Raw genomic sequence first — 143,837 nt, 5'->3', positions numbered from 1 at the left:
TACATTTATAATGCCACTGAGCGTTAGCATTCTGGCATGTTCTAAAATGCCTTGATCACTAATTGCAGGTATACTGCTTGCGATCTGTTCTGTGGCTTGTAAACTCGGAATTTACGACATGATGCTGCCGAATAAGGCTGTTAGACGTATTGTGGGGCGTAATTTAGCAGTTTCAATTTCATGTGAAGTTGACAGAGAGACATTCAAGCGAGAAAGCATTCACACAATGTTCTGCATTTGATAAAACTTTTCTTGTTTGCTTATTGTATTGAATTGTTTGTTAGGACCACTTTGAAGACAGCCAATTTGAAACGGGCAGGGCTGATGGCCGAAAGCTCCTCAAGTGGAATGCTGTGCCAACGATCGAAGCCTCGAACAACCAGCAGAAACGGGCTAAGGGGAAGGTTACGAGGAGGCCAGGCAGTGAACAAGCCCACGGTATGTCACTTAGCTAATGCACTGCTGAGCATTGTACCATGCATTATCTCGATGACATGTATGGTGGTTTTTATTTTTTTGGCACCTCAGACACACTGGATGCCGCCGATGCACCTGCTGTCTCTGCTGCCTCTGTTGCCGTTCGCCCATTCCCAGGTGAAGCACATGGAGTATGGCCTCCTCCATTGGATGGCGAAGCTCAGCCAATTGAGACACGTAAGCATATGTGTGTGTGGAAGTGAACATAGCTTCATAAGATGTAGGTATGTGTGGAATGGAGGAATGGAGCAGGAGACATGGCATTGTCTCGCAGGCTGTACTCTGTTCATATGTGTAATTTCTGTCCAGTGAACAGGAAGTATGAATTGCCCACAAATGTTTTTCTGGAGGGTGCACACGACGGCACTACCTGCGCAATAGCGCCAACTCCATTTTTACGGTTGGGCAGGTGCGTACAGCGCCATGGATAACGCGGCTTGCTTCTTGCTATCTCAGCATCATCCCTGTGCGGGGATTTTCTTATGTCTTGCGTTGCTTCAAACCGCTGCGGCTTGAGTTAGGAAAACGTCTCCACCCAACGCTGCGACGATATTTTATGTGGCTCTGGCGTGTGAGATGAGGCGGTGGTTTTACATGGCACCTAGGCCTGCTGTGCGCTTATTGAGGAGTATAAGAGACGGTGATGTGCTCTGGCGACAGTGTTCTCAGGCGTTTAATGCATGACCGTCCTTCACCTGAGCCCCCAATGAAGCTTAGCGATTTTGCAAGCAGTATGGGTGGAAGCAGTCACGAGGTATGTACAGGATGAAATTAGGCGTGGCAACGACAAAGATTCAACCGAAGATTTTAATTGTTTCATTTTTTTATGTAGACGAAGCAGAAATTATAAGCAGAACAAGAGCACAATACACGCTTTGACTGCTTCAAAAACAGCCCAGAAACAATTGACAAATCATAGCGCCCTAGTTTGTCACTCCATACACCTTCGTCTCTGCGCTGTTTTTGAAATATTCAAATTGTGGTGCCTAACTATCCGAATGTCAAGCTTTAGTATGTTATCACGGTACACGTTTGATCATTAGACCTAAGTTGAAGGTGTACCTTGCACGTGGCATCCCATGTACGTGTGTTCACCTCAAAACAACCAAAGTAGTCCAGGTTAAGGCTGGGCACCTAGCCGTGCTCGTCTTGTCCGTAAAGTATGCCAGCTGGCGTAATTAGTGAAAATTTCAAGCACTCTGTTAAAGCTTCAAGCTAGTGTCACTAAACCTTATTTAGTGACACTAGTTCAAGCATGTGATGAGGTCTGAGGTAAAAGCTTCAATGCTGCATCGTCCCAACCTGAAATGAAACAGGTGCCACTGATTCATTACTAATTAGCCCCATCATCGGTAACTTCTTTGCTAATTTTTCGCATGAAGTCAGACCATCCTCAAGCACTGCTTTAAAAGAAAAGAAGATAAACTTGCTTTTGTTGTGCGGCTTACTTCAGGTCTGCAGTTGTAGGAAGCATGAACAGAGCATTTTGAAATTATGAAGCGCAACAATTATTCTGGCCTCGCGGTACGCTGTTCGACGGGGTCGATGCGTCTGCTATCCATAAAGATGACGGGTAAACAGTGGAAGGCTTAAAGGCAAACTTTAATTAAGGATACATGAAAAACAGGAAAAGGTCGAAAAAAGAAAGTCGAAAAACAGCCGAGAAAAGAAAGGTTCCTTCCTCTGGTTAGCTCCGTAAAAAAAGTGGAGCTGTCTCGAGGGCCGGTAACAGCAGACTGGTGGCCGTGGCGTCTCTGGACCCAGGCGCGGGCGGCACGGTTCTGCGAAACGTAACTCAACACCTCTCCGGGCTTGCAGGACAGCGGGAGAAACGGGCCGAATTCTTTTTCCGGCTGTCTTCGGCTCGGAGAGGGAAGGAGAAGCGCGCACAGACAAGAACAAACACAAAACGCATGTTTCACCCTCCGAGGGACACCGGCCGGCTCGGAATTCAGAGTTTGTGGCGCCTCGCTGCGCGTCGATGAATGCGAGCAGAACAACAATGCTGACTAGAGCACTGGACGGGCCCGGGCCGGGCTGGGCCACCCGAAGTCGATTATCGGCGGGCCCGGGCTCAGTGCCACGGGCCCGGCCCGTAGCACTGACTTGAATTAATAGGCCTGGCCATTAATAGTTCCGACGTGAAGTGTTTAAAAAAGCATGAAAATGAATATTGTGAGTTTACTTTTATGCGCTTCTTTTTCTGCATTTCAGAGACCCTATGCATCACTGAAGTGCAGTATCCGAAGACCTCATCCCCGTGCTTTAGTTCCAACGAAAGTGCTGTGTCACTGCCGGCAATGGAAGTAGAGGTTAAAAGCTCGACTAGTAAGTATTCACGACTTATAAACGATTGATTTCCTGCTTGTCAGAAATCGAATTCTAACAGCAAACCTTTGACAGGTGAACTTGCCCCGTCGACAGGGTATCAGGATGCATGGACCATTCCTGATGAGCAAGGTAAGGCACCATAGCATGCAAGGCCCATGGATTAATACCAGAATGATTGAGTACGAAAAATGGCAATAAATGTCGATGGTGTCAAGCTGAGTGCCATCGGCGCTGTGTTGTATGGATAAATCCCTGCATAAAAGTTATGTTTATGTGCACAGAAGCGTCTAACTTGCACTCTACACTTTCAGTGAGTGGAGCGAGGTGCAACTGTGCCGGACGTGACGACAACCAACATGCTACCTTGAAGCTCAACCAAGGCACCCAAACGGTAATAAAACAAGTAATCTAATTTAGCTGCCTAAAAGCAGATGACTTCATAAGGCAGCTGCAAAGCATGCACTCTCAATATATATATAGTACAACAGGACCTGGAATTGCTATGCAAACGCTACTCGCATTTTAACTGGTAGGAGAAGGGCTGCACTTTGTTGACGCAGTCTATCACTTCAGCAGGTGCGCACTGCCGCGGTGTTGTGATGATACATTTCAGTATCGTGGCCAATATATACATCCCACTTTCAATTAAAGTTGAAACAGGGATATGAAACTTTTCCCTCGTGACGCATTTCTTGTTATTCACAGTTATTGAAGTTCCAAGCATGCTAAAATTTAAAATAAAATTACCATCGTTTCCTAAAGTTGAGACAAGCGCGAAAGCTAAAAGCACGCCCAATGGACCGTGAAACCTTCAAAGACCCACATCGTGAACACAGAATGAACCCATGGAAAAATTTTTTGTGCAATAAGTAACCGCATCTAAGAAGGATCTGAATGAATACCGACAACGTGGTTTATGAAATAGAGGTATGCTGTTTTACTCCTCCTTTGTGATCAATGCGTGTATTGTCTGATCTGGAACCATCACTTTTTCACGGTTTTCAAGTAACCATTTTGACCCAGTGGAAGCCCAGTTTCACGCCCACGCCGTGTGTTCATTGATCAGAGCTTTTTGGTCAACCGACCGATGTATGGGTAATTGCATTGGTTTTTCCTCAGGACTCCATTGGTCGCGCCACGAAAGCTTTCGCTTTAAAAGCTCTGCAGCAATTCAGTGTGCATTTATTAGAGTCTGCATGCTTACATTTCAGGAAGACCCGTGCAGTGGACGTCAATCTTCTCACGAAGACACCGTGGAGCACCTCACGTGCAAACTAGATTTGCAGCAAAAACACATTCATAAGCTTGAAACACAGTTAGAAGCGATTTTTGTTGAGCACCCGATTTTAAACTGCATCTGCATGTTGTCCTTATGACTAAGTGACTGTGCTAGCATGCTGCTGGTACAACCAGGTAAGCTGTAAACAGGGTGTGCAGGGGCATGACTCGATACAGTCATTTTGGAGCAGCAAATGGAACTTCTTGTGAAATTTACTGGCATGAGAATCAGCATTTTACGGTTCCGGCTGTTTCGTTCTTGTTTTTTTTCCTCCATGCTTTTTTAGCCTTGTTGGCCTCGTAAGCCTCGTCTCGTAAGTGGTTAGCCGTGTTAGCGCAACGAATGCGACATCGCAGTTCTTGTTCCAGTCGTTCGGTCTAGATTCTAGGCTCTAAATTCGGTGGCTCGTAAGCACTCGCGAAGTTGAGGCCTCTAGCCTCCGTGAAGATGCAGTTGCAAGGACTCAAACAAAAATAATTGACGCATTTTGTAGTGCACAGCGACTCATTGTTGCCAAATCAACTTTGTGAATGCTGTGCCTACGCCTCTTGTAGTTTTCTTGCTTTCTGAAAACTATCAGCTACAGTCACTTTCTAGTGGTAAGAGTTCCATGAAATGCTCTTAGAAGTGTGTACGCACATAAATTTGCACCTTAGAACATCTCTCTCAGTAAACGGAACTCCTGTTAAACGGAAGTAATTTTTCCGGTCCCTTGAAGTTCCGTTTATCGAGAGTCTGCTGTAGTTTGTAACCTTGGCACTGTTTGGTTTAAGATGTCCTAGCTTGCACTGCTGGCACGCATACATAATTCAGTAGTTTGTCATCAATAAAAATAAAACTAAGTGTATGGGACACTTTGTGCGCTTGTTCTTGTTTTTCAGGCAACAAGCTTCCACACCTGGCCCCCGACCAGGTACACAATGCTGCCAAATCTGACGCACGTGGCAACAGGTGGACAAATGAAACCGTCCAGAAATCCCTGCAGATCCGTTTGGCATGTGGCAACAGGGGCTATAGTTTTTTGAAGGAAGATGTCCTTCCCTTGCCTTCAGAGTGCACGCTGCAGAGGCGTATTGAAGACGTGAAGTTCGAACCAGGTGCGTAAGCAGGTTTCACCTGCTTACGCACCTGGTTACGCACCTGCTTACGCACCTGCATTTGTAAGGTGGCAGTGTAGGAACATGCTTCTTTTTATTTTTAAGGTATCCTCGAGGAACTGCTGCCTCCTCTGAAGGCTAAACTTGACACAATGCGGCCCGAAGAGCGACACTGCGCCATTTTGGTTGAGGAAATGCAACTGACCACTGGCCTTGACTTTGACCCGACGGTCAAGAAAACCATCGGCCTGGAAACTGCGCCCCTTGCGAATCCATTGCCTGAGGGCCAGCTGACTTACGCCACACATGGTCTGGTGGTCATGTTGACCGGACTGTCATCTCGGTGGAAGCAAGTTGTTGGCTACCATCTCTCAGGTAAGCCTGATCATAGTTTTTCTTGTATGTGCACAGTGCGAGCCAAAGTAATGTAGCCTCATGCTGGTATTTGTGGCTGTCCTGATGTCATTAGGCTTTCCTGAGCCAAGTCTACGAAACATAAGACGAAGTTGACCAAAAGTTCCAGTATTTTATAAAAATTCAAGAAATTTTTACGCTCCTCACCAGGCAAAAGAAAATTCACTTATTTTAATTAGACCTGTATCAAAAGTAGTTGCAGAAACCATGCTGGGACTTTCAGCATGCAAAACCACTATTGCCATTATGCTCAGGTGCAACAGTGTGTGAGGTCCCATTGTGCTGGGCTGTTGCTTTTTTGCCAATGCCTTTCTTGCATGAAAAACTGTGACTGTAAAGATATATGTATCTGCAGTGCTGCATTGTCTCTTTCTCTCTCTCTCTCTCTCCCCCCCTCCCCCCCTTTGCAGGAGACTCCATTGATGGGACCTTTTTAAAGGATTTCCTCTTTTCGATTATCGAAAAGTGCGAAGCGGCTGGGTGTCTTGTTGATGCCGTGATTTCCGACATGGGGCCCAGCAACAAGGCGTTGTGGAACAGATGCGGGATTTCTGCCACTCGTTCTACCAGGCCTGTGGTGTCATGCAAGCATCCGTGTGCGGCCAATACTGGTCGGCAGCTGCACTTCCTAGCCGACGCACCCCACGTGCTTAAGAACATCAGGAATCACCTTGTCAAGGGCCAGTCGTTCATTCTGCCTAATGCCATTAAGGAGAAGTATAACCTTCCGACTTATGAGCTGGGTGCAGGCATGAATTTTATACATTTTGGCCTGGTGCGAACACGCTTTTTATGATGCAGGCACGAGTGAGGCAAGCTCCAAATATGGGGAAAAGTGCATGGCATTTGAGCGTCTGCGGGGACGCGGAGGGCGTTCATCCACTGCGTAGGCCTCGGCTAGTGATTGCTACGATGCCAAGCCATCCCGAGAGGCTTATCTTAGGCATATTACAGCCGACAACATGGCAGAAGCACGGTACGACGATTACTGAGATATCGAGAATGCCCATGCAATGCTGCTGTCGGATGTCAAGCATGTTGTTTTACAGAACCGAAACTGAAACTTGTTTGAATGCTAACCTTGGACATCGTCCAATCACGGTGGCACCTCCTCCCAACGTCACAGCTTAGTTGGTGTGGACGCCGCAAACCGCGCCTGGTAGTTTTTCTTCTTTCGCGCTTTGTAAAATAATTACCGATTAGTCGACCGGATGAACGATGAAAAGTGTGGCAATTTGAACCAGTCTACGCAGTGCAAGCAAAACCGGGAGCTTGACAAATTCACTTCAGTGTCCCTTAAGGAACACACTGGTCCCAAGAACTTTTTGATCTCCTTAGCTGCACTGTACACGCTGGCATGAACCTCGACAATTTCATATCACTGCAGTACCACTCGTGGGGAATTGTGGGAAAATAATTATTTCTTTGTTATAAGGGGCCTCTATGGCTTTTATAAGTACCTGTTACTGTTTCAAGTGAAGAATTTTTGGAGGAAAGACTTAGCAAATCAAAACAAAAGTGATACCTAAAAAATGCTTTTCTGGGCAATTTCTTGGTCCCAAAAACACATGTGCCCCCTTAAAGGGCTACTGAAGTGCTTTTAAAACCGGGCAAAGCTCTACTTTTTACTATTACATTGGTCAGTTTATGCCTGTGAAGTTTTTTTGCGTCATTTTTAGCTTGGGGACAGCGGTATTCGTCGTTAAAGTTGACCCACCGCTCCCTGCCGCATCGCCGGAAGAGCGAGAAACAGCGGCAGCGACCGGAAGTAGCGTCATATTCGGAAGACGGCCAGCCACGTGCGCCGCCTCTTCGCTGTGTCCCAGTTTTCTGGGCGAAGTTCCAAATTAAGCAGTCGTGTAACCTGCACTTTATTAATCATCATTGTCTAGAGTTGCTTCCGCGTCGATTTTTAACGCGTGATTCCCTAAAGCGGCTCCTAGATACCATGGAGATTTCCTACCCGAGCGCCCGTGGCTACTACATTGCCTTCACGAGTAGTCGCGGGGCAGGCCGTGTCGTCGGGTGCTCTGTGCTTTGTACGCGAAGCGACGGGCTCAAACAAATACCGAGGTACCCCAAGTTCCTGATCCATTATTATAAGGGAATTAGAAAATTTGTGGGACCACAGCGCTCTAGGCTTTTGTTTTCCCGATCAACGTTGTTGGCTGTGACGACAGCTAAGCTGAATAGCTAGATTTTAAGAATAAATCAAGCAAGCTGAAAGCATGAAGCGTTTTCTGCACGCGGAAGCGCTCCGCACACTTGCCGGTCTTGCATGCCTGTACGGGGCACGAAACGGCTAGCACCACACATGCCGGGGCAGCGACCGCCCTTCGCTGCCGTCCAGAATCAAGGCCGGCGCTAAAAGCAAGGTAAACGTGCAAGAGGGGATGATAGTGTGGTGAAAAATTGGGCTACGGATTGTCATCCAAGGTGATTTCGAAAGAGGTGATCGAATTTGTATCGCGATGCGGAGTGCCGATCGGTCGCGGAGGCTCGTCGACGGCAGCAAACGAACCTGCCCGAGCACAAGATGCGGCGAGAGGCCGATGGATGGCGTTACCTGCTTGCAAGAATGAGCACAGCAACGATCGCTAGAATGACTATCAACGTAGGGATAGTGGGTTAGTGTTTGAGCTGGGGGATTTTAGTGCAGTTTAAGCTAAACCATTTTCAAATATGTTCTGTGCATCTCGCAGGTGTCAGTCAAGCACATCAAAAAGCTGGCGGATATTGATGCCGAACGCGACCTCAAGTTGGCCCCCCACCTCAAGCCGGCCTACCTGGACCAGGACCATTTTGCCAAAATGAACGTGGCATCTGCGGTTGCTGTCCTCAACCATAGTGTTGGCGCTGCTATACGCGTGCTAGTGAGTCTTGGGCTGATGGAGGAGGAGGCCCTAACCACAGCGTGGTTTGTTGAGCGGGTGTACCGGTGGTTCACCCTGATGACGTCGCGGTACATCGGCACCGCTATGAGCATGTTTAAGCCAGACGCTCATGATGAGGCAGTGGCGTTCCTCAAGGAGTTTATGGAGATTTTTGCTCATGTCTCCATAAAGAAGAGCAACCAAAGGGACCAGTTTAAGCCCGTACAAGCAGGTGTGCTCATTAGCACAACAAGTGCTCTCCAAATTCAGCACCAGCTTCTGAGTGTGCACAAGTTCAAGTTCGTGCTGCTGTGCAGGCTGACGCAGGATGCCTTGGAGAATCTGTTCTCCTGCATTCGGTCGAGGCACCCAGTGCCGAAGGCACTCGGGTTTAAGCTAATGCTCCGCCTCATAATGTTGAGCCAGTTTTTTAAACCGAGTCGCAAGGGCAGCTACGACATAGATGATTATGTGGACCTCCTCGAGTTTGTCGAGATGAAGAAGGCAGCTCAGAAGAACAGTGTGGAGGCAGCAGAATTTGAGCTCCTAACTGACAGCCTTCTTGACGATGATGCTCCCTCACTTGATGACGTACAAATGGAGTCTCTTGTCTATGTGGCGGGGTACATAACGCATAGTGTCAGCAAGAAATTCAAGCTTTGTGACACATGCAGAGAGTGTCTCCAGGCAGAGCCCGTGGAGCAGAATGACCAGCTTTTGAAGCTGAAGTCTTACCGCTCACTGTCACAACCCAACCCTCTTACACGTCCATCAGGTCTTGTCGTGAGCTTGCTGCAGCATGCGGATAGTGTTTTCCGTGCACACGAACATGACGCTCTAACAGTTTCTCTCGCCTCACTCACAAATGCTGCCTTGGACAAGTGCCAACTTGAGAACAGCTTTCCGCATTGCCACGAGTTGCAGAAGCGCCTAACACAGGCTTTCCTCATGCTTCGGTTGCGGATCACCCTACGAAAGCTCAGCAACAAGGCAAAGACTGCAAAGGCAAAATGTGGATCGAAAAGTGTTGGAATGAGGGCAGCTGTCTCTCAGATTCGTTAGTGTGTTAACTAGCAGCAGTTTGGAGAACAAAAGGCAAACTTAATGCACGGATGTACAGTTTAGGATGATTGATTGATTGTGTGATTTTACGCATCGAAGCTGTACCCGGGCTATGGCGCCGTAGTGGAGGGCTCCGGATTAATTTTGACCACCTGGGGTAAACTTCAACGTGCGCCAAAATCTCGAACACACGGATGTTTTCGCTTTTCGCCGCAGCCAGAAATCAAACCCAAATCCTTGGGATCAGCAACGCAACGCCTTAGCCACTCAGCCACCGCGGAAAGTCAGTTCAGGATGAATTTAGGAATTTAGGAAACCGCACGATCTTCAGTGTTCATTGGGATCTCATACACTTAGGGGCTTATGTTTGTCACCTCCTTCGGAAAGACAGCTGCTGTGGCCGGAGTATTGAACCTGCTGTGTCGTGCTCAGCTGCACAATGTCTTAGCTCCCCCGGCTCAGTGCCATGAGTTGAAGGAAGAGGCATGCAACGAGCAGTGTGCCCGGGTGTGTGACAGGGTTCATGTGATGGGGAGAGTGAGAAGTGCAGCAAAGACAAGTGCCGCAAGAAGATAGCTCGAGAGTGGTGATGTGTGATGAGGAGAGTGACAACTGCGACGAAGACCAGTGCAATGAGTGGCGTATGGGCTTGAGAGTGACCACGCGTGGACAAGGTGTGTGGTGGGTAGTGTGGTGGGGAGTGACAAGCGCGACGAAAAAGAGTGCAAACAAGTAGTATGGGCTTGGGAGTAACCATGTGTGTGGACCAGATGTGTGGTGGTGAGCAACAAACATGACGAAAAGGAGTGCAAACAGAGAGCATGGGCTCGGGAGCGACCATCTGTGTGATGAAAAGGATTAGTGCGATGGCATGAGTGAGTGATTGCTTGTTAATGTCGACAGGGAAGGTATCTTTGCGATAAGCAAACAAAGCTCTCGCACAGCACAGGGTTTCAAGCCTTTTCGTCACACTGCCATACAAGTCACTGTTATTGTTGCATAATCTGGTCTTGGTTCTTGACGTTAGGGCTCAGAGGCTCCTCTCCATGTTGAACTTTTCCATCACTTCTTTTCGCGATTCTTCTACTTTCAGCGCCTTCAATACCTTTACCTTCGCTGCCAAGTCCTCTTCGTACTTCGTCATTTTGGCTGGTGTGGGAGAAGCCATTGCAGTGCCGCTTGCGCGCATGTGACGCGCACAAACACAGTGTGAAGATTGACTGGACAGTGTTCGACACAAGGTCAAAACAAAGAGAGAACTCCTTGGTTGTCTGCATTGTTCGCTAGATTGATGGCCACAGGTGGGCATTCTGCCTTTCACTTGGTTGTATAGCAATGCCGTGCGGTGTTTTTTTTTGTTTGTTCTTTTGAGATGCACACAAGCTCGTTCGTTTCCCATTCTAATCTCAAAGTGTTTTAGGTGCGCCTTTGATTTCTGCCGTGAATCCGAATTAGCTGAAGCGTGAAGAATTGACTTTTCTGGTTATTAAAGTTGCGTAAATACAGTGAGAGTGGTTGAAACACGGCCAGACTACAATTTGCTCTAGTAATCCTGCAATGTTTACAAAGTGCTTCAGTGTCTCTTTAATGTTCACGTGTTTGTTGCTCGAATACAGGGGCTGGAAAAGCCCATTCTACTGCTGCGAAATAGCTGGGGCCAATTTCGTCATGGAAATGATGTAGTTGTGTAGTGCCGCAATTCGAAATCGATTTGCAAATTCATTTCTTCTAGCACTTCCGTACATGTACCTGTGTGACGTATATTCACTTCACAATAATCACTTTTCAAACAGTGCAGAAACTGTTTTTGTCAAAATTTTTAAGTTACAATAATTACGTTCTTGAAAAGGTTTGTTTTTATAGTTCAGTAGTAATGTGACTTCACTGTGAAGTAATGTGATTTCATCCTCGGGCTAATAGTTTGCAAGTGTGACATAATCAGCTTTGCACATAGATGCACATACAAAATTCTTCCTTGTGAACATACAAAGTACTTTGGCCAAGTACTGATATGCTACCAAATGCATATTCACTGTGTACAGAGGAGGAGGAGGAGGAATAACTTTATTTTACGCTGGTTAGGTAAGGGTGTCGTTTGCTTGAGGAGGGGAGGTGCCCCTATTACAGGGCCCCTGTAGCTCTGGCTGCACTCGTGGCCCGTAGTACCAGCTGTCGCTGATCTTCCGGGTCCGAGATGAGCAACGCAGCTTTCCACTAATCAAGAGTTGGGTTGGGTATTCGGGGAATGTTTGGAATGTCAGGGCAGGCCCACGTAACGTGGTTAAGAGAGGCATGCTGAGTTGTGCAAGAAGGGCATTTGTTCGAAGGGTGAATTGTAGGATACATGGCGTCGAGCCTTCCTAGGTGAGGGAAGGTGTTTGTTTGCAGTTGACGCCAGAATGTCGCTTCTTCTCTTGTTAAGGATTTGTGCGGAGGAGGAAAGGCTTGTCGGGTGAGTCGCTGGTGCTGTAGAATTGTGTTGTATTGCAGCATTATGGGCTCCGGGTAATAATTCTCCAGTGGCGCCCGGGAACCATGGGCTCGGGCGACAGCGTTAGCTCGCTGATTGCCACAAAGAGAGTCGTGTCCAGGAGTCCACAATATTGTAACACTTGGGAGGTGTTCTGGCGCCTTGCTGGCGAGAATGCGGTGCGCTATAGTCAAAATGCGCTACATTGCCAAAAGCTCCTTTCAGATCTAACGCCGAAATTGCCCTGACGCCGTGTGGAGAGGCCTGCTGGATGATGTCCTCCTTTAGTTGTAGCAGACTATCTTGGGTTGATAGTTTCGGTCCGAAACCAAACATTGTTTTAGGAAGAAGTTCGCGATCTCCCAAGTATGGCTGTAGACGGTTCAGAATTATGTGCTCGAGGAGTTTCCCTAGGCACGACGTGAGCGATATCGGTCTCAAGTTGTCTGGGGTCGGAGGTTTATTGGGCTTCGGGATGAGTACTATGTGGGCGTGTTTCCAATCTTCTGGTAGGGTGCCGGATTCCCAGTGTTTGTTGTAAAATTTCGTTAGAGCTTGAACGGAAGAGTCGTCCAGATTTCTTAGGAGTTGGTTTGTAACCTGATCTATGCCCGGAGCTGTGTTGCGGGTGAGAGCGGCAAGTCCTTGTTTGACTTCAGCCAGCGTTATAGGGCGGTCTAGTAACTCGTTCGGTTCCCCTGTGTATTCAGGGTGTGTTGCATTTTGGATGATGGAACCTATATATTTCTTATGTGCGCCCAAATGTGTGCTGTGTACAGAATATTTGTTGGATAAATGCGTTGTGTGTGTGTGCAAGTCGTGGGGTCTTTGCTTTCTACTTTTTGTACCAGTTTTGTGTTCAGTTATGCAATAAACAGCAGAGTTTTCCTGTTTATATGGCAATCACTTTGCTTTCTTTCAGGGGAAAGTGTGGTTTTTTCTGCTGCTATGATAGTTTTTGTGATCTCGAGGCATTGTTCTTTTTATTGCGATAGTATGCCGTTTGGCATAAGTCGTCCTCGGAATCGTCCTCATCGTCCTCGGAAAGGCTTGCTAGAGTTCATAATGAATTTTTCCAGATTTTTTTGAACTGCGATTGGTTGTGTTCTTCTTTGAGGCCGTTGTCTTCAATAAATACTTATTTTACATTCAGTTGTTCTTTTTTGCCCGCTCTGCTTTCATATGCTCATCGTTGATATCCTTCTGATAGTATTTTGATTTTCAGCAATGAAAGAATACTCCCAGAAAATGTGAGGCATTTCTGCACTCCATTAACTGGAGCTAAAAATGACCTGGGCGTTAGTGCTGAACGGGATGAAGTGTTAAAAACTTTTCCAGCCAAATGAGAGTTCAAGCATCTTTCGGCAACACCTAGCTAGTAACGTCCATTATCAGAAAAAGAGGTGGCTGCATTACTGAATTTTGTTTAGCCGCTAAATGATAGCCGCTCACTAAAGTTCACTTTATTCAGTGCGTACAAAAACCAGCACTTATATGGGGGTTTTGTCATCAGGTAGGGTTTAGTGGTTAGTTTTATTTCCTGAAAGCATCCATTTTGGCACTTGATGACTGAGTTGCATTTTCTTTGTAAAGGAAACTATTGACAAATGAAACACCTTCAAGTCCTTTGAATTCAATTCATCGAAATTAAGCCGCTAGTGGTGTCGCAAACTTTATCTAGTGGTACTAGCTAGTGACACTAGTACAACCAGGAATGCATTTACCATGTTTAACAGGCCCTCAGAATAAATGCATACACAGACTGCAGCTATTGTTAAGATACCATGCGAATCGCCATCCTGTTTCAGAAGAAAAGAGGAGGCTGTGAGGGGATAAGAGAAGAATCTTAGGTATGTCCTCTAGGTTGCAGACTAGAAAAACGTTACCAAGCTATACTAAATTATGTTTATGAGTTTCTAATATTGCTAACCAAAATGTAAGCTGCGCGTGTTGCTGGGTAAAAGCCAGCTTCAATGCATAAGGTTATTGAGTGACTAGCAAGAGTAGGGATTGTGCCCGGAATACATACCTGCTGATGCAATTCGCAGTTTCCCCCGAAAAAAAAAATCGAAAGCATGGGGCGGGCTCAGCTCGTATTTTGTGTTCTTGATAATTTTAATGCCTGCTTCTTGAAAGTGATTTCCAAGGTGACTGGCAGAATCAGCGGAAAACTTGCTTTTCGGAAATCAACCGGAAAATTAGCTACATGCGCACAAACTGACGCTGCAAATCGAATGGTGACGTACACCGGCTAAGTTGCTAATTTTGGGCTTGCGGATCGTAATCGCTCGCCTCCAAGTTAAACGGTCGTTTAGGTGGATCACTCGTCATTGCACCGAGCGTTATTTTATCTTAGGCGCGGTTGCCTTTGCCGAAATAACCATTTTTCGCTAATTCGCAGCGCCCGTATGCGACATTTCTGCCGCAAAAGTTCGGAGAAACCGGGCAGATAAAGGGTTACTGTGAGCTACTACAAATGCTTGCGCGGTGTTGGCACTCGGTTACTATAAATTACTTGCAGTGCACTTGAAATATTCTGCACAGGCGAAAAGCGAAAGCGACCGTGCGTTCTAGATTTCGGCGCACGTCAAAGATCCCCCACGCTTTCAAGGTTAATCTGGAGCCCTACACTACGACGCGCCTCTTCGCCTGTGTAGCGTCGGCGTGTTACATGAAAAGATTGTGCGTATGAAGTATTATTTTGAGACCATTAGCTAGTAGCTTCTGACATCGAGGCACCACCGCCGGCTGCACGGCCCCGCCAGCCCCACCATGTTGTTTACAAGCGACCCGGTCAGAGTTAGCGGCGAGAAGATAGAAGAGACAATCTGGCAACACTGATAAGCACCAAAATGGCCACCGCTGCTCACTTGCGTACCTCAGTGACGGTACTCTAAAACCTTATTTAGTGACACTAGTGAGGACTACATGTTTGGTTTTGATTTCCTGATTTTCTCGACGCATAGTGATCCGCCTTACTGCGATGACGCCTTGGTCGCGCAGGCCCTCCCAGGATGTCAGATTGAAAAGATCAGATTCGCATATGACCCCTTGTGACGTATTTAGCGTTCGGTGGGGAGTGAGGTTGGTTTTCAGGTCGCCAATAAGGGTTTGTTCAAGGAGCATTTTTGAATGTGCCGGGTTGTTTACTTCTACAAGGATTTCTCCAGAGGTCAGTTTTTTTTCTTTATGTTTCCCTACAACGCGTTCAATGCACTTAGCTATTAAGAAAACGGATGTAGATGTCCCTGGCTTTGTATTGTCTTCGGATGCAATTATCAAGAACCGGGGGAAGTTGTCAGGTACTTGGAACGATAGGGAAGGCAATAGGGGAAAGTTCGCTTCGGTGCGGCCCCTTTTGGGGGAACCGAGCAGTGGGTTTAGAAAATTTTGAAAAACCATACGGCATAGAACAGAAGCAGGGAACGGGGGTAGTCCATTCGCTCGGTTTACCCTGATACCGAGAGAGGTCCCGGAGCTCCCTGCCTGGACAACAGACAGGGAGCCGATCCGCCAGAGCTTGACCACGGCTCCGACGGCCACCGTTTGTGGTTTCTACCCTTCCCCTTAAAACTCCTAGCCACGGTAGGATACTGCGTGAGATGGGGGCTCGAGGTCCGCGGTGTCGCCAATACCGTCACCAAGATTACTCAAGGTGCCCCGTGCGGGGCAATTAATGCAACATTCACGCAGCTTGCTCAAGGACTGACGATTTTTCAAGGACTGACTGTTACACCACACGAAGAGGCTACCGTCGGAGATTCTTGGCGGGGAGGGTGGTCCCACCAACTTTCCGCCGCTTCTCGCAACATCAGCCCCAAGAAAACGTCGCCCTCGTCTGTACACCCGCCAGTGTACATTTACGGGCAATGGTTTTACCCATCATCAAGCCTCCACACTCTCCTCCCAGGCCTCAGAAGAACAAGCGTAGTCTACACCATGGAAATTATAGAAATCATTCAGGAAATTACAGAGGACTATCGACTCCACAGACAATATTTCCCTCAACCACACTCCAAAATGTGCAAATCGGAACAAACAACAACCGTCGTCCATCCATTCGCTTACACCTCTTGTTTCCCAATTAATTTTGCGCCTTATGCACTTTCTGTACTACGCCTTTCACTCTAGCCCACATTTCCACATTTTATAAGAGTGTGTTTGTTTTTGTTTTTTTGACAGGATGGAAAGTTTGGCAAGTTGGTGCTCATTCATCCTGAAAACAGGCTCGAAAACAGGCGTGTTTAGGAACAGGGGCAGGAAGCAAAGGGCGATTATGGAAGCTGGGAACATCAGCCGGGAGGGGTCGATGCGCGTGAGTCATCCTTCGCTTAGTCTACGAGACGCGCAGTTGCCGTTTCTCGGACGACAAGCACACTACACCTGATATGGTGTATTTTTTATGTCTGGGGTATTTTTTATTGATAATCTCTGTATAAGTGTTGAACAGTTGGGTTGTGTTGATTGGTTGGCCTGTATATATCTGTTTCTTAATAAATGTAGCTAGTAGGGTGTCGTCCTGAGTATTTCTTTTCTAGGTCAACATGTTTTCTGCGCCTGTTCTCAAGGCATTTCTTTACTTGTTTGTTTTCCGTAAACGCACGTACGTTAGGACAAACAGAGTGAAAAGTTTCACTCGGCAGCTTGACCATGCCCTTCATCTTTCACAGAGGCAGGGTAACAGCGTGGTTGAAACAAAAAAAAACGCAATACGTAGAAACAACTTGTGAGTGTCAATCAAGAACTTCTAGAACAGGAATACAATATTGCCGCGAACCATACATTGGGTTTGTTTATTTGTGTTTTGCTTTTACCGCCCGGCTGCGCCGGTCTGTGTTATCTCTGCGCCAAGGGAAGCGCGTGTTCCATTCTTTCTTTCTGTGCCGCATCTGTTATCTGTCGTGATAGGGAGAGCATTCCGATCTAACGTGAACAGCTCAGAATAATCTTCTTGGATCTACTATGTTCTCGATGTGAATCGACGTTTAGAGAACCACGCGCACCGAAAGATAAAAAGCCTGCAGTGCGGACGCCGGGGCATTCGATTCTGCGACGCTCGCTGACGCAAGTCACTTTGTTGACCGCTGCTTCGCCGCCTCTGTATTCTTTTGAGTTGTTAGGGGAGCACAAGTTCGCTCCAATAAACTTGTTTCTCCTGCAAGACAACTGCGTCGTCCTTGGCTTCGTGACATCTGGTGGAGGTGCTGGGTACGCACCCTTCATGCCCACTGCAACCTCGGGAAGCCGCCAAGCCAGTCCAACAAGAGCCAGCCTCCGCCTGCAAGGTTTACCACCCGAGTTCGGTTTGATGCCAGAAGGGCCCAAGAGAAGGAACGCTGCAACCAACACCATGGTACAAGAAACAACGTCGCCAATCATGCTGCAGCAGCCCCGGGAACCGCCATCGTTCCGGGGAGCCCCCGCTGAAGATCCAGAGGAATGGTTGGAGAAGCTGGAGCGCGTGCGGATCTTCAACAGGTGGGACGATGAAGAAACCTTCCGGCATGTTTTCTTTTACTTGGAGGATGCAGCCCGAACTTGGTTTGAAAACCACGAGAGCGCCTTGACCGACTGGACGCAATTCAAAAGCGAGTTTCTTAAGACCTTCACGACCGTGGTGAGAAAAGAACGAGCTGCGATTTTACTGGAAACTCGAACGCAACACCCCAACGAAGGAGTCGTAATCTTCGTCGAGGAAATGAAGCGACTTTTCCGCCGTGCGGACCCACGAATGACGGAAGAAAAGAAACTACGGTTTCTGATGCGAGGTGTGAAGCAAGAGCTCTTCGCGTGCCTTGTTCGCAACCCCCCCAAGACCGTGTCCGAATTCGCGTCTGAGGCCGCCGCGATGGAGAAGACGCTCGAAATCAGAACGAGGCAGTACGACCGCCCAATCAATGCGCTGGTTTCGGAGACGCTTGGTGCCAGCGCTATCAACTCCGACTCACTACGCGACACTATCCGCGAAATAGTGAGGGAGGAGCTGCGGAAACTGCTCCCGACGCCGCCGCAACCACAAGTCGCTTCTCTTACCGACGTCATTAGAGAAGAAGTGCAGCAAGCGCTGGGAACTTCAACGACGCCAGTAGCACCTCGCGAGCCGCAAGCCATGACCTACGCGGCTGCTGTACATCGCCCTCGCCCATCTGCACCCTATCGTCACGAGGCTCCGTACCGTCGTCCCCTCTCGCCGGCCCGACCACCTGCGGCGCAACCCCCTGCCCCAAGGAAGACCGACGTGTGGCGAACGTCCGACAATCGTCCGCTGTGCTACCACTGCGGAGAGGCCGACCACGTCTACCGTCGCTGCCCCTACAGGAGGCTCGGTTTGCGAGGGTTCTCCGTCGACGCACCCCGCCCCCGAACTGGCCAGCGCCCATCGGAGATCGAAGAGTACCTGTCCAACACTAGCCGTCGACCAGCCCGTTTCAACCGTTCGCCGTCACCCTACCCATACCAGTCGCCGAACCGCCGTAGCAATGCTGAGTTCTCACGTGGAAGGTCCCCCAGCCCACGCGGGGGAAACTAAAAGCAGCAACTTCTGGAGGTAAAGTTGCACGATCGCGGAAAAATGAAAACCCTCCAACGACGCAACGACTCGCGGAAAACAGTGACTCACAACATGCCCTCATCCCGACGATCCGACCCAGACCTGACGAGACTTCCGTACACGACGACAGCTATACGCCGCGACGCGCACCCGACCGGACCGAGACGTCCACTGAGAAGACGATGACAACGACGACGCACAGTGCCCGACCGTCAACACGCACAAGCCGAGATGCGACGCCCCGACGCACCCGGAACTCGAGGAAGGCGGCATCCGACGTCAAGGTGTCCATCGACGGCTTTGATGTAGTCGCCCTCGTAGACACGGGAGCCGACTACTCCGTGTTGAGCGGACCATTTGCGTCTAAGCTGAAGAAGGTTATGACCAGATGGGACGGTCCGCACATACGCACAGCAGGAGGCCACCTCGTGACGCCAAGTGGAACGTGCACATCGCGCGTCACCATAGACGGCACGACGTACCCTGCGGTGTTCGTCGTTTTGCCCAACTGCTCCCGCGACGTAATTCTCGGAATGGACTTTTTGACGGACAACGGCGCAATAATCGATCTGCAGACGAAGTCGATAACGTTTTCCTCCGACCACTCCATGACGCCGGAATCGAACCCCGAAATCCGTGCAGCTGTAAGGATAGCCGATGATCATGTCACCCTGCCACCCCGCGCAAGTTTGATGATCACCGTCTACTGTGAAGGTGCTGCTCCTGACGTTGACGCTATCGTGGAGAGTGACCAAAGGTTGCTTCTTGACCGCGGTGTGTCTGTCGCAAGAGGCATTGCGCGCTTCAAGGAACGCCAATCCCACATTTTGGTTACTAATTTCACCGAGGAGCACCAGCATTTAAACAAGGGCGCGGCAATTGCATTCCTCGAAGAAACGCAAGAAGCAAGTGACGTGATCGCGGTCGCCGACTTTGAACGCACCCCCGTAGAAACCTTCAAGCTCCCGCAGCCCTTCGACGTGAATCCGGCGCTACCGCAAGAACAACGGAACAAATTATTGGCTTTGCTGCGTCGCTATAGCGAATGTTTTTCGTCGAGCGCAAAACTACGTCAGACCCCTCTAGCGAAGCACCGAATAATAACCGAAGATGGAGCCCGACCTACCCGACAGTCACCGTACCGCGTCTCTTCACACGAACGGGAAGCCATCCGGACTCAAGTCGACGACATGCTCAGCGACGACATTATACAGCCATCGAAAAGCCCCTGGGCTGCGCCCTTCGTACTCGTAAAGAAAAAAGACGGCACATTAAGGTTTTGTGTTGACTACCGGCGACTGAACAAAATCACGAAAAAGGACGTGTACCCCCTCCCCCGAATCGACGACGCCCTCGACCACCTCTGCCACGCGAAGTACTTCTCATCGATGGACCTGAAGACCGGCTACTGGCAAATTGAAGTGGACGAGAGAGACCGAGAGAAGACTGCATTTATAACCCCAGACGGCCTATACGAGTTCAAGGTGATGCCGTTTGGGCTGTGCACAGCACCAGCGACGTTTCAAAGAGTCATGGACACTGTGCTAGCTGGCCTTAAGTGGCACACCTGCCTCGTATACCTCGACGACGTAGTGGTATTCGCCCGGACTTTCGACGAACACCTTGCAAGGTTGGAGTCTGTACTCGAGGCCATTCGTACGTCGGGGTTGACGCTGAAGCCTGAAAAGTGCCGTTTCGCATACGAGGAACTCAAGTTCTTGGGCCACGTCGTCAACGCCGCGGGAGTCCTACCTGACCCGGCAAAAACTTCAGCTATCGCGAACTTCCCTAGGCCGAAAGACAAGGGCGTGCGAAGATTTCTCGGGCTGTGCGCATACTACCGGCGCTTCGTCGCAAACTTCGCACGCATTGCAGAGCCACTCACGCGCTTGACAAAAGACAGCACCCATTTCAGCTGGGAAAACGACCAAGAAAAAGCATTCTGCGAGCTGCAAAAACGCCTGCAAAGCCCGCCCGTGCTCGCTCATTTCGACGAAAATGCCGAAACGGAAATGCACACGGACGCCAGTGATATAGGCTTGGGTGCCGTCCTTGTCCAAAAGCAAAGCGGCTGCGAAAGGGTAATCGCCTATGCCAGCCGTGGTCTGTCGAAGGAGGAGAAAAACTATTCTGCCTCTGAGAAAGAGTGCCTGGCTATTATATGGGCGATTTCAAAATTTCGCCCATACGTGTATGGAAGGCCATTCAAGGTTGTAACAGACCACCATGCGCTGTGTTGGCTCGCCAATTTGAAGGACCCCTCTGGCCGTCTTGGGCGGTGGAGCTTGCGCCTGCAGGAGTTCGACGTTACAGTCGTTTATAAATCCGGTAGGAAACACTCCGACGCCGACTGCCTGTCCCGCGCCCCCGTCGACCCACCACCACAAGACTCTGATGAAGACAGCGCGTTCTTCGGGATCGTGACGGAGAGCGACCTAACCGCCCAGCAGCGTGCCGACCCCGACTTACGCGCCATAATCGAGTACCTCGAGGGATGCAACGTTGCCGTTCCTAGGACCTTCAAACGCACCTTACCAGCATTCAGCCTGAGAAACTCCGTCCTCGTGAAGAAGAATTTCAGCCCCGGAACAAGAGCGAATTACCTTCTCGTCATCCCCGCGGACCTTCGTGACGAAATTTTGGAAGCGTGCCACGACGACCCGTCTTCCGGACATCTCGGCACAGCCCGCACTATTGGAAAAATCAAGGCGAGGTACTACTGGCCCGGCCTTACCGCTGACGTCACCCACTACGTCCGGAGCTGCCGTGACTGCCATCGACGAAAAACGCCGCCGTCAAGACCCGCCGGACTTCTACAACCGATCGCCGTCCCATCGAGACCATTTCAACAGATTGGAATGGACCTTTTAGGCCCGTTCCCTACGTCACGATCACAGAACAAGTGGATTGTCGTAGCGACAGACTACATGACGCGCTACGCAGAGACCGCCGCTCTTCCGAGAGGGACTGCACAAGAAGTGGCAAAGTTCTTTATAAGCCAAGTTGTGCTGCGACATGGAGCCCCGGAAGTCCTAATCACAGACCGCGGAACGGCATTTACTGCGGAGCTGATGCAAGGAGTACTACGCTACAGCAACACGGATCACCGAAGAACGACGGCGTACCACCCCCAAACGAACGGACTAACAGAACGTCTGAACAAGACAATCGCAGATATGCTGTCAATGTACGTTGACGTTGAACATAAGACTTGGGACGAAGTGCTCCCGTATGTCACGTTTGCGTACAACACGGCTATCCAGGAGACAACGCAGCTGACGCCGTTCGAGCTTGTCTACGGTAGAAGGCCGACTACGATGCTCGACGCCATGCTTCCGCACGTAGAAGACGACGACCTCAACGCCGACGTCCACGGATATCTTCAACGTGCGGAGGAGGCCCGCCAGCTCGCTCGAGTTCGTATAACGGACCAGCAGCTGGTGGATGCGGGCCGCTACAACCTCCGACGCCGAGACGCCGAGTACCAACCAGGGGATCGTGTGTGGGTTTGGACTCCCATCCGACGACGCGGACTCAGTGAGAAGCTCCTGCGACGGTATTTCGGACCCTACCAGATTCTACGACGTGTCGGCCAACTTACCTACGAGGTGATCCCCGATGGTGATTCCGGAACATCACGACGACGCACGCGGCCCGAAGTCGTCCACGTGGTTCGCTTAAAACCTTTCTACGGACGATAACGAATTTTATTTTTATTTTCGGACTGTCGCTTATGTTAGCATCGGGTCGATGCACTCTTAGAGGGGGGGTAATGCCGCGAACCATACATTGGGTTTGTTTATTTGTGTTTTGCTTTTACCGCCCGGCTGCGCCGGTCTGTGTTATCTCTGCGCCAAGGGAAGCGCGTGTTCCATTCTTTCTTTCTGTGCCGCATCTGTTATCTGTCGTGATAGGGAGAGCATTCCGATCTAACGTGAACAGCTCAGAATAATCTTCTTGGATCTACTATGTTCTCGATGTGAATCGACGTTTCGAGAACCACGCGCACCGAAAGATAAAAAGCCTGCAGTGCGGACGCCGGGGCATTCGATTCTGCGACGCTCGCTGACGCAAGTCACTTTGTTGACCGCTGCTTCGCCGCCTCTGTATTCTTTTGAGTTGTTAGGGGAGCACGAGTTCGCTCCAATAAACTTGTTTCTCCTGCAAGACAACTGCGTCGTCCTTGGCTTCGTGACAATATATACTAGAGTAGAAAACAGCGCATCAGACCAGTAGTCCTCAAAAAGGAAATATATGCAACAAACCGTACACAAGAACGAGGAACTAATCTTAAACATCATTTTTTGGAGCAAAGACGTATTAGAGCATAGAGTAGTACACGAGTTAACATAAAAACAAATATTTGCTGATTCAGCGACTTCGGAAGGGTATACTCAACCATTGCAAAGGGTAGCTTGTACCTGAGTGTGTGTCACCGATTTCCTTAAATATAGTGGGGGGGTCGACTCAAGAGAGCCAACAAACCCCACTGAATCCACAGGGCACAGGTGACAAAGGGGGTGGCCGTCTGATGTGCGGCTTTCGCCGACCAGAGCGGCAAGAATGAGCGAGAGCCTTGAACGAAAACAGCACAGCGACTTATATTTAGACAGGCAAAACACTGCACTAACACGAGGTAACGAATCGATAATGACAGACAACTTAGACCGAATTCAAATGCAAGAAACAGTTCAAAATTAGACAAAATGATACGAACAGGAGCGTTAACAAATGGATAATACGAAGTGGAGCAGTTAACTAAAAAGAAAAAAAAACGAACTGTTCGATGCATAGCAGAGACAGAGTCCCACAATGTTCACCGACCGTGCCGGATGATGCACCGCTGTCGTAGGCGATTCGGCTACCTGGGAAGCGGGACTTCGTTGTAGGCCAAGCCGTCCGATGCGATCACGGTGATTTGAGGCCCGGGAGTACGTTGGAGTTCTCAAGGGCGCGGGTCGCCGATAGTGTGATGCACAAACTGGCAGGCGCCGTTGTCACATCACGACTTCCAAACGTAGCTGGTTTGCTTAGGCGCGGCTTCTCTTTTTATAACCGCGCCGACGCGGAGAGACAGGGCACAACACACAATGCGACCGCCGCCGTCAGTGTATAACTTCCCTCTTTCTCCCTTCTAGAATCATCGGTGCGCTTTAGCACTGGCAAGGCCACGCGCACCTCCTCGAAAGTACTGGAAGCTTCGACGAAACCGGAGTTGCGGAGGTTTTATTTTTGTTGTTTTCTTGCCGGCGAGCCGGCGAGTGATCGTTTTACCGCCTCTTCGTTCGAGAAAGTTCCAGCATTGTCTCGGGGCGAATGGAACCGAACTGAATGAATCGAAGTTAACTAAGGCATAAGCTTGGGCGTGTTGGTATAGCATTCTCGGAACAGCGCAAAGGGACGAGGACGAGGCGTAGACGGGACACAGCGCGGGACACAACTTCTGCGCTGTGTCCCGTCTACGCCTCGTCCTCGTCCCTTTGCCTTGTTCCGAGAATGAATGAATCGAACGACTGCAAGAAGAATTAGGCGCTGTACAATAAAATGAAAAAAAAAATTATACGGTATTTTTAGACGCCGTACGCTCGAGGTTGTGACACAGTCCCCAGTTTCAGAATATTATGCAATGATATTCCCAAAACTCACAAAGTCGTGCGTACGCGTCGTTCACACTTAGTGAACAAAAGATGCTGTGCCTATTAAAACAAAATCTAGTACAGTACAATATCTTAAATAACATTACTGAGACGTATTTATCTCGCGTACAGTGCAAGGGGTGGTCACAGATTCCTCAATAAATACACATCCTAGGGACAACTGATAAGTTTAAGCACAATACAGTTCTGAGTACTCGACATAGGCTATTGCCCATAATAAATGTTTGGACAGTAGTTATTACAAGTGCGAAACTCATGAAAATACAGGGTGCGCTCCAGTGCGAAAGTCTCGTAGTCCTATTAGAATGAGTGTACGTCAGTACCCAGCATACAATGGACTGGTACAATGAAACGCATAAGAACCGTAACTAATATGCTGTTCAGAACAATAACAGGCAACCGCAAAGTTCACGAATACCACCACTAATAACGCCAACAATACACCGCAAATGTACTGTACAATAGGTAATACGCATAATTACAAACTTCACGTTTGGTACAATATAGAAGTCGCGAATGTAAAGGTCAGGCACCACCTTGTCAAGATACAACCTAAAAATTCTACTCGCGGTACAGAATTACAGGTATACCTGGGTTTACACTCTGCTTAGGTAGTCTGCTCCCACATTCTCTCTCCATTTAATATGTTCGACTGTGAACTGGTATTCCTGTAAAAGCAGACTCCAGCGGAGGACTCTACTGTTCAGCTGTTTAGCTTCCTGAATGTAACGGAGCGGATCGTGGTCGGTTTGCACGATAAACGGCCGACCGTACAAGTACGCGTTGAACTTTTACCAGGGCAAGACATTCTCTTTCAATAAGAGGCCTCTCGGGGCACAACTTTCCTGCTGGCGTACGCTATAGGGTGAAGCGTGCCCTCGTAGCGTTGCATGAGCACGGCGCCGAGACTGGTTTGAAAGGCGTCAGTGCGGAGCACGAATGTCTTAGTGAAGTGTGGGAGTCTAAGTATAGGAGGGCTAGAGATGCGCCGTTTGAGCTCTTGGAAGGCTGCCTCTTGAGCGGTACTCCACTTGACGATGTTGTTTTCCCCTTTTTTAGTGAGTTCGGTTAGCGGTGCGCTGATCTCGGCATAGTTCGGAATAAATTGGCGATAATAGCCTGTTAGGCCGAGGAATGCGGGAACTTGCCGTTTTGTTTTCGGTGCTGGCGCTGTCTGGATCTTTACCAGGTTCTTTCCCAGCGGTGATAGTTTTCCTTGTCCAATTCGATGCCCGAGGAAGTCGATCTCTGTTGCCCCGAACTCACACTTGCTTGGGCGTACGGTCAGTCCAGCCGCTTCAATTCTGCTGAAAAGATCTTGGAGTGATGCAACGTGCTCTTCCCTGGTGCTGCTGGAAATTAACACGTCGTCGTAGTAATTGCTAACACCAGGGACACCGTTGACGATTCGTCGCATCAGCTTGGTGAAGACGGCGGGAGTGGTTTTGATTCGAACGGTATGTAACGGAACTGATAAAGTCCCGACGTTGTGGAAAAGGCAGTCTTGGGTTTGGACTCCTCCGAAAGAGGAATTTGCCAGTACCCCTTTACACAGTCTAATTTGGAAAAGTACTTTCTGCCGCCTGCGGCCGCAAATACGGCATCGGCTCGGGGCATTGGTTCTGAATGGGCGACTAGTATGTTGTTGAGTTTTCGGTAGTCTATGACGAACCGATTGGTATGGGCTTTTTCACCAGCAACACGGGGACATCGATTCTTCTATGATGTCCAGGGCCTTCATGTCCTGCACTTCCTTCTCCATGTTCTCCACCGTAGCAAACGGCAGTGGGTATTGTTTTACGTGAACCGGGATGTCGGTGGTGAGCTCCAGGTGACATTCTACCAAATTAGTTTTTCCCAGAACGTTCAAGACAACCTTAGAATGTTGCTTCAGTTCTGCCTCAATTTAGGCCTTTGGCGTTGTTGTAAGGTGTGGCCAAAGTTTGACGTCAGCGATGCCTTCCGTCTTAACAAAGTTCGGAACCGGTACACCGCTCTCTTCACTCGGTTTAGACACGCCGCTCTCTTCACTCGGTTCACTCGGTTCGATCGTCTTTTCGGCGTTGGGTTTCCTTTCTTTGTACTTCTTTAGCGGGTGTAGCCCTAACGAACCCATTCCCGTTTGACCTCTTCCCGTGTGAACCCATTCCCGAAACGCCCTTCCCGCTTGACCCGTCCCGTGTGCGCCCGTTCCCGAAACGACCTTCCTGTTTGGGCGCTTCCTGTTTCAGCCCGTTCCCAAAACGCCCTTCCCGTTACAACCCGCTCCCAAAGCGCCCTTCTCATTTGAACCCGCATCGTTCCAACCCATTTGAATTTCTGAAAACATGCGTTACCGTCTTCGAAACTGTTCCCCAAAATGTGCTTAGAAGCAACGGGTCATGCACTAAAAACTTGTATGCATCAAATTTTCCGGAATCGACCGATATTTCCGGCCGATAAAAGTTTCCGAATGCCTTAGACCGATACTGCTCTCTTGACACAAAATTTGTAGCAGCGAAAGTGTACTAGAAAGATACCAAATATCTTGAGTAATGCACGCATTGGATTTTTCTGCAGTTGGTGTTCGTACGTGCGGCTGAAATTTGTTTATCAGCCGCGCTTATGCTCATTGTTTGGAGCGTAGCTTTGTCTTTGGGTTAGAGAGATCTATAGATCAAAGATGTCCGTAAGAAAGACTTCAAAAAAGGCAAAACCATGTGCAGAAATCTGAGAATTGGCTACTAATGCCTTTCCTACGTGAGTAGTGGGCAGATTTTTTTATTTATTTACCGATACTTTACGGCCTGGTCGGGCTCATGCAGGAGTGAACATAAAAACACATCAGTATTCGTTATCGTAGTTTAAAAACGCCCAACACAAATAAGTAAAAGACATAAATATGTATAGACGCAAAGTGGTCCGAACAAGGATATGCATTCGTAATGTATTCAAATTTTAAAACACGACAATTCAACCAGAACACATATTTCCAATACGTTGGAGAAAATTCTTCTAACGATACCGAGTTCAGTGTTCATTCAGTTAGCTTATTCGAGTAAGAAATTGCACGAGGACAAAAAAAAATCGCTCCAATCCACCTAGTGAATGTGGTTGGAAAGCAAAGCTGTAAACGGCACCCATAACGATTACCCATGCGACGTCACTTAAATTCACTCACATCGCTCTACGAATAGTAAATCCAGAGAGAAGTGAAATGCACTTAACCACACCATTTATTACTTCAAAGAGATATTCTTGGTAAGGTTAAATTAATGCATGATGCATGAACGGTGTTTGGTTGAGTGACATGAGTGGAAACTTTTTTTTATAAAATTAAAGTAAACTCCAACCCGGTGTTAGACGATCTGACTTCTCCGTCTCTGCGCCGCGGACAGATGCGAGGAGATTTGCCGCAGAGAAGAAGGAGGAGGAGTAAGAAATACTTCTGTTCAGTTTTATGAACGGCCCAGAGTGCAGGATTCCTTCTTCTGTGGGACCCATATGCAGTCCGCGCGGCATTTGTTGTTCTGTCCACCCGCTGAAGCTGGGTAGGTAAAGAGGGCCTGGACAGCAGCATCTCCTATTGCACTTGTTGGGTAGTTGAGGGAAAGAGAGGAGGGTGCTCAGGGCTAAAGTCGCATACCCCGATTACGGGGCAGAGTGTTCCTACTTCTAAGCAAAATTTACATTCAGCGTCGTAGCGATTCGGATACATTAAGTGAAGACGCGTAGGCTGTGGGAAGGAGCCCGGATTGTATGAGCCGTAGGGTAGTTTGTTGTTCTCTGGAAAGGTCAGGGTAAGCCAAAGGTACGGTCTGTCTCAGAAGGCGATAATGCTGGGTTATCTCCATGAACGTGACAAGCGGGTGACTGTCCTCGTCCAGCTCCATGACACGGGAGGTAAAAGCGCAGGCTTGTTGGGTGGACGTATTTGTTGCCCTCCATTGAAGCGTGAGGGGGTGTCCAGATGAGCTGAATGGAATCATTTGGGGAGGGGTTTTTCAGCACACGCAGTTCAAGTCAGGACACCCAACCCGACTGGTAATTCCAGTAGGCTTGCTGGGAATTGGTGACTACCCTCCGAAACCCTGGCTGAGTGAGAGCCAAGGTGATGGCTCCCTCTTCTGCTGCGTCATTTCTTGGGTCCTAAGCGAGGTACACGCAAGGAGGTTGGTTATGGAGGTAGCCCCGATGATGGCGTATTGCTGCCCTCGATGTTTGTAGGCGTCTGTGTAGATAACTGCATGATCCCCACCGAAGGTGGTGTTTAGCGCTTGAGCCCGTGCTTTTCGGTGACCCTCGTCATGTGAGGGGTTCATATTTATAAGCAAAGGGAGCATTTTTAGTTTTAGTCGCCAAGCGTCTGGGAGTACGTCAAGCAGAGTGACATTCTGGGCTGCCCAGCCAATCTGGTGAACCATACGGTTATCCACCGCAGTTCTGAGTCGGGCCTTCTGGTTAGAAACATGGCCTTCTATCAGCTCTTCCACCGTGTTGTGGAGCCCCGTGCTAAGCAGCCTCTGTGTGGACGCACTCATGAGAAGACCAATGGCCTGCTCGACCGCCTTTCAAATCATTATATAAAGCATGTCTATGTCTTCCTTGTCGAGAAGAATACAGGGGGTTCACGTATGCGACTCTCGAGAGGACAAAAGCTTCAATTAATTTAAAGGTACCAGATTCCTTTAGGCCTCGCTTCTTGGTGGCAACTCGCCTGATCATGTGTATGATGTGATTATAGCTGTTTTTTAGGCGCTGCAAGGAGACGTCTCTCTTCGTGTTAGCCTCGAGATGTAGGCCCAGGATCTTGATGCTGGGGCTTGGAGTGATGGCCTGGCCATCAAGGAGTATTTGAAGGTATTCCTTGGTTTCGCGTGAGGGCGGGCGACAAGGAGCTGTGATTTTTCACTTGAACACTGGAGTCCACAGGCTTTAGCACATTGGCGTACTAGAAGTGAGATGCCATGCATTGGTGTGAGCTTCCTTTAATTTTTGTAAGTCTTAGCACATGAGCAAGGTGCGCAAAGGGCCGCTAGAGTGGCGTGAGTGGTCGCGTGATGCTTTCACGTGCTCCCAAACCGGCGTGAGGGTGCCTAGTACCCATCGCTGCCGCGGCGGCGCCACCATTCCGGGACTGGTCCGCCTTCGGGCGGGTTGCTTCGCGCCCTTCGCGCACTCGTGCCGGTCGTGGATTCGAGGTGTCATCATCATTTATTGTACCCTTAAAGGCCCCTTGCGGGGTATTACATAAGGGGGGGGCGAAATAATAGTACACACATAGCAAGAATTCAGACAGTAATACAGGAACAATTCCGACATACATTCGTGTAAAGAAAGTGAAGACCTACAGGCATGAAAAGAATAAAAAGGGGGGGGGGGCAAAACAATAGCACACATATAGCAAGAATTAAGACAATAAAACATAAACAATTCCGACATACATTCGTGTAAAGAAAGGGAAGACGAACAGGCATGAAAAAAGAAATGAAAAGAGAGAAGGGGGAGGGAGAGAGGTGAGCAATTTCAAGAAGTCAAAGTTTCCCTAGTCCGCCAAAAAAAAAAAAAGCTAGAAAGAGCAATGAACTGACTGAGGGCGTCAACCGTATGGCATTTGAAACGCGTGCCAATGCCCTATGAACGAGCAGCCAGAAGGGCGCCGGCCTGCCGGCCTGAGTACTCTCACACGGTCACAAGCTTTTGGCGTCAGTGAGCCGGCTAATCCCCTTGCCCCAAGGACCATGCAACAATGGGCGAAGCACTCGGAGTAGAGTTCCCCACTCTTTGCGCTCAGTGCCCCAAAATATTCCCGGGAGGACAAGGCAGGGCAAGAACGACGACCGCAGACAGGCGTTCTACGCTCAAGAGAAGAGGCGTTCTACGCTCAAGAGAAGCAAGATATGGCATGAGCCTGTGTTCATGTTATGCCTGTTAAAATCCAGAGACGATTAACGGCTGCCGAGCTTGTTTTGATCAAAACGGGAGTTAAAATTCCGTTCGCGCCCGGCTAATTTACTAGCATTGCTGTGTCTTGCATTGCCTGGCATGCTCATTGTGCCGTGAGAACCGGCAGCGATTCGCGTTTTGGTAGCATGCTGTGACTGCAGGTCAGTATATACAGGAACTTTTGAATGTTTAAGATAGTATACGTTTTTCCTAGTGCACTAAATAAAACACGACAATTAGACACACAGGACTTGATTTCTCGTAGTTTTGGGAAATTTGGGGACACTGCTTTGGTAGTTCTGCCGGAACTTTTTTTTTATTTTGACACCACAGTTTGAATATACACACACAGAGCAACAATAGGGCCATAGTTAGTAAGCAACTTTGAGCGTGCGAATGTCAGGCAGATCTTTCAATGCATATACAAACTCCACAAAATTGCCCTAAGGAAATATATACACAAATATTCAACAATTTACAGTACGACGCGCAGCTCTCATGTGTTTCCACATTCATCCAGGGGAACGTACGTGCTTTGTTTTGACTTCGGAGATAGTCCCATGGCCCTTCACAAAGTTCAATGAAAAGCGATTCCACGTGACATCAAAGTCTCAGCACCTTTCGTGACAGGGGCTTTTGGGCTAGCTTTACAATCCGATCCACGGTTGCATTGACATTTCCGGCCCAGTTGCCGAGCAAAGGTCGCAGTAGTTTTTTGAGAAGAACTTCGGAAAGTTCCTTGGTGTGGTCGGCGTCATCCACGTCGCAGGTCAAAGCGGAACACTGCGTGAAGTGCGGGAGGAGTGCCGAAAGAAGAAGACTGCACAATTTACCGCTCCGTCTGACCTCTGGTGACTTCATGACTTTGCTAACGAATGTGCACATTAGCTTGCAGATGCCGATAATTTCAATGGAAGGGTACTTGAGGTGGCCATTATCCAGCTGCTTTATCATGCCGTACAGTCCTGCAGTAGGGTTCTGCACCTGCAGCAGAGCCTTGCATGCTTTGCACTGCACCTGAGAATCGCAAATAAAAAAAACAAATACAAGCAAAATGTTAGTCAGCCTCACCATGAGTTAATGTTCGTATTACTTGAGTTTTGCTACCAGCACTGAACTGAACTGCCCAACATTTTTGTGAAGCTTATTTCACGGCTTAAAACTAATCTGAGGGAAAGTAATAAGAACAGGACGACAGGATTAGTCTGATCGCCAGAAGAGCAGGACAAAATGACAGCATGACATTAAAAAAAAATCAAAGTTCCATACCTTTTCCTCGCAAGCCCGGACGATGTAGCCAGCCAAAAAGGCGAGTGGTGAAATCTCGAAGTCAGCTTTCGCTTCGGAAGAGTAATTCACGAACTCCAGCTCGCTTGCAAGCTCTCTCGAGGCCCATTCTACCACAGCAGGTCGGGCAGCGAGGTCGTCATCCCGAACTGCTAGACTGAGGGGCGTCCTGGTCTCAGAGCTGGAGGGGGCGTTGCCACTCTTCGTAGCGTGCAGTATGCCAACCTGGAAGGAAACGCGAAGTGAGATTTTGTTTTGTGCCAAGCCGTTATCGATTTTCGTACCTTTAGGAGCTTCTCCACGGTGAACACTGCTCTCCTGGCATCCACCCGGTCATTGCCACCGTTGCATTGCCTCACACAGCTGAACAACGACTCTACAGGGTCGCTGTTGAAGCTACGGGTCAATACGTAGCGGAAGCTGAAATTTGAAAAAAAAAAACAGTTTTAAAACCTTGGTTCAATAGGGAAGAGCAGAAAGTACGATGAGAGAAAAAACTTACTTTGCATGATCGAGAAGGTACTCAACGGTTGCCACTGTCGACCTTGTGGTTAGAAGTGTCGCCTCGTACGTTTCTTTCGTCATCCTGTTTTTTGATGGGCCACCGGAGAGCTGGAGGTCCTCCAGATAGGTGACGAAATCTACCTCTAGCCATGAAAGCCGCTCGTCGTCAGACGTAGAGAATGGTTCTTCTTGCCGTCGGCGGGGTCTCACAGAACCAATGTCATGAAGGGCGTACCACTTGGAAACCATCTTCATGAAAGCAATGATGGGCAGGCTGTCCTGAAAATCTTCAGCGTCCGAGTGGCACTCTGGGTTTTGCTGAAGGAACTGCAAAGTGGCTATCACTTCAGCTGAGAAGATCTGCGTTGCTCTAGCTACTTTCATTTTCTCCAGGTTATTCGGTTCCACATGAGCCCGCGTAAGGAATCTGACTGGTTTCACAAGTAGCTGGGTTTGCATCTCGAACAGTTTCTTCAGGTACACACCGCCTTGAATTAGCTGCCCTCCGTCCAAAATCTCCCGCTCGAGGAAATTGGTGCGCAGATTTTTGATCAGGTGATTCGGGTCGAACGAGAGAAAAAGCGGGTCGCCTTCACGCATGGGATGGGGGACCGCGTGGACAAGTGCGTCCTCGCCCGAAAAGCTCTTGAAGAGAGAAACGTTCGTTTGGTGATTGTCGGTCACAACTCTCACTATGCGAAAACCCGCTTCTTCAATGGCCTTCATCACCTCGAGCGTCATGAAATAGAGCTGGTCGCCCTTCAAACATCGAGTGAAAAAATAACCAACCGGAATGACATATCTGGTGGAGAGGCCTCTGAGAACGAAACAGAGCAATCTATTTGCGACTTGAGGGGTTGTTGTAGAATATTCTTCCGGACTATCTTCAGAGCCCATGTCGACAAGGCCAAAAATTTTGTCGATTTGCCGATCGTAGATGACCTTCTGTTGAATCGACATTTCGTCGATGATGAGTGAGCAAAACTGCTCTTGTTCGACGCTCAGCCCTTGCACTTCCACGCGGAGGCGCTCTTTAATTAACGGAGTGACTCCGATTTCTCCTGCAGACTTGCCCACATACTTTTGTAGGGTCGAACGACAGGGCAGCGTGAAAAGGCCTCGGGATCGGACATGAGCGTAGCCTTTGTTGGAGCATGCCTTCCAAAGGACGCATTCTCTGATGACGGTCTCACTGTACGTCGGCTTCTTCTCATTGAAGCACGAAACTTGATTTTTAATGAACAAGCCCTTCTTGTCACCTTGTTCAGCGGCTTCCAGCACATTCAGGAACTGCTGGATTTCTTTGCTGTCATAGCGTTGCAGGCACTCGCGCGCTTCGTCATGCTTTTCTTGTAGTGCTTGCAACGCTTGCTTGAGGCGAGAGACTTTCATCTCAAAACGGTGAATTGTTCTCTTCATGTTCTCCGTCATGCGCTGAAAATCCAAGTCGGTTTGCGACGTCCCATCTACTAATGATGTAACCACTCCGCTGGTTTCTGTCAGGGTCTCGACACACAAGTCTACATCGGTTTCGGAAGTTTTGAGTTCTAAGTGAGCGGCGAGGTCCGAGTTCGCGCCACCACTTAATTCGCCTTCTTCGGCTACTTCACCGGTCGCACACGGTGGAGCATCTCTCCGAGGCTTTTTCCTTTTTTTTGGTGCGTCATCTCTCCGCGTGTAGGCCGGGTAGTTTGGAAATATTGTAGGAACGGCGCTTGGCAACAACACTTTGTATTTTGTTGTACTTTTGTAATCCTCATGCTTGAAATGAAGAGAACATACCAACGACCGGTCACTGGGCTCCCATCTCGCTGCTTTTCCCGCGGTGCCTTGCCGGGAAATGTTGGTCAGCCACACAGCTCGTCGTTCAGCGTCACACGGGAACTCGTGGTAGCGGATTCCAGGATCTTTTTTCGCGTTTGTCGTGCATAAAGGCACGCAGCAGTTGCGTGGCATGATGGCGTATACGCCTCATATGCACCACTTTTTTAGCTATATGGTCCTGACGCTCACAATCCCGCTGACAAAAACATTCGCACTGACTGTTCCTTCAGTGGGCACAAGGGCTCGCCAAAAGAGGTTAAAAAAACGTCTGGGGTGGAGGCGGAGCTCTGCTGTTGACGCCTGCACCCGCCACATTGTTCCAGAAAAAAAACACACACACGAGGGGTGGGCGTGTGGGCCCGCGCGACGGTACGACAGTTTTTGTGAATTTTGTGAATCCGGGTGTAAGGGTCGCAGGCGCCAGCGACACTGCGAAGTCGAACGCGTGGGAAGCGGCGGTTCCCTGAAAGGCGCATGAAGGACTTCATCGTAGCCAGCCTGTCAAGAGCGAAAGGCCTTTGGATCATGCCGCCTGCGCGGAGACGAATTGTCTTGAGCCTCAGCTGGGCTGTGGCGTTGTTTTGAACGGCGAGTTGCAAAGCACAGTACGTGTGTGGGAAACCGCGGGTCGGATGCTCGATTAGTTTTGGACCTGGCGGCGGTCGCTTCGGGGGCCGCCTGCGCGCGCGTTAAACCAAAGGGACGGTTGTAAAAAAAGTGGCCCGACGCGCTCCTGATAACGGGGAGCAAGGGGCTGTCAACTGGCCCGCGCGCACATTTTAAGGAGGTGCGAAGATGTTTCGTTGGGAATGCGACGCCGCGGGGTCCGCGCGTCCCATATGGTTTCTGCCGAGGATCGCCTGTCAATGGCGGGGAGCCTTTTGTTTATTTCGCCCGAGGCTACTGCAAAGAATGGTGGACCGGCAGCCCGCACATTCGCAGATCGCTACTGGAAAAATATCCATCACACCAACTGCTCCGCTTCATTTTAAAGCGCCATCGCGGAAGCTCGCTAAACGCGTTGTCGGCGTGGGCTCGCGCCGCTCCCTCATGAAACCCGTCCCCGAACGCTAGCGCCACGAGGGAGTCAAGCGGCGGCAAACGTAAACAGCGCCACTCACGCCCTCGCCCGTTGAAATCCGGGCGACGCGGCAGGCCGCACCTTGCGTGCGCTCTCATCCGGCGGCCGTGCCTGTACACATCTAAAAACGAAGCACTGAGATCCGAGGCTAGCTCTTTCACTCTAAGTGAAAAGGGCAGAGGAACGGATGGGCGATTTCCAAAGAGCAGAGATGTGGATGTGTCGTTAAAGACAGGATAAAAAGGATGATTATTCAGCGATGAAATTTAAAAAGCATAAAGCAAGTCCATATATGTTCGTTGGTTCTCAAGGCTCCACTTATTACACTCAACATAAAGACTCTCAGCAGGGCTAGTGCGAAAAGCACCCGACGAAAGACGAAGGCCCAGGTGTAGAACTGGGTCAAGAATTCGCAAGGCTGTCTTAGTCGCCGACCCATACACCACACTGCCATAGTCCAAACGAGACCCAACCAAAGCAGTATACAAGCGAAGCAAGAGTTCTTTGTCGGAACCATAGGATTGGTGGGAGAGAACCTTAAGTATATTCATTGTTTTGAGACATTTATTTTTAAGTTCCTTGATGTGGGGAATGAATGTGAGTTTGTGATCAAACACCACACCTAAGAACTTGTGCTCCTTGTTCACAGGAAGCGACACGCCATTGAGGGTAATGTCTGGCTCCGGATGGACCCCGCGCTTCCTGGAGAACACAACGCAGGAGCTTTTTGCAGGATTCAATTTAAACCCATTCCTGTCTGCCCAGCCGGCAAGCTTCTTGACACCAAGCTGGACTTGACGTTCGCATATTGACATATTACATGATTTGAAAGATATTTGCACGTCGTCTACATACATAGAATAAGAGATTGTTGGTGGCAGTGCCTTTCCAAGAGAGTTCATCTTTACTATGAAGAGAGTGCAACTCAACACGCCACCTTGCGGCACGCCATTTTCTTGGACGTGAACCTTTGAAAGTGCACAACCAACTCTTACTCTGAACGTTCTCTCTGACAAATAACTAACAAGGGTATTCAACATATTACCCGAAACGCCGAATGACCTGAGGTCACTAAGGATCCCATAACGACAAGCGTTGTCGTAGGCCTTCTCGAGGTCGAAAAAGACAGTTACGCAATACTGCTTATCCACGAAGGCATCCTTGATGTATGAATCAAGTGCAACCAGTTGATCGTTTGTCGATCGCCCCACCCTAAAGCCTGCCTGGCAGCTCTCGAGAAAACCATTGTACTCAAGGAAGTACACGAGCCTGCGATTGATCATCTTCTCGAACAGCTTGCACAGGCAGCTCGTCAGGGCTATTGGACGATAACTTGAGGGGGACGATGGGTCGTTTCCCTCCTTCAAGAAAGCCACTACAATGGCCTCCCTCCAAGAGTGTGGAATGTGCCCCGAAAGCCATATTTTATTATATAGATGTAGAAGTGCTTCAAGTGTGTCTGCGTGTAGGAGTTGTATCATTGTGTATGTAATGTTGTCTGGGCCTGGAGCTGAGGGTTTACACGTGCTCAGAGCAGCCCTCAGCTCATGTAGTGAAAACAGGGAGTTGTAAAAAGTCTGTGATTTGTTGTTGTCGTGTAGGGACTTCTTTTCACAAGAGGCTTTATGTTTCAGGAAAGTGTTTGTGTAGTGTGCTGAACTGGACACGTGTTGGAAGTGTTGTGCGAGTGTGTCAGCCTGGTCTTCGAGTGTGTCCCCTGTAGTGCTGACCAGAGGCAGGCTGTGTGTTTGTTGTCCCTTGAGTTTGCGTATTCGTGTCCATACTTTCCTTGTGTCTGTGTAGGAGTTTATTGATGTTATGAATGTACGCCAACTCTCTCGTTTTGCCTCACGGCGCACACGTTTTCCTAACGCCTTGGCCCGTTTGAACAAGAGGAGGTTTCCCGACGTGGGGTACCGACGAAGGATACCCCACGCCTTGTTCTAAGCCTCTCGCGCCCGCCTACAGTCCTCATTCCACCACGGCCTCCGCTGGTTGCGCGGGGCACCAGAGGCGTGGGGAATAGACTTTTCGGCGGCGTCGAGGATGTGCGCCGTGAGGAGTTGGGTAGATTCTTCAACGTGTAGGTGTCCTATGGATGTGTGGTGTAGTTTGGATGTCTCTGTAAATGTATTCCAGTTAGCTCGTGTTTCATTGAACCTATTATGGGAAGATGGACTGCATGGGCCTTTACCTACGTATGTGAGTGAGGTGGGGAAGTGGTCACTGCCACATGGATCAGTTCCCACACCCCACTCGAGAAGAGGAAAGAGAACTGCGGAGCCAATAGCCAAGTCAAGACATGAGTATGTGTTGTGTCCTATGTTATGATATGTAGGCTGTTTATTGTTGAAAAGGCATGCTCCAGAGGATGTGAGAAACCTCTCTATCAGGCGACCCCGGGCATCCTTACGAGAAGAGCCCCAAAGAGAATTGTGAGCATTAAGGTCGCCTGTTAGAATGTATGGTTCGGGCAGCTGGTCAACCAGCACCTCGATGTCAGAGCTCGAAAGTGTAACATCAGGAGGAATGTATATGGAGCATATCGTTATCAACCTATTAAATATTATTAAGCATATTGCTACAGCCTCAAGGACAGTGTTGAGAGTGACAGGGTGGCATGCTAAGGATTTCCGGACGATTATGGCCACACCGCCAGAAGAGTGTGTGCAGCCATCCCTGTCCTTTCTGAAGACCATGTAACTATTCAAGAAATTTTTGTGCTTGGAATTCAAATATGTTTCCTGAACACACATTACACTTGGCTGATTAGCATGCAGTATTTCATACACATCGTCAAGATTTTTAAGAAGGCCTCTACAGTTCAATTGAATTATGTTTTCTCTTCCCATTATCTAGTGTGAGAGCTACTGGAGTGTGTGTGTTTGTTTATGTGTCGTCTTTCGGGGCTGTGACTCTCGCCTTTTTTGGCTTGTCGGGAGGCTTTGGCGTCGGGACGCGTTCCTTGCGCTGCGTTGCAAGCAGGAACGGCCCGACATCCATCTCTTCATCGGATGTCCGAGGGGTGCCCGACGGACCGGGCCCCCCGGACTTGGCCCCCCCTCGGGAGCCCTTCGTTTGAGCCGCCACCGCCGAGGGCGTCCGGGGCGCCAGAGGTGGCACGGGCGGTGCGGTGGCGGTGGGAACCGGTGCAGGGCCCGTGGTGTCCATCACCTCGGTACCCTCCAACGCACTGGAGGGCGGGGAGACAGAGGCGGGCGCGGCACCGGTCCCGACGGAAGAGGTTGTCACCACAACCGCTGCTGCCTCAGCAAGCGGCGTGGTCGCGGGTTGGGCTGCCAGAGGCAACCCAGGGGGGGGGGGGGGGCGGGGAAGGGACCAGGTCAGACTCGCTGAACTGGGTCCCTGTGGACACCAGACGCCGCTCCGCCCCCCGGCGAGCCGCGTCGGCGTACCTCCCCAGAGGGAAAGAGGCGAACCTCTTTCGCGCCTCTGGGAAGGTGATGTTCTCCGTGACCTTGATGTTAATTATCTTTTTTTCCATTTGAAATTTTTCGCACTTGCGGGAGTACGCTGCATGCGGACCGCAGCAGTTCACACAAGTGAGGGTTTCGGATGGACAGTTGTCAGTCGGATGATCGTGCGCCGCGCATTTCGCACACGTCGTTCGGCCACGACAAGAGTTTGTACCGTGCCCGAACCGCTGGCACTTAAAACAGCACCGCAGGTTCGGGATGTAGGGACGGATGGAGCAACGGATAAAACCTGCATTTATGTATTGTGGAAGAACTGCGCGGTCGAAAGTCAAGATAATGTGCTTGGTGGGAATCTCCTTGTCGTCTCTGCGGATAGTGATGCGTCTCACGGCAGTGACGCCCTGATCCTTCAAGCCGGCAAGGAGATCCGCATCCGTTTCGTTCAAAAGATCTGTCTCGGATATCACACCCTGGGAGCTGTTGAGGCTCCGATGGGGTGTGACCCTGATGTCTAGATCAGCCAGTCTAGTCTGAGCTAGAAGCTTCGTGGACTGCTGCTTGTCATTTATTTCGATGAGGAGTTCACCAGACCTTTGTTTTTTGGACTTATATGATTTTCCTACTATGGCTTCAAGATACTTGGCGATCAAGGAGACTGACTGAGATGCTAGAGGGTGGGTTGGATTGAGCGATTCCATCACAAGAAATCGAGAAAAATTATCCGGCTCAGGAAATGTTAAAGATGGCAATTGGGGAAAAGATACATCGGTGCGGCCCCTTTTCAGGGACCGATCACGTTGGGGGGGGGGGGGGGGGGTTGAAAATGCCATATAGCATAGTATAAAAGCAGGGAGACTGGGGTACTTTCTTCTTTAACCTTACCCTGGTAGCCAAAGAGGTCCCGGAGCTCCCTGCCTTGTGAACAGACAGGGAGCCCATCCGCCGGAGCTTGACCTGGGCTCCGACGGCCACCGTTCGTGGTTTCTAACCCTCCACCTATAAACACATTGCCACGGTTGGATCCAGCGTATGTTTGGGGGCTCGGCGTCCGCGGTATCGCCAGTACCGTCACCAAGATTGCTCAAGGTGCCCCTTGCGGGGGGACATAGAAACTGTGGTAATCCGGCAATAGTGGCGGTGGACAATCCCGCGCGATGGACATGTTCCGGCGGAGTATGAAGATGTGGCGCGAGATGAGATATGATAGAACATGGCGGACTCGGCTGGGCTACGTGTGTGCAGCCGGATCGGCTGAGCAGTGGACCTTGGCGGAGCGGGACCTCCAGTAAAGGTGTGATCGAGGGGGCTCTGTGTCTTTCTGGGGAACCGCGGCCGGGTGCAAGAACCCCGGTACCACATTTGGCGCCCTGAACGTGGGGCCCGCCGTGGTTCCTGGGAAGGGCATTGTGGCCTTCTTCCTTGTTTTGGTGTTCCGCGGTGGGCATTTTGCGGGGCGAATTACGTTGGCATTTTTGAGTGGCTCTCGGGATTTTTCGGTAGCCCTCCTCGTGATTTGAGGCGCTTTTGTAGTGGCTTCTGTTGTTTATAACCATTTTTTCTTCCCGTGTTCGCTTCGCGGCTCGCGAGAGCATTTCTTCCCAGGGACATGCCTGCCCGTGGAGCTTCTTCCCGTCGGCGCCCCTTGGTTGCTTCGCGTGAGCCCGCAAGGGATGCGGACGCCACTGGGCTCGTCGGCGTGCTCCGCCCGATCATGGACCTCTGCGAGAACCTCACGAACCGGCTGGCGGGTCTCGGGCTAGAAGGCGGTGGGTCCGAGCATGGGTCATCGTTCCAGCCGAGCATTTCGGTGCCACGGTTCACGGGCTACGATGACCGCAAGACCGTGGCGGACTTCATGAGCGATCTCAATGTTTACAAGACGGCGTCGGGTGCTTCGGACGAGTTCGTGTTGACCCGTGTCCTGCCGGTTGCCCTGGAGGCATCGGCTGGTCGTTGGTGGCGCCTCCAGACCCTGTTCGCGACCTGGGCTGACTTCGAGGCACGCTTCCGCGAGAAGTTCTTGGGTCCTGACTACGACTACCGCATCCGCCGTGAGCTGGAGGCACGTACGCAGCACCCGCGCGAAGGCTTGCTCGAATACATTCGAGCTATCCAGGAGCTCTTCAAGCGAGCTATCCCGGGTGCGTCTGACGCGGAAATGGTAAAGCACGTCTGCGCTTCCGACCTTTCCTGCACGGTCGTGATTACTCCAGTTTGGAGGAGATGGCGCGATCAGCTCGAGCAATATACCCCCTCCGCCAGTAGGGGAGGCACTTGAGCCAGCTTGCGCATGGAGAGACACCTATGAGACTTCGCCACAGCGAAGTCCACAGCAGCGTACGGCAGCGGCGGGCTTGAATTCCCCCCGCGCACGAGGTCCTTCTGCCCTTGGCGATAGGCAGTTAGAGCGCGGAAGACCACTAGATGGTGTAGCCCACGGCGGGAACTCCCCGCAGCGGTTAGAGCCAGGGTTCCTGCGTTGGGAAAACAGGCCCTCTTTACTGGCAGGCTCACCGCTCCCCGACCCGAGTCTCTCCCTTGCGGGTCGGCAACGAAATCCTCTGAACTCCAGAGGTCCTTCTCGTCCGGTCGTCGAGACGGGAGGGTCGCGGGGCTACACGCCCAACGGAAATCAAGCTGGCGGCTGTTACCAATGTGGACAGCCAGGACACATCCGTCGTGAGTGTCCGCGTGTGATGGCTGGTCGCCGAAATACAAATAGCCATCGAGATGAAGGAATGCAGCCCGAGGCAATGATGGTGACTAACCCATCACTGAGTGGCCCAGAATCGGCTGGTGGCGAGGACTGGTTCCTATTACCCACTGCTTGCCGTGTTGAAGCACGCACACAGCCCATAGCACCACATCTTTCTGTTCACGTTCTTGGAACGGATGTTTCTGCATTGGTTGATACCGGCGGCAGTTTGTCGCTCATTGGTGATACTGTCTTTGAACTTTGCCGAGCACGTGGTGTTAAGTTGCGCCAATGCAGCACCCGGTTGCAAGTGGCCAATGGTGCTGTGGTTGAAGCGCGTGGGGCTGTGCGTTTGCACATTTCTTACGCAAGCAGAACGTGTCGGCAGCGCTTTACGTACTGCCCTGGCTTGGCAGTACCCATGATTTTGGGCCGGGATTTCATTATTCGCGAGGGCCTACTGCTTGACTTGGCGGGAGGTGGTTACAGATTGGGCAATGACGCAGAATTGATACCTTTTCTGGCGTCAACGCATATCTGTACCGTGCCAAGGTCAGCCGCAGTCGCAACGAAATTCGTGTTGCCTGAGCGAATCAGGCAGTTGCTTGAGGAGTGTCCTTGCAGTGACTATGAGAGGGAGCAGCTGGCCTATGTGCTGGAGCCGTTTGCTGAAATGTTCACGGAGGCCCCTGGGCGGACAACAGTCCTTCAACATCGCATTGACACGGGAGACGCCCCTCCTTGGAGCTGCAATCCACGGCCGCTCAGCATCCAGAAGAAGGCGAAACTGGATGTCGCCCTTGACGAGATGCTGAAGACGGGGGTTGTGCGGCCGTCGCAGAGTGCCCATGCATCTCCAGTCGTGTTGGCGCCAAAAAAAGACGGCAGTGTGCGTCTCTGCGTGGACTACCGTCGTCTCAACGACGTAACTGTAAGAGACGCATATCCTTTTCCTGCCGTAGAATCCATCATTTCCTCGCTTGGTGGGGCCGGCGTGTTTACCACTCTAGATTGCTCACGCGGCTTTTTGCAAATTGAAATGCACCCTGATGATATTCCTAAAACAGCTTTCACATGCTACAGGGGTCTTTTCGAGTTTGTGCGCATGCCGTTTGGGCTGAAGAACTCCCCGAGCTCGTTTCAAAGATTAATGGACATCGTTCTTGACGATGTACGTTATAAGTACGCAATGGCCTATATGGATGACGTCGTCGTCTTTTCGCGCACCTTTGAGGAGCATCTCGTGCATCTCAGAGACGTGCTCGCCCGCATAAAACGCGCCGGCCTCACCATCAATCCCAAAAAGGTTCAACTCGCGTCAAGCACGGTTGACTTGCTCGGCTTTGTCGTGGACAACGGAGAGCTTCGTCCTAACGATGCCAAACTGAAAGCAATTACAGAGTATCCGTGCCCGCGTGACGTTAAGAGCTTGCAGCGCTTCTTGGGCATGATAGCCTTTTACCACAGCTTCATCCCTCATATTGCGGAGCTATCGCGTCCGCTAAACCAGCTACTACGGAAAGGCGTGAAATGGCAATGGGAAGAGGCTAAACAGCAAGCTTTTGAAGCACTGTCTCGCGCAATCGCGGCAACAGCGGCGTTAAGGATACCGGACCTTAACAAACAATTTGTCTTGCAGACCGATGCTAGCGACTATGGACTGGGCGCAGTGCTGATGCAGGAGTTTGAGGGCGTTCTCCGTCCGGTCGCATTTGCTAGCCATACGCTCACTCCGGCTGAGCGCAATTACACGGTCACAGAACGTGAGTGTCTAGCAATTGTGTTTGCACTAAAGAAATTTGACACGTATCTTGACGGTGCCTCTTTCACCATTCAGACAGACCACATGGCATTAACGTGGCTGCAGCGTTTGCAGAACCCTGCTGGTCGTCTTGCGCGATGGGTGCTTGCGCTTCAGCGCTACGATTTTACTATCCAGCACAGGAAGGGTTCGCAGAACCAAGTCGCTGACGCGCTATCGCGCGCGCCCCTGCCGCCATCTTCGGACGCGGAAGTGCTGACGCACGCTGGGGTACGCTGGGGAGCAGGGCAGATCTTCTCGCGGCACAACGTGCCGACGGACTCTCCCGTAAGATCATTGCGCACGTCGGGGCACAGGGCGCAGCTCCCACCAGCAACAGCGGTGAGTTTGATACATATGTGTTGGCGGAAGACGGTCTCCTGCTACGGTATATCCCGCAAGACGATGACGAAGCTAATTCCCCATTCCGCGCTGTTGTACCGCGTAAGCTTCGGAGGGCTTTCATCCGTTACTTTCATGATTCAGCTCTGGCTGGACACAGCTCTGGCAGCAAAACTTATGAGAAGTTATGTCGGACTGTCACGTGGCCGGGAATGAGGCAGGATGTGCTGCGGTACGCCAGGAGCTGTCACGTGTGTCAGACAGCGAAACCCCGCGTCGGTTGCCCGCCCGGATTGATGCAGTCTGTTGAGAGTAAGAGCCCCTGGCAAATCGTTGCTTGCGATATCACGGGCCCTTACCCCCGCAGCCCGCGTGGGAATTGTTATTTGTTTGTGGTGACGGACCATTTCACGAAGTGGGTAGAGCTGTTCCCGCTACGTACCGTCAATACACCGAATGTATGGAGGTGCCTAATGGAAGTGTTTTCGCGCTTTGGGTCCCCCGCACAGCTCATAACGGATAATGCTACGTATTTTACGAGCAAATTGTTTGAGGACAACTGCCGAGCTGTAGGCGTGAAACACAATCGTACGACCACCTATCACCCTCAGGCAAACATAAGTGAGCGTGTGAATCGCTATCTCAAGGCGATGCTAATTGCTCATACGGAGCAACACAAGGATTGGGATGCTAAGCTGCCTGAGATTGCATTTGCCACTCGCACCACGGTGAATCGCTCAACCGGGTTTACGCCGGCTTATTTGAACTACGGTCGGGAAATGCCATTTCCTCTTGACAGGACACTTCCAGAAACGGAGGCGGGTTCTGGTCTGTCGCCCCATGCTGTGGCCGTCCGCCAGCGCCTGCGCGACGCGATACAGGCTGCCCGGGAGCAGCTTGACGTTGCTCGTCTCCAGCAGGCGGAGCAGTACAACCGGTGTCGTCGAGATGTTCAGTTTGCGGTTGGCGACATGGTTCTCCGGCGCACTCATCCACTGAGCGATGCCTCACGCAAGTTTGCCGCGTCGCTAGCCCCTAAATGGGAGGGCCCTTTTACCGTAAGCGAGAAGCTGTCTTCCATAACGTATTTTTTACGCCACAGCAGTACAGGTGAACATGCAGGCCCGGTTAATATAGCAGACCTTAAACAGTACCACGTGGACTGATCTGCTTTTGGCCGCAACGCCTCTTGTTTCTCAATGGCGTCTGCGCACCCGTCATGTTAACTTTCTATAGGATGTTTCTAGAGTATCCTTTTTAGGCATTTTTTTTTTGTTTCGGATTACCTATTCTTGGTCCTGAATTTAATGATTGATCAGTACCACGTGATGCGCTTGTTTATTTTTTTATTTTTCCCCCTGCTAGAATTGTGTTTCTTTCCGGGCGTTAATTTTTGCTTCTTTCGCGTCCAGAATCCATTTTGGCATTCGCTCCTGCTGCGCCCGCATTCACCGCCGACCAGTGTGGAGGACTTTCCCCACTGCCACATCTACACGTGCGTGGTGCATGACCCGGTGGCATCCTGAGTTCCTGACTCCCTGGCCTTGGGGCTACCTTCTTGGCTCCACGGCTCTTGCTCCGGGCCGTGCCTGCTCTCTACTCTCCACTGTGCTACCTTGGCGTGTGTGCTGTGGGTCTTGAACCGGACGTTTGGGTGGTGCTCTCGGTTCCACTCCGGCGCTGCGTACCTCTCGCCGGGAGGCCCTATCTGCTACCTCTGGTACTGTTGAACAGACCGTCATCGGTTCATGGGATTCCTCCAGTGGCGCCAGCGATCCACCGGCGTCCATGGCTGTTCCTGGGCTGATTTGATCCTGTGGCTGCTGTCCCGGAGGATGTCCCGAGTTCCAAGATTGCTGTAGACATCTCTTTCGTGGACTGTGACGTCATCTTGGGGCTCCGATGCGGATGCTTCGAGTTACTCTTTAACTGTCGGTTGGCTCGAGGACTGTGCGTCGGCCTTTTCTTCGGAGGGGGGAGAGTGTGGTAATCCGGCAATAGTGGCGGTGGACAATCCCGCGCGATGGACATGTTCCGGCGGAGTATGAAGATGTGGCGTGAGATGAGATACGATAGAACATGGCGGACTCGGCTGGGCTACGTGTGTGCAGCCGGATCGGCTGAGCAGTGGACCTTGGCGGAGCGGGACCTCCCGTAAAGGTGTGATCGAGGGGGCTCTGTGTCTTTCTGGGGAACCGCGGCCGGGTGCAAGAACCCCGGTACCACAAAAGTGAATAAAGCAAGCAAGAAATTTTACGGAGGTGCCCACAAATGTAGGCCATATGACTGTTCCAGGACATATTCGAGTCAAAAAAAATATTTAACATTTGTCTGGTACTCTATCGGAAGGCAGGAACAATTACTACAACATCGAGGAGAATGGAGGTAAAATGGACGAAAAACAGGAATATGTTTTAAAGGATTGTGGAAGCATACTAGTTTTGTTTTAGCAGTGTTGACCGAAATCAAGTTGCTGCAAAACCACTTCATTACATTATCAGCATCGCATCTACCGCCTGATCATAATCACCGTTACGCGAAACTAATAACATCGTCTGCATACTGAAAGACACGGCTGTGTTGAGCGGCATCAGAGAGGTCATTAACGTAAAGGTTAAACAAAAGGGGGGCCAAAATAGAACCCTGCGGTACACCACTCATTAGTTTAATGTTCTTGCTTTTAATGCTCCCTATCGCAACGACCTGGGTTCGGTCTTACAAATAGTTTCTAAAAAAGGACAAGAAAGGGCCGCGAAGTCCATAGTCACAGAGTTTACAGAGGAGCACTTCATGACTGATAGAATCAAACGCTTTCGAAACGTCTAAAAATAAACCGCAGGCAAACTCGTTGTTATCAATTGTATTGTTCAGGTGATCGGACAGATCTTCCAAAGCCAACTGAGTGCCGCGCCCTGTGATGAAACCGTACTGTGTTGTTGATAACACATTATGTTGCTCGAGAAAGCTCAGCATGATAAAGTAGACATGTTTTTCAATTAACAAGGCAATACACGAAAGTATAGAAATAGCGCGGTAGTTTGATACAGAGTTGAATTGAATTGAATTGTGGTTTATTATTCCAAACGGTGAGAAATACATACAGATTAGTATACAGACAAGGGTCCCATAGTCAACAGACTGCAACGGGACCCTTGAATAATTAATACAAAATGAAGAATACACAGAAAGCAGCAAAATCAAAAAAGAACAGTAACTAAACGCAATGAACACAGCTTAGGCAGCGCTAAACTAGAGTAAGAAAAAGTGACGAAACCGGTTAAACAAAAATGCAAAAAAAAATACACGTAGCATATTGCTATCACAATACTAATTCAAACAAAGAAAAAAGGTAAAAAGGTTGACAACAAAAAAACGCTTTAAGTATACACTTGCATTACAACTACAATCAAGCTGAACTAAAAAAACTTGGGCAACGAAATGAACAGTAACATAGCAATACAGATAATAAAAACAATACATTCATCGATTCAACAAAAACGTTTTAGCAAGTGTTTGAAGGAAAAGAATGATGATGAAGATTTTGGTTCTACCGAAAGACTATTCCAGAATGAGATAGCTGAAAAAGCGGATGTCATCTGACCATAGTTAGTATGAACTATGGGTAATAAATAATTTTCGTTGGCTGCAAATCTGGTGGAGTTGTTATTTTGTAATAGTTACCTGTCAATAAATTGGTACGATAAATTATTAACACGCAGCTGAAACAAAAACGTAGCTATGTTGTAATAGAATAAATTTTTGACCGATAAGATATTATTCTGTTGAAGCAAAACACAGGCGTTAGCACGAAATGAGCTGTTAGTAATGATACGAAGAGCCTGATTTTGAATATGTTGTAATGGTGGCAGATGACAATCATAAGTGTTACCCCATGCAACAATACCATATGTGATATGACTATGAACGAAGGCAAAATAAAGAGACATAAGGGCTTGGCGTGAAAAAAATGGGCGGGATTTTATCAGAGCTCGAATGCCAAAAGCAGTCTTATTTCTAAGGTGATCAATGTGTTTATGAAATTTCAGATGCGAGTCGATGAACACTCCAAGAAAAAGGACGCTGTCACATGGGGTTATGGTACTCGAACAGAGAGAAATGGTTGGAATATATGACAGGCGCTTCTGGGGTGGTCTAAAAATCACAAATTTAGTTTTTGATGGATTGATTAGTAGGTGGTTGATGAGGCACCAATTAGTTACTTTAGCCAAAACAATATTTAGGTTAGACGTAAGATTGGACAAAGATTTATCAGCCGAAGATACTGTGGTGTCGTCAGCATATAGAACACAGTGTGAGGCATTAATGGAATCAGCAAGGTCATTAATATAGATAATAAACAATAAAGGACCTAAAATAGAACCTTGCGGCACACCTTGATTAATCGTTTTAGTCATAGAATACGCATCTCCGATGGAAGTTGCGTTCCCCATCCTTGTAGAGCGGGAATACGACAGCTTGTTTTAGTTTTTGCGGAAAGGACTGTGTTGAAATGACGTTGTTAACAATGACCAGTAAAACGCATTTCAAGGTATTGAAGTTCCTGCAGAGGACATCAACCGTAATACCATCCATACCAGCGCATTTCCGTCGCTTCATACTAAATAAAATATAGCGAATGTCTTCTTCTGTACACTCAGGCAGAAAGGCAGAGTTACCTACTGGACTCACTTTAGATGGAAAAAAGCCAGCAGGGGAGGAATTGCTTGCAGCCGAAGCAAACTGAGTGTTGAATTGGTCTGCTAACGTTATGGAAGGGGCACCAAAATTTCTAGCAATGGTTTCGTGCGTGTTTTTTGACTGACGACCTCTAAGCTGATTTATAACGGACCAGGTTTTGCCCGGGTTAGACCGGGATTCTGAAAATCTCCGATGGAAGTGTTGACGTTTTTCCAATCTAATTAAAGCAGTAACTCTATTGCGGGCAATTTTATAAGCGACACGCAATTTGTCGTTTTTAGGGGAGCGTCGACAGAATACCCAAGCCATGTCTTTCTCTGCAATAGCTGAGAGAATGCTGCGATTCATCCAAGGGCAATCAGGCTTCCTCTGTTTTAACAGTACCGTTTTTTTGCACGAGTTTACCATTTCCCCATAGATAGTTACAAAAGAATCATAGGCAGAGCATTCAGGAACCTCTGAAAGGAACGTTTCCCAGTCATATTCTTTGAGCAACAAGTCCAGCTTCCGATTGTCAACAATTTCAATTTCTGATCCTGCCCTGCTGTGGTGTACTGATTGCAGTGAACGCGAAATAAAACGACACCCTACGAAGAAATGATCGGACAACTTGTGCTCTACAGCAAAAGGAATTACGTCATCGTTTTCAGCTCGAACGTTTACGTGATCCAAGCACGATGACACCAAAGATGCTTCTAGATACTCTACACGCGTCGGACAACTTATCATTGCCTCGATGCCAGCGTCCGCAAGTGTATTTAAGTATTCCCCTACAACGGGCTTTTGGTTTTTTATTAGGTCAATGTTGATGTCGCCTATCATGCATATATGTCCCCGCGGAAAAGGAAGCATGCGCAGTTCTTCCACAAAATGTTTAGCGTTTAGGTGCGGAGGCCTGTAAATAGCAAGCAGGGTGACCGCAAAAGACTGGTTGCAAATGCGAATTGACAACGACTCGGCATTTCTGAAACCGATATCTACCACAGACGAAATCCAGTCATTTTTAATGAAAACCGCAATACCACCACCCACTTTATCCTTGCGAGTGAAGAAATGTTCATGGTAGTCATGAAGAGAAAATTTACTAGTAAGCTCTTCAGGAATGTTAATTTCAGTCAACACGAAAACATCAGCTAAGTCAAGAATTACAGTCACATGTGCACAAAATTCATCCCAGTGTCGACGAATGCTCCTCACATTAACATGAAAAATGTTAATAAAGTGAAGCAACTCGCAGTTCTAACAAAATCGTTGCGCAAGGAAAGAACGTCCCTAAACTGAATGTTGAAACTGTTTAAGAGAAGAAAAAAAAACGACGCAGAGCAGATTACTAATTAATGAGAGACAAATCAGAAGCGGTTACTATGCGAACACACCGGTCGCCCTCTTTTTTCCTGATGTAAATCCTGCCGTTCTTCACCCAGACAAACTTGTAGCTGGCTTCCCTAGATCTGTTTCGTGTCATCCAGAAGAGCTCCCTGTTGGCTTTCGTGAGGTTCTCGGAAAAGTATATTTTCGGAAGCTTGTCCGTTTGTATCAAGTGTCGCAGCTTACCGCGCGCAGCCAACCATTCGTCTCGAACAGCAATTGAAGCGAACCTAACAAGTATTGGCGCGAGTCTGTCACTACGCACAGGCAAGCGGTGAGCAGCAACTACTTGAGTTGCGTTGAAAGAGACGATTTCAAGCTTAGCTGCAAGGTCTGAGACTGTGTTTGTAAGGTCCTCATTAGGGGTACAAGGCACACCATGTATCTCTAGATTGGCAGATCTGCTATACTCTTGCGCGTCATTTAGCTCACACTGCAGTTCCTGGATAGCCAATGATTGCTCAGAGACCTGAACCTCAAGCGCGCACACTTTGGACGATAAGTCGGTTACAACTGCCTCCCGAGCATCACAATCAGCAGCTAGACAGTCATATTTCTGTGACAGTGTATTCACTGAACTCTGGACTTCCTGCACAATTGCCTTCACTGCACCAATCTCGGGCTTCAAGCCAAGCATGACTTGAGACAAAGATTCCACAGTCACTATGAAAGTATCTAGTTTAGCTAGTTTTTCATTAATGGCTTCAAGTTGAGAAGATGCCAATTCCGTATCTGTCTGGGATGAATTTCCCGATCGGCATGCTCTGCACCTCCATTTTTCACGTCTGTTGGGTCCCATAGAACCAAAGGTTGCCTCTGCAATACCCGAGCACTCTGGCCCAAGATGATACAGTGACGCGCAGACGCAGCATTCCATATATCGGCTATCGTCGGATACCGAATCACAACAGTGAGCGCATTGTTTGGAAGTCATTGCACTGGACAAAAAAAACACACACACAGACACACTCAAGTTTGCAGTTGGCGGCAAAAAAAAAATTTATTGTAGTTCGCCTTGTTATAGTCGTAAATGTTTTTACGTAGCAGCCGGGAGGCGGTAATGGTAAGTTAAGTATTATAATGAGCATATTGTGATCACTAAAACCATCTCTGTTCAAGACAGAGGGAACGCTTTCAGGAGCGTTTGTAAAGAAAGGCTAAATCTAAAATGTGGGATCCGTGGGTGGGTTCATTAACTACTTGAAAGAGATTGAAATCTAAATTAATATTGATTAGTTCTAAAGAATCGCGACAGGACGATGATAGATGAACCCAGTCAATGTCCGGAAAATTGAAATCACCCAAGAGATACGTTTCGTCTGCAGCACATAACTGGGTAGCCGTAGCCACACTCGTGCTCAAGTCATTCAGAAAGGAAACCGGGGAATTGGGAGGGCGGTAGCAAACACCTATTAGTATTTTAGTGGGACCCGTTAAGCAAGCAACCCATATGAGTTCGACGGCAGAGTAAAATGACACAAGGTATGAAGAAACTAGCTAGCAAAACGCCACCACCTCTTTTGTTAGTCCTACCATTACGATAAATGTTATATGCTTTGTTATCAGGGAGAATTTCGCTATCGTTTATGTCAGAATTCAGCCACGTCTCTGTTAGGGCAAGGATGTCGGCATTAGTATCGTCTAAGAAGGAACAGACTTGGTTACGTTTATGCAGTAGGCTCCGAATGTTTGTAAATGCAATTGATAGTGTCGAACCTGAGCGAGGTGACAGAGGCAGATAAGCAACTTGAGGGCGCGTGGCACCTTCAAGCTATCTTTTACATAGGACGATGGTGTCTGTTGCATTGTCATAGAAGTGCGTTTTTTTATCTATGTGCAGTTTGTCAACAGTTAGCTTGAAAGGTTTGTCTAGATCCTGGGCAAACGATACTAATTTCCTTCTAGCTAACCGAGTAGAAAAAGAAATGTCTTCACCGCTAGCGAAATGTGTTTTTTAATTTGTGAGCCGCGCCCAGGATATTATTCTTGTCTTTGAATGAGGTGAATTTTGCAATTATTGGACGTGAATTTTTGTGTCCTGAACTTGCCTAAGCTATGTACACGATCGAATTGAGCACAGGTTGTAGGAATTTGCAGCTTTTGAGAACAAAACGTGAATATTTTTTCCTCAGATCCCGCCCAATCTTCTTTTTCGTCATCCTCAATCCCAAAAAACAGCAAGTTAGACCTTCGCATGTGGTTCTCAGCATCGTCACACCTAGATGTTATTGTTTCAAGCTAGGTAGCGATACTTTTCAAAGCATTGTCACTTGGAGGGGCAGCGGTAGTACTTGACGAAGAAGCGTGTGATCCGAGCGCAGCCATTTGCGTTGTTCGTGCCTTAATTTCGTTTCTTGTAACCTCGTGGTTATCCTTGACAATTTTGAGGTCAGCGAGTACAGCCCCAAGCCTAGTTTTGAGCTTGCGTATTGCTGCAAACGCTGAATCAAACGCCTCTGCCTCCGCTTTGCTCATCGGACCGGGGTTGGCTTCCACGTCACTAAGCTGATTCCAAGCTGTTCTGGCAGGCTCATCTGACGCATTCTACAGCATACAACACTGAAGAAGCGCGGTGTGCCTATTTCTGAGATATCGGCAATGCCCAACCAACGATAACTTCGGATGCCGAGCATGTTATTGCACAAAACCGAAACCGAAACTGGTTTGAATTCCAATCTTGCACATCGTCTAATCACATCGCATCTGGAATACGCGCCGCTGCTGTTGGTAGTTGCGGCCGCCGCCAAAGACTTTATCAATTAAATTCTGCTTGATCGACTGGATAAACGATCAAAATTCTGCTTATTGGAGTCAGTCTATGCAATGTAAACAAAAAAGTTTCAGATGACATCTACGTTTAGGTCTTATGTTACTGACTTAACCCCAAATTTTCAACACTTCGGTTAACTCAAAACTCCGCTTATCTGGATATTTACAGCGTATTTAACAACTTCGAGTTAACGAGTAATTACTGTTGTCATGTGTCAGGGCACCCCCCGAGAGGGGATGCATGAAAACCCCCGAAAAATAGAAGGGAAGAACAAAAAACGAGAATTTTGATGTGCGCGCCATGAACGCGCCAAACAGCAAGCGCCAGCGCCTACGCACCAAGGAATCCTGGGGAAAAGTTGGCAGCACACTGTTCGGCCAATCAGGGGAGGCCACGCAGGGGAAAGTGGCGAGATGTCCATATAAGGACATAGCAGAGGCGAGAAGCCAATGGGAGTGCGCCACGGGAGAGCCCGGAGGATATAAAAGCGGGGCGCACGAAGAGAGTGGGGGAGGCAAGAAACAGAAGACAACCAGGAGGCGGCCGGAGCACGTGCGCTTCAACGAACGAGCCAGGGGGACGCGGCCAGGCCATCGACCACGCCATCTGAGCCTGGGCGGGAGCGGGCCGACTGCGCATCGGCACCGTCATCCTCGGTGCACCACGAACCTGTGTCTTCGTGGCCCCAGCGGCATCGGTCAGGCACCAGCGGCCAGCGTCCACGCTCCGTCGACGTTCGTCTCGACGGCCCCGAAAGGCTACGTTCGGGCCGAGCCTACCTGGAACGTCCAGCGGCAGCGGCTACCAGGGGGTAGCCACCGAGGAAGCACGCCGCCGAAGGGAAGACCGCGCGCATCGAACGCCGGCACCGAAGCGAGACGAGGGCGGCTACAACCGGGTCGCGGCCACGCAACGGGTGCGACACGTCAGCGCCGACGACAGCGGGGTAGACCAGTTCATTAGGAACATATTCGTAGGATACAACTAGGGAGGTGTAGTGAGAAAGAGATCAAGTAGGACTTGACGTAATGAGTGAATTTAGACTGAAGGTGTAGGACGTTATTGTAGAGACTTTTGAGTTTTGATTTGAATTGTATATTGAGCTGTGAAGTTAGGGGTTTGTATTTGAGTTGTGTTTTGGGTTAGTTAGAGATGTGGGTGTTTATCGTTTGTGTGTAGTTTAATCATTGAGTGCTTTGCGTGAGGGTTTGTTTGTGTGTACATTAAATGTGTGATGTCAAACTCGCCAACGGCTTCCCTGTGTCCATTGCTCCAAGCTGGTTAAGACCACCCCACCATCCGTTCACGTGACAAATAATTGGCGAGCCTGCCAGGATTGATTTATCCTCACCCAGGATAGTTCCATCGGGCCCAGTCACGTGTCTAACAAGCTGGGAGAATGGATTTGGAAAGGTTGTTGGCGCTGTGTAACACGTTGAGTTTGACAAAAGAAGAGGCGATGGTTATGATAGACAGAATAGCACAGGAAGATGAGAAAACGGATGCTAGGGAAAGGGAGCTGCTAGAAATAAAATGTACTAAGGAAAAGGAGCTGCTAGAAATAAAATTACGCTTGGCGGAGACTACTAGTGAACAGGATTCTCGCGCAGACTTGGAGCATACCTTGTCAGGGGCGGCTACACCGCGTGCAAAAAGCATATGTCCTAGGAAACTGATGGCCCCTTTCGATGATAAGCGTGATGATTTGGACGCTTATTTGCATCGGTTTGAAAGGGTTGCCATAGGGCAAGGGTGAATCGGAGTGAGTGGGCTACGGCCCTAAGCATGTGCTTGGTGGGTGAAGCACTCAGTGTGTTTGGTAGGATGCCCGCGGACGAATCCAGTGACTATGACAAGGTCAAAGTAGCTTTGCTACGGAGGTTTCGGCTAACGACGGAAGGTTTTCGTGAAAAGTTCCGAAGTTCGAAACCGGAAGACTCAGAGACAGCGGGCCAGTTTGCTGCACGATTGGCAAATTATTTTGACCGGTGGGTAGAGCTGTCGGGGACTGAGAAATCCTTCGAGGCCCTCAGGGAGCATATGGTTGCTGAGCAATTTTTGGGTTGTTGTAACCCCAAATTGACGGTGTTCCTTAAGGAAAGGAAACCGAAATCGCTCGCCGAAACCATAGAGCTAGCAGACCGGTTTGTCGAAGCGCAAGGCAAGAAGAATTTGAGTAAAATGAAAGAACCAATGCAGTTGCTAGACAACCAGAAACAAAATGGACAAGGTGTAGGGTATCGGGCCACACCGACATGTTTTCTATGCAATCGCGCAGGGCATAAGGCCGCGGAGTGCAGGGTGGGATCCCGTAGGGGCGCCCCGCCAACTGTATGTCAAACGTGCAATAAGAAAGGACACCGCACCGAGGACTGCTCGGTGCGTACCCAATACAAAGTGGCGTGCATGGTATGCCCACGAGCCGGTCTCCCAATGGTTCCTAAGCACGAAAAAGAGGTTCAGGTAGAGCGGGCAGAGGTTAGGGAACGGTTGGCCGGGGATATAGGGCCCAGAATGCCGGTGGTACGTGGACAAATAAGGGGACAAGAGGTGTCGGTGCTACGAGATAGCGGTTCGGATACGGTTCTTGTCCGGAGAAGCTTGGTTAGAAATGAGGAACTTACGGGGAAAAACTCCGTTATCGTCCTTGTGGACCGTACAGAGAAATGGCTTCCTGAGGCGGTGATTGAAGTCTCTACCCCTTATTACTCGGGAAAGGTGAGAGCCAAATGTATGGAAGATCCATTGATTGATCTTATACTGGGAAATATCGCAGGGGTAAGGAATGTAGATAACCCGGATCACAGTTGGAAGATCCAAACGAGGAAGGGGGAATGTGAGCGAATGAGGCAGAATCACGGGCATCCCGTGGATGAAGATGAGGAAAAGATGGAAATGATATCCGTAGTACAAACAAGAGCCAAATGTAAAGTGGACAAAAGGGTGATGGCTCTCAAGACGCCAGTATCGCAGGTGTTAGCAGTTACACCAGTTGAATTAGCGGACCAGCAGAAAAAGGATCCGTCTCTAAAACAATGCTTCCAAAAAATAGGAGAGGAAGTCAGACGAAACCGAAGCCGCACAGTGCATGAGTTTCAGCTGGTGGAAGGAGTCTTGTTTCGCAGATGTGTTTTCAGTTCGGGTAGGGAAGTGAGGCAGGTCGTAGTACCTAAGAATCTACGGGATTCTGTGCTTAGCCTCGGACATGACAGCATAATGGCAGGGCACCAAGGAGGGCAGCGAACTATGGCTAAAATAACAGGAGAGTTCTTTTGGCCGGGGGTTCAGAGTGATGTCAAGACGTACGTGCGGTCTTGTGACATATGCCAAAGGACTTTTCCCAAATGACGGGTAGGGCGTGTTCCGCTAGCTAACATGCCTACCATCGACCTACCGTTTCAACGAGTAGCAATAGACATAGTTGGACCGATAAAGCCGGCATCAGGGGAAGGCAACCGGTACGTGCTGACGCTCGTCGATATGGCCACCAGATATCCGGATGCAGTCGTTTTAAAGTCCATTGATACAGTTCATGTGGCTGAGGCTCTATTGGAGATGTTTTCTCGATATGGGGTACCCAAGGAAATATTAAGTGATCGAGGAGCACATTTCACGTAAGAATTGATGAAAGAGCTCAACCGGTTGATGTCCATCAAGCAGCTCCTTACTACACCATACCATCCAATGGCAAATGGCTTGGTTGAACGATTTAATGGCACGATAAAAAACATGATACGGAAAATGTGCCACGAGAGACCGAAAGACTGGGACAGATACTTACCGGCCCTACTTTTCTCGTATCGGGAGGTGCCCCAAGCTAGTTTGGCGTTCTCCCCATTTGAACTGTTGTATGGAAGGACGGTCCGAGGGCCGTTGACAATTCTTAAGGAATTGTGGTCAAGTTCGGCACTGGACGAGGAAGTGAAAACTACGTATACCTACATCCTACAGCTAAGGGAGAGGCTTGAAGAAACTTGCCGATTAGCGCACGAAAGCTTGGATAAGGCAAAGGAGAAATATAAGAATGCCTGTGACCGTAAGACTGTAGAGCGCAAGTTAAATGTTGGAGACAAGGTGTTGATACTCCTGCCAGGTGATCGCAACAAGCTCCTCATGCAATGGAAAGGACCATTTGTTGTTACGCTTAAAAAGAATGAGGTTGACTACGAAGTATTAATCAACGGGCGGAAAAGGGTATTTCATGTGAACATGCTTAAGAAGTATGAGGAAAGAGAAGTAACCCGACCCCCAGAGGTAGCGTGCATGGTAGTGGCTGAGGAAGTAGAGGACATCGGTGGTCAGGACGAAGCAGTTTTTTGAGAAAAAACTCTTAATGCGGGGGGTAATTGTCATGTGTCAGGGCACCCCCCGAGAGGGGACGCATGAAAACCCCCGAAAAACAGAAGGGAAGAACAAAAGAACGAGAATTTTGAAGTGCACGCCATGAACGCGCCAATCAGCAAGCGCCAGCGCCTACGCACCAAGGAATCCTGGGGAAAAGTTGGCAGCACACTGTTCGGCCAATCAGGGGAGGCCACGCAGGGGAAAGTGGCGAGATGTCCATATAAGGACATAGCAGAGGCGAGAAGCCAATGGGAGTGCGCCACGGGAGAGCCCGGAGGATATAAAAGCGGGGCGCACGAAGAGAGTGGGGGAGGCAAGAAACAGAAGACAACCAGGAGGCGGCCGGAGCACGTGCGCTTCAACGAACGAGCCAGGGGGACGCGGCCAGGCCATCGACCACGCCATCTGAGCCTGGGCGGGAGCGGGCCGACTGCGCATCGGCACCGTCATCCTCGGTGCACCACGAACCTGTGTCTTCGTGGCCCCAGCGGCATCGGTCAGGCACCAGCGGCCAGCGTCCACGCTCCGTCGACGTTCGTCTCGACGGCCCCGAAAGGCTACGTTCGGGCCGAGCCTACCTGGAACGTCCAGCGGCAGCGGCTACCAGGGGGTAGCCACCGAGGAAGCACGCCGCCGAAGGGAAGACCGCGCGCATCGAACGCCGGCACCGAAGCGAGACGAGGGCGGCTACAACAGGGTCGCGGCCACGCAACGGGTGCGACACGTCAGCGCCGACGACAGCGGGGTAGACCAGTTCATTAGGAACATATTCGTAGGATACAACTAGGGAGGTGTAGTGAGAAAGAGATCAAGTAGGACTTGACGTAATGAGTGAATTTAGACTGAAGGTGTAGGACGTTATTGTAGAGACTTTTGAGTTTTGATTTGAATTGTATATTGAGCTGTGAAGTTAGGGGTTTGTATTTGAGTTGTGTTTTGGGTTAGTTAGAGATGTGGGTGTTTATTGTTTGTGTGTAGTTTAACCATTGAGTGCTTTGCGTGAGGGTTTGTTTGTGTGTACATTAAATGTGTGATGTCAAACTCGCCAACGGCTTCCCTGTGTCCATTGCTCCAAGCTGGTTAAGACCACCCCACCATCCGTTCACGTGACAACTGTATTTCGATACCTGATAGCGCTGTGGCTATGGCCAAGTAATCTGAAGCACTTGGTGCGGTGTGTCACAACTAGCAGTTCCGAATCCCTCTTAGGAATTGTTTTTTTAGTTGATATTTTTCTACTTAGGTTACGTTTTCTATTGGCCGCGAGGCCCACCACTGGAGAGGCCGGCGCTGCGATCGTTTTGACGTCACTTGTAAGATCACCGTTCCTACCTTGCTGCGTAGTTGGCTTGCAGCGCGTGACACTTCGCTGAGGAAGCGCGTTGTAAAATTATCTTCGTGTTAATTTCCTTCGTTTGAAGTTAATTCTCACTGCGCCAAACGCAGTTCGACCTAATGGTGAATGTATAACCGTATCAACTGTCGTAGATTATCCGCAAAAACCATGAGCGTGGTGGTGTATTACGCATGCGACCGAAGCGTAAGCAGCGGCTTGTTTCCCCGATCAACAATGTGGACTACGACGATCGCCGAGTGAAGTTTCTAGATTTCCCTTGTTTGCAAGAAATGTATAAAGCAGGAAATCGTGAAGCGTAAACTGCTCGCAGAAGCACACGCACCCGCCGTGCCTGCCCGCACAGCCGACGGTGCGGCTCGAACCGACGCAGGTCGCGGCAGCAACAACTTGTCGCCGCTTTTTAAACTCACACAAGTCGTGGAAAAGAAGTTCCAGATTGGTGAAAGTGGATGTTAGTGTGATGAAAAATTCTGATAGGTAGTGTCATCAGCTGTGGTTTTCAAAGCGATGCTAAAATATCATCCGCGATTTACGCCGACCGGCCGCGGAGGTCGGTCCCGGCAGCGCCGGCCCGTTCACGCGCGGTGCGGCGAGCGGCCGAAGGATGGCTATGCTTGCGCGCAAGAATCGGCCGAGGCCGTGCAGGTATCTTGATCGTCGATCACTTCAACGGAAATCACCGCGCTTACAGAGTTCCCAGCGCGGTGAAACGTTCTGTTAGGGACTGTCACTCGCAACTCTAACGGCGATGAAATATCTGCTGCGACGGCCTAAAGTTCCCAACATCCGATTACGTGCATCCGAAGCCGGCTGCGAGCTGTTGGCGAAGGCTCTCCCGTCGCGCACGCTCATGTTGCGTTTGGGTTCCTCTAACTTCTTGGGGGCCCCCAACGTTCGGTTCTCCTATTCTAAATATCCCCATTACCCGAAATCATTGACGTACGAAGCCTCGCCTTCTGTGAGAAGTCGTGAGTTTCGAAATTGATGCTTGAGGAATGCCGGCTTACTACGACATACATACGACCAACATACAAAAACGCTGCCATTATAAATTACCACGCCGAGCACCTAATGAAAACTAAATATAGCCTTGTCCGTACCCGCTCGAAGGCGTTAAAAACTCGTGTTCACACCGTTCATACATTGCGGACAAGTCGCGAAAAGTAAACATCAGCCGTGCAGAGTACAGGCTACGGCAGTGATCGTTAATCAAATCCGGGAATGACTATAAAAGCATCGTAGGGGAAACAGGCGCTGATTAAGCCAAACTGCAGACCATAACAATACTTTTAAGCATGTGCGGCGAAGCAATATGATCACCGTTCTCGCGTCATTCATTTACCAGGCAATACGAGCAGTTCGCCGGTGAGATCATAAGTGAGCGACGAGTTTCCGTCGCTGTTGCAAGGTGTTTGCTTGCACACACATGTCCCGTAACAAGTATTTCATAATGAATTTACAGCGTACTTTTCTCGGCATCAGTTGCAACGTCCTTGGCGTTAGCTGGCTGCGTATGTAAGAGCTGTGGGTCGCGATGGTAGCAACTACCTAAACGCGGCGGTGTCGCCGGGAACAAGCGAGTCGCTGATTGCTTGCCCGAATTATTTTGTTTACAGACAACTTTTTTGGTAATTTTCATCAAATCCACAAGGAGCGGCCGAGACGGTGGCCACAACAAAAAAAAACACGCTTCCGCGTACGCACGAGAAATGTGTTGTAGCAGACGACAACAGGATTCGGCGTCCTACAAGTGACGTCACTCGTAGGTGGCGCCAGGGTATGTCCTCGAGGCCAATACTGAATTCACCATTTAGAGCTGCAACCATCATTGCTTCACGAGCGAGTTGGCAGACTGGCCCTAACGTGCTGGCGAGTTCTCGTTGACATTGTGTTGAGATAAGCACCGACTGCTTGCCAAATCAGCCGACTCAACACTTGGTGCGAACACGCCTCACACAATATGGACGAGCCAGGCAAGCTACAAAGATGAGGCGATCGTCTGAGTGTCTCCAAACATGCGGAGTGCGTTCGGGCTCTGCATACGCCTCGGCTAGTGAACGGTGTGATTCTAAGCTGTTCTGGCAGGCTCATCTGACGCATTCTGCAGCATACAACATTGTAGAAGCGCGGTGTGCCTAATTCAGAGATATCGACAATGCCCAACCAACGATAACATCGGGTCCCAAGCATGTTATTGCACAGAACCGAAACCGAAATTGGTTTGAATTCCAATCTTGGACATCGCCTAATCACATCGCATTTGGAATACACGCCACAGCTGTTCGTAGTTGCGGCCGCCGCCAAGAGAGAGAGAGAGAACAAGACTTTATTATCACTATCCGGCGTGTGAGGGAGTGGGTCATGCCGCGCAGGGCTTCGCCACCCCTCTGTCTCGCTAGACCTCTATGTTGCCTGACTCATCATTGGCTACTAGGAGGAGTCTCCGTTCGCCTCTGCCGGGCCAGCGCAGCATCGAGCCGCTGGATAGCTTGGAGTTGCATCGCCTGATGGGGCGACGTGACGCACTGTTCAATGTCCGGTGGAAACGAGTCCCAGGTATTCCCCTGCACGGGAACACCACACCCCCACATCAAGTGGGCTAAGGTAGCCGGTCCGTCCCCGCACGCACTGCACATTACACTCGCAAACAATCCGGGGTTCACATGTCGAGCGAGTGCCGGTGTGAGGACAGTCCTGGTTTGTAGTTGTCGTAGAAGGACACCTTCTCTTCTGCTTAAACCTGGATGAGGCGTGGGTAGTTGTCGGCGGGTCTCCCGGTACCAGCCGAGTATCTCTGCAAATTCCATGAGTGGTTCGAAGTTAGCTGTGTTCGTTTCTTCCGCTTCCGAGGGGCGGGGGGGCGTCGTGCGGCACGCGAGCTCACGCGCGACGGCGTCCGCTTCCTCGTTACGGTTGGCGAAGCGTCCAGAGACGGTCCCCGTGTGGGCTGGAAACCATCTTAGGTGTGTGGTGGTGGTTTTGACATTGGGTAGTATCTCGGCAGCCGGGGCTCCAGTGTACCCTCTGCTGTAGTGGGTGATGGCTGAGCGAGAATCGCTGAGTATCGTGGTTACTTCCGGTCGGCATCTGAGAGCCAAGGTGATGGCGGCTTCCTCCGCCTGCTCCGCCGACGTGGCACGTATGCTGCACGCGTTGATCGTCTGGCCGTCCGTTGCCCGGATAATTGCCAGTACAAATATATCCGGTTTGCAGTGGTGTTTGGCTGCGTCGACATAGACTGCTTGCAAAGACTTTATCAAGTGAGCACGGGAGCAGCGGTTACGGCAAGGTGCCTGATCTTCGTCTTTTCCCTGTGCAGGCTATGCTTGCGCTCGTCGCCACGTGGCTATCGCCCTCATCACCTTGCCACCCCGTTCTATTTCCGATAGCAAGATTCTACGGCGACAACCCAGAAAACACCCCCATCACCAATGCGACTGTTCCTACGGGGCGCTGCAATCAACAACCACACCCATCGACAGAGACATCCTAACCAAGCCCCGATTTAAGAAGCCGCCCGACCGCCTACACCTTCAGTGGGCACGGGAGCAGCGGTTACGGCATGGCGCCTGATCTTCGTTTTTCCCTGTGCAGGTGTGTACAAAGTTTCCGCTCTATGCGAAACGGTCTACCGATCGGTGCCTTTTGCTGTTCCCGTGCCCACGGGTAGTGTGTGAAAGTATTGGTGAATGTATTTCTACTGCCCTTCTTTTGTTACGCGCTGGCGATATTGAGTCGAATCCAGGGCCTACAACTCGTTCTGAGGCCTTGCTAGAACTTGATTCATTGCCAGATAACCCTGCTGAACAAATGACCGTTTTGTTCCATCTACTAAAACACGCTCATGCTCGTTCACTTCAAGCATCAAAAAGTCACTCTCAACTAGCTGCCGACATTTTGGCCAAAAAAATGGCCAAAAAGTATAGAATCGAAAGTCACCGGCATCCTTAAATGACTAGATGATTTGCAAGAAAAAACTAAGGTCTTAGACAGACATGACAACGAATTAACAAAAACTCGGGAAGCTATAGAGGAATTAACTACACAAAACAGCACGTTACAGTCCCGCGTAGATGAACTTGAGGACAGATCCCGCAGAGACAATATTATCATTCGAGACATTCCTGACTCGAAGGAGACGTGGGAACAAACAGAAACAAAACTAACCACTTTTGTCACTTCAGTTCTTAATACCTTCACGCCATATTCCATCCATCGCATGCACAGATTAGGATTCTTCACTCAAAACAAATGTCGCCCTATCATTTCCGAATTCACGAACTCGAAAATAAGAGATAAACTTCTGTCTTTGCGCAGTGAATTCAAACTTACATATGTTGTCACCAGCGAAGATTTTTTTTCCGCGACGCGCATGCTTCGAAATAAACTTTTTGATTTTGCAAACAGCCAGCAAGACTCGCCACGCTTCCAACTCCGGTACAATAAGCTGTTTTTGAATAAGAAATGCTACATGTACAACACTCACTCGGACAGAGTTGAAGAAGTAGAACGATCACATGAAGTGGCAAGCAATAACAATGTTCCGCCACAACACACTTCATAGGGACACGTGAGGGCCAGAGGACCATCATTAATAGAAGAAGTATCAGTCATTTTCACCGTCAGAAGCGTACTTAACAAACATGGCTCTTTATCATCCGTAATAGACACATATACCGCCCATATTATTGTCCTAACTGAAACTTGGCTTCACTCACACGTGCACGGTTTCCAAATTTTTCAAGACGCCCATCGGTATGCTTTATATCGGTGTGACAGGACTGCGCGGAGGGGAGGGGGGGTGCTGCTAGCCATATCAAAAGAAATCCCTTCATCATGTGTTCAAATTAACTGCGCTCATGGAATAATTTGGGCTACCATCAACCTCGGTCACCAAAAACTGGTTTTAGGAGCATGCTATCGCCCACCGTCTTCATCCAGCTCATTTGTAAGTGAACTACACGACGCTGTTAACAGTGTTGCCACACGTTTTCCTTCCTATCCATTATTTTTGCTGGGTGATTTCAATTTTCCCAACATACTTTGGAATCCTCAACCGGTCTCGTTGTCCCCCTTTTCTGCACAAGCTGAAGAATTTTTGAATTTTTGTTCTACCTTTTCCTTCTCTCAGTTAGTAACTAACGCAACCAGAATATCACCCAGTTCTGCCATATATTCCGCAACATATCATCACAGATAATCCGTTAGCAGCATGGTATAACTCTCATTTGGAACGTCTGTCTAATAAGAAAAAACGCCTTTTTCGATGAGCACGGCGGCCTCCGAGTGTGTCTCGTTGGGCTGCCTATAAGACCGCTTCCTATGTTAACGTGTCAGCGCTTAAAACTGCCAAACATTACACTGGACACTAACGTTAGGAAATTCTGGAAATTAGTTAACCCGCACCGTGACGAAACATAGTCTTAGAAGATTCATCAGGCGATATCATTCCATCCCACCAATGCGCATGTGTGTTGAATCCTCATTTGTTACAAACTTCTCTACAACTTCTCAAATTATGTTCCCCACTGCAGCTTCCTTCGATTACATTACAATGACTCCGGTGCTGGTCAAAGCACCGGGTGTGGCTTCATTGATTGATAAATTAAAATACCATTCATCTCCTGAACACGACCTTATTGATGCAAAGTTTCTAAAAAATACCATTTCATTTAGTTCTATTATACTAACCAAGATTTTTCAGCAATCATTAGATAGATCTACTCTTCCTGCTCAATGGAAAATACGGAAGGCGGCTCCATTGCACAAATCGGGAACTAAATCTTCCCCATTGAATTACCGCCCCATTTCTTTAACAAGTACATGTTGTAAATTGCTTGAACACATAATTTTCACCAACCTTGTAAATTTCCTTGAATCTAACCTATTTTTTTTCATCAGCGCAACATGACTTTCGAAAATTTTTTTCGTGTGAGACTCAACTTATATCGTTTACTCACCAGTTACATCGTATTTTAGATCTATCTGCTCAAGCTTATTGCGTTTTTTTAGATTTTTCCAAAGCATTTGATAAGGTATGTCACCGACTTTTACTTTTCAAGCTAAACCAACTTAAACTTCACCTTACCATGCTCAAATAGATTGAGTGTTTCCTTCTTACCGATCACAATTTGTTGCTGCTAACAACTGTAATTCTTCTCTGTGCCCCGTTTCTTCTGGAGTTACCCGGGGATCGGTTTTAGGTCCTCTCCGCTTTCTTATTTACATTAATGACCTTCCGTTTCTCGTATCTTCAAACATCCATTTATTTGCAGATGATTGTGTTATCTTTCGCAAAATTAACACTGACGGTAACACTAACCTACTTCAGTCCGATCTTGACAAGGTGTAATGAATGGCGTACGGAACTAAACGTGTCTAAATGTAAAGTCATGCGCATATCACGGAGTACTAACAGCCCCCCTGTGTACTATTTGAACAACAATTCGTTAGAGCCCGTCAATTCTTATAAATACCTTGGTGTCCACATTTCAGCTAACCTAAATTCGACGCTCCACATAGAACATATCATTAGCAAAGCTAACCGCGGGTTGGGTTATCTGCGCCGTAACTTCTTAAACTCCCCATCCTCATTGAAACTTTTGCTTTATAAAACACTAATCAGGTCAAAACTCGAGTATGCTACGCCAGTCTGAGACCCCTGCCGCGATAGTCTAATTACTGCTCTTGAAATGGTACAAAATAACTCTGTTCGCTTCATTCACTCCAACTATAACCGTACTGCAAGCATCTCGTCCATGAAATCTATCATCGGGCTTCCGTCTTTCGCTTCCCGTCGGACGACTTTTCGTCTTGCATTGTTTCACAAACTATACCATCATCCCACCCTACACAACCAACTCATTAATAAACCGCGATACATTTCTCGCCGAATCGATCACGCTCACAAAGTTGGCATCGAACGTAGCAGCAGGCGACATTTTTCCGAATCGTTCATCCTCAGAACAGCAGAACCGCCTTCCCCCAAGTGTCGTGTCCATTAATGATAACCGTTTATTTCACAATGCGTTAGTTAATATTGTATGCCCAGGATAATTTGTTTTGTTGCCATAGTTGCTGTATTCTCGTGTGTTATTGCTTTGTTTTTGTAACCCACTCCCCTTTGTAATGCCTCTGGCCCTGAGGGTATAATAAATAAATAAACAAATAAATAAATTAATTAAATGCTGCTTCATCGACTGGATAAACGATCAAAAATCTGTTTATTTGAGTCAGTCTATGCAATGTAAACAAAAAAGTTTCAGATGACATCTACGTTTAGGTCTCAAGATGTGCGACGCGATAGCTTTACTTAGACGTTGACGAAGCGTTTTGAAACGAAGTTGCTGCGTTTACAACGCATGCTTTTGAGGCACTAATGTTCAGTGAAAAGAGCGAAACTAGCGGCAACGAGATTTTTATTTGCCGTGGAACAGGAAGGACAGAGGTCACCTGCGCTTGTGTAGCCGAAGAAGCCCACGCGAGAAGCTTCGTTTGCAGCGCGTTGTTCAAGAAATCTACAGTGCCAGTGTCTCAAAGTTTTGTTCTCTAGCGTCGTGACCAGCCTGAACTATTTGAAAGTTTTTTTCTAAGCCGAAGGAAGGCACAGAGAAGTCTTTTATTTTATAAGATGTGGTTGGAGTTCCCGAAAAGGAGGTAAACAGATAGTGGAGCTTAAGCGTTGAGCCCGAACCGTACGACCCCCGACGCAGCGCTTCTTTTCCTGGCTCTCTCTGAATAAGCTCACGCTGACATGGCGTCCAGGATGTCAGGGATGCTTCCCATGTTTCGAAGTAAGTGGAACATGCAATGCTTCACCTGTTATTCCGTGTGCACGTATTTCAATATCACCAGGTTGCGTGGAAGAAATTGTAAGTTTTTCCGTGAATAGCAGTTTTATGGTATTGTCGGGCATTTCCTACAAAACGTCTTCGCCCGTCTAGATTTCACGATATATGTGTTGGTTCGTATCCTGCGCTGAGCTTGCGATTATTCGACGGTGATATCCTATTTGCCAGGGGAAGGATGATGCGTGTTCGCGTGCTTTCTGTCGGCTGCGGCGTAACCTTTCAAACTCCCGTGTCAGGGTGTCGATGTGATGTGAACTGTTTTTCAAGCGTATGGGTATTCCACCTGCAGGAACAAGTCTAAAGACCTTTTGAGAGGGCGTAATGATGGTGAAGTAGACATTTCGTAGTTCTGATAGGCGGGTCGCGGACCTATTTGGTGATCGCGGGAAGTGGGAGGTTGAGGGCTGCCTTATATGCTGGCCTCGTGGTGGGGTTAATTTATGCTGTATTCGGGTGGTCGCTCTGATACTCCGACTCGGAGTACGCCGATGCGCCGCTTCCCCCAATCCGAGCAAGAGTCACGGCTCCCCAACCGAACGCGTACGCGATCTTGGAGTAGCACGCGACCGTGGAGCCGCGGCGCGGCCAAAACGGCAACTGCAAACAGCCAGGCCGGCCAAGGTGTCTCAACAAATGGCGGCCTCCGTATCGGACGCGTCAGCTCCAAGCCAAAGTTCCCCGACATCAGCCGAGCGCCTGTTATTCGCAATGATTGAAGGTAAGTTGTAGCATGAGCTCTCAATCGTAATCCCAGCTTTTTTTTTGTCTGGATGGGTGACCGTAGGGCCAGGCTGATCTAAAAAATATAAAGGAAAACGCTCAAAATACCGCGTAGCTGAAGCGAGCACCCGCATCCCGCCAAGTTATCTGAAATCGTGTTAATGAAACATACGGCCTCTGTAAAATGAACTGTTAGCAGTTAAAGCTCGCAGGTTTCGTCAGTTCACACTTTTATACTGGAGCAAGCGCAGTGGGCGAAATGACATGGGAAGAGAGCGGGATGTACCGATCCTTTGCTGCTAGGACACGACCGCCGAGACTGGGGCTCTCTTTACGCGTTCGTCGTTGTTTCCGCGAGCTGCTGTATTGCGCTCTTAACCGAATGGAGTCGGTGACGGCGAATGTCAAGGAGGTCAACGTTTCACAGGATCAGTGCTTTAACCCCACATGTGCTCACGTCTAACAAAGCAGTCTACAGCTTGTAATCTATTTGAGCCGTCGCGTTCATTGTGTTTGGCGTCTTCGCTGCTCGAATATGCGCCATGTAAAATGCTCAGGACGGCTACATTTCTTACACGATGGCTGTGTCGTTTGAACTTCTTGTAACTTTTGCATTCTCTCCTACAGGCACACCACCGAGCTCTTATGCTCCGGATGGCGACAAAACTGCGGATGATAACGCAACATGCTCTGGTAAGCCGTCTGTTTATTTAATTGATCTTCACAAAAAATATGGACTCTCTCCAAAGAGCTATGTGTCATATTGTAACTCAACGATTGCAACGCACATTTCATGGCTGCAATACTCGAAGATAGGTAGTAATTAGTCACATTTGTATTCACAGCGCCAAAGGCTAGAGGCCAGAATTAAAAGTACACCGAAGAATTAGCACTATCCTGGTTCAGTAGGGGCTAGTATATTAGTGCACTGCACGGGCCCGGGCCGGCCCGAAAGCCCGAGCCCGGCCCGCGCATAGTGGGAGAGAGCAGGCCAGACGAGGGCACTCCAGACACACAATACAACATGACTGTCTTTTATTTCTGCTTTTTTGAAATAAAACAAACAGAACAAAGGCGACATAGACTTCGCACTGTCTACTGTTGCCACCTCCGTGGTAGCAAGCGGCTCCTCGGTCACGATGCGTGGCCCTGCATTCCAAGCGCCTGGGCCTCCATAAGAAGCGCGAGACTGAAGAATGGGGGTACAGCTCTTTATTTTGAGTGCACACGTCGAATACACTGTTGTGTACAGGATGGGGGGTGGTGGAATAGGCACGAGAGAGGAGACGCGGGGAGAAGCAGTCATTCACAAAACAACACAAACACATATCCCCTGAGGCTGGGAGCCGTAAAGATTCCGTCGCCGGGGTCCGCCTCACAGAAGTTCCACGAAGGGTCGTGCGGCCCGCGTCTCCGCTTTGTCTCGAACGGTGGCCGGAACCCCCCCCCGGTGGTGGCGGGCTGGCTCGAAGTCGTCGTCGAACAAAATAAATGGGTCAGTCACAGCGTACATGCGCGGTCGCAGCGTCGTCGGGATGCTACGGGTCCGTGGAGGGTGAAACCAAACCCTACTGAAGCGGTTCCTCCACTTCGGAAAGCAAGCTGTCACCCAAAAATGCCGAGGCAAGGCAGACAAGATTTGTTGCCATCAGCTGCCGCATTCAAGGTCCGCAAAAAAACCATGATTCAAGGCAGAAAAGAAAACAAACGCAGACAAAATAATGCGGCCCGTGCAGTGCTCTATAGTATATACAATTACCGTTACTAAAATCTGTCAGCTGCATGTGATTAATCACCATGTAGGGTGGCATGGAACATCTCACATTTTTTTGTTTTAATTTATTGCTTATCTAATTCGCTTAATATTTTTTTATTTTTTTCGTTCTGTATCATCATGAATCAGGACGTGTCGTCTCATTACAGTAGTTAAAACAGCTGCTCTGGTCTGCTGTCCACCTTGTAAGAGGCAAAATATTTTGAAAATATGTCTATTGTTCTCTGTCTTACTCTAATCCTGGCTTTATCTCCTGTGTGAACAGCACCCTGGGACGAAGGCGAGACAAGGCTGCTGCTAACCCTCTACTCCCAGTACTGCAACGAAGTTGGCCCGTTAAAAAAATTTCGGACAAAGCGGGCAATGTACCAGCAAGTTGCCAAAGAAATCTTGCAGATTCTGGGGATACGCCGCTCAGCCGAGCAATGCGACTCGCGCTTGAAAACGATCATACGAAGAAAAAAAAATGAGGTAACAAATAACAGAACATCAGGTCGAAGTCGCTGCAGGGTGTCCTACGAGGAAGAATTTGCGAAGATTAGGGCTCTGGACGACAGTATCGAACCAGAAGTCCTCCGAGGTGTCGGTACAGTGTCCTACAAGGCCGCAGCTGTCGACTCACCGAGCACCAGTGCTCAGACAACAGACAGCTCGGGGAGTGCTGACCCGAGCCCTCTTCCGTCATTTCCAGAGACTGAAGGGGACTCCAGTGGGAGCAGCAGTTTGCCGGAAACAGAAGGCACGCGGGCAAAAAGAGCGAAGAAAGATCGCGCAGCTCGACCAAGCACGGGCCGAATGCAGGACATGGAATTCTTTTTCCAAGAAATGAGGAAAATAAACGAAGAGCGCGAGCAGAAGAAGGAAGAGCGAGAAAAAAGGCGCGAGGAGAGACACCAAGAGCTCCTTCAAGCCCATCAGCAACATATAGCGGCACTGAGAGATCTTGCCAGGAACGACGAGGACATCTAGAAACTCTTTCGCTTTATTAAAGGAGCAATAAACTTTGCGAAGATGTCGTTGCGCATGTTTTTACAGGGTGGTGTTTTCACCTGCTCTCATCAGTGACGAAGCTGCTGTGCCAGACCACTTCTTTTCAGTTCCCCCAGGCGTCGCAGTGAGCTTTCACGCTCTGTCAGTGGCTGTCGGTTTGCTTGCAGCTCAGCACGGTTCTCCCTTATGTGCAGAGCCAGGTCCTGCCTTCTTTCTTCTCTCTCTTCGTCAGTGAGCAGGTCATCCACATCTGTGTCCCCACTGTTCAGGCAAATATTGTGAAGAACACAGCAGCCTACTATGAATAGTGTAATCTTGTCGACTGTTGTGAGCTCCACATACCGGAGCTGCCGAAACCTCTGTTTAAGCAGGCCAAATGCATTCTCGATCACGACCCTTGTCGAGGTATGGCGGTCGTTGTATGCGTTTTTTTCTGCGGTCATGTTACCGTAGTTTTTGTACGGTGTAAGCAAGTGTTCCCGGATGGGGTATGCAGCGTCCCCGAGGATATGGTACCTGTTGATTTCGCAAAGCGTAGGCAAATCCTCTTGCACAGGCGACAGCTTCAAGACTCTTGCGTCATGAACTTTGCTGGGGGGGCCCGTGAAAACGTCCTGAAATCTCCTGTTTGAGTCGCAAATTCCCTGCATCGTGATAGACACCTGGTCGTGCCTGTTTATGTAAGTCGACCTGACTTTGTTGACCGGGCAGCGGACGGGGATGTAGGTGCCGTCAATGCACCCAATGACGTTTGGAAATCCTGCAAGCTGCAAAGAGAGAACGTATGCAAGTGTAGGCTTATACGTGGCATTCACATGGCCATTACTGTTTGGTAAAACACATAGTCAGCGAGTGCACTGGTGCACATAGGTGAAAGCGTGCTACAATAGTCGGGTATTCATTGTGTTAATGACTGGTTAAATACTTTTTTATTGCAACTGGTGCTGATTTTTTATTACTCAATATATTTTTTTCATCATACTTTAAATTCCAAATCGCGAAAAAAAAAAAGGAGAAACCACTGCTCACTTTCTTGAAATCCCTGGCCAGAGCCTCCTTGTCAGGTGCGAAGTAAATGACTTCTGGGGCAATGGCAACCAGAAACCCAAGCACCCTGTCAATGACGGTGAGCTGCGTAGAGTCTGCCATGTTGAACAGCACGGCAACCTCCCTGATTGAGGCCTTGTTGACCGCGTACCTAAAAAAAACAATTGCCACAGTTTTAAACTCTAAAAACCTTCCTTTGCCACCATTAAAGCAAAGGTTTAGTTCGTCATATTCATAAATGGCAATACAACGCGTGCAGATTGCGAAGCCATGCATTGACCTAGCTGCGTGGTAACAATAGGGCTTCAGAATTTTTTTTTTTTTGTGATACAGCCTTACGGACGAGAAATACCATGGTGAGTTGCCGTATGCCGTAATGACCAAAATGGGATGACTTACTACTCTGAGAAGAATGTTTTCTAGAGGTATTGTTATACGATGAACCAACAAGCCTGAACAGTACAACAATCTTTAAAGCACACAAACGAAGTGCTGACTTTCATATTGTTTATACTCTCCCCAACAAAACCCATTTTAAGAGCCTGAAATATTAATAACCTACGCCAAAGGACTCGTAGCATACAACTAGTGCTTTCAATTTCGCTTTATTTTTATGTACGCTGGGTATGTTAGGAAGGTAGGTAATAAACAGTTGAGAGTCAGTGTTTGCCCTGCGTGTTTTCATCTTGGCGCAGCACTGCAAACAGAACAATATTCGACGTTTGATGACCATTAACGAGACTACAATACACTAACGACGGGGTGACTCTCACCCGCACAGGAAATGCCCGAAAGCGAAACACCACACTGTACCACAAGCTTCGTATTTATGCAAGATGTAGCTGGCTTACCAGAGAAACGAAAGAATGTGCTCTTCCGGCGTCTTCGCGGGAGCGCCTCCGTGGTGCCGGTCGAAGGGAAAGAAATTGGACTTCTCGAACTGCTTGATAAGGTCGTAGCAGGCTCTCCGAGGCAGGCGGAAATTCCTGCGAAACTGCAACGAGCATTAGACCTCGACACAATAATTTGATTTTCAGCTTACCTGCTCTTCAGAATAGGTGTGCACAACCTTGCGAACGTATTCCTGCACTTTGAATACTGGAAGTGGTTCGGCGAACAGTTCGGCGAACTTCGCAGCGTAAACGTGCGAGTCGTCGTCGTCTGAGCTGCTGTCCTCCCCGGCGTCGATTTCGAGCTGCAGAAGTAGCGGAGACGGCTCGCCTACACTCAACAGGCGTCTCCGTTTCGACATGATGCGGAGAACAGCACGAGAAGCAAAATCGTCGAAACACTCCCACAACTAACCGCTGTCGAGGCCGCAGCACAGAAACGGAGGATTCAGCGAACGCCACCGACTGGGCAGGCGAGCGGGGCGAGCCACAAAGGCGCAGCCGGCGAGCCGCGGCGGCCGGGGTCACGTGACCCAATCGCCTCCGGATTTCGGCGGCACTCCAACTTCGGAGTCGGAGCAGTCGGAGGCGCTCGGAGTGGAGTACGACGCTCTGAGACGACCAACCGAACATACGTCGAGCGCTCGATTTCGACCACCCGAACACGGAGTCGCTTTTCGGAGTGCTGTAGAGCGCTCTAAAACGACCACCCGAATACAGCATTAGTTTCATGCACTGCAGGTAAATCTCTGGAAATGCAGACGTGCTGGTGTCTGCGTAAGCGTTGCCATTTCTTTTTCTATCTCTCTAGATCATGTCGTTGTTAGGTGTATTATAATGGGGTCCCAGTGTGTAAAGGTGATTGTTTGGTGATTGGGAGACCACTTTTGCCCCGTCTTTGTAGTGCCATGCCGACGAGTTTTGCGTGACCGTCCCCTAGGACATCCTCACCAATTTGTAGCGAGGTCTTTAAATTGTCAGCGTGGTGCCATCCGTTGCTTTCCGCAGAGCTTGCACCGGTGACGGTGACAGAGAAATTTCAAAGGTAATTTAAAAATTGGCCTATTACGCGCCCTGTGCGTTTCATTCCTTATTAACAGACGTTTTAGTCTGCGGTCTTACAATCGGCCTTCCTTACTTTTTCAGTGCTTGGCGTTAATCTTTCGCCATGATTAGCGTTAATCTTGAAGATCAGCGTTAATCTTTCGCCAATCATTCGCCAAAATTTCGCCCTTTCTTAATCAGGTGACACAATGCTGGCGCCGCATCAGTTCCGTTGGCAGGGGAGCTTCGGGATGAAGGGGTGAGTTGCAGCAGCGGCTGGGCGCCGTGTCTGCCGGGGATGAGACTACCGATATACGGCGTTTAGCACACCTTATTGCGCAAGCGCGGCCCCCGCTGAAATCGCCTATCGTTGCTTTTGCCTCCGCTGTAGTATTATTGTTCTCCTTTCCACATTGCAGTTGCCCCTCTGCCGTATTCGAGGTTCGCCTGATCGCTCGTATCTTGCTGCACCAGCAGTAGTTTCCTGTTGGCAGCGGTGACGTACTTCCGTGGACGCTTGATGAGCACGGCTGATAGTGGACGGCTAGCAGGCACCGGGAATTCGAAAATTGAGCCTAATAACACTATCGCGTTAAAAACAGAATTTTGACAAATTCGCTTCAGTGTCCCTTTAACAACCTACGGGTGCGAGCTGGTTGGTACTCCATTTAGATCACTGTTAAGCGCAGCAAAGACGACGAAAGACGAACAAGACAAGGGCAGGTGCACTTACGATTTTAATTTTATTATCAAGAACGGGACGTAGACATAGACGCTCACAACTCGCACCCCGTCACGCATGTCAAGTGAGCCTTGGACTGCGCAGTGGCATGATAAACTTCTGTGGCCATGTCAGCGTATTCTTTTTCTATTTCTATGCCCCGCTCTTGATAAAAAAAAATCAGTTCTAAGCGTGTCGCTCCTTGTTTTGTTCATCCTTCGACATCCTTGCTGCGCTTAACGGTGATCCAAACTGTCCCACTCGGCAGAACACGCTGTACTAGGCCATATATGTCTTTCAACGTAGATGTGCCGCTCCGCGGTCTGTGTACATTTTGTTCATTTTAATATTTATTTATTATTATTTATTTACACAATAATGCAGGCCCAGTGAAGGGTCCAAGAAGGAGGGACATAGCTACAAACAATGTACTATGAAGAACAGAAGTTCAAAGAACATGAAAAGCGCGAAGATTAATTAACAACGCATAAGAAATTTAACACATTAACAATACAGGTCAAAATGCAATATGGTCAATTGAGTCAATGCTATTTAAGAATGATGCAGGTAATTGATTCCATTCGGTTACAGTGCCCGGCAAAAAGGAGAATCTGAAAATGTTAGTTCTAGTATTGAAGGGCGTTAGGGAGCCAGCGTGCCGGTGTCGTGTTCTGCGAGCGGTGAGTGGTTAGATGTATTGGTCTGGTCTCATTGACAATTTATTATTCTTGAGAAGGTAAAGAAATTTTCACCTTTGGATTTTCCGTCTGAATTTTAAGGTTGGGATGTTATGGTCTCATGAGTTGGGTTGGTGAATCGTTAGAACGGTATTTCGAGTAAATGAACCGAACTGCTTTACGCAGAATCATCTCAAGTGCATGAATGTTAGTTTTTGTGTAAGGATCCCAGATAATGCATGCATACTCCAATTTAGGTCTTACAATAGATATATAGGCTAGCATTCTAACAATTGCAGCAGCATGTTTGAGCTTATGTCTTAAAAGACTCAATTGACGAAAAGATGATGCACAGATGTTTGGGATGTGTTTGTTCCAACTTAAAGTGTTTGTTATGGTAAGACCCAGGTACTTATATTCAGTAACTTCGTTCAAAGGTTGTCCTGTAAGGTTGTAAGGGAAGGATAAAGAAATTTTCTTATTGGTTATTTTCATGAAAACTGATTTGTCGGCCTTTAGGTTCCTATTCCACTTAGTACAGCAGTCGTATATGTTACAAAGATTATAATTCAATACTGATTGGTGTTCCCGGCATGTTATTTCATTAAATAATACACAATCATCTGCAAACAGCCTCATTTGAACAGGGCCAGTAATTACATCCACAATATCGTTAACATAATGAGAAACAACAAAGGACCTAAGACAATTCCTTGCTGAACGCCACATGACACGGGGAGAGATTGTAAACAGTCATTATCAACACGAACGAATTGCTTGCGGTTACTCAGGTACGAAGATATCCAGTTATTATAAATGCAGGAAGACCAGTTGATTGTAATTTATTGATTAGGTGAACATGAGAAACATCAAAAGCTTTGGAGAAATCTAAAAATCTAAAAAAATAGCATCTACTTGGCCCGACTTGTCAAAATAGCGGCAAAACTGTGAACAACGGATGTTAATTGCGCTACTGTAGAGAAACCTTTTCTAAAACCATGTTGAACAGAACAGCAAATTACGGTCATGTAAAATTTTGAATGTAGTTAGCTATATGCTCAAGAAGTTTACAACACGATGACGTCATTGAAATTGGCCTGTAATTACTAGGGCTTGCAGGATCACCTTGTTTAAAGACGGGTACCAAGCGGGCTATTTTCCAGTCAGGAGGTACACTTCTGGTTGAAAGAGATGCGCGAAAAATTACAACCAGGAATTGTGCTCACATCTTGGCATAACGACGAAGAAAAGTATTGGGCAATTTGTCCGGGCCTGGGGAAGCTTTTGTTTTAAGGTTAAGCAATGAAACAACACCAGTTGTTTCATCATCGGGAGCTGAAGGGACATGAATTGTAGGCATGGGATCACTCGAGTTAGAAAAAACACTCTGGAAATAAGCATTAAAATGTTCAGCAATATGGAGGGGTTCAACAAGGAGCATGTCGCCGTGGCTAAATTGTTTTATGGGATTTTTTTACTGGACAGGAAACGCCAAAACTTCTGTGGGGCATTCCTGATAAAGTGTGGCAGAGTATTTTCGAAGTACAGATGTTTTGAGTTCGCGACTGCAGAGTTAAGAGCGATTTGGTTGGCATTAATGATACCACGGTCAGCCGCTCTTCGCTTTAGCCTTTTGATTTTCTTTTCTGTGTACAGGAACCGTATACAGTTTTCTGCATCTTCTGCGTAATCGGTACAGTGCGTTATTCAGCGTCGCGTTGCTCCCGTCAGCGTTATGTGCCTCAAGCTGATATTGCAGCAGATGCCGTTTTGGTGTCGTTGTCCCGGAATAAACCGGCGGTTTACGTTCCTTGCGTGTCGGTGTCTCTTCTTCAAGCGCGGTCAGTCCGCGAACCCTTACACATGAAGAAGGTTCCTTGAGACTGTAAATATTTTTTTTTTTGGGGGGGGGGAAATCCGACTTCCACCTGCTTGTGGTCCCCCCTGCCAGCTGGCTGTGCAAAGGCGGTTTCGGCTGCCTAGCTTTGGTCGGTTGCTAACCGCAGCGGTGGGTTGCAAGGGAGTGGCAGCGACTCCCTGGAACTGTATGGGCCAGTTCCAGCCCCAGAGCCGATGCTGGACGCGGAGGCAGGACCGGACAGCCTGGGTGGCTACCGAGGTTGGCTCTGGGAACTTGGCATAAAAGCGGTGAAAAAGTTCCTATATTATGGGAACGCCGCAGTCACCCCACGCGGGCACGACTGCTCGCTGCCGACACGAAGGTTCCTGGACAACAGGATTCAGCGCCTTCAGTAGGTGCTTATGGTGGCCAATTTCTCTGGCCTTTAGTAGCGACCAGTCTAGTAGGCGCGCACTAGCTGGAGCCGACGAAAGAGGGGATTAGTACGCTCCTTGGCGAAAATTCTCGTTCCTAGTATTGGAATTATATAGGCGCCGGTTCCTTCCTCTTAGGTATGCCTGATCACTGCTGCCCGTACGGCGTCCTGGTGCTCTTACCTGGTGGGTAGCAGTTGGCACCGAGAAAACATAAGACGATCGTCAAAACCTGAGTTACCTCTTTAAATCCCGGAGGCTCTTCCTTTGGAGATAGTATCCATGTGTACATAGTAATCGACAGTCTAAAAGGTTGCTCATACCATTCTGTCGGACAAAACTACCGGTTCCCGAAACTGAGAACAGGCGAGGACTAGTACCTGAGGTCTGCCGAACGTCTTCTCTAGTACTCGGGTGATCTGGCGGGTGTTGGTCGAGCGGCTTAGTAGCGAAACGGGTCTGGAGGATGGTGTCGCCCCTCCTGCTAGGGTCGGAGCTCCCTGCTTCGCTGGTCGGAGCTCAGCTAGTACACAACCTATTGTGGGGTTCGCCAAATTCCAATTGGCAGTCTGATGCCCATCATGAGCAATCAGGCCTTTTATAGGAATCAGACCTCGAAGGATTAGATCTAAAATCTCGCTGTCCCCATTCCCACCCAAACTCCCATCACCCATTCCTATATTCCAACATCCCTTCTCCTTCATCCCAACCGCTTCCGCTGCCTTCCCAGAAGAGATCAGGGAAGTCTCCCCGGGCCCGCTCTCCTGGCTGTGGTGTCGCTTGGTAGCTTTCCCCCTTTTATTTATTTCCATTTCGGTGGTTAAAAAGATCTTTTGCCTCTCGGCCAATTCTTTTATATTAATATTGGGTTAAGCCTGTTATACCTAGTGCACAGGCTGAGGCATTGAATTATTTTATATTCTTTTTAATCTGCCTCTCAATATTCATGTAAATATAGAGTAGGCAAGTTCATGCTGTATTTCTCGCGTAGCATCGTTACAATCGGCAACGTGAAGGTCGCAGTTTCACAGCTACTTTCCTTTTATGTTAGAACGTAACATCTCAATTTTTATTTCATTTCCCGTAGCAGGCTCTTTTTTCAGAACAGCGGCCTTCAGGTGGCCCCTCTGATGCCGTCGACCGACGCTCCCTGCGCGGTGGCGCCACGGTTCTTCCGGTCGCGCTTGTGGCCCGGGCGGCGCCTGCGCAGCTCGGAAGCGCCGATGATGGCGAGAAGCACGAAGACCTGTATGGCGATTCCTGACAGAGGAACGACGAATGCGTACCTGCGACGCGTTTGCAAAATGGAAAAAGAAAACGGAGCATCGGTACGCTGAACTGACTGTTCACTGCCGAATGGGCTCTAACTGCCCGAGGGGTTTACCAAGAAACGGACAGAGAGTAGCATCAGAAATTTTGGCTGACCATTGCGATACTCTGTTACGCAGCAGGGCGGGTGACGGCGCATACCTGCAGCTGCGTGTCACGAAGAGATCGCCGCACCAGCGAACACACGAAGGCACGCGATATGCTCTGCAGGTTAAGCCGGTCGTGGCTCTGGAGACACGCTCCTCTCAAAATAGGAACGAACGCTCGTGCCTCGTGCCATCCCAATTTTGAAACGAGTTCCCGTTACAGGTTCCTATATTAAGAAAGGGGCGCGTTTCACTTACACTTCGAACATTGTAACGAGTCGTTACATTAACGTTACATTTCATTTTTAGGTGCGTAGTACGTTATATAGGAACGCACAATGTCGGTCTGGGTCCGTGCGCATAGCATTTACAATCGCAAAAAATCACACAGGCACCGGGAGGATTCGAGCCTGTCTCTGGTAGACCAGACAGAGTTAGTGTCAGACGTCTTACCCATTGGGCTACGGCCGTGAGTTAGTACCCGAGAGTCAAACGTACGGCTTACTCCCTCGGCTGTAACGATACGAAGTATTTTAGGACCTATGTCCACCCGCGTCCATCCGCGCGCACACCATCAGCAAGCGAAAATTAAGAGAAATTCCATTTGAGCCGTGCGTTGCAGTTTCATTAAGGGAATAATCAAGGTGCAACTCACGGCTCAAATAAAATGAGGGTCGGGGCGCAAATCGGATGTCACTCGGGGCGCACTTGGATGTCATTTCGAGTCCCGTACTCCGCACCCTCGCCATCATCCACGGAGTGGAGATGCTGCCATTTTTTTAATTAAAACATAGTGTCGGATAATCCTGACGCGAAATAACGTGAGCAATCTTACACTCACATCGAACAACGTATATTATACGAAATATGAACACCACCGGCAACATATTATCTGGAGAGAAAAAGAACCCAACGAAACGCTCCTAGACTAATTTTTCCAGGGAGTAGAGGACGTATTCCAGACACGCTTAAGTGCAACTGTGGTGCTCGTTTATAACAAGTGCTACATATACGGCGCTTTCAACTTGGGCCTTCAAATGCGCAGTCATGATACTGGGCTTCAAATGTGCAAAAAGAAATTTACTCACACGCACGAAAATAAATGTCTTAAATGCACAAAAAACCGTATCGGAAATAACAATACATGCGGGTCTAATGAATGGTGATTTAATATGGGGGAAGGGGAATTTCCAGAACACATTTTCGGGACTTGGAAGAGTCCTATAGTATACGTTTGAACTCTCGATCTCGACACCAACATCGAGTTGCATCTCGATGTTGGTGTCGGACAGACAAACCCGTTTTTTTCGTCAACACGTCGTTGGAAATGTTGAAGAGCCGTTTCAACACCGCCTACGCTTGTGCTCATAGGCGTGTGCTAGCATGCAACCCGCCTATTCGCGGACAGTGGTTGTTTTGTGTATATTTTGTTGGACAGCCATTATTACACTCTGTGGTACCGTGCGCATAACATTGACGGTTGTGGTTTGCTCCTTAAATTTTCCCAAGCTCGAGCATCGCTGCCTCAAAAACAGAGCTTCGGATTGTTACTCTGCCGAGTTTAGAATTCATCTTCGCCTTTTCGTCGCAGCCTTGTATTCTGTAACTGTATGCTATTAAAGACGATAGCCTTTCTTGGGCTACTTAAACCCAGAAATTTTGGTCTGTCTGTCTGTCTGTGACTCGATTCAGCCACCCGGCCAAAGTAAAACAATGCCTGCGCAATAGTCTTATATAGTCACAGCTAAATCTACCCGTCTAAGTCCAGTGTAATGTTCATACTTGTCAACATTGTTGAAGAAGAACAAGACATTACGCAAATATAAGACAACAAATTAATACAGAAGTGGTATTTGCAGTGTTCCTTTATAAAAATCGTACATGCTGGATTTCTGCGAAATTAAATACTTCATCAACTGCAGAAAAAAAATTCACTCCGCCGTCGCCTGCTGTCGCCCGCACCACTATAGCTTTCGTCGCCATTTTAAGAAATCAACCGGCAACAGTTACGAAAGGTTCCACTGGATAGGTTCCACGCTCTGCTTGCAACGCACGTGGAATAGGGAAACGCGGTTCGATAAACGTTGAAGTAGGGCGCCTCGATTCACGCACGTCTTCGCCGTACGGCAGCGTTAGCATACAGACACTTGGTTTGGAGCACTGGAACGCGGGAAATTTAAAATGATTTAAGCAATCCTTTGGCGTCTTTACCTTGGGAGGAGCGCGACGCAAGAGGAACAACATAAGAGGTGACCGGGAAAGCGAAGGGAGGCATTTACTTAGCAAAAGTCGATAAAGACTATTGTCTTTTGACGACATTTGCAAAGAAAGGAGCAGATACGCGGCCAATTTTTACTTAGCCATGCAATAAACAGTTTTTAAGTTTGGCCTCCGGCTTCTCGCCGTCAGAACGGAGGAACTGTGCGCACGGCAGCAGCCACCAGCTACGACGACTCGGCTCGCCATCGGTGCCCGGCTGAAGCCCTGGTCGGAACAATGCACCACAGTCGTCGCACTGCTATGATGCTAAGGAAAGGTGGCACAATAACTCCCGGCAGAATTCGAAAAAAAATCGTCAAAGTAAACCTGGCACATCACGAAACCGCAATTCCGCTCATTGCGTGAGGAAGTTCACGGCGGCGCGTTCGAGCGCCATGTCCGTGCCGCGGGGTGATAGAACGTCCGAGGTCAGATTCGGCTTGCAGCTCTCAAGAATGGTTGCTGTTGCGCATGAGATGTAGCTCTCGCTCGCTTTGGGTGGAAGTGGGAATATTTCAAGAATCCGAGGCTGGGAACTTGACGCCTTGTTTTTACACGCGGTGAGCGGAACGCGGGCGACCCAGCAGGGGAAGTCTCGCACGGCCCCTTCGGCTGGCTCGGCTGCCTGTAGTGTAAGAACACGCGTGCGACAGACACGGTGCAGATACGTCTTCTCCTACTCAGATTTCACGTTCCACTCTTGTGTGCAAAAGAAAAATTCGCCGAAGAACACGAATCAAAGGGGCACCGAAGCACCTGTCCCATGCGCATCTGCAGACGATGTAACGTCATGGCCGCGCGCACCCGGCGCAGCCTGCGCGACAGCCTGCGGCCCCCGGCGTGGTTATTCTTCTGCCTTTGACTTTCGAGGAAGTGCGTTATGCGGAAGGGCGGACAAATTGGGCATCTTATAGGAAGAGAAACACAGCAGTGGCCTGTGGCATTTTATATTAGCTTCAGCGCTAAAGCCTTGGCATAGAAACAGTTGAACCCCCGCGATGAACGTGTACAGAAGGAACGACGTTCCCTCTGCCGTTCCCCTGTGAACGTAACGAGTTACCGTTACAGTTCCACACACTCTTAATGAAACGGTGGCGTTACTCCGTTCCTCCCAAAAGGAACTAGTTACAGGAACGCCGTTACGTACAACACTGCTCCGGACTGGTAACGTGTGGCCGCGGGGGACCACGTCTCGCGGCTTTCGCCTCGCTTTTGTCTCCACTTGCCGGCTCCCACTAACGTCGGCGGCCTCTTCGCTCTCTCGGTTATCTCGCAGCGTGTCGTGGCCGGAAAGAATGTCTCGCGCCATCTCGGCATATCGCCCTCCCCTTCACACTTTCCCCATACTTTCCTTCTTCGCTTTCCTGCCCGCTCGATTGATCGATTGTAGGGTTTAAAGGGGACGTGCAGACAAAAAACAAGTTTGGTTCGTTCGAAAGATTGCCTCGTTAGAATCATACTAGCGCCTTTTTTAACGAAAACAGTGCTTAAAGAAGCTATATATTTAGGAAAAAATTAGTGACCTTCCACTCTGTGAAGAAGGATGACCTGCAAAGCTGGACGCAGCCCACGGAGTGCACGAAACAAAACATGTTTATTGTAATGTGCAATGGAGCATATTTCCTAGCCAATTAGCTGAATTAACCTCTCAGGGGTCTACGCTTTGTTCTTGCTGATAAACATGGAACTGCCTGTGTCCCTCCCGCGTCGTAAGCATCTTACTGTTTCTTTAAAGGAGCCATGAAGAGAAAACAAAAGTTTGTTTTATTCGAAAGATTAGGTGTTTCATATTACCCTAAGCGCTTTCCCGGAAGCAAATGATGCTTTATTCACTGAGAAATAAGGCAATTTATCTCCCGCTAAATTGCACATTTCGTGACGTGAACAATGGCGTCAAACGAGCCGGTCCATGAAACAGATACGTAGTATGTCGAATTCATATAGCACCCACACGCGGGAATCAAACAGGAACCGGAACTCGTGCCGAAACCGAGACGGCGGCCATTTTAAAAATACTAGTAAAACCTAGTGCACCCGCAGCCCTAGTCATGGAATTGCCTGATCCGGAGAACAAAACTCTCGCCAAGGAGCTCGGGCTTGCATTTAACAACCTCACACCACTTGAACGCTCAATGCTTCTAAGTGCACGAGCGGCAAGAGTTGTGGGATACGCGGTGGACGGGAAAGCGACCATTCCGCGATAGCCACAACAGACGAACGCCCAGCCGTCGGCACCGCTGCCTCGTCAGCCCCGTCGCGACGGATGAATACAGACTGGTACGTATGTGCCGTATTTTCAATTTTAGTAGCAGTATCGCTTATGCCAGTTGGCCGGTGTCGTGTATGGAAAGCCATTCGCTCGAGCTCTCTGCTCCGACCAGAAAGATTTGAACGTCAATGCGCGGTGTGTACGGCAATTTTTTTCCCCAAGGTCAGAGCGCTTTGGCGGCGATTTGACGAAGTCGGCGACGAGCGCCAGCATGTCCGGGTCCCTGCCGTAATCACTTCCTCGGAAATGAAGCGAGCACACTCGTACTTCCTTTAGCTCTCTTTCTCATCCGTTTGCAAAGTTCACAAAACATAGCCACTTGCTTCGCCGAGGTTCGTCGTTGGGCAGCACATGAAAGGAGATCTCACCGGCCGGGATGTCGCACTCCCTCGACGATTTGCCCGTACTACATGGGCATTTCAAAACACAGCAACGAAATTTCATTGTAAAGTGCTCGAACAAACTGAAGTTTTCAGTGGTTGTAAACTGTAAACGAGCTCGTAACGACAGCAGCAAGCCAACACGACCTCCATACCGAAACCTGTGCGACGAGTGGCACTATCTGGTTGCTGCTCTGTGTTCCTTACTCCCCTTGTTTCTATTTTTACTTTTCCTGGTTGGCGATATGACGGCCAACCTCCTGTGAAGGGATTACGATACCAAGCAAGGTCGCGGCTGTGCGTGCTGGGACGGTTCGTTGGCCCCGATGAGCATCTAACCCGAAAATTCGTCTGCGCAACGGTGGCGACGGCGGGATGTCGAGATCGGCTGGCGGTAGTTTCGTACGCATTGGCATACACGCTTGCGTGTTTATTAGGAACTTCAACCGTTTACTCCACCGTTCTTAGTGTCATAAAAGGAATGTGCAGCATATTTAACGGGCATATAGTTCAATATACAAACTGGTAAGCCCTGCCTAACTTGCGTTTGCTTTTGCCGGCCTCCGCCAATCGCAGAGCATTCTCGTGTGACATCATAGGTTCTGTTGTGGGAAATGAGATGGTGGGTCGCATGGTCATTTCCTTTTTTCCTAATTATGTAGCTTATTTGAGCGAAGTTTGTGTTAAAAGTGGTGTCAGTATGGTTCTAACGAGGCAATCTTTCGAATGAACCAAACTTGTGTTTTCTCTTCATGGCTCCTTTAAGGCCGGGTTCAGACTGTTGCCACAACTGTCATAATACTTTAAAGAATGACGTCATTTCACGTCTCAGCCAAACTAACTGCGAGATATGGCATTTTTTTACGTCCACAGATCACGATGCGGGTTTTGCGTCGGTAATCTGAAGATAGCCTAACCCACAAACCCAACCCGCTCTACCACTAAGGACTCCGGACTGGTCCCATTAGGCCGTTTAACGTCGCGTTTAAATCTCACACCAGCACAACGGACATGCCATCCATCAGTCCGGGCGTGAAACCTATAGCTGCGCGTGCACGCCTCCCCACCTCCCTCCCACTATTCTGCACTACAAACCTGTGCACGCATAAACCGGAAACCGGTCACGTGCGCGTGATTAGAAGGGACAGACGCCGTCGAAAATATCCCCTGAAATCCCTCTGAAGAAGTGATATTTGCTCCAAGGGCGCACTTTGCTGTTCATCCGGGAGGGCTTCGCCGCTACTCCACGTGCTGAACTTGAGGTGGTGACGGTGGTGCCAGTAGCTTTGCATTGTTTTTTTTTTCACCCGTTCGCTCTTGTGCTTGAACCAACGCTTCGATTCTTGCTCTTCCTCCAAACAAACGGCATGCATCTGTCCCATAATGATTTAAACAAATCACGTCGTCGACGTAAATTCCCTTCATCAGCTTCGGCGTGGTAATTGGGAATTCATCCTTCATTTGCTCGAAGTGATGTTTAATTGTCGCCGCTAGGAGGAACGTGCTTGGAGTTGTTCCAAATGTGACTCTGGTCATTCTCAACGTTTCGACTTCATTGGTCAGCCCGCCTTCATTGTCGTGTTTCCACCAAAGAAATCGTAATGCGTCGCGGTCATCTTCGTGAATTCCTTTTTGAAGAAATGCTTTCTCAACGTCGCCCATTAGAGCTACCTTTTTTTCCGAAAGTTGAGGATTAACGAAAGCATATCTTCGTTGAAATTAGGACCGGCTTCCAAATTGTCATTCAATGATTTTCCCTTGATTGAGCTCGATGATGCATCAAAAACGACTCGAACTTTTGTCGTTTCCCTGTCCTCCCGTATAACTGCCTGGTGCGGCATGTAATAACATAAATTGGACTTGCATCCTGAATTTTCGCTCACTTTCTCGGCAACTCCGCAACTGAAGTATTCTGAGATGACTTTGTCATACCTTTCAATGAGCTTTTCGTTCTTGTTTAACCTTCTTGTCAGCTGCATAAGTCGTTTCATTGCAGTGTCCTTGTTGGTTTGCATGTCGATGTTTTCTTACCACGGCAAGTTCACCTTATAGCGCCCATTTTCTTTACACACCTGCTCTTTGAACTTTTGGGCAACCATGCTACCTTTGTCCATCTGGCTAGTCCTTGCTTCGATTCCGATGGCTTCTAAGTTCCGTCTTCAACTCGACGTTACTTGCCTCAACCTCGAGTACCATCACCGCCTGTGCCACTTTCAGTCTGATCCCACTGGTCCATGCACTATCCAGCCAAGTGTGGTCTCGGCTGCGACTAGTCGGTTCTCAATATGTCGTATTTTTCCCGTGACGAACTCCCAGTAGTGATCTGAACCGATGAGATGACCGGTTGTCCGAACGTCCTTAGTTTCGAATTCGTCGTCCGCCAATTTTAGCTCGAGTTCCCGCATCTTGTCTCTGATGTTTCTGTCGGGTGCTAGGAGATGGCTGTGTGAGATTCTCCCTACTTTAAGGGCTTCGACAGCCATAACTGACTCTTTTTCTCGACTCTTTACCGTCACCTTCACGACATCCATGCATTGAAATTTTTCGTTCCCTCCGAAGGATCCAATTCTTAGCTTTTCTTGCCTTAGAGTTTTTGCTCATATCTTTTCCGCCAGAGATGTTGTGATGAATGTCCTTTGACTACCACTATCAAGCAGTACTCGACAGATGTCTTCTGAAGTTTCTCCTTGTACCCATGCTATTTCTGTCGGCAACAACACGCAGTTTCTAGTCGGGTTCCCCACTGATTGCATAAGGGGCGTTGCTGTTTGCTGTACTGTGGTTGATTCCTGTCTCTTGTTGTTGTCTTTTCTCTTGCATATTGATGTTGCATGGCGGCCTTTGCATCTCTTGCAAAACACACTTGCTTTGCAAATCCTCGCCGTATGATTTGGTCGAGTACATCTGAAGCATCATCTGTTTTCGGTTAGCAGCTTCTTTTTCTCTTCCATAGGTAGGCTACGCGTGCAGTCTTCAGTCAGGTGGTTAGTTTGCTTGCAGAACAAGCAGGCCTTGTGTGCAGAGCTGAAAAAACTAGCGGTCGTGCTGTACGGTTTTTTGTTCTCCTGTTTAGGTCCCGTACCTGCTGCCTTCTGCTCCCGCTGAGTTTCCTCGCGTAAGCACACCTGTTCCCGTAGAAATTCTAGCATTCGTTGCAGCGCGTCGGCACTTTTCTTTCCCATTGGTGACGTTTCTTCGCTGTTAGCCGTCGACCTGTTTTCAGATGCCTCCTTTGTCTTGTACTGGATCAAAAGGTCTGCTGGCATAGCCTTCTTTAGTCCTAGCATCAACATTGGGGCGTAGCACTCTGTGTTCACTCCAAGAGCCTGTAGTGCCAGTGTGTGTATCTGCACCTTTTGGAAAAGCTTTCGCGGGGCTTCCGTATGATCGACTGATGGTACCTTGTAGAGTCGTAACAGCTCTTTCATGTGCAGGTCCACCAACTGCTCGGGTCTCCCAAATATCTCTCAGAATCTTGATAGCTTGTTCATAGTTGCTTTCGGCCGAGAACTGAAGTCCTTCAATCACTGCGGCTGCTTTGCCGGTTAGTGTCGACATGAGGTAGTTGAACTTCTGTCCATTGCTCATATTAGGCCTCAAGTGAACTGCTGATTCATATTGCGTCCAAAATCTAGTCCATTCAAGGGAATTTTTACTGAACTTAATCATTTCCAATTTCGGCAGCTTCACAAGCTCCGTGCAGTCTTGCGCACCGTGCGTTGCATGACTCGCCGATCCGATTATCTGTGCTTGCGCTTGCGCTGACAGCATGCCTTCCGTAGCCTCATTTAAATAGTTCTCGATCTTTGAAGAGATAGATGCAAGTTTCAAGTCGTATTCTATCACTCTCTGGAATTCACTTTCCTCCACTTCATCCGTTAAATAATCTTCCATCTGCTCGTTGCACTTCGTTAGGCTTGATGCTATAGCCTTTATCTGGGCTTGCGTGGCAATCAGATGCTCTCTGTCGGCTCGTTGCTGCATTTGAGCCTCCACCGCATTAATTAGCTCCCTGACGTGGGTTCGCAACGCCTTTCTCTTCTTCCCGACGACTTCGTTGCTCATTTTCTTTTGAAGTGGAAATTCCGCTTACGTTCGGGGATCCGTTGGTTCAGTGGGTGTTCGGCCTGCTGCGATTTTATCGTCTTCTCCAGTCTGCTTCGCTGCTCCTCCGCCGTTGTCTTCACTGCTGCGCGATGGCAGGTTGTCTTCTCTGGGTTGCGGGAAGTTGTATCCTGGTCACGGCACGAGAGACCGCAGGACGCAGGACGCAGGACCAGGACGCAGGACCAGGACGCAGGACGAGAGACCGCAGGACGTTTCCACAGCGTAGGTTTGATAAGAAAGGAATAGCAGAAAAGCTAGATGATGATTGTTGCGTGCTCCACGAGGCAAGGCTTCTTGTTGTTCACTTCTATTCGGCATTGTACGGGAGATCCGCTGATGATGATCTTCAACACTGAGTAAGCTAATGAATTCTGCCCCAACTCCCTCGTCCTCCAGGATACTCCAAAGCCGCTCCCTGTCTACATTATTATACGCCGCTTTAATGTCCAGAAAGGCTAACCACAAAGGACGGTTTTGCATCTTCGCCATCTCTATGCATTGGCTTACCACGAATAAGTTGTCGTCTAGTCTTCTGTCCTTTCGAAACCCATTTTCAAGCTCCCCTAAAATCCTATTTTCTTCCACCCACTGCTCTAGTTCGAACTTCACTGCCTGCATTGCTAACCTGTACAGCACTGACGTGACGGTTACTGCCCTATGCGAGCTCGGGTTTGTCCTGACTCCTTTGCCCTTGTCCACTAAGTTCATCCTGCTCATTTGCCACGCGGCCGGTACTGCCTTTTCTTCTATCCTTGTTCTGATGGCTTACAGTAGCTTCCCCTTGCTCTTTGGTCCTAACTGGTTAATCAACTCTATCGGTATCCCATACGTGCCTGCCGCGGTATTCTTGGGGACATTTTCCTCTGCTCTTTTCCATTTCAGCTTGTCCCCATCTATCTCCAACATTCCGGCCTACCCGCCGCGGGGTCTCTTCATCCACCTTACCGAACTTCTCCGTGATGATTTTGTGTAGGTATGACAATGCTTCCTCTCCCTTGAGCATCTGTCCCTGCTCGTTTTCTATAGTACCGCCTTCTGTGGGACTCGTAAGTCTCCCTAATGCCGGCACATGTTTCCAAAACCTTTTCGGCGCGCCTCTACCCCTTCCTCGTATTTGCGCTACCCATCGCTCACTGTCCCCCTTCATTTTCGCCTGCACTAATTGCTGCACTTCCTACTTCATTTGCTTATACTGCTCCTATTTTAGGTTCACCTCCTCCTGAATTCTCCCCATCCTCTTGGCCTGCCTGTGCTCTCTAGACGCCTGTTTACGCCTCTCTATAGCTGCCTTGATTTCTTTGTTCCACCAGCTTTTGGGTGTTTTTTTTTCCTCTCCATCGGTTGGCCCCCTCTGCCTTGACTATTCTTTCCTGCATAGACTTGATGAGCCTGTCATATCCCCACTCTTCTCCAGGATTCCTTTCTATGTCAGCATCTATGCTTTTGGCTATAATCACAATTTTTTTGCTGTTTAACTTTGTGCGCTGCCCCGGTCGACCCGTTTTTTCGCCCCCCCCAGTTTCCCAAAACTCAAGTTTATTCGCTTGTGGCCACTGCCCAGACTGTGGCCCCCTTCCTCATCTATGGTCATTCTATCCAACCATTCATAAAGTCCCTCTGAATTAAGGCAGTAGTCAATACTCGACTGTCTCCTACCACACTCCCACGTTATTTGACCCTCGCATTTTTGTTCCCTATTTACTATGATCAGCTTCTGGTACTCACACATATCTAGCATTAGATTTCCATTGAAGTCTGTGTACCCGTCTAGATCTTCAATGTGGGCGTTCATGTCCCCTACAAATAGTACCTCCCCGGAACGTTTTCATATCTTCAATGTCTTTTTTAGACACGCCACCAGTTTTTTGTTTTGTTCTTTGCTATCCTTACCCGTCCACAGGTAAGACACCCCTATAGCCATCTCCCTACCCTCCACTATCCCTTTCATACACACATTTTCTTTGCAGTCTTCTTTCACTCTCTTCCAATTAGCCTCTTGCCGTACAAGCATGCCTACTCCTCCGCCTTTTCTCAATCCAGCCCTTCTGTTACAACCTTCCCATACATACTATCCGATTGCCGGAGGTTCCTCCAAGTCCCGTAGGTGCGTCTCGGTCACAGCGTATACCTGGATATCTTCCTCTTCTAGCTGCTTAATAATCTCCATCCACTTCTCTCTTTTCCTGCCACCCTGCATGTTTAAGTACGCGATCTTCAGTTTCCCTCCTCTCTTCTTTACACGCCGTCGTCGTCCCTTTCGTTTGCCTGCACCGATCTGCACCGACCCTGCTATCTCCCTTTGCTCCTTGCATTTGTCTACGCAATCTTTGCAAAGGCCTGTGGGGCCCCTAAAAAAGCCACAGTTCGCGCCGCGTGTCGTCTTCCAATGGCTGCTCCCACTTGCCCGTTGAAATGCACTCCGTCACGCTGGAACGCCCTTTTCCGGCCCACCCATCGGGCATCCCTGTTGATGTCTCCGACAGCGAAACTCAGCTCCTTGCCCAGCTCCCGTATGTCTCAGTTTACCGCTACAACTTCCCTTTCCACATGTACTCATCTCCCAATTATCTCTGGTACTGTGCTCACGACGACCTGCACATGTGGGCACAGCGCCCGAAGTTCCTTCACCCCTTTTCTAGCTGCTTGCGCACTCCTGCGCCCCTTCCCTGCAGAACGTCATTGGTTCCTCCTGCGATAATCACTACGTTCTGCCCCTGCATATTTTCCCACATTTTATCCTTTGCCTTTTCTAACACTACCCTGACCGTCTGCCCCGGGAACACGCCAACCTGCACTCTCTCGTCCTCTCTCAGCCGGCCTGTAATCTCCATTTCTGAGTACCGCATGTTGGAGTCCCCCGCCACGATCACCATGCGCCTTTCTTCCTTTTCCTGGCTGCCCCCCGGCGCGGCCACCTGCTCTCGCACCGGCTGAGTCAGCGCCAGTCCGGGATCGCCTTCGGGCGTGGCGTCTTTGTCCTCCTCCTTTCCCTTCTCGGGGTCAAGCACTGCAGACAAATCTGCCTCGTGACCTGCTTCATTGTTTGTCGGGATGTCACCCTTCGTCGCCAGTTTGACCTCCATTTGTGCCAACCTTGCTTCGATGCCTTTCTCTGCCTTTGTTCATCTTTGAGCTCCTCCTGTAGCTCGCCTACCTGAATCCTGAGTTGCTCCTTTTCTTCCTCGAGCCGGTCGAGACGTGATGCTAGCACACACACTCTGCACCTGAAGTCCTGCCCTTCCGCATCCTCGACCGACTCGAATCTCGTCTCCTCGAGCGGGTATTCGTGCTCGCACCCCGTGCACACCACACCCGGTTTCTTCCTCTGAGGCATGGTACTGCCCGTCCAAGGCGTGCCCAACTCTGGCTTACTTCACTGCCGCGTTCTCGCGCGCTCCCCTCCAATCTAACATTAACCCGCAACGTGCGATCCTTTCCTACAGCATCAATTCTTCTTTCACGAGTTACCAACTATCACGCTTTCAAACTGCCACGTGCAACAACCGCGCGTCACATCTGATTCGGTCACTTCCCCACGCTAACAACTACCGCCCCTTTCAACTAACCTACATCTCTCTCTTAAACGTGGTCGCTCTAAAAAAAGGAATAATAAATTTCAAACACTTATCAGTTTTCGTCGTCGATGCCTCCGCCGCGCTCTGTACGTCCGCACACCTCGACAGCAGCAGCAACAGTGGGCTACAGCGCCACCCACAACTTGCGGCGGCAGGCAGCAAGACGCCCCAATGCGAAGGCGGTAAGTTGATCACGGGAGGAGGGGAGTCTAAGGTCCCTAAAATTAATAAGGTAGCGCCAACTGCTCTCCCTCCTTCTACGCTGCCCTCCTCTTTTTTCTCTCCCCTCATCTGCGGCGCCGCGGTCCCTTTAACTCCGCGGTGCTGCCAGTGCTGCCGCCATTTTTGTTGGCTGCGTCAGAGAAGGCGCCCTCGCAACGCTTCGGGCCGCTCGCTGCAGTTTTTCGTGCAGTTTGCTCTTGTTTCGCGCCGCAATCGCTCTTTGGTAGCATTTAACGGATTTATAGAGCCCCGTTTTACCAACACGCCCTGAGTGAGGATATTTTGTTTTATATTTTTGTCTACAAGGGGATATTTGCGGGGTGGACGCCGCCGGCGCATACGCACAGCACGTTTTTTGTTTACGTGTGCGGCATGCTGTAACATCTTAGGATTGCTCGTGAATGCGGAAGGATCGAGCGTGGACATTTCAAACTGCTACGGTAATTCAAACTGTTACACTAGTTCCGTTCTTGCATTCGCGTGGCTTCAATCGTGCAATCACTGCACAGAGGGCCTGCGCACTGTTCGCGGCAGCATACAGAGCGCTTCATTCGCAAACACCGTCGTTGGAGCGCTGCGCTGGCGTCCTTGCATTCGCCTTTCTTGCGATGGTTGTGAATCATTAGCGGCGTTCACTCTGCGCCCGCTTTTACTAACGATCGGCCAACACCCTACCTTAATTCCGCGCAGTTTAAAGTGCTTTGCCGTTTTTGTAGAAATGTTTCTTTCACCTTCATCTCGTTATAGGCTGCTGTGAGTAGATTAAAAAATATACACATGCTGTTGTGCGTGTGTGCATGTACAGCGAGGTGAAAAGTCCCTGCTTCCCCGACTTCGCAGCCGGGTACACTAAACTGCACTTGCGGCCGTACGTTCATGTGCGAACCGAGTGAAAAACGCAGGCTTGTAATTCTGGGAATAGGCGCCAGAGAAGACTGCGATCAATCGATCGGGTAAACTGAAATTACAGATTTCTGGCCTCTTATTTCCGATACGAACCAGAGATCGAGTCCCTCTATGTACAAATTATGTAACTAGTTACTACAGTTAATTAATAAAGCAATATGTTTTTTTACCGGGCGCGGTCGTTTACAGCCGTTATTAATGGAGGCGCCAGGACAGAATTGTTTTGTGCTGGGATATATTCTGGCATATTTTTACATTGTACTAACACAGGAATACACCCGAAAAATATTCGAAGCAGCGCCTGTGTCGTCTATTCTCTTTGTGTATTGTTTCCGTTCGCGCTGATCATCATCAATGTCCCGATGATTATCAAGAGAAAACAATAAGGTATAACACAAAAATGAATTGGTGTCACCAAATAGATATTTTATTGGAACAAACGTCCGTAATGACCTTGTGCTGCTGAAGTGGCATTTGGGTTTCGTTTTTTACGCCAATCTTCTCCAATATCCGTTGCTCAAATTGATCCGTGAAATAATCCTATTGAGAACAGAAAAAAATGTGACCACAGAGTTTGAGATGCGCCACAAACACTCCGCAAATAGGCAGTAATGCATTGCAGGAGAGAGTTAGTCACCCTTCTACCGTAGCATGGTTAAATTCGTGTTCGCAGATCTACTCAGTGCCGCGTCCATGCTCAACTCGCTTGCACTAAACCCGTTTAACAAGCGCTTTGCTGGACAAAAATAGGTGTGCTGAAAATAATACAGTCGCCCAGTGTGTTTTGATTCAAATCGCAATGAGATACGCTGCGCCGTTGACTACTAAGATGAAGTGAACGCGCACACTGCAAATGTATTGCATCACGTGTAATGCAAACTTAAGTTTTAATTAACGGTCCTCTGTGCATACACGGAAGAAAGAGCGTACAGCCGTTCCGGTGCGAATATGCATTTCAAGTGCCCATTCAGACGGGCGCGAAGTTAACAAAACGATAACACAAATTGCGAAGCAAACGTCCGTCAACGGCGCGGTCACTAGGTTAGCTGGCCTTAAATTGTTTCAAGTAGCCCCTTTTTTTTACTAACAGCCTCAATTTGAGCCGCACCGACCAAGCACATATTACGCAGCAAATCACTCCAATGTCATAACAACGGTATTATAATACCACCCGGGTCGCTAACACAAAAGACATTCCATGCCACAAAGAGCTTACACGCACTCGGAACGCACACGCTACATGGTCAGACGCAAACTGCCGTCGGCCAAAACAAGCGCGAATTCAGGTGAACAATTCTCGCGTCACGCAAACCTTACGACAACCGAATGTACATGCTACGCCGCTGATAATTATGCTGGAAGTTAAGCGCGCACATGACAAATACACGGCCTCTTATCCAAAGCAAAGCTTACGACGGGACGAACTCGCTGCTGCGCGCAATGCCTACTCAGAACAAATGGTGGACGACGGTCGCGGTTGGAATACGCATTTCTTCGTAAGTGACCTCTCAAGCTTGCGCAGAATTTAACAGAGCAAGAATAAACATTCAGAAACTTACCTCTCAAAAGAGTGATGGCAGCGTCGGTCTGAAGTACATCCGTTCAAATCTATGCGACCAAACGTTTCTCCTTACTGCGTCGCATTTCCCGGACGGAACAACGAAGTATTTTGCCCTCCCTGACGATGTTTGCGCTGCATAAGGCACAACACATCGGCACCGAGAAGCAACATAAAGCGACACCGATGCGACATTTTTTTCGGAACGAGCAGCTAATTCCTACTTTGCTATTAGCTGGCGGCTACGATGAAGCCGGCACTGAAGCTCCGTGGCTCGGCGGCCAGAAATCGCGCCGCAGCGGCGGCTTTGCGCAATGTCCCAGCCGGCGATGCATCGGCGAGGCGACCCGGCGGCGGAGGCAGAAGAAAATACCACGTGACTTTTCTGTTGGCCAATGGTGGGCGGCGCTGGCCGGAGAAAAAGAAACGAGCAAAACACCGAGGAGGAAAGGGGCGCGGGTGAGGGCGAAGGGCGGCGAGATCATAGAATCGCGCTACCTTAGTGACCTTAGTACTTCTAGGGGCCTTAGGAGAGTCGAGTCCGGCCGTGCTACAGGCACGGCCGCTAGATGAGAGCGCACGCAAGGTCCAGCGGCCCTGCTGGACCTTGCGTGCAAGGTCCAGCACGGCCGCTGGACTTTGCGGCCGTGCAAGAAACAAGGACGAACGAAGTGGATGCCGTGTCCCGTCCACTTCGTTCGTCCTTGTTTCCTTCGCGCTTACTTACACGATGAATGACTCACTCGCAAAAGAAACCACTCTTATGAATCAATCATGTCACTGCTCGCGTCCTGTGTGTGTGTAAACCAAAATGTCATCCAAGGAAATATAATAATGGATATTTTAGGCACTCAAATAAAGCAAAGTGCCGTGCTTATCGCCTTATTTCAGCTTTTTTATGCATAATTCGGTCGCTGACATGCTGTAATTTTCCTAAATATATTAAACGAGGCCGTTCAAATTCCGAATAGCCAAGTCAAAGTCGTCTCTCTAGGATCTCCGTAAAAGTAGGCCCACGCTTTGGTCGACGCTTTTCGCTTGCGTTCGAAACCTCGTTGCGGTGTGCGACATCCTTGCCTATGCAGAAGCGCTTTCCGCGTTCAGTCGCTCATGTTTCAACTGAAGAAACGGAGCGCGCTGTGGCGCGTTCGCCTCTCTCACTGTGGGCAGTTATCTTGGCATTCGGCGCGGGAGAGAGAGAGAGAGAAAACATTTATTGCCCAGTCACCGACCTAAGTCCAGGTCAGCTAAACGACGGATCCTGAGGCGTCAGCTGTCTTCATAGTAGTCCAGAATGTCCGTGGAGATCTGCATATGAAGGCAGATAGCCTCCTGGGCGGCCCGAACGTCTGTTCCGGGCGGGGGAGCCAGCCGAGTGTCCCACGAGGTGATGCGGGAGAGGGAGGGGGGAAGCTTCGGGGGGTGGCAGTCCCAGTAGGAGTGGGGAATAGAGGGGTATGCGCCGCAAGAAGGGCAGGTTGGGGGACCGGAGCCCTTGCGAATGCGATGTAGAATGTGTTGAGATGGGAGGGAGCGGGTATGAGCCTGGCGGAGAAGGACGGTTTGGGCGCGAGTGAGGCGCGGGTCTGGAGAAGGGTAGACTTGGCGGGTGAGGCGATAGGAAAGTAAAGTGAATTTACGGGTCTCACGATCATGAAGACGAGTGGAAGGAGGATGGTAGGAGGTTGGCCAGAGCATAGAAGGACCCGGGGATAGATCTCGGGAAAGCGCGTTTACTCTTGCGTTGCCGCCCATGTTAGCGTGGCCAGGTACCCATACCAGGACAAAGAGGTGAGAAGGATGTCTGTTGAGAGTGTCAGTCACTAAGTTAGAAGAAAAGGGGTTGACGGTATAGCGTAAATAATTTCGGAAGGCGGATTGCGAATCTGTGAAGATATAAGTGGGGTGTTCGGTGGAGGTTGTGAGAGCAGCATTCTCTATGACAAGAGCGATGGAGTGCTCTTCTAGGGAGGTGGCATCTGGCGGGCAGAAAAAAGGCGTTTGTGCGGAAACCAACGACGAGTGGCGTAAAAAGGCTGCGGTTCCTATTTGCGTAGAGGGAAAATTACTGGTGTCTGTAAAATATACCGCTGATCCTTGCTTTTCTAGAAAGGAGACACGTTTAGTGAGGGCTTTACAGCGTAGAAAGCGGCGGGTGGCATGCCTGGAGGGGTTCATATTCTTAGGCAGGGGTTCTATGCGGATACGAGGGAACGTGGCCCAAGGAGGGGAAGTTGTGGGGATTGGAGGAAGCGAAGAAGTAGGGTAGGCCATCGTCCGCAACAGTGCCCGACCCTGGTGAGATGTCTGAAGGCGCTGAAGTTGGGCTCGTTTGTGTATCTGAATACGTTCTTCTATAGTGCTATATGTGCCGGTAGCGATAAGATTGTTAGTAGGAGCGTAGCGGGGCACGCCGAGGGCTATGCGGTAGAGCTTACGGAGAGCTGCGTCTAGTTTGGTTAGTTGGGTGGGTGTGGGATGCAGGTATGGCACTGTGTACAATATGCGGGACATGGTAAAAGCGTCATAATACGTCGGAGGTGTTGTTCGTGTAAGCCAGAGTGGCGATTTGTGACGCGGTGCAGCAGATGAATCATTTGCTCGATCTGAGAGTGTATAGTTCGAAGTGTAGGGTAGGAACTACCGGAGTAGTGATAAGTAAGACATAGAATTTTTAGTGAGTCTGTTTTGGGAATTGGGGTGTTATCAATGGAGATGTTGATGAGGTCACGATCAGGGGCTCTGCCTTTCTTGTTCGTTATGATCATGAGAGCCGATTTGAAAGGGGAGATAGCGAGACCTAAGGTGCGAACATGGTTGTTTATTACGACACATGCTTCTTGAAGGGTTTCTTCGAGTTTGGCTGGGCTACCATGGGAGGACCAGAGGGTAATATCATCGGCATAGATGGAGTAGGAGAGGTGGGGGATAGAGTCTAGGAGGGGAGGCAGTTGGGCTAGTGCCAGGTTGAAAAGGGTTGGAGACAGGATTGAGCCCTGTGGGGTACCAGAGGTTAAATAAAAAGACCGAGCCGACGATCCCGGGATGCTTAAAGAGGCTGCGCGGTCTGAGAGAAAGGATTTGATATAGTTATACATTCGGCTGCCGCAGTTTGTTCGGGCAAGGTTAGCGAGGATGGCCTGGTGTGAAACTGTGTCAAATGCTTTGTGAATGTCGAGGGCTAGGAGGCCGCGAAGTTGGGAGGAGCTTGGGAATTCGTAAAGATCTTGAGAGATGCGGAGAAGTGTGTCTTGTGTCGAAATGTTGTGACGGAAGCCGATTTGGGTGTAGGGGAGGGGGCAGTTGTGTTCCATGTGCCATTCCAGGCGGATAAGCACCATGCGTTCGAGAAGTTTGACTACGCACGAGGTAAGCGAAATGGGTCTAAGATTGTCTTTAGATGCAGGTTTTTTTGGTTTGGGGATAAGAACAATGTCAGAATGTTTCCAGGATGAAGGGATCGTGCCAGTCTCCCAGACATGGTTAAAAAGAGTGAGAAGACATTGTTGAGGGTCTGAGCTAAGATTTCTCAGGATTTTATACCTGATTTTATCCGGGCTGGGGGTGGTGTTGCAGTGAAGTTCCTGAAAAGTGAAGGCGGTGTCCATGGGCGACGCTGGAAACGACTGCTCGCGAAGTTTGCTTGTAGGGTGGTCTGCACTATTAGGAAACAGTAAGCTGCGGATAGAGCTGGCGAGGTCGGTAGGGGACTCTTGTGTGGTAAGTAAGAGCTTCGGAATCGGATCCATGCGTTGTGTTGGCTGAATGAGAGTTTTAAGGAGGGACCAAGCGCGCTTTGTGCTCATATGGGAGTTTATTGAATCGCAGAGTGTCCACCAGTTCGTTCTGGCCAATCAATTGACATATTCTTCTGCCTCCTGAGTGAGGAGGTTTATGCGGCGCCGAAGACGGCGGTTAGATTTATTTCTGCGCCAGCGCCGCATAAGAGATCGGCGAGCGTCCCATATGTGAAGCAATTGTGGGTCTACGTACGGGGCTGCGAGTGCGAGGACAATGAGTTTGGTGTGTTTTTTATAGTTTTCACGAAGGGAGGATAGCCAAGCGTGAGGATTTCTGGGGTCCAGAGTGGGAGTGTTTTCGTCGGGAAACCTTGTCCAATTAGTGAGCGAAATGCGGGCTTGAGACCTCGGGGCTGACTTATCAGAGGGGAGAGTGATTGAAATGATTGCGTGGTCGCTCCCGAGGTTTTCATGTAGGTGCCCCCATAGGGGTGTGAGAGTGCCCTGGTAAAATGCAAGGTCAGGGTTCGTATCTCGCTCGACAGAGTTGCCTATACGCGTAGGATAGGAAGTGTCGTTGAGGAGAGAGTAACGGCCTTGGAGAAATGTGTCTACGAGCTTTCGACCCTGGGGAAGTATGGATGAGTAGCCCCACATGGTATGATGACAGTTGAAGTCGCCAAGGATGAGGGAGTCCTGGTGGGGATTGCGAGAGCGTGTGAAGAGTGGTTTAAGAGGAGGTGTTGGTTTCCGCGGGTGGTGGTATACGTTGACAACTCTGAGGGTAGCAGATGATTGAAGGTTCGGTTTCACAAGAATGCCATGAGTGTGAAAATATGGTGTGTTAAAATCTGAGGTGTCAAGTGCCGTGTACGTGAGGTGTTTCGCTATTAAAGTGACAAGATTAATGGAATGGGGGTCTTCAGGGTCACCTGTGTGATACGTGTTGTAACCCGATACAGCTGGGACGTGATAGGCTTCCTGAAGGAGGATTGGCGCGGGAGCGCAAGCGGCGGCGACGGCCCGCTCAGCGAGCCCGGCGATCGAGCGAAGCAGGGCCCCGCTCCGGTAACGCCGCTTCTGCCGGAGCGCACCACGCATGCGCAATGGTGCTCCCGTTTGCTATCGAAACAGAGCGTACCGAAAGAAATGGTCAGCTAAAACTCCATTGTTCATTTATGAACGAATGGGTATGCAAAAAATTCACAGCATATCCACGGGGTGAATGATGATGAGTGGGCGAAGCTCCTGAGGGGAAATCATCGGTAAAACCGTGACTCTTCAGTGAAAGTTCGCCCACTACATCTGTGTCCGAACGTAACGTCTAGAAAGCCTCGCTTAAACCGCGCGTCGGCACCTTGGGGCTGAGCTCGCCTGATGCGTTTTGCAGACGCCTCACGAGCTCTCACTGCATCGGGGTCTGCCTGCCGATACGCGCGCTTTCACGCCGCTTCCCGTTCTCTGACGTTTTGGAGATCCTCTTCGCGCCGCAGCCGTGCCGCTTCGCGTACGGCAGGGTCCTCGCGCCGTTGCCGTGACGCTTGGGCCTCTCGTTCTCGAACGCTGGGATCTTGGCGGCGTCGTCGCGCAGCCAGACGACACGCTTCGGCCTCCCGCTCTCGTACGGCAGGATCTTGGCGGCGGCGTCGCGCAGCTTCACGGAGCGCTTCTGCCTCGCGGGCTCGCACATCTGCAGCCTTATCCATCGGGCGACTCCGAGCGCGCGCCAACAGCGAACGGATTTTATTACAACGCTCCCCGCCATCTAGTAAATAATCCAAGAACTAAACTAGAGGTAGCCACGCCATCTCGTAAACAATCCAAGCGCATCTTTTCATCATATACAAGTACCGCCATCTAGTAAACAATCCAAGAACTAAACTAGAGGTAGCCACGCCATCTAGTAAACAATCCAAGAACTAAACTAGAGGTGGATACATACATACGTCGAGGATGGACAGACCCACGCCCTAAGGAGCTTCGCCCCTAAAAGGTACAAGGTCTTCGCAACCTTGCCTCGCAACAGTATACCGTGTACCGTGTTGCGAGGCAACCTTGCCTCGCAACAGTATAAGTTTACCGTGTTATACCCCTGTCACACGACAGATCTAATGACATTTACAGCAAATGTTGTTTGCTCTAGATGCCATTCGCGAGCTTTAGGTGACCGTTTTTCACGGTCCGCTCCGCGCCGATAGCAAGCGGGAGCGCCATTGCGCACTCGTGAAAGCGCTTGGCCACGAACGGCATTGGCTCCGGTTGTGTTGAACGGACCGCCGGTACCGGAGCGGAATGTCGAAAACGGTGAGTTATCTATTAGTTCGGCGCTACACGATATTAACGAATCACATTCGAGGCGAATGTCACTTAACAGCTAAATGAGGTTGGGGCGCTCATTCAGCGGCAGTGGCGCGACACTAGAGGCGCCACTGCCGCTTAGTTTAGTTCAGTATTAGTTCAGTAATTATTAGTTCAGTAATAAACCAAAGGATACTGTTTCTAAAAGCTCTCAGTAAACCTATCTTTTCGCCTTCATATAGTTTTTAGAATAAACAAAGACAAACAAGTACTTCCAAAAAAGGTCTCGTTCCCCAACCCTGACACGAATTTCTTGCGGACTTGTCTCGGCTTGTGATGCCTACTTATGTCACGTAGAACGGCTATCTTCTTCTCCTTGAAAAAAGAAAGGAATGATTGTTCTGTTTTTGTTTTTTTTTTTCAGTTATGAATGAAATTATTCTAGAGACGCTTGAAGAGTAGTTTTGCAATTTTGCGAGCTTGCTAATCGTCACCACTACCACAATCAGGGGACATTAGTTTCGTCGTGCAGACCAGCACGGCCAAACCGAATCTCATTAACAGCTCATGCCATTCACTTTGAGTCACATTAGATGTGCCGTGTGACAGGGTATTATATGGTCGTAGCAAGACATTCGTCCAAGAGTTTGTGACTTCGATCGTTCAGTTGATGAAATGCCATTATGTGACGTAGTAATTTAACAATTCCTTTTTTTTTCTATACTGCGAGATAAGGGAGGCAGGTAAGAACAGTTTGATAGCTTCCCCCTCAAAGTGAACAATAATATCACACGTTCGAGTTTTAAGCAGCGTACGGGCCAAAATGGAACGACAAGAAAAAAACATCACAAGTAACAAGAAAGAAAACAATTAGCAGTCTTTTTAATAACAGGAATCACGTTACACGCTCTTTTTTTACGCAGCCATCGCAGGAACAGAAAGCGCGCCGCAGTTCCGATTACACACATATTTGTGTGTTCAAGAAAATGTAGTGAGCGTGAAAACAATGAGTGTTTATACATTGTTTACAACGACACATTTTAAAATTTCTAACTCTCAAGGGAAAGACCGAAATTTCCTGTACTTTATTTTCAGGTCGTCATGTCGCGGTGCAGCCCGCTCAAGACAAAACCCTGTCGACGCGCATAGATGGAACGGCCGTTGGTCTTTACAAACTGCCCGCTTTCACTTGCAAATCGTTCCTAGCAATGCGTGAATAACCTTCTGTACTCGCAAATCTCCAAGTACGTATAAGTGTGTTCGTCAACAGCAGAAGATGATCAGTGGCTTGTTCTCGGCTCAGCCAAGGCCCACCTTCCAGAAACACTTCGTAGACGAGCATGACCCCTAAAACACGTGGACTACAAGTTCTAGCCCATGCCACCCAAAACACCCGCCAGGATCAAGATTTCTCAAGGAAATGCCAGTTAACATATCAGGAACAGGCAATCTATTAAAGCAGCTGCACCACACTTGGCTCTCTCACGCTCCTTACTGCCCCTGTCTTCGGCACTGAGCACGCCTGGGCGGAGATGTTTTATGCTACCTCGATTACATTCTTCTCCAGTTGCGCTTGAGCAGACGCAGGAAGGATGTTGCACGTCCTTCGAGCGTCCACTGCCGCTCTCAGTGAGTGCGCGTGAAAGGAGGCGCTCACTTGTGTCGCACACGAACGTAGACGTCGAAGCGGTCGGCGTCGTAGCCATTCCTGGCCAGACAGCTGTAGTTTCCCCGGTCGGCGTCGCTCGCCGTCTGCACCACGAGCGCCGCCTTGGAGACGTTCAGGTGGTCCTCGAAGCGGAGGCGGCCGTCCAGCGGCGATATGGTGAGGCCCTCCTTGAGCCACTCGATGCGGGCGGGCGGCCAGCCGGTAAGGTGCACGGCCAGCCGACCCTGCTGGCCGCGGATCCAGTACGAGGGTGCCGGCACGCTGTGCTGCGCGTCCAGGTAGCAGAACACCTTGTAGCGGACCTGGGCGCCACAGGCTCTGTGCTCAGTAAACTGGGGAGGCACCCCGTTGCGAGAAAAGAAGCAGGCGCGAACGAAATGCGGCGATGAAATTGCGAAAGAGCTGGCACCGGCTCGGCATACCAAGGGGCAGGCACGGAAAAGAGCGCAGCACATGCACAGGTTTCGATCGCTGGATAAATAAATGCGACAGACTCCTAGAGCGAGTGAACGAGGAGTGGGACAGGGAAAAGAAGAGAGGACACGTGATTTGCGCATGCGCAGGGGGAGATATTTTGCCGCCCCACCCCCGCCGGTGGAAGCTCCTTCAGCCGAGTACAGTTAAACCTGGATAGAAAGAAGTTGACAAAATTCGCAATTTTTCATTACCTGCAGGTTTTCGTTACATGCAGGTGTCGAGTTAAGGCTCGCGTGAATGACGCACGAACGAAACCGAAATGCTGTACAGCAGTGACGGTGAACTCACCCTTCAAGAATTTATTTCGCACTGAAAAACGCCGCCGTTTGCTCCTGCTGCTTTCGCACCAACTTGGTCACTACACGGCACTCCAAAACAGCAACGTTACTCAGCCCACATTCAAAAACGTAACGTAAGTATCACTTTCGCCTTCTGACACTTTTTGGTGCTTTAGCGCATTTCAAGTACCAAGCTCCTGCTGAAGGGGCGCGTGCACTTGATGCTCGTGTCCGCGCACAAAATTGGTGAGAGGGTGCTGGCTGTACACTACCGGGCGGCTCTGTTCTTCTTTCTCGCTGGCGGACACTGTATTTAAATTGCAGGCTTGTCTTGGAAAGAAAATACATTTTGTTTTCTGGCACACGAACTCACCACTGTACACGCCGACAGGCAAGCCTAGCACCTAACCAGCACCACGCTCACACGTGGAAATGCACGGTAGTGTGCGGTGCGCACAAAATTCGCTGAAAGGGCACTTTTCAGAAAAAGTGGAAAAAACAATGTCTTATCAGCGTAGAGGATCCGTTACATGAAAGTTAACCGTCGCAACGCCTTCGCTACATAGACGTCGCAAACCCGTGGGCTTCAATGGGGCTGGCATGTGAAATTGAAAATCTTCGTTAAATCCAGGACTTAGCTACATACAGGTTCATTACATCAAGGTTTAACAGTAGTCCTGATGGTTCTTCTGGAAGAGTACGAACAGGTCCTCCTCTGACCAGAAAAAAAGTCTCTCTCTCTCTCCCCCTCTCTCATGCCTCGCCCAGCGACGGAGCAGTTCCCAGCGATCTCCGGGCAGCGGCCGCTTCTTATCCGCTCCGCACCGGGGCTGGTGGCGGGAGCCATGCACAACAGTGGCACTGACAATAGATGCGAAGGACATCGCTCGAAATCATTTCTCCCAAAGGGCCTTCCTACGCGTAGGCAGTGTGAAACATGCACGCTGTGGTTTTTTTTTTGTTTTTTTTTTTCTGCGGTTCGGTGGACTCGATTACCATTTGTCAAGGTGAGTGCTCTCAATTCAGCGGTCAGCACAAGGCACATTCGAAAGCGAAGAAACGCCTTACCTGGCTTTCAAAATAATCCGCTTTACAAGAAGAGCCAGAGCTATTTTTATGTGTCAAGTCAAGCAGCGACATATAAGCTCAGCCAATGAAAAGCGCACAAGTGTTCGCTCGAAAAACCTTTTCGAGTAGGTAAGGGGGGAAGGGGGCGCGGCCGCTAGCAGAAAAGCGGCTTTACGGAAAGCACCCTCAAAGGCAAATTAACGCGATGTGTCTGCCAGGACTTGTCTGGACATTCTGCCTACGCCTGTGAGGGATCCTTTTAGGCGAAGCGCGAGGCAGGCACAGGACGAGACAGGAGAAGAGACGAAGACGAGCGCTAACTTCCAACAAAGTTTATTTCCTGAAGCAAAGGAATATATACCAGCCCCCACCCCCAAACTGTGAAACAATACACACAAACCATCCAAACATTACACACTTGCCATGCGCGAACATTTTATAGACTCAGGAATGTGAACTTTATCACAAAGCCCGAAAAAGGGGGTGCTGACACATTTCGACCCTACTCTACAAATCTTTACCGTTTCGATGATTTCGCGCGTGAGCCTGCTTTTGCTTTTCCCTATCACCCTATCACAAAACTTGTTTTGAAAATCCGGCTTACAACCACACGTGCTGCAGTGCATTGCGAGGAAACCATCGCGACCATTCATGACGTTACATGCGCGTTCGCAGAGGCTATCATTTAACTTAGCTACCGTTCTGTCCTAGAGAGGGATCTGGTACGCCACATTTTCTGCACACGTAACGAAGGGATTTTTGTGCTTATTGGAACATCCTTGGTTTACTTTTTGTGCAGAAAATGTGGCCTACCAGATCCCTCTTTCTTGTGGTAAGCAGTATGTAGGACAGACCGGTCGCTGTTTAATTGTGAATTATCCGTGAATTCTCCCTGTTTTTTGCGTAAGGCAGATATAATTTTAAATTGTAAAACGTACCGGCAGTGCCAGTAAGCTTTTTACATATGTGAGTCATATGTAAAAAGTCGTGCTTTTTATATACGTGTGTTCAACGAAAGATACCCATTAAAATGTACATGTTCGCACGTTCGGTTATCTGCGCCATAACTCCCCAACCCTGAAGCCTTCGCTTGGTAAAACACTGATCAGGTCAAAACTGGAGTATGCCACGCCAGTCTGGACGCGCGCATCGAAAACCTAATTACTGTTCTTGAAATGGATCAAAATAAATCTGCTCGCCAATTCTCTGCCGTTACAACCGTACTGCAAGCATCACGTCAACGAAATCGGGCTGCCACCTTTAGCTTCCCGTGGAACAACCTTTCGCCTTACATTGTTTCACACACTGCACCAGCTTCCCCACTCTGCACAGCGAACCCATTTGTCAGCCGCAATACATTTTTCGCCGAATCGCTCACTCTCACAAAGTTGGTATCCAACATAGCAACGTACGAAATTTCTCTGAGTCATTCATCCTAAGAAAACCACGTGAGTAAAACCTGCTTCCCGCAGATGTCATGACCATACATTACGTCCGTTTATTTCCCGATGCAACAGTTTATATTGTATAAGCAGGAAAACGTGTTTTGTTACAAGACCTGCTCTATTCCTGTGTTTTTTCGATTTGTATAACTACTCCCCTATGTAGTGACCCTGAGCATAAGATAAATACATACGGAAAACTATACAAACAAATAAATAACTAAAAGTAAATGTCCTATAACCCCTTTAAAGTTTAACGTTAAATGCTCTATGAGGCGAAAAACTCTGCATTGTGAGTTGTGAATACCCACAGAAATTGTACTCGAGTTCGCAAAAACGTGGAAGGAAGATAGGGGAATCGAACCTAGAGCCTCGCGGCGGAAAGGAAGTCGCTGAACCAAAACCCTACGCTTGCGCTCCATAATATGGACGAGGTTTTTTTAGGAACACCCAAGTCTGCTTCGTGACACCCTAAAGCCCTTGCAGACAAACGGAAAACGTGCAATCAAATTCAGTACATTAAAAAAGTCGTACGAAATATTTGTCGCCGCTATGGCGGTTATCTACAACCCTACCTTCCTTGAATTAATCACCACTCTCAGAGCACACGCGCGTCTAGGCTCTGAATTTTATGCACTGCATAATAAACGGCTCCTGTCAACTTTCTCGGAATGCCCTAGTAGCTTTCGCCGGCACACGTGCAACCAGAAGCCATCGTCACAGTCATCACCGACAGCCAACTAGGTCCACTGCATGCAGGACGAAGGCCTCTGCCATCGACCTCCAACCACTCCTGTGCAAGTTAAAGCTGCTCTCCTGCTCCACTATCACCAACGCCTTTAACCGTTATAGAAAGAAAAACCTACTTCCCGGTTCTACCCGCTCTGTTTCTGACTGCGTTCCTGTCCGCTCTTTCCTCGCTTTAAATGGACACTAAAGGCTGAATGAACTTTTTCTATAATAGAAATATCTTACATTTCGTAGCTCTCTCACCTTTTTTTCGACGAGCGACGATGCGCTATTTGCTAAATAATAAGTAAAGAAAGCTTATATTTCTCTCTGCCATTTACCTTTCATTTTTTCGTGACGTAGCCATAGCGTCAAGCCCGTTCTACATGGTTTGTTTTCCGTTTGGAATCCGGTGGAACGAATATATTCGCATTGGCGAAGTTCCCAATGCCTGGAAATGTCGTCTACATGGCCTGCGAACGTCACGATCTTCGCATTTCGGAGGCACATTGTTTGCAGATCGAATCAAATCTGCCGCCAGCAAAGCTTGTTGCGATTTAAAAAAAAAGATTTTATTTTACTTTCTGGGCAAGTTGTTTCAAACTGTTTTGCAATAAATATCAGTTTATCTGCGGTTTCATACAACAACAGTTATTTATCAATATACGCACACATAGCAGACAAGACAAACACAGCAAGCAACCCTGGGTTCGCTTGTTGTGCGCGCCTACCACACCTCGGTTTACCTCGGCCGCTTCTTCTTGGGTTCTTTTGTACTTGTTCCCTGCTGTGATGTCCGCCACTTGCGCGAAGCATCCGTGTTGTGAACCTGTTGTGAACGCGCGTGCGTTTGTTTCGGTGCGCCGCGCTTACGGCGCGCTTACACAAGCCACGCCATCAGCTTGCTAAGCGTGCAGATGGTGAGTGATGCCGTGACGTTCACCTACATGTGTTCCTATTGGCCGCAGGTCCGGCTCCTCTACGCCACACGGGCCGCACGAGCGGCGATCGCGGGGGACGCTACACCGTTCCAAACATTTGGCACTTTGCCGCAGCAACGAAAAAAGGTCGCTAAGCCGCACGAGCGGCGCCGCATCGGCAAATTCGCAGGGGAAATCGCACCATGTAGAACGGGCTTCACAAAGCAGGAGGGAGGCACCGGTGCGTTCTAGAGCGTAAGCGGTTGGCGATAGGTGTTCGTGCGCTGGCAACGGCTGCTTTTAAATAGGAACAGATTAAGCGCCAGGCACAACTGGAGGAAGGAGAACAGACAGGAAAGAGGCGCACTAACAACTGAGCTTCATTCGCTCCGAAAGGTAATATAAAGGCACGAAAAACACCATGTAATTCTAGTTTGCACCACGCGTGAAAGCGATTACAGCTGCAGCACCTTCCTTACTAATCATCCAGATAATTCGCTCGCTCGAAAGAAGGTCAACTAAATTAAGGCTGGCTGACACATCGGTCCCCCATTTTTTTTTTATGACGTAGGCCTCGAACGCTTCCCGTTCTTTTTTGCGGTATGACTGCAGCACTGGGTCTTATCGAACGCTGGCACGAAGCCCCTTGGCTTGCACTCCGTCTTACAGTGAAGGGCCAGATCGCTTCTCGACCCGCTAATATTGATGTGTTGGTTGACTACATTGTACAAGCATTCAAGATTTAGTAAAAAAAAGTTGAAAAAAGTGTTGCCGGTTCTCTTTAGGTTGGCCAAGACAGAACATTTCCACAAAGAAGCCTACCTTCTGACTGTTTTTATGCCGACGTGACAGAGAAACAAAAGCTGAGCTGAAAAAAAGATAACAGAACCTGTAAGTAAGGAATTGTTTATGACGGCAATAGATAAGGTGATACAAACCAAACAGATACCGGATGACTGGCTAGAAAGTAGGATGAATTTAATATATAAAGGCAGAGGCGGCAGAGAAGCCAGTATTTATTCATACAGACCATTCATACAGACCATGCAGATCACGTCAGAGGTGTATAGCTTCGAAATGCAGGCGATAAAATCAGAAATTCAAGCATGGATGGAAGAAAATGAAATACTTGGGGAATGGCAGAATGGATTTAGACAAGACAGGCGGTTGGACGATAATTTGTTCGTGATAACGCAATGCATTGAAATTGCGAAAGTGCAGAATAGACCGTTATTGATTACGTTCTTGGACATTAAAGGGGCATATGACAACGTAAACAGAGAACTACTGTGGATAATGCTGAAACTCCAGGGATTAGATGACGAGTTAATATAGTTCCTTTTAGCGATCTATAAAGACAATAGAGTGCACCTTACATGGGAAGGACATAAATGCGCCCAGCAGGTCAACACCCATCGGGGACTGAAACAGGGATGCCCTTTGAGCCCAATACTGTTCATGCTTTACATGGCAGGTTTAGAAAAGAAACTGGAAGAAAGTCAAGTAGAGTTCAGCCTAACCCATGTGCTGCAAGGCGAAGTGGTACAACATCGTATTCAGGGAATGTTATACGCAGACGACATTGTTCTTTTAGCTGATAACCAGACCGTTATGCAACGGCTAATAAATACTAGCGGCCAGAAAGCCACCGACCTCGGGTTAAATTTTAGTGCAGAAAAATCGGGAGTAATGATTTTCAATGACGCTACCCCTGACGCAGTGTCTATCCAGCAAGGCGAATTACCCATAGTGAAGGAATATAAATATTTGGAAGTGTGGATAAACGAAGGGGATAACTTTTTAAGAACTCACGAGGAGCAACTTAAGGGTAAGGGAAAGCGAAGCGCATCTATAATGAAGCATAGAGCTCTGTGGGGTGTAACAAATATGAAGTAGTGAGAGGAATGTGGAAAGCAGTAACGGTTCCGGGTCTCACGTTTTCGAATGCTGTACTCTGCTTAAAACCAGCCGTTCTAGCAGGCCGTGAATTGAACCAGGGAACGGTAGGACGTTCGGCCTTAGGCGCGCATGGAGAAACAACTAACGAAGCCGTGCAGGCAGATATGGGTTGGGCGGCGTGTCAAGTTCGAGAAGCGCAGAGTAAAATATGCTTTGAGAGGAGGTTGAGAGCAATAGATCAACGAAGGTGGACAGCTAAAGTTTTTAGGTACTTACACATGAAAATCGTGGACACGCAGTTACTAAGGAAGACTAGAAGACCAACGATGAAATACGGAAAGAACAGTGGAGAATCCAAGACAGCCAAGCTAACAAAGAAAGAGGCAAGGGAGATAGAAACGAATAAATGGAGAGAAAAAATGGAAACTAAAACTTCGTTAGAGATGCATATGGCTGTGCAATTAGACATCAGAAAGAAAATTTTCTACGATAATTCTCAGGGCAATGATTTGCTCTTTGAGGCTAGTGCAGGTTGCTTGCGAACTGAGAGTTTGTGGGGAAGTATACACGAAATGATGGGGTATGTGTGGTCTGCAGAAAAGAAACAGAAACTATGCGGCACATAGTGTTAGAATGTGAGGGTATCTATCCAAATGTACATGAAGGGAATATTGGGCTTCCAGAAGCCCTAGGATTTAAGGGTAGCACAAAGGAAGTTAACTTCAAGGCTGTCGAGGCGACGAAAAGAAGATTAGAATGCTCGTGGACGAAAAGCAGAGTGGAGAATATTGCCGAGGGCAGTTACCATATGTAACAGAAAAAAAAGTGTTTTGTGCCTAATAAGCTTTTTGTGCCTGCCCTAAGCAGCGCTAGTATTAAACCAAGAGTATAAAACATTGGTATATTAGTCCTTTTTGGTAAGATGACATGTCATCACCCCGCTACAAAAAGGAAACCAACAGCAATCAATCAATCAGTCAATCAAGAAAAAAACACTTATGCTTTTTTTCGAACCCATTTGAACACGTATGAACCGGTTGGAGCCGGTTAGAACCGGAACGGAATGGTGTTCCGAAATCGAACCCGGAACCCAACCCAAAAGGCTTGAAACCGAACCCGAACCGAACCCGAAAAAAAAATACCGGTTCGACACCCTGCAACGCAGATTGATAGCTTGTCATTACGGACTTGAGAAACCGAAGAGAAATAAACGAAAGCGAAAAAAGACGCACACACGATGTATGAGTACACCAACGTATACATCGACGGACTCCCTCACAGATGGGCGTAGTACGAAAGCAGGAGGCGGCTCTCACCTGAATAGAGACGGTCACGTTGGAGCCCAGCAGCCTGCACCGGTAGTTGCCGGCGTCTTCCTGTTGCGGATGGCGGATCGTGATGTTGGACGGGGCGACCGACAGGCGTCCACTGGTTGCGAGCTCAGCGCCTTCTTTGGTCCAAACGAATGTGCCAGACTTGTTGTCCGACCGCCAACAGGAGATCGTCAGCTCGGGGTCATCTGGCCTGCGTGCATTTTTGTGGGAACGTCTCCACACCGGATATGAGCTGACCGAACTGCGAGCCTGACTTCTCGTCGGCTCATTATTCTTACAGATGGATTGTCTTAGACGCGTTCACGGATTTTTTTTTCTTTTTTTTTTGGGGGGGGGGGGGGGTAGGTCACCCATAGCCCTACGAACATACTAATATGGGCTTGCCCGAGCGCGCCTAGAGATATTTTCGATGCTGTCTTAGGGAACATCAGCAAAGCCCAGCGCAAGCCCCTAGGAACAAAAAGAAATGGCGCACCTTGCCCTATTGGTTCAAGGTCAAGTTTTCAAGTTTATTCAAAATAACTAATACAGTATTGTTGAATACAATAAACACGCTACAGAAGGAGGTCCCAAACATTAAAAATACTGTTGGGGGCACCTCCTATGACAAAACAGATTTAGGGAATATTGGCACGTAGACACAGCCGTGGGCGCACCTAACAACCCAAAGAGTACACAGGCGGCGAAGCAGCAGTCAACAAAGTGGCGCGCATAGGCCAATCTCGGCGAATCTAATGCCGCGGCGTCGGCTCTGCGGGAATTTATTTTTGGGCGCGAGTTTTACGATTCTTCCATACGATTCTTCCTCACGATCCATACGATTCTTCTGGGCTGTTCACGTTAGTTCGGAACGCTCTGCCCATCACAAGAGATAACACATGCGACAGAGAAAGAAAGAATGGAACACGCGCTTCCCTTGGCACACAGATAACACACATAACACAGACCGGCCCAACCGGGCGGTTGGGCCGTAAGCGTCATCGTTATCATCATCTTCTGAGCGGCGGCCTTAGTCATGTCCCGTGGTCATGTCGGGTTGGCGTCGCGTCGTGTCGTTGTGTTCGGCAGTCACGTCCGGGATAGATAGGGTCATCGGGCTGAGGGCATGTCGTGAATCATGGTCTTCAGCGCGTCGTTGCGTCGTTGGAGGGTTTTCATTTTCCCGCCGTGTTGCAACTTCACCTCCAGAAGTTGATTGATTGATTGATTGTGGGGTTTAACGCGCCGACGCAACGCAGGCGATGAGGCGCGCCGTAGTGGAGGGCTCCGGATTAATTTTGACCACCTGGGGATCTTTATCGTGCGCCGAAATCTCGTACACACGGGCGTTTTTGCTTTTCGCCTCCATCAGAAAAGCGGCCGCCGCGGCCGGGAATCGAACCCGCGACCTCGTGCTCAGCAGCGCAACGCCTTAGCCACTTAGCCACCGCGGCGGGTCCCTCCAGAAGTTGCTGCTTCGGGTCCCTCCAGAAGCCGTCGAATCAACGCAGTCTTCCCACGCGCGAAGACTGCGTTGATTCGACGGCTTGGCGACCGGTATGGGTAAGGTGATGGCGAACGGTTGAAGCGCGCTGGTCCACGGCTGGTGTTGGACAGGTAGTCTTCGATCGTAGTAGGGCGCTGGCCGGGTCGGGAGCGTGGTGCGTCGACGGAGAAGCCTCGCAAACCGAGCCCCTTGTAGGGGCAGCTACGGTAGATGTGGTCGGCCTCTCCGCAGTGGTAACACAGTGGACGATTATCTGGCGTTCGCCACACCTCGGTCTTCCTCGGGGCGGGGGGTTGCACCGCAGGTGGTCTGGCCGGCGACAGGGGACGACGGTATGCAGCCTCGGAACGATAGGGTGCAGGTGGGCGAGGCCGGCGGACAGCAGCCGCGCAGGTTATGAGTTGCGGCTCGCGGGGTGCTTCTGGCGTCGTTGAAGTTCCCAGCGCTTGCAGCACTTGTTCCCTAGTGACGTCGGTAAGGGAAGCGACTTGGGGCTTCGGCGGCGCGGGGAGAAGTTTCCGCAGCTCCTCCCTCACTACTACGCGGATAGTCTCGCGTGGGCTGTCTGCCGGAATCCGCATGCTGTCGACGTAGTTCACATTGGCCGCGCCAGCAAAGTTGCGGTCATACTGCTTAGCACGCATTTCGAGGGCCTTCTCAATTGTACTGGCTTCGGTCACGAATTCGGCGACGGTTTTGGCCGGATTGCGGACAAGTCCAGCAAACAGTTCCTCCTTCACACCGCGCATTAAGAAGCGTAACTTCTTTTCTGCTGCCACGCAAGGGTCAGCACGCCTGAAAAGCCTCTTCATCTCTTCGACAAACACAACATCACTTTCGGAAAGGTGTTGTGTCCGCGTTTGCAGCAAGACTTCGGCCCGCTCTCTTCGCACAACAGTAATGAACGTCGTCAAAAATTGCGTTCTGAATTCGTTCCAAGACACTAGGGACCTTTCATGGTTTTGAAACCACATCCGTGCTGAATCTTTCAGGTAGAAGAACACTTGCCTCTGTGCCTCCGCGTCGTCTCATCGGTTAAACAGCCTGACCCGTTCGACTTGCTCCAACCAGTGTTCGGGATCTTCCGAAGGTGACCCATGAAATGATGGAGGCTTCCTGGGTTGTTGAAGAACGAGGGCAGAGTCGGAATCGCGGTCATGGTACCTGCGTTGATCATAGTGGTGCTTGGTTGATTGATTGATCTGATTGATTGTAGGGTTTAACGCGCCGACGCAACGCAGATGATGAGGCATGCCGTAGTGGAGGGCTCCGGATTAATTCTGACCACCTGGGGATCTTTATCGTGCGCGGAAATCTCGTACCCACGGGCGTTTTTGCTTTTCGCCTCCATCAGAAAAGCGGCCGCCGCGGCCGGGAATCGAACCCGCGACCTCGTGCTCAGCAGCGCAACGCCTTAGCCACTGAGCCACCGCGGCGGGTCATAGTGGTGCTCACGACATCTTCTTTCTTGACGTTATCCCCAAGCAGTTCAAACTCTGGCTGAGGACCTTGCTGTCGGCGACTGAAACGAGTTGGGCTTGTTTGTCGGCTTGACGAGGGCTTAGGGTGCATGTACCCAGCACCTCCACCAGATGTCACGTAGACAAAGAGTTGTCTTAAAGGCAAAAAAAAAAGGTTTTTGGAGCGAACTTGTGCTCCCTTATCAACTCAAAGGATACACAGGTGGTGAAGCAGCAGCCAACAAAGTGACGTGCGTAGGCTAATCACGGCGAATCGAATGCCGCGGCGACGGCTCCGCGGGAATTTATCTTTGGGCGCGAGTGTGTCTGGAACCGTCGAAGTACATCGAGAACAAAGATTATTCCAGGCTGTTCACGTTAGTTCGGAACGCTCTCCCTATCAGAAGAGATAACACATGCGCCATAGAAAGAATGGAACAAGCGCTTCCCTTGGCACACCGATCACACAGACCGGCGAAGCCGGGCGGTAAAAGCAAAACACAAATAAACAAACCCCATGCATGGTTCCCGGCATTACCCCCCCTCTAAGAGTGCATCGACCCGATGCTAACATAAGCGACAGTCCGAACAAACGAAAATAAAATTTCGTCATCGTCCGTAGAACGGTTTTAAGCGAACCACGTGGACGACTTCAGGCCGCGTGCGTTGTCGTGATGTGCCGGAGTCACCATCGGGGATCACTTCGTAGGTAAGTTGGCCAACACGTCGTAGAATCTGGTAGGGTCCGAAATACCGTCGCAAGAGCTTCTCACTGAGTCCGCGTCGTCGGATGGGAGTCCAAACCCACACACGATATGTTGGTACTCGGCGTCTCGGCGTCGAAAGGTTGTAGCGGCCCGCATCCACCAGCTGCTGGTCCGTTATACGAACTCGAGCGAGCTGGCGGGCCTCCTCCGAACGTTGAAGATATCCGTGGACGTCGGCGTTGAGGTCGTCGTCTTCTACGTGCGGAAGCATGGCGTCGAGCATCGTAGTCGGCTTTCTACCGTAGACAAGCTCGAACGGCGTCAGCTGCGTCGTCTCCTGGATAGCCGTGTTGTACGCAAACGTGACATACGGGATCACTTCGTCCCAAGTCTTATGTTCAACGTCAACGTACATTGACAGCATATCTACGATTGTCTTGTTCAGACGTTCTGTTAGTCCGTTCGTTTGGGTGTGGTACGCCGTCGTTCTTCGGTGATCCGTGTTGCTGTAGCGTAATACTCCTTGCATCAGCTCCGCAGTAAATGCCGTTCCGCGGTCTGTGATTAGGACTTCCGGGGCTCCATGTCGCAGCACAACTTGGCTTACAAAGAACTTTGCCACTTCTTGTTCAGTCCCCCTCGGAAGAGCGGCGGTCTCTGCGTAGCGCGTCATGTAGTCTGTCGCTACGACAATCCACTTGTTCTGTGATTGCGACGTAGGGAACGGGCCTATAAGGTCCATTCCAATCTGTTGAAATGGTCTCCATGGGACGGCGATCGGTTGCAGAAGTCCGGTGGGTCTTGTCGGCGGCGTTTTTCGTCGCTGGCAGTCACGGCAGCTCCGGACGTAGTGGGTGGCGTCAGAGGTAAGGCCGGGCCAGTACTACCTCGCCTTGATTTTTCCAATAGTGTGGGCTGTGCCGAGATGTCCGGAGACGGGTCGTCGTGGCACGCTTCCAAAATTTCGTCACGAAGGTCCGCGGGGATGACGAGAAGGTAATTCGCTCTTGTTCCGGGGCTGAAATTCTTCTTCACGAGGACGGAGTTTCAGGCTGAATGCTGCTAAGCTGCGTTTTATGGTCCTAGGAACGGCAACGTTGCATCCCTCGAGGTACTCGATTATGACGCACCCGCCGCGGTGGCTCAGTGGCTAAGGCGTTGCGCTGCTGAGCACGAGGTCGCGGGTTCGATTCCCGGCCGCGGCGGCCGCTTTTCTGATGAAGGCGAAAAGCAAAAACGCCCGTGTGTACGAGATTTCGGCAGACGATAAAGATCCCCAGGTGGTCAAAATTAATCCGGAGCCCTCAACTACGGCGCGCCTCATCGCCTGCGTTGCGTCGGCGCGTTAAACCCTATATTCAATCAATCAATCAATCGATTATGACGCGTAAGTCGGGGTCGGCACGCTGCTGGGCGGCTAGGTCGCTCTCCGTCACGATCCCGAAGAACGCGCTGTCTTCATCAGAGTCTTGTGGTGGTGGGTCGACGGGGGCGCGGGACAGGCAGTCGGCGTCGGAGTGTTTCCTGCCGGATTTATAAACGACTGTAACGTCGAACTCCTGCAGGCGCAAGCTCCACCTCCCAAGACGGCCGGAGGGGTCCTTCAAATTGGCGAGCCAACACAGCGCATGGTGGTCTGTTACAACCTTGAATGGCCTTCCATACACGTATGGGCGAAATTTTGAAATCGCCCATATAATAGCCAGGCACTCTTTCTCAGAGGCAGAATGGTTTTTCTCCTCCTTCGACAGACCACGGCTGGCATAGGCGATTACCCTTTCGCAGCCGCTTTGCTTTTGGACAAGGACGGCACCCAAGCCTATATCACTGGCGTCCGTGTGCATTTCCGTTTCGGCATTTTCGTCGAAATGAGAGAGCACGGGCGGGCTTTGCAGGCGTTTTCGCAGCTCGCAGAATGCTTTTTCTTGGTCGTTTTCCCTGCTGAAAGGGGTGCTATCTTTCGTCAAGCGCGTGAGTGGCTCTGCAATGCGTGCGAAGTTTGCGACGAAGCGCCGGTAGTATCCCAGGCGGCACAGAAAATGTGTCCCAAGACCGGCCCGTCTATGGCCGTTTTCTGGCATGTCCGGCCAGCATCCAGGTTCTGGCAGCCACTGATCATACGATGAACGGCCAACATTCGGCAACCAGCGCTTCGGTATTTCTCCGGCCGCCCGTGTTCAGACGCACAACGGCAGCTGCCCGGCTGCCAGATATTCAGTTGCCTTTCGGCTGCCGATGTTGAGAAGGAAATCGGCCGGAGTACGGCTTTACGGCATCCGTTTTTCCTTCGGGAAGCGGTGTTCAGCCGAAGCACGGCAAGCGACCGGCCACAGGATATCCGTATTCTTGCGGCAGTTGGTGTTCAAAAGGAGACCGGCCGTAGCGCGGCTGCCGCGCATCCGCTCGTTCAACGGTGAACCGCGCGTCCGGCGGCAGAATATTCGGTTTCTTCGGGCAGCCGGTGTTATAAAGGAGACCGGCCGACTTACGGCGTCCTAATGTACGTTTTTCATTTGGTTAGCGGTCCTCGGGCGAATTACGGCAAGCGAACGGCCGCAAAATTTTCGGCAACCGGTGTTCAAGAGGAGACCGGCCTTCGTAAGGTATCAGGTTATACGTCATTATGCGAACAACGGCGCGCGCGTCTGGGCGCCGAGAATTCATGCACAGACGAGCTTGGAAGAAGGCCCGCCGATGTAGGACCGGTTTTTCCCTGGGTGAAGAAAGAGCCGTTAGGGAGTCGAATGGCGCAGACACGTTTTTCATCCGCTCGGTGTTTCTACGTTTAAATGAACGAACAACGTTTGTCAAACAGTAATGAGTGTTCTAGGTGAACGGGCAAGGTGCAAGGACTCACTGGACATTACCAGGGAAACGTTTAGGCGATCGAAATGTCATTTATTGCCACAAGAAGACTGTGCCACACCGACGGGTGAGCTAAGCCTCGCCAGTCACAGCCGCTACAACGCCTCGCCCGTCGGCTTCGTCGACGCATCAGCTCGAGGCTATTCGCCCCCTCAAGAAATGGAGACCATTGGAGACATCGACCCGGCAGCGATGTCCGACCCGAGATGGCGGTGGTTCACCAAAATAAGTGGCCTTAAAGGGTGTCAAGTAAGCGGCCACCACGCAGGAGCTCAACCGGCGCCATGTCAAGGACTCCCCACCAAAGAAAGGCAAGGGCGCGCAAAAGCGCAAGTTTCCGGCTATTCTTCTCACAATTATACTGCGAAAAACAATATGCACTATATTGTTTGTGATAAACGTAGAAGAGGCTAAGCTCGTGCATTGGTAGGCTCAGCTTCGTGCACTGCACTATGTTACTTCATGGGATTTTATGACTGCCTATGTAGAAACAAGTGTTATTTTGAATTTGCCATAACAACAGAGCCTTGTGAATGACGAAGCCTGGATGTTAATTTAGTTGCGGTGTTTGGAATTGAGATTAGCTACACGTGGGATATGACTCATTTGGTTAAACATAATCGCCAGCATCCTAGCAAACACGGATTTCGTCGGGGTTTTCTTCCTCAACGCATCTTGTTGAGTTCACGCACGATTTGGCTCTAGCAATAGATAAGCTTAAAGTAGCTGACTATTTTCTTGCGCGGCAAGAAAGCATTTGACGTTGTTTCATATTACCTTCTTGTTAGTACATTACGGGAAATAAACTGAATGAATCGGTTATTGCATGGATAGCCGAGTATATCTCTCAAAGACAGCAGTTGGTCACTCTCAATGGTTGTTCGTCCGGATATGTTCCCGCGACCTCAGGAAATCCCCAAGGCTCAGTTTCGGGCCTTCTTTTGTTTGTGTGGCCTTAAATCTTTGTCAAAACTGTTCGCGAATGACTGTGTAATTTACAGGACTATAGCGAATGAACGTGATTCCGAATACTTGCAGCATGATTCAAATAATAACATCCTGGTGTGCTGATTCAGAAAAGTCGCTGAATCTTAAAAAGTGTGTTAACTTCAACTTTACAAGAAAACCTTCATTCCAATTAATTGCGTATACAGTAAATTACACTGCTTTAAGAACGGCCGGGGAATATCAATAACGAGGAGTTTATTTAACGAGTTGTTAGAGAAATAGGCACGTTCACAACATAAAAGTTACGGCTGCACGTGTTTTTGGCTTTCCGAGATAAAAGTTCAGCGAACCTCGATGCAAGTTAAAAGAACAACCGTACTTCACTCATGTGCGCTCAATGAAGGAGTAGGCATGTGTTTTCTGGGATCCCCACAGCAAAGAGCTGGTTCATACGCTCGAAAACATACAGAATAGGGCCGTGCGATTCGTATTAGGTATTGGCACTGTCAACTTAGGATGAGGGAAAGTAAAAGGAAACTTAAATGGTAAGACGGGAAAGATCATAGACGAAACCTGAGTCTGAAATGTTTTCGTAATATCTATCATTCGAAAACTGGAATAGAAGGGGAGAAGTATATCCAAGCGCCATTCTACATATCCCAAAGTGGAATCGCTAGCTTGAAGCAAATTATTAACTTTCCTTTAAGGTGACGCCTTGCGCGATTCATTTTATTTTAGATCAATATGAGAGTGTAATTATCTTCCACGTATGATTTTATTCACTGTTTATAATGACGATTTTCACCGCGCTTTGTAGAATTATGTTGTTATTTGGTCTCATATTTGATGCTTAGTGTTATGTATCTCCCTACTGTAATGCATGCAAGGGCAAGCAGGCATCAAATAAATAAATAAATAAATAACTGAACAAATCAATAAACAAATAAATAAATAAATAAATAAATAAATAAATAAATAAATTAATTAAAAAAACAACTAAACAATACATAAATAAATAAATAAATAAATAAATAAATAAATAAATAAACATGCGGAGCCGCAAGTTCGCCTCCGACTGGTTGAGAACCCTACGCATTCGAACTTGACCAATGACATATTTATTGCTTTATTCGTTGCAGTATGCAAGGTTTGCTGCATGAATACTACAATTGCAAAGTTATTTGTTTGAAAGAAAATATGAAACTCTTGTCTCACGCCTTTCCTTGCGTGAACACAGAGGGATACAACTGCAGCCATCTGAAGAAGGGCGTCATTCGCAACACGTCTAGAATTTTCTTAACGTAGTAAATTAAGTTCTTTTGGACTATTAAGGAGTGTGCACGTAACTCATGAAAACAACATAAGAAATATATGGAAACTGAAAGTACTGCTTTGATATCTTCTAGGATCAGCCCTGTGAAAGATCATCAGAAAAGTTGATCTAGTAGAAAATTTCTTTGCAAGAAAATGGGCACATACTGGTCAGACTTTTTGTGTGAAGTAAATTATATTGAATGCTGCTGAATGTTTTGTGGAGTACCGAACCGCTTCGTAAAGGCATTGACACCGGTTTTATATACAAAAAAACTGGTCAAGCAGCTGTTGTAAAAATAGTTGATTTAGTCAGAGCATGAAAGTATTGTCTTAAAAGCAATTGCCTAAAAGTGGCATTTTCATCTTTGTGAAATTCAACCCACTAAAGTACGCGCCTTCCGCCCTCCCCACCCCCCCCTACCCCCCAATCCTTCCTTGTTTATTACAGGTAAGCCGCCCCACAGAAGATATCAGGTCCTGGACAATACATCTATTCCAGCTCTGCAAAGAAATGAATATTTGCTGTATTCGACAGTAAAAGAGGCACAGCAAATAAAAGAATGAAAGAGGCACAGCAAATAAAAGAAGGACCATTTGTGAGCACTGTTGAATAAATAATTTTGGTGTAAACTGACGCTGATAATTAAGCCAGGCTGTGCTGAAGGCTGGACGGCTGGTGGTTGCGCGCGGACTCACTTTGATGTGGGTGCAGTGGACCCAAAATGGTGGGTTTGTGCTGCTGGACAGCGTGATTCAGTCATCTGCTTGCGCTGCATGCAGTGGTCGTCCACCGGCCTCAGTACAGTTAACGTACTGTGGCTGCTGTGGCTGAACTACAATGCCCGTAGCACGGCCGAATTTCCTGCAGCTTTAGTCCGGCTGGAGTCCGACGACCGCATCTCGGCTGTCCTCTGGTGGCCGTACTTCGGCCGCACACGGGTAGCTTTGGGATGGCCGGAGCCCTACGGCAGGAATCTGGCCTATGAACGTAAGCCGGTCGACTGGCCGAAGGACACTGGCCGTTGGACAGTGATGGGATTACGGCCGTATACGGCCAAAAGGCCCACATTTGGACACGGGCCGAACATGGTTGCCGGAGAAAGGCCGGTCAGAAAATCACCGGCCAAAGTACACCGGCTTGAGTAAGGCCGAACAGTCCTGTGCTGCCTGGGATGCGCACAGCCCGAGAAATCTTCGCACGCCCTTCTTGTCTTTCGGCCTTGGGAAGTTCGCAATGGCTGAAGTTTTTGCCGGGTCAGGTAGGACTCCCGCGGCCTTGACGACGTGGCCCAAAAACTTGAGTTCCCCGTATGCGAAACGGCACTTTTCAGGCTTCAGCGTCAACCCCGACGTACGAATGGCCTCGAGTACAGACTCCAACCTTGCAAGGTGCTTGTCGAAAGTCCGGGCGAATACCACAACGTCGTCGAGGTATACGAGGCAGGTGTGCCACTTAAGGCCAGCTAGCACATTCGCCATGACTCTTTGAAACGTCGCTGGTGCTGTGCACAGCCCAAACGGCATCACCTTGAACTCGTATAGGCCGTCTGGGGTTATAAATGCAGACTTCTCTCGGTCTCTCTCGTCCACTTCAATTTGCCAGTAGCCGGTCTTCAGGTCCATCGATGAGAAGTACTTCGCGTGGCAGAGGTGGTCGAGGGCGTCGTCGATTCGGGGGAGGGGGTACACGTCCTTTTTCGTGATTTCGCTCAGTCGCCGGTAGTCAACACAAAACCTTAATGTGCCGTCTTTTTTCTTTACGAGTACGACGGGCGCAGCCCAGGGGCTTTTCGATGGCTGTATAATGTCGTCGCTGAGCATGTCGTCGACTTGAGTCCGGATGGCTTCCCGTTCGTGTGAAGAGACGCGGTACGGTGACTGTCGGGTAGGTCGGGCTCCATCTTCGGTTATTATTCGGTGCTTCGCTAGAGGGGTCTGACGTAGTTTTGCGCTCGACGAAAAACATTCGCTATAGCGACGCAGCAAAGCCAATGATTTGTTCCGTTGTTCTGGCGGTAGCGCCGGATTCACGTCGAAGGGCTGCGGGAGCTTGAAGGTTGCTACGGGTGTGCGTTCAAAGTCGGCGATCGCGATCACGTCACTTGCTTCTTGCATTTCTTCGAGGAATTCAATTGCCGCGCCCTTGTTTAAATGCTGGTACTCCTCGGTGAAATTAGTAACCAAAATGTGGGATTGGTGTTCCTTGAAGCGCGCAATGCTTCTTGCCACCGACACACCACGGTCGAGAAGCACCCTTTGATCAGTGTCTACGATAGCGTCGACTTCAGGAGCAGCATCTAAACAGTAGACTGCGACCATCAAGCTTGCGCGGGGTGGCAGGGTGACATGATCATCGGCAATCCTCACAGCAGCACATCGTTCGGGGTTCGGTTTCGGCGTCATGGAGTGATTGGGGAAAAAAGTTATTGACTTGGTCTGCAGATCGATTATTGCACCGTTGTCCATCAAAAAGTACATTCCAAGAACTACGTCGCGGGAGCAGTTAGGCTTCTGAGAATGACGAACGCCGCAGGGTACGTTGTGCCGTCTATGGTGACGCGCGATGTGCACGTTCCACTTGGCGTCACGAGGTGGCCTCCTGCTGTGCGTATGTGCAGACCGTCCCATCTGGTCATACCTTTCTTCGGTTTAGACGCAAAGGATCAGCTCATTACCGAATAGTCAGCTCCCGTGTCTACGAGGGCGACTACGTCAAAGCCGTCGATGGACACCTTGACGTCAGATGCAGTCTTCCTCGAGTTCCGGGTTCGTCGGGGCGTCGTATCTCTGCTTGTACGTGTTGACGGTCGGGCACTGAGCATCGTCGTTGTCGTCGTCTTCTCAACGGACGTCTCGGTCAGGTCGGGTACGCGTCGCGCCGTGTAGCTGTCGTCGTGTTCAGGAGTCTCGTCAGGGCTAGGTCGGGTCGTCGGGATGAGGGCATGTCGTGAATCACTGTCTTCGGCGCGTCCTTGCGTCGTTGGAGGGTTTTCAGTTTTTCGCCGTAGAGCAACTTCACCTCCAGAAGTTGCTGCTTTTAGTTTCCCCCGCGTGGGCTGGGGGACCTTCCACGTGCGAAATCAGCATTGCTACGGCGGTTAGGCGACTGGTATGGGTAGGGCGACGGCGATCGGTATGAGCGGGATGGTCCTCGGTTGGTGTTGGACACGTATTCGTCGATCTCAGTAGGGCGCTGGCCGGGTCGGGGGCGTGGGGCGTCGACGGAGAAACCACGCAGTCCGATTCTCCTGTACGGGCAGCGACGATAGATGTGATCGGCCTCTCCGCAATGGTAGCACAGCGGACGATGATCTGGGGTTCGCCAAACGTCAGTCTTCCTCGGCGTCTGGGGTTGGGCTGTGTACGGCGTTTCGGTCGACGGCGGCGACAGTGGCGACGGCGGCGGGAGTGGACGGCGGTACGGTGGAGCTTCTTGTAGACGGGTTGGAGCAGGGCGGGGTCGACGAACAGCCGCGGAGTAGGTCATCGCCTGTGGCTCGCGTGGTGCCTCGGATGGCATAGAAGTGCCCAAAGCCTGTTGACCTCTTCGCGGATGACGTCAGTCAGGGAAGCCACTTGAGGTTGCGGCGTCGTCGGAAAAAGTTTCCGAAGCTCCTCCCTGACCACTGCTCGGATGGTCTCACGCAGTGTGTCGGAGCTTGTAGCCCCGGCACCGATCGTCTCGGAAACCAGCACGTTGACTGGGCGATCGTACTGCCTCGTTCGAACTTCCAGCGTCTTCTTCATCGCGGCCGCCTCAGACGCGAATTCGGCCACCGTCTTGGGAGGATTGCGGACAAGGCAAGCAAAAAGCTCCTGCTTTACCCCTCGCATGAGAAACCTTAGTTTCTTTTCTTCTGTTATCTCCGGGTCCGCACGTCGAAACAACCTCTTCATCTCCTCAACAAAGATCACTACCCCTTCGTTGGGGTGCTGCGTTCGAGTTTCAAGTAAAAGCGCTGCGCGTTCTTTTTTGACCACGGTAGTGAAGGTCTTAGTGAACTCGCTTTTGAACTGAGCCCAGTTTGTCAAGGAGCTCTCGTGGTTTTCGAACCAAGTGCGAGCCGAATCTTCCAAGTAAAAGAAAACGTGCCGGAACGTTTCTGCGTCGTCCCACCTGTTGAATTTCCGGACGCGCTCCAGTTTCTCCAACCATTCTTCTGGGTCTTCTGCGGCGGCTCCTCGGAATGATGGTGGTTCCCGTGGCTGCTGCAGAACGACAGGAGGATTGGCTTGGTTGAGCATGGTGCTGGTTGCGACGTCTTTCTTCTTCGTCTTCTCCGGTAGTAGACCGAACTCGGGTGGTAAATCTTGCAGGCGGGGGGCTGGCACTTGTTGGACTGGCTTGGCGGCTTCCAGAGGTTGTAGTGGGCATGAAGGGTGCCTACCCAGCACCCCCACCAGATGTCACGAAGCCAAGGACGATGCAGTTGTTTGGAAGAGAAACAAGTTTATTGGAGCGAACTTGTGCTCCCCTAACAACTGAAAAGAATACAGAGGCGGCGAAGCAGCGGTCAACAAAGTGACGTACGTGCGTCGGCGAGCGTCGCAGAATCGAATGCTCCGGCGTCCGCACTGCAGGCTTTTTATCTTTCGGCTCGCGTGGTTCTCGAAACGTCGATTCACATCGAGAACATAGTAGATACAAGGAGATTATTCTGGGCTGTTCACGTTAGATCGGAATGCTCTCCCTATCACAACAGATAACACATGCGGCACAGAAAGAAAGAATGGAACACGCGCTTCCCTTGGCGCAGAGATAACACAGACCGGCGCAGCCAGGCGGTAAAAGCAAAACACAAATAAACAAACACAATGTATGGTTCGCGGCAATATGATAAAAGTACGCTTACCTAACTACACTTAGAGCAGCACTCTGAGTATACTTTAAAAGTATGCTGAAGCATAGAAATATACTCCGAATATATTCGAAATATATTTCAAATGCGTTTTACGTTTTTAGAATGAACAGGGTAGAAATACACTCTCAATGCAGGAAAAATATTCATTTAAAATACATTTTAAATGTATTAAAAAAGCTTTGCCGAAATGCATTTCGAGTTTACTACAGGCGCTGCTTCAGTTGCTGAATCGTAAGATTCGCGGAAAGCATATCTGTAGTGCCGGAGAAAATACATCTCGATGAATAAACCCACTGCGAGTTTTTTCTCCTCGATGTTAACTTCATCATCATCATCACCATCATCACCAGCCTATTTACGCCCACTGCAGGGCAAAGGCCTCTCCCATTATTCTCCAATTACCTCGGTCCTGTGCCAACTGTGACCAATTTTTCCCCGCAAACTTCTTGATCGCATCTGCCCATCTAACTTTCTGCCGCCCCCTGCAGCGCTTGCCTTCTCTAGGGATCCACTCTGTTACCCTTAATGACCAGCGGTTATCTTGCCTTCGCATTACATGCCCTGCCCACGTCCATTTCTTCTTCCTAATTTCTACTAATATGTATTTAACGCCAGTTTGTTCCCTGACCCACTCCGCTCTCTTCTTGTCCCTTAATGTTACACCTATCATTTTCCGCTCTATTGCCCGCTGAGTCATTCTCAATTTAAGATGAACCTTCTTAGTGAGCCTCCAAGTTGCTGCCCCGTAGGTGAGTACCGGCAAGATGCAGCTGTCTTACACTTTCTTCTTCAGCGACAATGGTAGGCTGCTATTCATTATCTGAGAATGTCTGCCATATGCACCCCACCCCATTCTGATCCTTCTAATTATCTCTGCCTCATGGTTGGGATCTGGGGTCACAACTTGGCCTAAGTAGATATATTCGCTTAGCACTTCCACTGCCTCGCCACCTATCTCAAACTGCTGTGCCTTCCCGAGGTTATTGATCATTACTTTAGTTTTCTGCATAATAATTTTCAGGCCCACGGTTCTACTCTGTTCGCCCAGTGCGGAAAGCATGCTTTGCAATTCGTCCCCCGAGTTACTTAGCAAGGCAACGTCATCAGCAAATCTGAGGTTACTGAGGTATTCTCCATTAACCCTTACTCCCACCTGTTCCCAATCCAACGTTCTGAATACTTCTTGTAAGCATGCTGTGAATAACATTGGAGAGATTGTGTCTCCTTGTCTGACACCCTTCCTTATAGGTATTTTACTGCTCTCCCTATAGAGGATGATGGTAGCTGTAGACCCATTGTAGATATCCTCTAGTATTCTTACATAATGCTCATCTACCCCCTGGTTCCGTAATGCCTGAATGACTGCTAGGGTTTCGACCGAGTCAAATGCTTTCTCATAATCTATGAAGGCTATATATAGGGGTTCAGTATACTCAGCGCACTTCTCTATCACCTGATTAATCGTGTGAATATGGTCCATTGTTGAATAACCTTTACGGAACCCTGCTTGTTCTTTAGGTTGACTGAAATCTCAGGTTGCAGAGGTCCGGTTCGCGATTACCTTGGTAAATACCTTGTAGACGACTGACAGTAAGCTGATCGGACTGTAATTTTTCAAGTCCTTCATGTCGCCTTTCTTATAGATTAGGATGATGTTCGCATTCTTCCAAGATTCCGGTACCATTGCGGTCATTAGGCATTGCGTATACAGGTTTGCCAGTTTTTCAAGTACACTTTCTCCGCCATCCTTCAAGAGATCTGCTGTTATCTGATCCTCACCAGGTGCTTTGCCCCCTTTCATTTCTTTCAAAGCCTTCCTTACTTCTTCGGTCGTTACTGGTGGGATGTCTATCTCCTCTGAACTACTGTCTCGTTCGGCATTATCCTGTATGTCCCGGCTACTGTACAGATCCCTATAGAACTCCTCGGTCACTGCGATATTTTTATCCCTATTTGTGATGACATTGCCTTGCTTATCCTTAAGTGCATACATCTGATTTTTCCCCATGCCAAGACGTCTCTTCACTGCTTTCAGGCTACCTCCGTTCTTTACAGCGTATTCGATCCTCTCCATATTATGCTTCCGTATGTCAGCTGTCTTACGCTTATTGATTAACTTCGAGAGCTCGGCTAGTTCTATTCTGTCAGCTTCGGTAGAGATTCTCATGGTTTGCCGTTTCCTGATTAGATCTTTCGTCTCCTGTGAAAGTTTACCAGTATCCTGTCTAGCCATAGTGCCCCCAACTTCTACTGCACACTCCGTGATAATGCCTGTAAGGTTGTCGCTGGCTTCCTGTGTCGTGAGCTCGGCTTCCTCGTTAAGGGCGGAATATCGGTTCTGCAGCGCGATCCTGAATTCTTCTACTTTACGTCTTACTGTTCGCTCATTTATCGGCTTCTTTCGTACTAGCTTGTTGCGGTCCCTCCTCAAATCTAGCCTAATTCGATATCTTACCATACGGTGGTCACTACACCTTACCCTTCCGAGCACTTCCACATCCTGCACGACGCCAGGGTTATCGCATAATATGAAGTCTATTTCATTTTTGTGCTCCCCATTCGGGCTCCTCCAGGTCCACTTCCGACTCACCCGTTTACAGAAGAAGGTATTCATTATGCGCAGTTTATTCTGTTCTGCAAACTCAACTAGTGGGTCCCCCCTGCTATTTCTACAGCCCAGACCATAGTTCCCAACTGCCTTGTCTCCAGCCTGATTCTTGCCTGCTTTAGCATTGAAGTCCCCCATAACTACGGTATACTGTGTTTTTACTTTAGCCATTGCCGATTCCACATCTTCATAGAGGCGTTCCACTACTTGGTCGTCGTGGCTGGATGTAGGCGCGTAGCCCTGCACCACCTTGAGCTGGTACCTCTTATTTAGCCTAATTACAAGACCTGCAGCCCTTTCGTTAATGCTATGGTATTCGTCAATGTTGTCAGCTATGCTTTTATTGACTAGAAATCCCACTCCCAGTTCTCTTCTGTCCTCTAGACCACGGTTACATAGGACGTGTCCATTTTTCAGCACCGTAAAGGCTTCGCCTGCCCCCCTAACCTCGCTAAGCCGTATTACATCCCATTTACTGCCCTCTAATTCCTCGAACAACACCTCGAGACTTGCTTCGCTAGATAAGGTTCGCGCGTTAAACGTTGCCAGGTTCAGATTCCATTGGCGGCCTGTCCGGATCCAGGGATTCTTAGCACCCTCTGCTGCGTCACAGGTCTGACCGCCACCGTGGTCAGTTCCTTCGCAGCCGCTGGGGACTGAGGGCCGAGGGTTAATTGGCGTATTCATGGGAGGTTGTGGCTATTACTACACCAGGGTGGCCAATCCGGCTCTGGTGAGGGAGTGCATTGCCGGCAATGGTCGCCGGGGTCAGGCCGCACCCCAAGCCCCTTTGTGCAATTCCATGAATACGCGGATTTTTTTTTTAGTCCGGTGGGAATTGTCCGGCACCGGGATTCGAACCACGGTCCTTCTGCACGCGAGGCGGGTGTTCTACCTCTATGCCATCGCTGCATCCCTCGCTATATATATATATATATATATATATATATATATATATATATATATATATATATATATATATATATGTAGTGAAGAATGTTAGCTTTGCTCCCGAAAAGCATCAGAGTCGTCATTACCCAGAGTGGGTCATGTTGACCAGTGCGAGCAGCGTCATCATCAGCAAAAAGACTGTCGGTAATCCTCATCGCCATCGCCTGGAGTGACGGGGTTCTCTCGGTCTGCTTCGATCGGCTCGTGTCCGCTTCCCTGATCCGCGATTCCTAACCTCTCGCCTCCAGAAAGATCTTCGTCAATAAACCACCTTTCAAGTGGTGGAGGAGCCGGGGTCACGCCTTAATCCTGGAACTCCGGAGCCGGAAGTTGCCCTCGGCCATGAACAACCAACCGGACCAGAGTACTACGCCCTCATCACCGACGGTGATGTGCTACGGTGCTATGCAGCGGGAACCTCCATTCTTCAACGGAACCGACAATAACGACGCCGAGGATTGGCTGTCCCTGTATGAACGCGTAAGCACTCATAACCGATGGGACGACGCCATGAAACTGAATGACGTCGGCTTCTCTCTGAAGGGCGCCGCCGAGTTATGGTATGGGAACAACAAGCGCGACTGCCGGACGTGGTCTGAGTTCAAGGTAAAGTTCATTGCGGCCTTTGGCCGACCAGCGGTGCGAAAGCTTCAAGCGGAGCAGCGTCTGCGTGTTCGAGCACAGCAGGCTGGCGAGAGCTTTATTAGCTATATTGTCACGAAGACAAGGACGACGCAGTTGTCTTGCAGGAGAAACAAGTTTATTGGAGCGAACTTGTGCTCCCCTAACAACTCAAAAGAATACAGAGGCGGCGAAGCAGCGGTCAACAAAGTGACTTGCGTCAGCGAGCGTCGCAGAATCGAATGCCCCGGCGTCCGCACTGCAGGCTTTTTATCTTTCGGCGCGCGTGGTTCTCGAAACGTCGATTCACATCGAGAACATAGTAGATCCAAGAAGATTATTCTGGGCTGTTCACGTTAGATCGGAATGCTCTCCCTATCACGACAGATAACACATGCGGCACAGAAAGAAAGAATGGAACACGCGCTTCCCTTGGCGCAGAGATAACAAGACCGGCGCAGCCGGGCGGTAAAAGCAAAACACAAATAAACAAACCCAATGTATGGTTCGCGGCATTACCCCCCCTCTAAGAGTGCATCGACCCGATGCTAACATAAGCGACAGTCCGAAAAAATGAAAATAAAAGTTCATCATCGTCCGTAGAAAGGTTTTAGGCGAACCACGTGGACGACCTCAGGCCGCCTGCGTCGTCGTGATGTGCCGGAGTCACCATCAGGGACCACTTCGTAGGTAAGTTGGCCAACACGTCGTAGAATCTGGTAGGGTCCGAAATAGCGTCGCAGGAGCTTCTCACTGAGTCCGCGTCGTCGAATGGGAGTCCAAACCCACACACGATCCCCTGGTTGGTACGCGGCGTCTCGGCGTCGGAGGTTGTAGCGGCCCGCATCCACCAGCTGCTGGTCCGTTATACGAACTCGAGCGAGCTGGCGGGCCTCCTCCGCACGTTGAAGATATCCGTGGACGTCGGCGTTGAGGTCGTCGTCATCTACGTGCGGAAGCATGGCGTCGAGCATCGTAGTCGGCCTTCTACCGTAGACAAGCTCGAACGGCGTCAGCTGCGTCGTCTCCTGGATAGCCGTGTTGTACGCAAACGTGACATACGGGAGTACTTCGTCCCAAGTCTTATGTTCAACGTCAACGTACATTGACAGCATATCTGCGATTGTCTTGTTCAGACGTTCTGTTAGTCCGTTCGTTTGGGGGTGGTACGCCGTCGTTCTTCGGTGATCCGTGTTGCTGTAGCGTAATACTCCTTGCATCAGCTCCGCAGTAAATGCCGTTCCGCGGTCGGTGATTAGGACTTCCGGGGCTCCATGTCGCAGCACAACTTGGCTTATAAAGAACTTTGCCACTTCTTGTGCAGTCCCCCTCGGAAGAGCGGCGGTCTCTGCGTAGCGCGTCATGTAGTCTGTCGCTACGACAATCCACTTGTTCTGTGATCGTGACGTAGGGAACGGGCCTAAAAGGTCCATTCCAATCTGTTGAAATGGTCTCGATGGGACGGCGATCGGTTGCAGAAGTCCGGTGGGTCTTGTCGGCGGTGTTTTTCGTCGCTGGCAGTCACGGCAGCTCCGGACGTAGTGGGTGACGTCAGAGGTAAGGCCGGGCCAATAGTACCTCGCCTTGATTTTTCCAATAGTGCGGGCTGTGCCGAGATGTCCGGAAGACGGGTCGTCGTGGCACGCTTCCAAAATTTCGTCACGAAGGTCCGCGGGGATGACGAGAAGGTAATTCGCTCTTGTTCCGGGGCTGAAATTCTTCTTCACGAGGACGGAGTTTCTCAGGCTGAATGCTGGTAAGCTGCGTTTGAAGGTCCTAGGAACGGCAACGTTGCATCCCTCGAGGTACTTGATTATGACGCGTAAGTCGGGGTCGGCACGCTGCTGGGCGGCTAGGTCGCTCTCCGTCACGATCCCGAAGAACGCGCTGTCTTCATCAGAGTCTTCTGGTGGTGGGTCGACGGGGGCGCGGGACAGGCAGTCGGCGTCGGAGTGTTTCCTGCCGGATTTATAAACGACTGTAACGTCGAACTCCTGCAGGCGCAAGCTCCAGCGCCCAAGACGGCCAGAGGGGTCCTTCAAATTGGCGAGCCAACACAGCGCATGGTGGTCTGTTATAACCTTGAATGGCCTTCCATACACGTATGGGCGAAATTTTGAAATCGCCCATATAATAGCCAGGCACTCTTTCTCAGAGGCAGAATAGTTTTTCTCTTCCTTCGACAGACCACGGCTGGCATAGGCGATTACCCTTTCGCAGCCACTTTGCTTTTGGACAAGGACGGCACCCAAGCCTATATCACTGGCGTCCGTGTGCATTTCCGTTTCGGCATTTTCGTCGAAATGAGCGAGCACGGGCGGGCTTTGCAGGCGTTTTTGCAGCTCGGAGAATGCTTTTTCTTGGTCGTTTTCCCAGCTGAAAGGGGTGCTGTCTTTCGTCAAGCGCGTGAGTGGCTCTGCAATGCGTGCGAAGTTTGCGACGAAGCGCCGGTAGTATGCGCACAGCCCGAGAAATCTTCGCACGCCCTTCTTGTCTTTCGGCCTAGGGAAGTTCGCGATAGCTGAAGTTTTTTCCGGGTCAGGTAGGACTCCCGCGGCGTTGACGACGTGGCCCAAGAACTTGAGTTCCTCGTATGCGAAACGGCACTTTTCAGGCTTCAGCGTCAACCCCGACGTACGAATGGCCTCGAGTACAGACTCCAATCTTGCAAGGTGTTCGTCGAAAGTCCGGGCGAATACCACTACGTCGTCGAGGTATACGAGGCAGGTGTGCCACTTAAGGCCAGCTAGCACAGTGTCCATGACTCTTTGAAACGTCGCTGGTGCTGTGCACAGCCCAAACGGCATCACCTTGAACTCGTATAGGCCGTCTGGGGTTATAAATGCAGTCTTCTCTCGGTCTCTCTCGTCCACTTCAATTTGCCAGTAGCCGGTCTTCAGGTCCATCGATGAGAAGTACTTTGCGTGGCAGAGGTGGTCGAGGGCGTCGTCGATTCGGGGGAGGGGGTACACGTCCTTTTTCGTGATTTTGTTCAGTCGCCGGTAGTCAACACAAAACCTTAATGTGCCGTCTTTTTTCTTTACGAGTACGACGGGCGCAGCCCAGGGGCTTTTCGAGGGCTGTATAATGTCGTCGCTGAGCATGTCGTCGACCTGAGTCCGGATGGCTTCCCGCTCGTGTGAAGAGACGCGGTACGGTGACTGTCGGGTGGGTCGGGCTCCATCTTCGGTTATTATTCGGTGCTTCGCTAGAGGGGTCTGACGTAGTTTTGCGCTCGACGAAAAACATTCGCTATAGCGACGCAGCAAAGCCAATAACTTGTTCCGTTGTTCTTGCGGTAGCGCCGGATTCACGTCGAAAGGCTGCGGGAGCTTGAAGGTTTCTACGGGTGTGCGTTCAAAGCCGGCGACCGCGATCACGTCACTTGCTTCTTGCGCTTCTTCGAGGAATGCAATTGCCGCGCCCTTGTTTAAATGCTGGTACTCCTCGGTGAAATTCGTAACCAAAATGTGGGATTGGTGTTCCTTGAAGCGCGCAATGCCTCTTGCGACCGACACACCACGGTTGAGAAGCACCCTTTGATCGGTGTCTACGATAGCGTCGACGTCAGGAGCAGCATCTTCACAGTAGACTGCGACCATCAAAGCTTGCGCGGGGTGGCAGGGTGACATGATCATCGGCAATCCTTACAGCAGCACGTCGTTCGGGGTTCGGTTCCGGCGTCATGGAGTGATTGGGGGAAAAAGTTATTGACTTGGTCTGCAGATCGATTATTGCACCGTTGTCCATCAAAAAGTCCATTCCAAGAATTACGTCGCGGGAGCAGTTAGGCAGAATGACGAACGCCGCAGGGTACGTTGTGCCGTCTATGGTGACGCGCGATGTGCACGTTCCACTTGGCGTCACGAGGTGGCCTCCTGCTGTGCGTATGTGCGGACCGTCCCATCTGGTCATAACTTTCTTCAGTTTAGACGCAAATGGTCCGCTCATTACCGAATAGTCAGCTCCCGTGTCTACGAGGGCGACTACGTCAAAGCCGTCGATGGACACCTTGACGTCAGATGCAGTCTTCCTCGAGTTCCGGGTTCGTCGGGGCGTCGTATCTCTGCTTGTACGTGTTGACGGTCGGGCACTGTGCATCGTCGTTGTCGTCGTCTTCTCAACGGACGTCTGGGTCCAATCGGGTGCGCGTCGCGGCGTATAGCTGTCGTCGTGTACGGGAGTCTCGTCAGGTCTGTGTCGGGTCGTCGGGATGAGGGCATGTTGTGAGTCACTGTCTTCCGCGAGTCGTTGCGTCGTTGGAGGGTTTTCATTTTTCCGCGATCGTGCAACTTTACCTCCAGAAGTTGCTGCTTTTAGTTTCCCCCGCGTGGGCTGGGGGACCTTCCACGTGAGAACTCAGCATTGCTACGGCGGTTCGGTGACTGGTATGGGTAGGGTGACGGCGAACGGTTGAAACGGGCTGGTCGACGGCTGGTATTGGACAGGTACTCTTCGATCTCCGATGGGCGCTGGCCACTTCGGGGGCGGGGTGCGTCGACGGAGAACCCTCGCAAACCGAGCCTCCTGTAGGGGCAGCGACGGTAGACGTGGTCGGCCTCTCCGCAGTGGTAGCACAGCGGACGATTGTCGGACGTTCGCCACACGTCGGTCTTCCTTGGGGCAGGGGGTTGCGCCGCAGGTGGTCGGGCCGGCGAGAGGGGACGACGGTACGGAGCCTCGTGACGATAGGGTGCAGGTGGGCGAGGGCGATGTACAGCAGCCGCGTAGGTCATGGCTTGCGGCTCGCGAGGTGCTACTGGCGTCGTTGAAGTTCCCAGCGCTTGCTGCACTTCTTCTCTAATGACGTCGGTAAGAGAAGCGACTTGTGGTTGCGGCGGCGTCGGGAGCAGTTTCCGCAGCTCCTCCCTCACTATTTCGCGGATAGTGTCGCGTAGTGAGTCGGAGTTGATAGCGCTGGCACCAAGCGTCTCCGAAACCAGCGCATTGATCGGGCGGTCGTACTGCCTCGTTCGGATTTCGAGCGTCTTCTCCATCGCGGCGGCCTCAGACGCGAATTCGGACACGGTCTTGGGGGGGTTGCGAACAAGGCACGCGAAGAGCTCTTGCTTCACACCTCGCATCAGAAACCGTAGTTTCTTTTCTTCCGTCATTCGTGGGTCCGCACGGCGGAAAAGTCGCTTCATTTCCTCGACGAAGATTACGACTCCTTCGTTCGGGTGTTGTGTTCGAGTTTCCAGTAAAATCGCAGCTCGTTCTTTTCTCACCACGGTCGTGAAGGTCTTAAGAAACTCGCTTTTGAATTGCGTCCAGTCGGTCAAGGCACTCTCGTGGTTTTCAAACCAAGTTCGGGCTGCATCCTCCAAGTAAAAGAAAACATGCCGGAAGGTTTCTTCATCGTCCCACCTGTTGAAGATCCGCACGCGCTCCAGCTTCTCCAACCATTCCTCTGGATCTTCAGCGGGGGCTCCCCGGAACGATGGCGGTTCCCGGGGCTGCTGCAGCATGATTGGCGACGTTGTTTCTTGTACCATGGTGTTGGTTGCAGCGTTCCTTCTCTTTGGCCCTTCTGGCATCAAACCGAACTCGGGTGGTAAACCTTGCAGGCGGAGGCTGGCTCTTGTTGGACTGGCTTGGCGGCTTCCCGAGGCTGCAGTGGGCATGAAGGGTGCGTACCCCGCACCTCCACCAGATGTCACGAAGACAAGGACGACGCAGTTGTCTTGCAGGAGAAACAAGTTTATTGTAGCGAACTTGTGCTCCCCTAACAACTCAAAAGAATACAGAGGCGGCGAAGCAGCGGTCAACAAAGTGACTTGCGTCAGCGAGCGCCGCAGAATCGAATGCCCCGGCGTCCGCACTGCAGGCTTTTTATCTTTCGGCGCGCGTGGTTCTCGAAACGTCGATTCACATCGAGAACATAGTAGATCCAAGAAGATTATTCTGGGCTGTTCACGTTAGATCGGAATGCTCTCCCTATCACGACAGATAACACATGCGGCACAGAAAGAAAGAATGGAACACGCGCTTCCCTTGGCGCAGAGATAACAAGACCGGCGCAGCCGGGCGGTAAAAGCAAAACACAAATAAACAAACCCAATGTATGGTTCGCGGCAATATTGAAGACGTCGTGGACCTATGTAAGCGCGTCGACCCATCTATGGCGGAAGATGATAAAGTCAAGCATATTTTAAAAGGCATAGATGATGACGCCTTCCAAATGCTTTTGTCCAAGGACTTGAGCACGGTTGCCGATGTCGTCAAGCTCTGCTTAAGCTTTGATGAGCTGCGGAAGCACCGGGCCCTCACTCGAGGATCTCTTGCACGGGATAGCTCTGGGTTGAGTTTGGCTGCGATTTCGGCCGATTCCGCATTGCTTACTCAAATTAAAGACTTCGTACGTGAGGAAGTGGCCCGACAGTTGTCCCTCCTACCCTCCACGACGAAGTCTGTGTCCACGATAGAGCCTGCCCTCAGAGATGTCATCCGGGGTCAAATTGCCGAAGCACTTCCGCCGTCGTCTCCGCAGTACGTGCCAGTAGTTGCGCCAGTCACTTATGCCGATGTCGCCACCAGACCATTGCAGCAGCCTGCCGTGACGTTCCAGCCGACATTCCCAGTTCGACCTCGGGTTCCGCCTCCGGTGCTTTCCCAACCTCAGTTCATGCCGCAACCCCGGAGTGCATGGCGTACACCGGACAATCGCCCTATCTGCTTTGCGTGCAGGATGCCTGGGCACGTTGCACGCTATTGTTGTCGTTATCCGCCGTCAACCTGGAACTCTGCGCCTGCAGACTTTCCTCAGTCGCCTCAAGTCCATGTGACTCCACGTTCGTCGTTCCCGACCTCCTCTTCGAACCGCGCCGCCTTTACTGACCACCGCTCGCCGTCACCACGCCGTCGCTCGCTCTCCCCGATGCGGCGCCGTCCTGGTCCAGAAAATGCGGAAAACTAGACGCCGCAGTTCCTGAGGCACGAACTGCGTCGATGTCGAAAAGTCCAAGGCCTCATCCCCTTCCGTCCCCTACCAATGTCATCGATGTTATTGTTGAAGGCATTCGCGCATTAGCTCTGGTCGACACAGGAGCCGCCGTTTCCGTTATTCACGCTGATCTCTGCCGTTCCCTTCGCAAAGTAAAGACGCCCCTGGATGGACTATCGCTCCGAACCGCAAGTGCACAACATGTCGAGCCAATGGCTGCGTGCACGGCTCGGGTCGTTATTCAGGACGTCGTGCACCATATTGAGTTTATAGTGCTTCCGGCTTGCTCCCATGAAGTAATATTAGGATGGGACTTTCTTTCTCGCAATAACGCAGTGATTGACTGCGCACGCGCACAAGTGGAACTTTCTACCTTTTCTGACGCATTGTTCGACGACGACCATCCCATCCACGCTGCTAAACTTGTCGTGGCAGAAGACACTCCCATTCCGCCCTGTTCTTCTGTATGTGTGCCTGTATGCTGTGTGTCTGTGACCGACGCCACGGCGCTGTTTACGCCATCTGACACGTTTCACCACCGCAACCTTTTTCCGCTGCCGTTTGCTGTTCTGGATTTCCACTCCGGGGGAAGCGCCATGTTCATCACGAACATTTCGACCGTACCGTGCGCCCTCCTAAAAGGCGAAACTCTTGGAAGTCTAGAACATATAGACCCTGGCCTTGTTTTCAACGTTACGGATGGCGTGTCACACATTGACATCGACGGACTAGATCCGTGTTCGTCAGATCCAAACTCAGCGACTGACCTTTTCCGTGCCTCCGTGGACGATGCTCTAGACAGCACCCAACAAGCTCAACTTATGGCTCTACTTCAGAGATTCCGTTCGTCTTTTGATTTTTCACACAACGCGCTTGGGCGCACGACCGCTGTGGAGCACACCATCGACACTGGAAGCCATGCTCCCCTTCGGCAACGGCCGTATCGCGTCTCCCCAGCCGAGCGTCGCACCATCGAGCAGCATGTCGACGACATGCTCCAGCGTGGCGTTGTTCGACCCTCAAGCAGTCCCTGGGCATCGCCTGTCGTTCTCGTCCGGAAAAAAGATGGCTCCTTTCGATTTTGTGTAGACTATCGCCGCCTCAACAAAATCACGCGCAGGGACGTCTATCCTCTCCCTCGCATAGATGATGCTCTGGACAGCTTGCAGGGTGCAGAATTTTTCTCGTCGCTTGATTTAAGGTCCGGGTATTGGCAGGTTCCTATGGCGGATGATGATCGCCCAAAAACGGCATTTGTCACACCTGATGGATTGTATGAATTTAATGTCATGCCGTTCGGGCTATGCAACGCCCCTGCAACATTTGAACGAATGATGGACAATGTTTTGCGGGGCCTCAAGTGGAAGATCTGTCTTTGCTATCTCGACGACATTGTCATCTTTTCCGCCGATTTTCAGACGCACCTTCACCGTTTGGAGAAAGTTCTAACATGCCTTTCTAGAGCTGGGCTCCAACTTAACCTTAAAAAGTGTCGCTTCGCCGCCACGAAACTTACCATCTTGGGTCATGTCGTCTCCAAGGACGGCGTGCTCCCCGACCCAGCCAAGCTTCGCGCTGTCGCCGAATTCCCGAAGCCAACCAACATAAAATCCCTTCGGAGCTTCGTCGGGCTTTGCTCGTACTTCCGGCGTTTCATTCGCAACTTTGCTTCCATCATTGAGCCATTGACGAAGCTCCTCGGTGGTGCCCGTGACTTGCCTGCCTGGTCTCCGGCCTGCGACCACGCGTTCCAGACTTTGCGCCGTCTCCTGACCTCGCCACCCATACTTCGACACTTCGACCCTACAGCACCTACCGAACTTCATACTGACGCCAGCGGAGTTGGCCTTGGGGCTGTGCTGTGCCAACGTAAACCAGGTTTCGACGAATATGTCGTCGCCTATGCCAGCCGCACCCTAACGAAGCCAGAATCCAATTATACAGTTACCGAGAAGGAGTGCTTGGCCATCATCTGGGCGCTTACTAAATTTCGACCATATCTGTATGGCCGCCCATTTGATGTGGTCACTGACCACCACGCCCTCTGTTGGCTGTCTTCTTTGAAAGATCCGGCAGGTCCTCTGGGGCGATGGGCGCTTCGCCTCCAGGAATATGATATACGAGTGAAATACAGGTCTGGTCAGAAGCATTCGGACGCCGACGCTCTCTCCCGTTCACCCGTACCTGCTGATCTATCGGACTCTCCAGGGGATCTGTCTTCCCTTGCTGTGACTGATATGGCAGCTGAGCAACGGAAGGACCCATGGATTGTTGCGCTCCTCACCTCGCTCACCAATCCTTCCCAAGCCGTAACGCCACGCGCTCTCCGTAGGCAAGCATCTCACTTTGCAGTACGCGATCAGCTGCTTTATCGACGCAACTACTACTTGGATGGCCGCAAATGGTTGCTCGTGATTCCTCGTCATTTGCGGTCCGATGTTTGTGCCTTGTTCCACTCCGACCCCACGTGTGGTCATGTCGGCCTACTCAAAACCTATGAACGTTTGCGTCTTCGTTACTTCTGGCGCGGGATGTACAACTTCGTGCGGAAATACGTTCGATCCTGCCAAGATTGCCAACGCCGAAACCCGCCGGTACCTCATCTGTGTGGTCCGTTACAGCCGCTGCCTTGCCCAGTCAAACCATTTGATCGTGTGGGCATTGATTTGTACGGACCGTTACCCTGCACAGCCGCTGGAAACCGCTGGACTATAGTTGCCATCGACCACTTGACGCGCTATGCTGAGACCGCCGCTCTACCAGCTGCTACCGCACGGGACGTCGCCTCGTTTCTCCTGCGGCGTTTTATACTTCGTCACGGTGCGCCTAAGGAGCTACTCAGCGACAGGGGACGCGTCTTTCTGTCTGACGTCGTCGCGGAGCTTCTTAAGGAATGCAGCGTCATCCATCGAACGAGCACTGCCTACCATCCACAAACGAATGGCCTCACAGAGCGCTTCAACCGTACCCTCGGGGACATGTTGTCCAAGTACGTTGCGTCTGACCATGGAAACTGGGACCTCGTACTCCCTTACGTGACGTACGCCTACAACACCGCCATCCAAGCGACGACGGGCTTTTCTCCGTTTTTCCTTCTATATGGGCGTGAGCCATCGTGCATGCTGGACACCATCCTTCCCTACCGCCCTGATGTATCCGAGTGCACGCCGATTTCGGAGGCTGCCAAACACGCCGAAGAATGCCGCCAGATTGCCCGTTCTTTCACCACTGAAGAGCAGGAGCGACAAAAGTCCATTACGGCTGGAGAGCCCGCACCCGACTTCGTTCCCGGTTCTCTCGTGTGGCTCTGGGTACCCACCAGGACTCCTGGCCTGTCCTCGAAATTCCTGTCGAACTACCAGGGGCCGTACCGTGTTGTCGAACGTACTTCCCCAGTGAATTACGTCGTCGAGCCGCTACCGCCTTCCCAGGATCTCCGACGCCGTGGACGTGACACAGTGCATGTTGCTCGTCTGAAGCATTATTATGACCCGCTCGTCTCGCCATCACCTTGAGTCGCCAGGATGGCTACCCTCTTTCCCGGGGGGGTGATTGTAGTGAAGAATGTTAGCTTTGCTCCCGAAAAGCATCAGAGTCGTCATTATACCCAGAGTGGGTCATGTTGACCAGTGCGAGCAGCGTCATCATCAGCAAAAAGACTGTCGGTAATCCTCATCGCCATCGCCTGGAGTGACGGGGTTCTCTCGGTCTGCTTCGATCGGCTCGTGTCCGCTTCCCTGATCCGCGATTCCTAACCTCTCGCCTCCAGAAAGATCTTCGTCAATAAACCACCTTTCAATATATATATATATATATATATATATATATATATATATATATATATATATATATATATATATATATATATATAGCGAATCAGAATAGGAAATGAAAGGCTTGTAGAAATAACCCAGAGAAATAAGGGTTGGCAGCCAAGAAAACCTCGGAAAGCGGGTAGGTCATTGAAACAGATTAAGAATTTGTAAAGAAAGAAAGAAAGCGGAGAAAAAATGCCCGCCAGTGGGGATCCGAACCCACGACCTCCAGAATACCGGTCTACAGATTAGAATACCAGAATACAGATTACCCGTTGGCCTGAGGCCAGCCTTCTCCCGGACATCCACGGCAACTTCAGCCTTGGTTTATACCTAGGTGACCCACTACTAATGCATTTCAACGGTGGTCACCGATCGCGGCCGCCAGCTTGAGTCGTCCGTGTTCGCTGAGCTACTAATCGTCTGGGCATGTCTCGCCTGCGAGCAGATGCGGACGGCCCGCAGTCGAAAAGCCTCGTGCACCGTTTTAGATGCGACTGCATCTCATTCACTCGCCTTGTCCCTGCATCCAACCCGCGGCAACCGGCTTCGCAAACTCGGCGTCTGTGCTCTTCAGTTGCGAACGCACCTGAACTGGTGAGTGGAAGAGCGCGCCACAGGTCACGCCACGAATGCTGTTCGTGAAGGTCCAGCTGGCCGTCGCCGGGTGCTCCTCACGAGGCGCACGTTCATGCGCGCTCGGCTGGGCTCAGCTTTCTGGCAACGCTCGACGGCGGAACTAAAAGCTTAAACAGCTGTGCTGTTAAAAATCCACCTTGTCTTCATCGTGACGATACAAATCCGGGTTCGTGCTGGAGGGCGGGTACTCTTTGTTTAAATATTGTCACGATGCCAAAGACGACGCAGTTGTCTTCAGGGCAAATAAGTTTATTGGAGCGACCTTGTGCTCCCCTAACAACTCAAAGAATACAGGCGACGAAGCAGCAGTCAGCAGAGCGTCGCCGATCGGAATCCCGCGGCGTCTGCTCTGCAGGCTTCTATCTTTCGGCGCGAGTGTTCCTCAAAACGTCGAGTTACATCTAGAACGTTGTACATCAAAGAAGATTATTCGAGGCTAGTGACGTTAGGGCGAAACACTCTCCTTATCAGTCCTTATCAGGATGAGATAACCCGTGCGACATAAAAAAAGAATGGAAAAATGCGCTTCGCTTGGGACACAAATAACTTAGCCGGGCGCGGCCGGGACGGAAAAACAAAACATAAACAAACCTGTTAAGTTCGGGCTCCGCATGTAATTAATTAAGGCCGCCGGGGGCTCAGGTATCCGCGTCGCCTCCGCTGGTGGCTGCTTTCCCGTGTCCCTTTCATGTAGCCGCACGGACGCCAAGTTCGGAGACGCGGAGAGCGTGTGTTGTGCCCGTCCTTTTGTGTGTCAAAGGACGGGGGCGATTAGCCTGCGTCGCGGGTGGCTGGGTCCTCCGGCATAACAGGCTGACGGGAAGCCAGGTTATCGTATCTCTTAGTGTTGAAAGCGCGCGCGGTGTAAGTTTGGAAATCTTCGACTCCGGCGGCGGCGTGGGTCATTGACGGGTCAATCGCCTCAGAGACAACCAAGTGGGCCTGAAGCGCGTCTTCCGGTGCGACTGGCGGCAGGCCGCGGCGCCCTTCGTCTGGGAGGGAATTAGCAACCCTCAGTGTCCTGCGCGTCGCGGGACAATGGGGGCGTCGCGGGAGGCGCCGCGCGGAGGGAGGTCAGCCGCGCGGGCACCGCTCCGGGCCCTCGGCTTGGCTGTTGTTTGTGCAGATGCCGCCCGCTGAACGTTATGGATGGTTCACTTTAGGCCGCAGATGGCCTGTATTTTCTGGCCGGGTGCAACAGCGTGCGTAGGAAACGCACTATGAGTGTGTAAGAGAGAGTGTTAGGTCACGTGACCGCAGGTGGGGACATGTGTGTGATTGGCTGGTTCCTGTGGCCAATCAATGGTTTCTATTAATTGTTTGAAAGGTTTTTTTCTCTCTTTCTTGTACGCCCCCTTCTTGGAGGCGGGGTTTTTCGTATCAAAACCGGAGTGTTGGGTTTTGTCGGGGGTCGGTCGAGAGGGATCTAAGCGTATAGATCTTGGCCGAACAGGCTGCTGTGGGCAGAGTGTCTCTGACCTGATGTAAATACTTGGAGCTTTGTAAAATAATGTAAATAAACCTAATATCTAGCAAGACAGGCAGTTCTCATCCCTCACCTTCTTCAAGCATCGGACGTCGGTCATCAGGGCGAGCCGAGATCGTCATCTCGGCCCCGGGCCCCAAAAGAACCTCACTATTTCGCCCCCATCCCTCATCAGGAAGAACAGGGCAGCGAAATTCAACTAAACCCAACACCTAGTTCGCGGTATTACTCCCCCTCTAAGACTGCATCGACCCGATGTTAAAATAAAACGACAGTCCGAGCAAACAAGGACAAGAAAAAAAGTCCATCATCTTGCGCGAACCACGTGGACGCCATCGGGCCGCGTGCATCGTCGTGATGTGCCGAAATCACCATCGGGGACCACGTCGTAGGTAAGTTGACCAACACATGGTTGAATCCCGTAGGGTCCGAAAGACTGTCGCAGAATCATCTCACTGAGTCCGCGTCGTCGGATGGGAGTTCAAACCCACACACGATCTCTTGCAAAAACACTGCGCTTAATTGAAATTACGAAGACGAAGGACGGCGGAACACACGATGCACACTTACGAAAGCGCAGCATTGCGCTTTCGTAAGTGTGCATTGCGCTTTCGTAAGTGTGCATCGTGTGTTCCGCCGTCCTTCGTCTTCGTAATTTCAATTTAGCGCAGTGTTTTTGCAAGAAATAATGTACCAACTAGCCCAGAAGCTCGACACACGATCCCCTGGGTGGTACTCGGCGGCTCGGCGTCGGAGGTTGTAGCACCCGGCATCCACGAGCTGCTGGTCCGTTGTACGAACTCGAGCGAGCTGGCGGGTCTCCTCCGCACGTTGACGGTATCGTTGGACGTCGGCGTTGAGGTCGTCGTCTTCTACGCGCGGAAGCATGGCGTCAAGCATCGTAGTCGGCCGTCTTCCGTAGACAAGTTAGAACGGTGTCATCTGCGTAGTTTCCTGGATAGCCGTGTTGTACGCAAACGTGACATACGGGAGGACTTCGTCCCAGGTCTTGTGTTCAACGTCAACGTACATAGACAGCATATCCGCGATCGTCTTGTTCAGACGTTCCGTAAATCCGTTCGTTTGGGGGTGGAACGCCGTCCTTCTTCGGTGATCCGTGTTGCTGTAGCGTAAGATTCCTTGCACAAGCTCCGCAGTGAAGGCCGTTCCACGGTCCGTGATTAGGACTTCAGGGGCTCTATGTCGCAGCACAACTTGATTTATGAAGAACTTCGCGACTTCTTGGACAGTCCCCCTCGGAAGAGCGGCCGTCTCGGCGTAGCGCGTCATGTAGTCTGTCGACGACAATCTACTTGTTCTCTGATCGTGACGTTGGGAACGGGCCAAGAAGGTTCATTCCAATCTGTTGGAAGGGCCTCGATGGGACGGCGATTGGCTGCAGAAGTCCGGCGGGTCTCGTCAGGGGCGTTTCTCGTCGCTGGCATTCACGGCAGCCCCGGACGTAGTGGGTGACGTCAGAGGTAAGGCGGGGCCACTAGTACCTTGCCTTGATTTTTCCCATAGTGCGAGCTGTGCCGAGGTGTCCGGAAGACGGGTCGTCGTGGCACGCTTCCAAAATTTCATCACGAAGGCCCGCGGGGATGACAAGGAGGTAATTCGTTCTCGTTCTGCGGCTGAAATAATTCTTCACGACGACGGAGTTTTTCAGGCTGAATGCTAATAAGTTGCGTTTGAACGCTCTAGGAACTGCGACGTTGCGTCCTTCGAGGTAGTCAATCATGACGCGTAAGTTTTTATTTATTTATTTTTTATTTATATATTTACAGATACTGCAGGTCAAAACTTTGACCCAAGCAGAAGGGGCTTAGAGAAAACATAGGAATGAAACGAGTACGAAAGAGAACACAGGCAATAAATATATCAGAAACAATTCATGGTGCCCTGCATCTTATGCACATGTATTAAAAGAGCAACTCGACAGAACACATTAATTTGAAAAAAGATGACGCTGTAACGCTCCTGCAAAATCTTTTGCTTTTAAAACATCAAGAGGTAAAGAATTCCAGTTTGCAACATTCCTGGGGAAAAAAACTGTTTTGAAGGCATCTGTTCGAGCGAAAATAGGTGTCAATACGAATTCATGAGTGCGTCTCGTAGCCCACGATACACGTGGTTTAACGCTTCCGGGAAGAGGTATTTTTATTTTGCCTGGCAAGCAATCATGCAGAAATATCAACTGACCCGTCTGCGATCATCTAACGTTTGAATATTATTTGCTTTCATCAGAAGAGATGGTGAGTCATGCCTGCGGTATTTCCCGTAAATAAATCGGACGGCTTTTCTCTGCACCTTCCCTAACTGAGAAAGGTCTTTTTTAGTAAAGAAACCCCAAACCACTGAAGCGTATTCTAATTTCGCTCGAACACATGCATTGTACGCCATTAGCTTAGTGCTGGCTGGAGCATTTTTGAACTTCCGCCTCAGATACCAGAGCTTACGAAGAGACGATATACAGATATCGGATACGTGATCGGGCGAATTGAGTTTAGAAAGTAGGGTAACATCAATGTACTTGTATTTTCGAACTTCTGCGATCCCAAGCGCTTGGTTACATTAGAAGAAACCTTTCACTATCGCCCCCAACCATACGCAAAATGGCATACGAGACCTTCATCCGAACAAAGCTAGAATACGCATCTGCTATTTGGAACCCTCATCAGTCGTACCTAATAGACGCCATCAAATCAGTTCAGAACCGCGCAGCCCGCTTCATCACTTCTAAATATGACTGGCATCTCATCGTCACCGACATAAAAGCATCTCTCTCCCTTCCCTCTCTGTCAATTACACGTGAAATCGGACAGATATGCCTCTTCCACAAACTGTATTATCACTTTCACCATCTCCGCACTTCCCTCTTGCTCACACCGTCCCGTTACTCACGCCGTCTGTTCAATTCCATGACATACAACAATTGCATGGTTCATCTTACGCATTCAATATGTCATTCCTACCACGTGCCATCGAAGAATGGAACAAGCTGCCAGATTCTGTTGTCCGTGAACGCAATCCGACGAAATTTAAAGAATTATTGTTATCTCACCTTAGACTTTAATTTCATGTAATTCCCTAGACTTGCCGCTGCTGCCTTTTTTAGTTTATTATTATTTTGGTTGTTGTTAAATTCTCTAATTAGATTTGTTGTTGTATAAATTGTCTAATGAACCATGTACCCAACCGTATTTTTCTTGTACCACATATGCACTACTGATGACTCTGCCCCCCCCCCCCCCCTTATCTAATACCTCTCTGGGGTCCTTAAGGGTTTAATAAATGGTGATGATGATGACATTGTTTTGAAGAGTATAAGAAAATGTACTTGGATGCATCTTACGTGTTACACGAAGCAATACTGTTTTTTCATTGTTGAGCAACATGCCCCATCGATCATACCAATCATTAATTGCCAAAAGATTATTTTGTAGTACCTCGTGATCTTCTTGGACGATATTTTCTTAAAGACTACACAATCGTCAGCAAATAATTTGATTGAAACATCACTCGCAACTTCTGCTAAATCATTGACATAAATAAGAAACAGAGGGGACGTAACACACTACCTTGAGGCACCCCCGAGGATACAGGAAGCATATCAGAGCCACAATTGTTAATTTCGACGAACTGTTTCCTGTTTTTTAGGTATGAATTCACCCAATGAGCAATACTGAGAGGTAACCCTAGTTGTTTTAACTTATACAACAATTTCCCATGCCTTGGATAGGAAAGCCTTCCATAGGTACAGAAAGAGCATATCCACCTGCCCTGACCGATCCAGAATTTCGGAAACCTCATGCACTGTTAAAACCAACTGGGTGGTGGTGGCCATGCCCCTCCGGAACCAATGCTGGCGGTGTGACAAGAAATTTCTTTCGAATAAAAATGTTTCAATATAATCCGCGACGCAATGCTCGAACATTTTACAACACGTACTTGTAAAAGAAACTGGTCGGTATTTGCTGTAATCTAATCTGCCTCCAATTTTTTGAATACTGGGCTACCCGTGTCATACGCGCAGTCATCAGGCATATCACCTGTCCGTATTCATAAATTAAACAAATGTGTCAAAAACGCTGCAATCTGTTCCGCATATCGTCGCAAAAATGCACTTGGAATGGCATCCGGTACTGTAGACTTTTTTACATCCAGTTTGAGCAACATTTCAACAACTCCCTCATAAGTTACCACTGGACCCTCAAATGAGCAAGACCAGCACTCCAAAATATCGCATAAATCCCTATTAGAGAAGACCGTATAAAAATACGCATTGAATTGTGTAGCTATTTTTGGGGGGTGAGTGATAGTTTTTTAGTTTACCTTTAATTTCAGGTTTACCGGACTCAGATACCTCCGAAACTTTTGGGTGTTGCTTTTAATAAATTGTGCTAACGTGGTATTGAAATACTGGTTTCTAGAGTGCTTGACTTTACTAAGTAAACTATTTTTTTTATTTGCCATACTGTGGAGATCCTGTTTTCCTTATCTTTCGGAGGCGCTCGATTTTACGTTTGAAGTGGATTATTTTTCTGCTAACCCGACTCTGCTAATCCGATCTTGTGCCTCCTAAAACACGATGCTTTTGTCGTGTTTTAGGAGGCAAAAAATTTTCAATACAGAATTCTGCAGCAGCACGAAATTGTCGCCACAAGCTCCGCACCGGAGCGCCAGGTCGCCCTGGAGCGGCGCGCACTGGAGGCAGCCCGGACAAGAGGCCTCCTGGACTTAGGAGGCTAACCACGCCCTTATACCCCTTCCCTTTAAGCTCACTAAACGTTTTGCCATCCATCAACCCTATACATATACATACATACACACACACACACACACACACACATATATATATATATATATATATATATATATATATATATATATATATATATATATATATATATATATATATATATATATATAGAGGGAGCAGTTGAACTTTTGAAGA

The 143,837-nt window shown here is 49.6% G+C and overlaps 3 protein-coding genes across 3 annotated transcripts; 1 reads left to right on the top strand and 2 right to left on the bottom strand.

Moving 5' to 3' along the window:
* Positions 1 to 30,738: 30,738 nt before the first annotated feature.
* LOC144167842 (uncharacterized) lies at positions 30,739 to 32,886 on the bottom strand. The gene is made up of 4 exons (XM_077697001.1): positions 31,925 to 32,886; positions 31,707 to 31,842; positions 31,405 to 31,647; positions 30,739 to 31,152 (listed from the first exon to the last, which is right to left on the bottom strand). The coding sequence occupies exons 1-4, from the start codon at positions 32,884 to 32,886 to the stop codon at positions 30,739 to 30,741; spliced, it is 1,755 nt and encodes a 584-aa protein (XP_077553127.1).
* Positions 32,887 to 65,942: 33,056 nt separating this feature from the next.
* LOC144168774 (uncharacterized) lies at positions 65,943 to 68,956 on the top strand. The gene is made up of 3 exons (XM_077697740.1): positions 65,943 to 66,211; positions 66,841 to 66,906; positions 68,253 to 68,956. Exons 1-3 carry the CDS (start codon positions 66,127 to 66,129, stop codon positions 68,954 to 68,956), a joined length of 855 nt encoding a protein of 284 aa, XP_077553866.1. The 5' UTR covers positions 65,943 to 66,126.
* A 7,763-nt stretch (positions 68,957 to 76,719) lies between these two features.
* Positions 76,720 to 100,491, bottom strand: LOC144168773 (zwei Ig domain protein zig-1-like). The gene is made up of 2 exons (XM_077697739.1): positions 100,017 to 100,491; positions 76,720 to 76,916 (listed from the first exon to the last, which is right to left on the bottom strand). The coding sequence occupies exons 1-2, from the start codon at positions 100,481 to 100,483 to the stop codon at positions 76,745 to 76,747; spliced, it is 639 nt and encodes a 212-aa protein (XP_077553865.1). The 5' UTR covers positions 100,484 to 100,491; the 3' UTR covers positions 76,720 to 76,744.
* Between the last annotated feature and the right edge of the window lie 43,346 nt (positions 100,492 to 143,837).

This window comes from Haemaphysalis longicornis, unplaced genomic scaffold (genome assembly GCF_048455015.1).
Source record: "Haemaphysalis longicornis isolate Haplotype H1 unplaced genomic scaffold, Haemaphysalis longicornis Haplotype H1 scaffold_2, whole genome shotgun sequence".
Taxonomy (NCBI): Eukaryota; Metazoa; Arthropoda; class Arachnida; order Ixodida; family Ixodidae; genus Haemaphysalis; species Haemaphysalis longicornis.
The sequence above is the reverse complement of the archived record's forward strand: the minus strand, read 5'-3'. Positions and strand labels throughout refer to the sequence as shown.

Bases quoted from the DNA above. Each gene is read 5' to 3' on its own strand.
- LOC144168773 (XM_077697739.1), bottom strand. From the start codon at position 100,483: ATGTGCTGCGCTCTTTTCCGTGCCTGCCCCTTGGTATGCCGAGCCGGT. The intron at 76,917-100,016 runs GTGAGCGCCTCC...AACGCGTCGCAG, and splicing joins TACGTTCGTGTGCGACACAA to GTACGCATTCGTCGTTCCTC.
- LOC144167842 (XM_077697001.1), bottom strand. From the start codon at position 32,886: ATGTCGATTCAACAGAAGGTCATCTACGATCGGCAAATCGACAAAATT. The intron at 31,648-31,706 runs GTACGAAAATCG...GTTTCCTTCCAG, and splicing joins CCGTGGAGAAGCTCCTAAAG to GTTGGCATACTGCACGCTAC. The intron at 31,153-31,404 runs GTATGGAACTTT...TGCGATTCTCAG, and splicing joins TCCGGGCTTGCGAGGAAAAG to GTGCAGTGCAAAGCATGCAA.
- LOC144168774 (XM_077697740.1), top strand. From the start codon at position 66,127: ATGGCGGCCTCCGTATCGGACGCGTCAGCTCCAAGCCAAAGTTCCCCG. The intron at 66,212-66,840 runs GTAAGTTGTAGC...TCTCTCCTACAG, and splicing joins GTTATTCGCAATGATTGAAG to GCACACCACCGAGCTCTTAT. The intron at 66,907-68,252 runs GTAAGCCGTCTG...CTGTGTGAACAG, and splicing joins TGATAACGCAACATGCTCTG to CACCCTGGGACGAAGGCGAG.